Source organism: Babylonia areolata, chromosome 10 (assembly GCF_041734735.1).
Source record: "Babylonia areolata isolate BAREFJ2019XMU chromosome 10, ASM4173473v1, whole genome shotgun sequence".
NCBI classification, from domain to species: Eukaryota; Metazoa; Mollusca; class Gastropoda; order Neogastropoda; family Buccinidae; genus Babylonia; species Babylonia areolata.
Window position 1 is genome coordinate 14,382,769 of NC_134885.1, and position 118,310 is coordinate 14,501,078.

General features: G+C 40.1%; 2 protein-coding genes and 1 long non-coding RNA gene across 8 annotated transcripts; 2 read left to right on the forward strand and 1 right to left on the reverse strand.

Moving 5' to 3' along the window:
• The first annotated feature begins 17,744 nt into the window (after positions 1-17,744).
• Positions 17,745-24,317, forward strand: LOC143286663 (uncharacterized). The gene is made up of 4 exons (XR_013055838.1): positions 17,745-17,825; positions 19,061-19,138; positions 20,032-20,258; positions 24,312-24,317. It is a non-coding gene; the product is annotated as an uncharacterized LOC143286663 (long non-coding RNA).
• Positions 24,318-25,242: 925 nt separating this feature from the next.
• LOC143286811 (mediator of RNA polymerase II transcription subunit 25-like) lies at positions 25,243-72,902 on the reverse strand. Of its 5 annotated transcripts, none has more exons than XM_076594610.1 (25): positions 72,603-72,902; positions 69,362-69,407; positions 68,348-68,472; positions 65,840-65,938; positions 64,746-64,866; positions 63,999-64,064; positions 63,242-63,341; positions 62,490-62,555; positions 61,190-61,228; positions 58,175-58,231; positions 55,197-55,351; positions 54,237-54,335; positions 53,205-53,229; positions 50,846-50,997; positions 49,718-49,865; positions 49,040-49,255; positions 48,168-48,282; positions 45,376-45,541; positions 44,702-44,860; positions 42,657-42,716; positions 40,578-40,727; positions 38,112-38,280; positions 34,646-34,690; positions 30,562-30,668; positions 25,243-28,844 (listed from the first exon to the last, which is right to left on the reverse strand). In XM_076594610.1, the coding sequence occupies exons 1-25, from the start codon at positions 72,713-72,715 to the stop codon at positions 28,653-28,655; spliced, it is 2,790 nt and encodes a 929-aa protein (XP_076450725.1). In that variant the 5' UTR covers positions 72,716-72,902; the 3' UTR covers positions 25,243-28,652. The 5 variants fall into 5 exon arrangements, with proteins under 5 accessions (XP_076450725.1, XP_076450724.1, XP_076450727.1 ...); XM_076594609.1 differs by having other exon boundaries at positions 25,243-28,847; XM_076594612.1 differs by lacking the exon at positions 61,190-61,228 and having other exon boundaries at positions 25,243-28,847.
• A 17,648-nt stretch (positions 72,903-90,550) lies between these two features.
• Positions 90,551-109,395, forward strand: LOC143286812 (protein lin-7 homolog C-like). 2 transcript variants are annotated; one of them, XM_076594615.1, is made up of 7 exons: positions 90,551-90,646; positions 93,336-93,377; positions 94,745-94,893; positions 100,109-100,318; positions 101,293-101,347; positions 101,953-102,114; positions 108,392-109,395. In XM_076594615.1, exons 1-6 carry the CDS (start codon positions 90,610-90,612, stop codon positions 102,066-102,068), a joined length of 609 nt encoding a protein of 202 aa, XP_076450730.1. In that variant the 5' UTR covers positions 90,551-90,609; the 3' UTR covers positions 102,069-102,114; positions 108,392-109,395. The 2 variants fall into 2 exon arrangements, with proteins under 2 accessions (XP_076450730.1, XP_076450731.1); XM_076594616.1 differs by lacking the exon at positions 101,953-102,114.
• The last annotated feature ends 8,915 nt before the right edge of the window (positions 109,396-118,310 follow it).

Consider the following 118,310-nt stretch of genomic DNA (forward strand, 5'->3'; position numbering starts at 1 on the left):
AATCATGATTGATATGGATGGTGATTGTGATGACATGAGGAGATTAAACACTGAGTGTGATGGTGTGATTGAGAAAATTATTGATATGTGTGGTAATTGTGATGACATGAGATTAAACACAGAGTGTGATGGTGTGACTGAGAAGATTATTGATATGTGTGGTGGTTGTGATGACATGATGAGATTTAACAATGATGGTGATTGTATGACTGAGGACGGTACTGAATATGAAAATGTGGATGGAAACACACTGGTGATGATGGAAGGAGTTTCTGATGATGGAGAAAAAGAATGATTCTTTACACTTGGATGGAGTAAACAATGGTTTAGTGACATGTGAAATTGTTTGTGAGAAAGAATGTGAGGAAGAAAATGATGGTATAAGGGTGAATGAGACGGGAGGGGATAGTTTTATAAATCAATATTTGGGAAACTTGGAGTCTTCTACAAATAGCACTTCATTTCTTCGCTGGAATATTTGTGGATTGTTATCCAAATTAGATAATTTCAGTTTTGTTCAATATGTTTCATCGTTTGATTTTGTCTGTTTTGTAGAAACGTTTGTTGAAAAGTTTGAGTCTTGTATTTTTATAGACCATGAAGTGTATGTCAAACCTGCAATCAAAATAACACGGCAAGGGAGATGCTCAGGCGGAATAGTTTGCCTTGTACATAAAACCTGACTTCCTTATGTCAAGTATATTGATTGTGACAGTAATTACTGTATGACATTTAAGTTGGATGAAAGTTTTTTTGGTTTCACTAAAAATGTTTTGCTGGTGTGTACGTATATTCCTCCTGAGCATGCACCATATTATAATATGTGTGGTTTTGACAATGGCATTGATATGTTGGAAGAGTGTATTTTAGAGACATTGTTGTCTTTAGAGGACGTTGATTTATTATTATGTGGAGATATGATTTCTAGAACCTCTAATTTATCCCCTGAAATAATAAATGAAAGTGAAATTTACATCTGTCACAAAAATGATAGGAATATAATGAGTAGAAATTCTGAAGATAAAGTACTGAATTCTTATGGGAAAAGATTACTTAGCATGTGCACTGTATTTGGACTGACCTTTCTCAATGGTGTATGTAATGGTGACCTTGAAGGTCGTTTCACATACATTTCTGATTCAGGATCCAGTGTCAATGATTATTTCATAGCATCTGTTAATCTTTTCGAATCCTTATTTGAGAAAGTAACTCTACAGGTAACAGAAAGATTTGAATCTGATCACTTACCTCTTGCATTGTATGTTAAGAATCAGTCTCTAAGGCAATGTGATGATAATTCTATTAATGATATGAATCTTTCTATAATTAAATATTGTTGGAAGCCTGTTTATTGTCACCGTTTCTCCTTTTCCATGAATTCAAATGAAGTACAAGAGAAGTTGTATGTAGCAGAAAACCTTATTCATGTTGATGTAAATAAAGCTTTGGATATGTTCAATCAAACTGTTAAAGAACAAGCTGAGTTTATGAAAAAGCGGGTATTTTTTTTAAATAAAAAAAGTTGTAGTTAATAATTGGTTTGATCATGAATGTAAAATGGAGAGACGCCGGGTACGAAGATTATTGAGGGCATATAGGAAAACACTGGATAAAAATGATCGCATTTTATTTTGTATTGCTAGACGTGAGTATAAAAATTTAAACAAGAGGAAAAAGAAAGAATATAATAACTCATTACTAAATGAACTTCTGGATTCTGTTAAAAGTCAGGAGTTCTGGGACACCATGCATAAAATTTCAAAAAAGAAAACGCAACCTTTAAATGATATTTCTATTCAGGAATGGTTTAATCATTTTAAAAATGTGTTAGAAATTAGTGAAGAAGAAGGAGGTAGTTGATAATATGTATGTGGAAAATGACAGAAAAAATGACAGGGAAAATATTGTACTGGACAGACCTATATCTCATGAAGAAGTAATTCTTGCTATTAGAAAACTAAAAAATGGGAAGTCTGCTGGTCCGGATGGGATGATTAGTGAATTTTTTTTTCAAAAATGGAGGGGATAATACTGTTAACTTTTTAGTAAAGCTTTTTAATTTTTTGTTTGATACTGTGGTTTATAAAAAAAAAAAAAAAAAAAGGGACAGAATCCATAATTTTGCCATTATTTAAGAAAGGTGATATTAATAATGTAAATCATTATAGAGGTATTTCTTTGTGTGATGTAAGTAGTAAATTATATAGTTCCATTATTAATACTAGACTACAAGAATGGATAATTGAGAAAAACGTAATTGGAGTACACCAGGCAGGATTTAAACCGGAGTATTCAACAATTGATCACATATTTACTCTAATGGCTGCAGTACAGAAACAGTTTGCAAACAATAAAAAGTTGTATGTAGCATTTGTGGACTTTGAAAAGGCCTTTGACTCCATTTCCAGAAAACTTTTATGGCCTATTTTATTAAAGAATGGAATCAGTGGTAAGTTACATCGTTGTGTGAAAAGCATGTACAATGAAGTGAAAGCGAGAGTGAGAGCTGGGGCAACATTATCTGATTGTGTTAATTGCATTCGTGGGGTTAAACAAGGGGATGTTTGTAGCCCTGTCTTGTTTTCACTTTTTATTAATGAACTTGCTTTGGAAATAATGCAGTATGGTCAGCATGGAGTTACTTTTGATTTGATTGAATTGTTTGTTCTACTTTTTGCTGATGATATGATTTTGTTATCTACAACAACAGTGGGTTTACAACGACAGTTGAACAGTTTATATGCTGCAGCACGTAACTTACAGTTAAAAGTAAATATGGATAAAACTAGTACTGTTGTGTTCCGTAAGGGAGGATATTTAGCAAGAAACGAAAGATGGTCATATGGAAATGAAAGAATTACCGTTGTAAATGCATATAAGTATCTTGGAATTTATTTTTCTACAAAACTTAGTTTCAGTTTCGCATGTCAAGATATAGCAAATAAAGCAAAGAAAGCAGTTATTCGGATACTTCATATCTTGTATAAGCTTGATTGTAATTCGTTTGGTATTTTTGTCAGGTTATTTGATGCTCAAGTCCAGCCAATACTGCAGTATGGTGCAGAAATATGGGCCTTGGAAAAGAGTGAACAAATAGAAAAAGTACACTTGTTTGCAATGAAACGATTTTTGAATGTGGACATCCGAACGCCAAATGATCTTGTGTATGGGGAGCTAGGGAGATATCCAATTTATTTAAACTCGTACATTAAATGTATTAAGTATTGGTTGAAACTTACAAGAATGAACGAAAACAGGCTACCGTTTAAAGCTTATCGGATGTTGTATTCCTTAGATAATAATGGAAAAAAAACATGGGCAACGTGTGTTCGTCAGTGCTTAAATTCTTATGGTTATTCTTTTGTGTGAGATAATCAGGGTGTTGAAGACATTGCATGTTTTATAAAGTGTTTTAGACAGCGAATAGTTGATTATAGGTGGCAAGATTGGCATGACCATATGGAAACTAGCGATAGATTTGCACAGTTTAGAATCTTTAAAACATCGCAGGGGCCTGAACCATATATTGGGATGGAAATAAACAGGTATGTAAACAGTGCACTGACAAAATTTAGATTTGGTGTTTCTAATATTGCTGTTCACAGTTTCAGATACTGTAGTAGGAGTGAACATGTATATATGTGTCGATTGTGCAACCTGGGTAGGGAAGATGAATTGCATTTTTTGCTATGTTGCCCTGCTTTGAGTGACCTCAGACAAAGATTAATTCAACCTAAATATTATAAAGATCCCTGTGCTTTTAGATTTAATCTGCTCATGTCGTCAAAACATGAGCTTACCCAACAAAACTTGGCCATATACTTATATGAGGCATTGAAGAGACTTCGAATTGTTATTTTGTGAATGTTGTTGGGTATTGTTTTAGCTACGTTTGGTTGATTTGTGATGTTGGTTTATCGTGTCAAGTCATTTTCCTTATTTATTTTCTTGTATGACCCCCTTCAGTAAGGGGCTTTGGCCTTAATCTGAATAAAACAACGTTATCGTTAACGTTACGTTATGTTATATATATATATATATATATATATATATATATATATATATATATATATATCTGTGCGCTCGTCCCTTTTGCCTGTCTCCATCTATGTGTGTTAGCGCGCGTGCGCTCGCCGTCCCTTTGTACTTGCCCGTGTGTGTGTGTGTGTGTGTGTGTGTGTGTGTGTGTGTGTGTGCGCGCGCGCGCGCGCGCGTACGTGTGCGTGCGTGTGTGTGTGTGTGTGTGTTGTGATTTCTTTTCAACAGCTCTCTCCGGTCAGACGTTCACAGTGACTGGCCCGACCTATGACGTTGACAACGCTCTGAACGTGTCTGGCCACGTGGGCCTGGTGGTGACAATCGCTCCCTGTGCCACTGGCCACCTGGCCCTCTCCGCTGACCACCACTTCGCTCGTGACCCCTCACTGTCAGTGCTCCGCCAACTTGGGCAGGGCATGTTGCGGCATGTAGTGTCGCCCCTGCATGGATTGTTGCCCCTGCATGGATTATCGACGTCACAACTCCTGACAACAGCACCAGTGCAGAGGGGCGACAGTCAACACAGGGGCGACAATACATGCCGCAACAGGGCACATATCGCGCGTGTGTTTGTGCGTGGGAGTTAGGGGGATGCGTGTGCGAGTGGGATGGAGAGGAGGAGGAGGTGTGTGTGTGTGTGTGTGTGTGTGTGTGTGTGTGATGTCTTTCAGTTAGCAGTTAGCTGCCGTTTCGGGTCAATATGTCCACTGTTGAAAACATTGGGACGTTGTGGCACATAAAATGATATAAGAATAGGCAAATAATCAAATCATAATAATAATTATTATAATCTAATCAAGGAAACGGATTTGAATCAGTGCTTGATTCTAAAGAGTCATTTACTAACTTGAATCACACTTGGTACACATAGTCAGCGCTCTGAGCTTGTGAGTGTTGACTTGAAGTTAGACAATATAACGGTCTGACCTCTAGCTCTGTCCAGTTAACAGTCTGACCTCTAGCTGTGTCCAGTTAACAGTCTGACCTCTAGCTCTGTCCAGTTAACAGTCTGACCTCTAGCTCTGTCCAGTTAACAGTCTGACCTCTAGCTGTGTCCAGTTAACGGTCTGACCTCTAGCTGTGTCCAGTTAACGGTCTGACCTTTGAAAGTGACAGCTAGGGATAATCTCTGTGACCAAAGTATACGGGATAACTTCCCATGATGCATCTTCGGTCAAAATATAGGGGATAACGCTTCACGCATCCATGATCAAAGTAACGGGGAATAACCTCACTTAACTTTTGGTCAAAGTAATACACTGACCTCGGCCTTTGGTCACAGTAATGGCTAGTATAGCTGTCCATGCCGACTCTGGTATCTGACAAATCCTAGCGTTATTACCTACATCATATCATGTTTCACGAAAAAAGAACGAGGTTCAATCAGCAACAAAGTAGTGAATACAAATGCTGAAATATTTCCTTTCATTTCGTGACTTTGAAGCGATGTCAGGGTCAAAATGGTCAATGTCATAGAATTTGAAACTTTTTAGAAGTGGGGAAATTAATGTAACGCATATCACCTTTGTGTGAAGTTCAGTGCATCACATGCATAGAAGTAACATTACACGTGCTTGTTTAATTAGACTATCAAGACACATAGGCATAAGCAGTGCGAGCGCACATATACACGTACGTGTGCACGTATACACATGTACACACAATATCATCTCACATCCACACCACCATCCGCCCACTTGCTTTCCCCACCCCTCTACCTCCGCACACCCTCCCTCCGATTCCCACTACACAAAAACACAACCATTTCACCAGAAGCAACAATAAGAAGAAGAAAACAATAACAACAATAATGATAAGAAAACAATAACAACAATAACAGCGACAATTACAACAGCAATAACAACAACACAAAAATGACAAAAATAACAATAACAACGACAATAGCAGCGACGATTACGACAGTAATAACAACAACAGCAGCACAATATGACGAAAATAACAACAACAACAAAGTGTTGTTCCGCAGGGAAGTGTTTCGGGGTCGACATGATTTACTTTGATAATGAAATGCCAGATGTCTTAAAGTGTTTGTAAAGAGATTTGCTGATGATACAGAGGCTTCCTATAGGATAGATAATGAAGAAAAGCAAATCATGCTTCAAGAAAGCACAGACTAGTCAAGTGGACAAAGATGTGGTGAAGTAAGGATAACAAAGATAAATGTAAGATACTAAATGTTGATAAAGATAACCCAAACTACGCTTATCAAATCAACTCGAATGATCTAGAAGAAACCGAGTCAAAAAAAGGATTTGGGTGTTTTGGTGGATGAAAATCTAACTTTTGAACAGCACATCAATGCTACAGAAAAACAGGAATAATCGCTCATTTTATCCAGTTTAAAAATAAAGATGCGATGGTGCCATTATTCAAATCACCACTTTGACCAATCCTGAAATACGGAAATGTAGTATGGTCCCCCTACCTTAGAATACACATTGCCTTGATAGAAAACGTGCAGAGATGATTTACCAACCACAAAATTCTAGGAACGGCTAGTATGTTCTACGAAGTAGTTTGATACCCACAATGCCTTGCCTTGAGTATCGCGGGTTAAGAGGTGATGTGATTGAGATGTATAAAATTGGCATGGACATTATGTTAAGAGCACCACCCAAAATGTGTTTACTGTAAATGGCAGTACTCATTCTAGGGAACACCCACTAAAACCGTTTTCGCACTTTGTTTTTACTAAGAGGGTTGCCATCTTGTGGAACAATCTGCCCTAGTCACGTCGTCACTGCAGGAACACTTCAGTTTAAAAGTTTATTTTTAAATACTGGACAGAAGTTAGCCATAAGTAACTGCGCACTCACATAAATGCTCATATAAACAGCCCCCCGCCCCCAACCCCAACCCCAATCCCACCCCCCCAAAACAACAACAATAAAGAAAAAAAAAACCGCTATTGTTCAGGCAAAAGGCTGATAAAGCCTAAAAGCCGTGACATTGATATATGATATCGTTTCAGTTTCTCAAGGAGATGTCCCTGCGTTCGGACAAATGCATATGCGCCTCACCACATCTGCTATGCAAATGCCTGCCCAGCAGCACAGCTCAACACGTCAGTCAGGCCCTGAGTGCATGTATAATTGTGCTTCTGTCAGGGTGAATTTCTTCTGCAGAACTTGGCCAGAGGACAACACTTTTGTTGCTACGTTTATCGTCTCATCTTTATGACTAGCCTCTCAGTTTGATTTTCAGTCAGACTTGGAAGAAAGGGCGAGAGTGGGGTCGAACTCTGACCCTCACGGGCACTGTGATGGCAGAGGAGCGTCTTTTCCATTCTGCCACCTTCCCCCTAAGTAAACAATGATATGATATGATATGATAGGATAGGATATGATAGGATAATGATAACAGCACGAAACAAAATAACAACAACGCTGTACACAGGGCCTACGAGCTTCAGCTGACGTCCATCAGCGCAGAGCTTCACAGCTGCCAGGGATGTGGGGTTCTCTTCCACAGCACACTGCTGGGCACCGTCTGTGCCACCAGCTCCCTGACCTTCTGGCTGGGCTGGGACTCGAACACACTGCTCGTGGGCCAAGGTTCACTTCCCAACAACGAGACCCTGCTGTGGGAAGAGCCCCTGCTGCACGCTATACACTACGTGGGGTTCGCGGCCCAAACCGGCTCCACTGTCACGTTCACTGTCTGTAAGTGGATGGTGTCATTTGGGAACTGGTTCCACATGACGCGAACTGTCGTTGGCGTAATTTTCGGCCTATAGTGTGCAACTTTTACTTTGACCTCTTCTTCTTTTCGGCTGCACGTGCCTTGTCTTTGTGTGAAAACAGAATTCTGATCACCACTTTGTGCCACATCTCACACACTTGACAACAATCTCAGTGTTTGACTACATACGTGATAACAAAAAACACGTAACACGTGGAACGGCAACACTTACACCAGTGCTTCAGTCTTAACCATTCGATTCGACATTGTTGATGTTTACTGTTGTATCGAATTAAAACTAAACTCTCGTATATAATTACGACGCCAAATTGAACGTCGGTGGGTGAGCCTCATGCTGTATCGCCCTACAGGCCGGAAGTTCTGGTCATCGTTGTCTCTGCACACATCCTGTGTAACACTGGTTTGCAAACCGATTCCACAAGCAATATACTTGTTTGTAAACCGGTGCGCCTGTGGTGTAGACATGTGAGTAATACACACAAGTTTGCAAACCGGTTTTACTGTCGCATATGCACTGTGTGTAATGTTGCGAATCAGTCCCACTTATGCATTAACTGTGTGCAATATTTGTTCATGGATACTTATATAGCACACTATCCAGAAATCTGCTCTAGGTGCTTTACAAAAACGCTTTTGTTAACATAAAACATTACATCTATGTTACATACACACACCAAAAGGTGACTACACACACACACACACACACACACACACACACACACACACACACACACACACACACTGCATACATACATTTTAACATACATGTGTATCTAACAGCTACCCTAGCACATACGCACACATAGGCAGGCACACTTACATAAACACACGCACACACAATACACATTCATATACATGCATGTAGTTATGTACGCATACATATGTATACACACATAGTCAAGTACAGCTAACGCAAAGGAAGTGGACCTGCCACAATTGAACTTATTGCTGAGGGAAAAAGTGAGTTTTTAGACGAGATTTAAAAGATGCGAGGGAATCAGAATGACGGAGGTTATCAGGGAGCTTGTTCCACGTCTTTGGCGATTGAAAAGAAAACGATCTGTGTCCATAGGTCTTACTTCTGACGTGAGGTATCCTAAGAAGTCGAGTATCAGAGGAAGAACGGAGCTGGCGAGACGGGGTATGGATATGGAGGAGTTCAGAAAGATACTTGGGGCCAGATCCGTTGACTGCAGAAAAGTTCAGAGTGGATAGCTTATAGTCTATTCGATCAGAAACAGGCAACCAGAGGAGAGACTGAAGGAGAGGAGAAACATGGTCAAATTTAGAAGCTCTGCAAATGAGTCTGGCAGCGTTATTCTGAATTCGTTGGAGTCTAACAGATATTTGGGAAGGCCGGCCAAAAGAGAGTTGCAGTAATCCAATCTTGAGAGAACCAGAGAGCATACAAGTGTCTTGGTTGCATCGGTTGAGAGATAGTGGCGGATAGAGCTGATTCTACGCAGTTCCAAGTAGGCAACTTTACAGATATTCGAAATGTGCTCTTGGAAGGAAAGAGACTGGTCTAGGATTACACCAAGACTGCGAACAGAAGGAGAAAGTGAAACAGGTGTGCTATTGATCAGAACAGAGTCAGGAAAGGAAGGATGTTGACGAAACTTCTTTGGACAGGTTATCATAAATTCAGTCTTATCATCATTTCGTTGCAGCTTGTTGATAGTCATACAGTTCTTTAGGCTAGCAATGCATTCCTGTGTTTGAGTCACCAGTGCATCAAATTCAGCTATGGAAGCCGACTGATAAAGTTGTGTGTCATCAGCAAAGCTCTCATGCGACATCGCATGATGACTGATGACATCCGACAAAGGAGCCGCATACAGCACGAAAAGAACAGGACGTAGGACGGACCCCTGTGGGACACTATATTTTAAGACAGATACTCTAGAGTATCTACCATTTACACACACTTTCTGTGTACGGTCTGACAGGTAAGACATGATCCATGCTAGTGTAGTGTCACGAATACCAAAGGAAGTTTTAAGTCTGTTCAAGAGGATAGAGTGGTCGATGGTGTCAAAAGCTGCTGACAAATCTTAGAGAGCGAGAACAGATATCTTATCCTCATCAAATCCCGAAAGCAAATCATTCACTATTCTAAGAAGGGCCGTTTCGCAACTATGACCACGTCTATAAGCTGACTGGTGGGAATTCACAAAACTATTTCCACAAGTACTACCAATTTGTAAACCAGTTCCACTGTGATCTGGTTTGTTTGTAATGTCAGTGTGATCATGGCCCTCTCGAAGGCCATGGCCTGACGCAGCTTGGTTCCTTTGTTGTTCGGGCTGTAAGCTACTTGATTGCAGAACAAATCCGTTGTGATGTGCATTGTGTGTAAATAACCCCTCCCCCCTCCCCCCCAGCCTCCACGTTCCACCTCCCCCCCGGCCCCTCCCCCCCAATTCTGTGCCACTGTGGTAAGTAACTCGTAATAAACCGACCAGCGGAAGATTTTTTCAGCACTCTTCAGTCTTTTCACCCACAATGATATTGCTGGTAACCAATCGCAAGCGCGCGCGCGTTTGTGTGAGACATTATTCATTGTGTTGAATCGCGAGGCTGCTGGTAATGGTGTTTGTACATCATTGTTAAGTAAACTTTTCATTTTAATATGTTGTGGTGATTCTTTGGTTGGTAGAAAATGTTTCATTATTGGATTGTTAGAAATAAAAGTAAATGAATATGAAGCAGTGATGCTTTCTTCTCAACTGATTCCACTATGATGTAGACGTGTATATTACTTGTGTACAGACCGGTTCTGCAATTGCATGGAGTATACATGTGTCAATCGCACAGTGACATGCTGAATATTTGTATAGTGGTTTTGCTGGCATGTTTGCTTTTCTAGTTTCAATCGCTGCTGTTGTCTGGAGCGTGTGTTTTTGTCAACACAAAATGTACCCATCACCTGAACTTTCTCTTTTTGAATCCGTTGCTGTTACTGAATTTTAACTTCACTGTTGGGATTCATTTGATACTTTATTGGTTGACTTCATTGATTGACTTTATTGGTTGACTTCATTGATTGACTTTATTGGTTGACTTCATTGATTGACTTTATTAGTTGTGTCCGTAATTTCATCCACCCATTAGTCTGGCAATAAATCAGTCAGCCAGTCAGTCATGTAGTGGATCGATTGATTGACGAAGTCACATAATCAGTCAGCCAGTCAGTCATGTAGTGGATCGATTGATTGACGAAGTCACATAATCAGTCAGCCAGTCAGTCATGTAGTGGATCGATTGATTGACGAAGTCACATAATCAGTCAGCCAGTCAGTCATGTAGTGGATCGATTGATTGACGAAGTCACATAATCAGTCAGCCAGTCAGTCATGTAGTGGATCGATTGATTGACGAAGTCACATAATCAGTCAGCCAGTCAGTCATGTAGTGGATCGATTGATTGACGAAGTCACATAATCGGTCAGTTAGACCGTGTAGAAAAGACCATCAGTGAGTACACCGAGGGTGTATTTCATTCATTCGATAATCGCGTTTTTCAAACTGATTGGTTGACAGACAAGTGGACAGACAGACGGACAGATGGATGGATGAATGAACAATGGATCGATTGACTGATGATGGATGAATGATTGTTGATTAGTTTTCCTGTATCATTTGCATGTTTCAGTGCTTGGTTTCGTGACCAATGAAGAAGAATTGTTTTCTGTTCCAATGCCCACAAGTAAGTATACATTACTTCTTGCGTTATTTATCAGTTCATTAATTTGAAATGAAAGATTAAATTTTTTGATAACTGAGAGAATCACATTTTAACATTTCCAAGTTACATGTCCTTCAGCGGGAGGTTTTACGACCCCAATATTTCATGATTTTCTGAAGAATATCATTCGGTTTCGATCAAGCCCGGACGAATGTGTCAGGATTTCTGTTCGGTCATTGTATGTGGTCTTAGGTTCTGGAAATCTCTTCCACGAAATAGCAGAGATTCTTCAGCCATCACACCTGTGTCCAGACAGAACGACATTGATGTTGTTTCTCTCCCTTTCCACAGTGGTCGAGTTCGACAAGGACTTCACCACGACCAAAACGGCGGTGTCACACGCGCTGGATGTAACGATGGTGACGAACTTCACCATCAGAACGGTGTCCTGCACCAAGGTGTTCATCAAAGCTGCAGAGAACCTGGAGGATCTGGTGAAGGATGACGCGAGTACAGCCATCACGGTGGAGATGACGTCATCTTTGATCAAACTCCTGCAAAACTCCGCGACTTTGTACACGACGAACGATCCATTTGGGAGCGGTTTCCAGTGCTATTTTGAAGACCTGTACGTCTGTTCACTTCCTTCCTTCATTCGTTCTACTGACTTATCATTTGTTACTTAGGCAGTTACTATGTTTTAATATGACCCATATAGCCTACCTATTGTCTGTCTGAGAAAGCATGTATGCGTTAATCGTTTAGTTTTACTGTTTGTAGTGAAAAAAAAGAAGAAAAAAGAAGACCCCCCTCAAATAAAGATAAAAAAAAAAGAAAAAAGGGGAGGGGGGAACACACACCCAGACACACACAGACACTATGAGATGGGAGCGGGCGGAGTGAGAGGATGGCATCAGGTTCGTTGCATTGTTTCTTTTGGTTACCTTCCCTCCAAGATACAATGCAAAATCACTGCAGGTGTTTGGAAAGAATTTGGCTCGATATAATTTTTACAGTCGATTTACACGACGTCCCGTGGCTTACAGAGCGTTCTATGGCTTACACAGTGTTCCAGGGCTTACAGAGCGTTCTATGGCTTACACCGTGTTCCAGGGCTTACAGAGCGTTCTATGGCTTACACCGTGTTCCAGGGCTTACAGAGCGTTCTATGGCTTACACCGTGTTCCAGGGCTTACAGAGCGTTCTATGGCTTACACAGTGTTCCAGGGCTTACAGAGCGTTCTATGGCTTACACCGTGTTCCAGGGCTTACAGAGCGTTCTATGGCTTACACCGTGTTCCAGGGCTTACAGAGCGTTCTATGGCTTACACAGTGTTCCAGGGCTTACAGAGCGTTCTATGGCTTACACCGTGTTCCAGGGCTTACAGAGCGTTCTATGGCTTACACCGTGTTCCAGGGCTTACAGAGCGTTCTATGGCTTACACAGTGTTCCAGGGCTTACAGAGCGTTCTATGGCTTACACAGTGTTCCAGGGCTTACAGAGCGTTCTATGGCTTACACCGTGTTCCAGGGCTTACAGAGCGTTCTATGGCTTACACAGTGTTCCAGGGCTTATAGAACGTTCCATGACAGAACTTTCCATGGCTTGCACAGCGTTCCACGGCTTTTAGTTCGTTCTATGGCTTACAGAGCACCTGATGAAGAATTCGACCCTTTCCTTGTGTGTGTGTGTGTGTGTGTGTGTGTGTGTGTGTGTGTGTGTGTGTGTGTGTGTGTGAGAGAGAGAGTTTATCCACCACCCACCGTCACAGGCTTTGTTGTTCTCCCCAGCACCATGTGGGTCAGTTTCAAGCATGGACACCTGACAATGGGGGCCGGCACTGACTTTGTCCGTGGCGCCATCACCACATCCGCCCTGACCGGTCAAACGTTCAACTACTTTGGATTCTACGCTGCTGCCGGCGCCGATCCTCCGTGGATGCTGCGTAAGTAATACCTAGTGTTTTGTTGGTGGCTGGTCCGATGGCACCAATGGTTAGACCAGACCTCTGAACTGAACTGTGGACGGACAGTTTCTCTCTGGCAAATAGCTGTGAAGAAGAGGGAGGGGAACGAGACGCCTGTTGAACTAATTGTTTATCATGTGCCTTCTTTAGAAGAAAGATGAGTAGTTATGATTTTAGCCGTTCAGCCTGATTGTCTGTTCGCCCGCATGTTTGTCTGTCTGCCTCTCTGTCAGAAAGGTTGCCATGGACAATGATGGGAAGCCTCTTTTCTGAACCGATCTGAACTAAAATTTTAAACGTTGAGCACTTGGCACTGTTTACAATATTTCGGAGTGGATCAGTCGGTTGGTGGAGGAATGACAGTTACTGGAAATTACAAAATGTTCCAAACTCCGGGCTGCTCTGAGGAAAGTTCATGATAGTGAGATAAGAATTCGTCAAATTACGGAGATTACGAGGTCATGATGGAAGTAAATCAGAGGCCTGTTTATGATGGATCGATTTCACGGAAGGTAAAGATGCTGGAAGTTTTTCTGCGTGTTTTTGAAGCTGATTCAGTAATTATTCATAGTTATCAGTGCCTGTCATGGTATGCACTATGCACTGTTTTTCCTTGTGACCTACGTGCGCGCTTTTCCCCCGTTCTGGTTAAGTTTGGCGTTGAACTGGTTTCGGAACAGAAGATAAAATACGCTTAGCGTTCAGTTGTCGATAAGATCGCTCGCATTGCATTCACTGGCTCGGACAATAGACTACTTGGCAGTCGGTAGTTCTGCACACAACTTACGCATTTAGGCTGATGACAGGATGTTAATTCCGGCTTACAGGAAGCTTATAGTAGGCCTGAGTCTTGAACTTCGAAATGCGTCTGTTTTTTTTTTCCTGAAGGACAAAATTTGATTAGAGTGGTTCTGGTGGGTCACATGTAAACGCTTCCATGGCTGGGGCTGTGCTCTGTTCGTCTTTTCTTCTTTTTCTCCTCCGCTAACACTGTCATTTCGGTGCCGCACAAAGAACTTTCACCAGACCCCCTCCCTCCCTCCTGTCTTCCACCTCGACAGTTCCCCAGAGGATTGTTTCAGCAACACCACTCATCTTGTTACGTCGCCAAACCAACCTAGTTTTCTTTCCTACCTAATTAGGTCTACTGTGCTGTCTGACGGTTTGGCGCACTTGTTCTTTGGTCATGTTATGACGTGTGGCTGATGTATAGTGTCTCAGTTGGTAATGTTATGACAGTGTGTGTGTGATGTATAGTGTCTCAGTAGGTTATGTTATGACAGTGTGTGTGTGATGTATAGTGTCTCAGTTGGTAATGTTATGACAGTGTGTGTGTGATGTATAGTGTCTCAGTTGGTAATGTTATGACAGTGTGTGTGTGATGTATAGTGTCTCAGTTGGTAATGTTATGACAGTGTGTGTGTGATGTATAGTGTCTCAGTTGGTAATGTTATGACAGTGTGTGTGTGATGTATAGTGTCTCAGTTGGTAATGTTATGACAGTGTGTGTGTGATGTATAGTGTCTCAGTTGGTAATGTTATGACGTGTGGCTGATGTATAGTGTCTCAGTTGGTAATGTTATGACAGTGTGTGTGTGATGTATAGTGTCTCAGTAGGTTATGTTATGACAGTGTGTGTGTGATGTATAGTGTCTCAGTTGGTAATGTTATGACAGTGTGTGTGATGTATAGTGTCTCAGTTGGTAATGTTATGACAGTGTGTGTGTGTGATGTATAGTGTCTCAGTTGGTAATGTTATGACAGTGTGTGTGTGTGATGTATAGTGTCTCAGTTGGTAATGTTATGACAGTGTGTGTGTGATGCATAGTGTCTCAGTTGGTAATGTTATGACGTGTGTCTGATGTATAGTGTCTCAGTTGGTAATGTTATGACGGGTGTCTGATGTATAGTGTCTCAGTTGGTAATGTTATGACAGTGTGTGTGTGATGTATAGTGTCTCAGTAGGTTATGTTATGACGTGTGACTGATGTATAGTGTCTCAGTTGGTAATGTTATGACAGTGTGTGTGTGATGTATAGTGTCTCAGTTGGTAATGTTATGACAGTGTGTGTGTGATGTATAGTGTCTCAGTTGGTAATGTTATGACAGTGTGTGTGTGTGATGTATAGTGTCTCAGTTGGTAATGTTATGACAGTGTGTGTGTGATGCATAGTGTCTCAGTTGGTAATGTTATGACAGTGTGTGTGATGTATAGTGTCTCAGTAGGTTATGTTATGACAGTGTGTGTGTGATGTATAGTGTCTCAGTAGGTTATGTTATGACAGTGTGTGTGTGATGTATAGTGTCTCATTTGGTAATGTTATGACAGTGTGTGTGATGTATAGTGTCTCAGTAGGTTATGTTATGACGTGTGACTGATGTATAGTGTCTCAGTTGGTAATGTTATGACGGGTGTCTGATGTATAGTGTCTCAGTTGGTAATGTTATGACAGTGTGTGTGTGATGTATAGTGTCTCAGTTGGTAATGTTATGACAGTGTGTGTGTGATGTATAGTGTCTCAGTTGGTAATGTTATGACAGTGTGTGTGATGTATAGTGTCTCAGTTGGTAATGTTATGACAGTGTGTGTGTGATGTATAGTGTCTCAGTTGGTAATGTTATGGCAGTGTGTGTGATGTATAGTGTCTCAGTTGGTAATGTTATGACAGTGTGTGTGTGATGTATAGTGTCTCAGTTGGTAATGTTATGACAGTGTGTGTGATGTATAGTGTCTCAGTTGGTAATGTTATGACAGTGTGTGTGTGATGTATAGTGTCTCAGTTGGTAATGTTATGACAGTGTGTGTGTGTGATGTATAGTGTCTCAGTTGGTAATGTTATGACAGTGTGTGTGTGATGCATAGTGTCTCAGTTGGTAATGTTATGACAGTGTGTGTGATGTATAGTGTCTCAGTAGGTTATGTTATGACAGTGTGTGTGTGATGTATAGTGTCTCAGTAGGTTATGTTATGACAGTGTGTGTGTGATGTATAGTGTCTCATTTGGTAATGTTATGACAGTGTGTGTGATGTATAGTGTCTCAGTAGGTTATGTTATGACGTGTGACTGATGTATAGTGTCTCAGTTGGTAATGTTATGACGTGTGGCTGATGTATAGTGTCTCAGTTGGTAATGTTATGACGGGTGTCTGATGTATAGTGTCTCAGTTGGTAATGTTATGACAGTGTGTGTGATGTATAGTGTCTCAGTTGGTAATGTTATGACAGTGTGTGTGTGATGTATAGTGTCTCAGTTGGTAATGTTATGACAGTGTGTGTGTGATGTATAGTGTCTCAGTTGGTAATGTTATGACAGTGTGTGTGATGTATAGTGTCTCAGTTGGTAATGTTATGACAGTGTGTGTGTGATGTATAGTGTCTCAGTTGGTAATGTTATGACAGTGTGTGTGATGTATAGTGTCTCAGTTGGTAATGTTATGACGTGTGGCTGATGTATAGTGTCTCAGTTGGTAATGTTATGACGGGTGTCTGATGTATAGTGTCTCAGTTGGTAATGTTATGACAGTGTGTGTGATGTATAGTGTCTCAGTTGGTAATGTTATGACAGTGTGTGTGATGTATAGTGTCTCAGTTGGTAATGTTATGACGTGTGGCTGATGTATAGTGTCTCAGTTGGTAATGTTATGACAGTGTGTGTGTGATGTATAGTGTCTCAGTTGGTAATGTTATGGCAGTGTGTGTGATGTATAGTGTCTCAGTTGGTAATGTTATGACAGTGTGTGCGTGATGTATAGTGTCTCAGTTGGTAATGTTATGACAGTGTGTGTGATGTATAGTGTCTCAGTTGGTAATGTTATGACAGTGTGTGTGTGATGTATAGTGTCTCAGTTGGTAATGTTATGACAGTGTGTGTGTGATGTATAGTGTCTCAGTTGGTAATGTTATGACAGTGTGTGTGATGTATAGTGTCTCAGTTGGTAATGTTATGACAGTGTGTGTGTGATGTATAGTGTCTCAGTTGGTAATGTTATGACAGTGTGTGTGATGTATAGTGTCTCAGTTGGTAATGTTATGACAGTGTGTGTGATGTATAGTGTCTCAGTTGGTAATGTTATGACAGTGTGTGTGATGTATAGTGTCTCAGTTGGTAATGTTATGACAGTGTGTGTGTGATGTATAGTGTCTCAGTTGGTAATGTTATGACAGTGTGTGTGATGTATAGTGTCTCAGTTGGTAATGTTATGACAGTGTGTCTGATGTATAGTATCTCAGTTGCGATAACACCTTCATTTCCAGGGATCGGATTTTTCTTTCCAAGAAAGAATATGCTGTGAGAGTTCAAGTGTGGCAGTCATGCATGTTTCAGTCTGGACAGTGCTGATGTTGTCTTTGTTGGCCTTGAGAGGACTGTTGGTTTGGATCCCTCGTTGCTAAGTTGATAAGATCCCAGGTAAGCGACTTGGACGCTTCCTATCCTGTCCACGGACAGTTATACCTTCTATCTTGGTCTTCTCAGCACTGAGATCCATGTCACACCCGGTCGACGTTTCATCCTACCTTTTGAAAAAAAGCGTGGTGAGTTCTTGCTATTTCCTGCCAGACCATCGGTGAAATTTGCAAGGCGAATGTTCTTGATGGTTTTTCCTCTATTGCTGACTGTACTGACATGATCTTCAAGTGCGTCAGTCATGATTCACTCCAGGAATATGCTGAACAGTGTGGGGGACAGAAGCACGGACATGAATCTATTTATAGCGTGGTGGGACAGAAGGCAGCCCTGGTGAGCTTTGTTCGTGGCTTGCACTGTATTTGTTCAAATCTGTCAGTTTGAGAGTGGAGGAGGATTCATGAGATGACCGAGTTTTCCCCATCATGCGCTCTGCATCGAACGGCGTGCTTCTCCACAGCCTCACAACTATGGCTGTACATTTTCCACTGTTCTGAGAAGTTTCCATTATTCTAAGAGAACTCTGTTGACAATTGTTTCTGGGATGGCAGACCAGATGTTTCCACTCCGTTATGATTATAAAATAGCTGTGATTGACAGAACAATCCATCATGGTGAATAATGTGTGAACCAAGACTGGATATTTAAAACTTTGTTTAATATATTTGTTTGGTTGGTTGGTTGTTATTGTTGTTTCTGAGTTTACTTTGCTGTGCATCTGTGGTTCAAAGTTGATTTTTGAAGTAAACATATGTTCAGGGTGTGTATGCGATATACTCCAGTGTATTCACAAGCCCTCAATATAATTAAAGCAAGGTGTTTGCTGTTCTCCAGTGTATACATAGGCCTTAGATGAAAACATATAATTTTCTTAATATTCCAGTATATGCATGCACGTAGGCCTTAATAAAAGGAACTATTTTCGGTATACCCCAGTGTATACATAGGTCTTAAATAGATGTATAATTTCCACAAAAATCCGTGATGTACAAAGGCCTTAGAATTCAGTCCATAATTTTCAATATACTTCAGTGTTTTTCATAGACCTAAAAAGGCATCATTTTCACCACACTCCGTGTGCAGACGGGTCCTAGTGCAATGCATGCATGATAAAGTGAACAGATAAGAGAAAATGACTATTTTTATCGATTGTAATTACTTACTTGTTAAAAAAAGAAAATATGTTACGTTCAGGTTGTTCGATAATTCATGATTTAAAAATCAGCACTAATTTTCAGAGGGCAGCTACTCCAGTGCTGCAAATGTCGCAGTAACTACCACTGCAACCACTGCGTCGTCTGCCTCCAGCAACAACAGTATGCAAACGCGCGCTCGCGCTCGCGCGCGCGCGCGCGTGTGTGTGTGTGTGTGTGTGTGTAAAATGACGTGTATGTTTTGGTTTGTGTTTTTCATTCCGAAGTGTTGTATTGTTCTTTGTGTTGCAATGCATGGCATTCCATCCATCGATGACATGTATTGTTGTGCCTAGTTTTCTGTCGCAACTTTGTGTGTGTGTGTGTGTGTGTGTGTGTGTGTGTGTGTGTATGTGTGTGTGTGTGTGTGTGTGTGTGTGCGTGTGTGTGTGTGTGTGTGTGTGTGTGCGAGTGTATGTGTGTGTCATAGTGTGTGTGAATTTCTTATGTGATTATTATTTTCGTTTGAACTCCACGCTAGTTTTCCGTGTAAAGTGCGTTGGTGCGTAGTCATGCACGTCGTTTTGATGACTTTTAGACATGAATGCAAAATAATGAATTAATTTGTACGAGAAAGAAGCAACTCTAACTAGAAATGATTTGGTCTTCTTCTCAATCTCCATGTGTAATATGTTTACTCATCAAAATTGACTTTCCAACATCAGAATTTGACAGGAACAGCTCTTTACACTTTTCCTATAATTATAAATCAAAATGTATATTGCATCAAATGATTTTGATTCATTGTCTTGTCAGAAATTCAAACCAGCACCCTTGCAAGCACTCAAGCTGTAAAAGAGGTGTATTTCGTACTGAGAGAAAAAAAAATCATAGACTTCCCACACTTCCTGGTCGAGTGCACGTTTATGCCACCAGTTAGATATCTATGTGTAAATAAAATGTGTGTGTGTGTGTGCGTGTGTGTGTGTGTGTGTGTGTGTGTGTGTGTTTAAAAGTATCCATGGGCACTCTAGTACTCTTCTAGGATTGTTTCCACTTGTCCCCCCCTCTTTCAGACAAACGACAGTGGCTGTGGAAGAAAGAGGAAGCAGCTTTCAGCTACACCATGGTGGACTGGTCATGGCAGCACAGTGACGTCAGCTGTGGCAGAGCGTGCCTCCTGCAGGCGTCCTGCTCCGCCTTTCACTACGATCCAACGACCAACAGGTGTGAGCTCCTGAAGCCGTCCCACACTTCCATGAGTGCCGCCAACAGCAGTCTCACTGTTTCAACGTGGGTACTCGTCTGACCTCTCCACGCCCATTTCTGCTCGGTCCTTCAGGCTGGTCAATGTTCCGGATGACAGGAGTCTGTGTGTGAATTGTTGGTCCTTCAGGCTGGTCAATGTTCCGGATGACAGGAGTCTGTGTGTGTGAACTGTTGGTCCTTCAGGCTGGTCAATGTTCCGGATGAAAGGAGTCTGTGTGTGAATTGTTGGTCCTTCAGGCTGGTCAATGTTCCGGATGACAGGAGTCTGTGTGTGTGAACTGTTGGTCCTTCAGGCTGGTCAATGTTCCGGATGACTGGAGTCTGTGTGTGAATTGTTGGTCCTTCAGGCTGGTCAATGTTCCGGATGACTGGAGTCTCTGTGTGTGAATCGTTCGTCATCAGTCTGGTTCATCAAATTGTTGGATCACCAAAAGTTTGTCATGAACGCTTTCTGAAAGTGTGATACATGTTATACATTATATCTGCTTGCACATGAGCTCCTGAAAATAGTACTCCTAGTAGAAGTAGCAGTAGTATAAAGGTGGTGTGGTTTTGTTGTTGTTTTTTCAGGATAAAAACTGCTATTTTTAAAGAAAAACAACAGAATGTTTCGTTTCTGGAACCTGCATGTAACTGTTTTTAAATCAGTATTGTTGAGTGATGCATGAAAATGTCTGTTGCTACAGCTTTCGTTTGCCACGAAAAGATAAAAGTTCTTCACAAATAATATAATATTCTACACAATTTTTTAATGCCACTGCCACCTTTTCAACAAAGGAGCTGTGGTCATATGGACCTTTAATCTTATTCTTTGTTGTAATGTTATCTCAGCATTGTTACTGCAGTCCTTTCAGAAAGGATTGAAATAACCTGAACTCCCACACCAGCCAGGACTAAGTGGAGCACTGGAATTTTCAATCTCAGGATCCTGGGTTCGAATCTGGTGATACATGCGGATTAAGGTAAGTTTTTCGTATCTCCCAGGTCAACGTATGTGCAGACCTGCAATGGCCTTGATCACTGTGTACACATGCAAGTCAAACATTCTGTAATCCATGTCAGCGTTCATTGGGTTATGGAATTGAAACACGAACAGTCCTAGCATCGACTACCCGAAAATGAAGTGCAGCTACCTGACGGGGATAAAATGTTCATACATATGAAACCTACCCAAAGAAACAAATGAACTTTGGAAACTTGCTACCAGCGAACACCTTAAAAGAAAACCTAAATTCTTAAGTGCTTCATCTATTCATAAGATTTCACATATGTGCATGTTGTATCAACTTTGTGCTTACAGTTACAGGTTTGTTTTTGTAGTGTGACCCATTTTAAGTACTACCCTGATAACTTGATTTGTATTTATATATATCTCTGTGTGTGTGTGTGTGTGTTTGTTGTTTTTGTTGTTGTTTTTGACTCACTTGTGTAAACAAAGTGAGTCAATGTTTTAACCCTGTGTTCGGTTGTGTGTGTGTGTGTGTGTGTGTGTGTGCGTGTGTGTGTGTGTCTGTATTCTCTAAACTTGGCACTTTGATCTGATATTCTGACCCAACAGCTAGAGCAGTCATTATTATCATTTTTTGTTCAAACAGGAACTTTTTTGCTAAGCATGGAAGTTTTATTTATTTTGCAAACGTTTTGGTGCAGATAGTAAAAAAAGGGAAATTACTCTGTAATGCTAGAGGACTTAATTTGCTTTAAACTGATCTTTCTCATCTTAAACATTACATTTTGAAATTATACTCAATACATAAAAAGCTTGGATTTTTTTTTAAGTGTATCACAAGTGAGTCTTGAAGGCCTTGCCTCTCTTGTTTGTTGTTGTTTTTTGGTCAACCCTGATATTTCACCAATTCAGATGTAATGTCTTTATTGGGGTATTCTCTCTCTCTTTTATTTTTCGACCTTCCGCCCCTTAAAATGAAATATCTTTGATCAGGTATGTAAGTGTTGAAATTTTAGAAACTTACCATTGCTTGTCTTTTGCGATTTTGGATTATACTGATTGCTGGTCTGTTGTGGTTTTAGATTCTTGGTTATTGCAATCATATTACTTCATCTGAATTTTCATATCAGTTGCATTTGACTTTGCATTCAAATTATTGTCAGTCTACTATGCTTTGCTTTTCTATTATTGCCAATCTACTATAGTTTTGGATTCCAGTCGATTATCAGTCTATTGTTATTTCACATTGTACATACCGCCATTCTTTGGTAATTTTGGGTTCTAGTTGTCACAACTCTAATTTAAAGATTCTTATTCAAGTTAATGCAAGTATATCGTGTTTTTCCTTGGTCATTATTGCTAAAATATTGTGATTTTCCAGTTGTTAGTGTCAGTATGTTGTGAATTGCCAGTTATTACTGTACGTTTATGTTGTGTATTTCTAGTTATTACTGTCAGTATGTTGTGATTATTATTTTGTGAATTCCCAGTACTTACTGCATGTTGTGATTTTCCATAGCTATCACTGCCAGTTATGTTGTGATTTTCCATTCAGATTACATCAGTGTATTGCTGTGATTTTGCAGTCTGATTATTGCCAGGTTATTTGCCTGCTTCTGCTCTATGCATTCTTAGCAGTTGCTTCTACCTTTCTTTGTGGTGTGTGCATGCGTGTGACTGTGCATGTGTATATAAACATACAATACAAACATACACACACACAAACATACGATGAGTATCAGTATCAGTAACTCAAGGAGGCATCACAGCATTTGGACAAATCCATATATGCTACACCACATCTGCTAAGCAGATGCCTGACCAGCAAAATCCAACGCGCTTAGTCAGACCTTGAAAAAAACAACAACATATATATAAGATATAAAAAATGAGATAATAAATAAATAAATAAATAAATAAATGAATGAATAGATTTTTTTTTTTTAAAGTAATGATAATAAAGAAATATATATATATAAAATGAAAAGACAATAAATAAGTAAATAAATGTAAAACACACAAATGCACAACAGACATGCACAACAACAAAAAAAGCAGTTCCACAAACATGAAAGCACAAACAAAAGTGCACAGGCACACACACACACACACACAGTGAAACACACACGCCATCTCCCACCTCAGCCTGTACCCCCACCCCCATACGCTCATTCCTAGGCTACATGTCACAGCTTCAACGGCACACACACTCACACATACATATATACACACACACACTCATACCCCCACATATATATGCACACACGCATGTTCCAATATTCCGTTGCTCCCACAGTACAGATATGCATACACACACACGCGCACGCGCCCCCACGACGCACAACCCCCAAAGCCCACCCACCCCCACACACCCCCTTCACTTCTGCATCAGTTTTGCTTTCTAGTCATTCCTGGCTGTGTTGAAAAGATGATGGAGGTTTTCAGGGTCTTCCTCCCATTCTTTTGTTTCTTTCATGTCTTGTAGTCATCATTCAAGCTGGATTGTGTCTTCTGCTTGCCCCATCCATGATCTTACCCGTCCTAGACGGCTGCCTTTTGGTTTCTTGCCTGCATCATGCAGTGGGTTTTGAGGGTTTTCGAATGCTCTGAAGTAACTGTCCTAACTTGTTTTCTGGCCTGCATTGATCGAATGGTTTCTGTAGGTGTGTCTTTTGTTGTTCCAAGGATCAGCCTCATATGATGCTCTTTAGTTATCTTTTACAGTAAATTCCAACTAAAGATGGAAAATCCATGATACAGGTGCATGTTCAAATGCTTTCATTTCATGTAATATTTAAAAATCCCTGCACCAAATCTACTTATTCACATATTCCTTGACTGGCAGAAAGGTGCTGCCCAGCCACCAGTGGAACCCACCTCAAGGCCAGTATGTTACAAGTTAAACCAACCTGCTCAAAAAACTACATCTCACTATCTTTTCTCCATCTCTCTTTTTTTCTTCTTTCTTTTTTTTTTGGGGAGGGGGGGCGGGGGGGAACAAATTTAGTTTATGACACCAAATTAGTTTCTTCTCAAGATTATACAGTCTGTTTGTCACGGACTGAGCGGTCATTTTCAATCTGCATATCCATATTGGAAGGCAGGTTCTGAACTGACACATTTTTGTACTGTCAACAGCCCTAGAGTACTACAAATTTTACACACACACACTCACACACACATGAAAAGAACCTGCCTTAAATACAAAAGTGTTGAAAACCCTAACCAAATCTGAAAAAAGCAAACAGGTACAGCTACAGAGGAAACGAAAAAACACCTCTGGCATCAAATTCCCCATTAGGGGATTGAAAAAAACAAAAACAAAAAGAAACAACACCAACAAAAAAACAAAAACAAACAAACTGACAAGCAACTATGTAACTTGTAAGCAGCCCCAAATCAGCCAATTAGCATTTCTTGTAATTTCTTTATATTACAAGTAATACAATCACCAAGTTACCAATTCCAAAGACAGAAAATGTACAAGATTCTAGAAGGAAAAGAAAACAAAGGTGAATCAAAAAGTGAGAAGAAAAAGATGACAGAATAGAAAAGGCAGAAATCATAGAAAAGTGGATTTATTCCAGCACACATGACTGCCAGATAATGGGGATGCTATTACTACTTACCAAAAGCCCTCAGAATCCACAAGGGGGCCTTTCATTTACACAGAGTTAAACCCCAAAAACAATATGGCAGCCTCGATGGTGGGATAAATGTGGTCATACACATAAAAGCCTACTTGTAGATGTTCATAAACATGGAAGTCAAAACCCACAAATACAGAAAATATATAAAACACAAACAGAACAGCTATTCAATTAACTTACTCAGTACGGCCAGTCCTCTCTTCTCCTCTACACAGATAACCCGGATGTCCGGTGGGTGTCTCAATGACCCAAAATTTAGCTTCCGTCGTCAGAATTGTGGTATTGTTTGTCAACATTCACCTCTTCAGTATAAGAGCCTTCCGCTTGCAATATTTTGATGGTCATAATTGGGGTGAAACGCTGTTAACGTCGTCTCTTTCGCCGTTCGTATGGAGAGAGTTAAACAGCCAGACAAAAAGTAAGTGCACATGTTGTTTTATTGAAAACATGTCTTCACATTCACTTTGGATTTTACCCCAGCGAACAATTTGGTTCCTTTCACAAAAAGGATAGCATACATCATATATGAAAATGAGGGGAGAGAGAGAGAGAGAGAGAGAGAGGGAGAGGGAGAGAGGGGGGGGGGGGAACCTGGTAAAAGGACAGACAAGACAGGAAAAATAAGTCCTACACACACAAACAATTCGTCATGATGATGATTCAGCATTCAAATTACAAGGGAAAATAATTCTTAACAAAGAAAAAAACTGTAAATTCCACTCAAGGATTTCGTGCGCACATTTGCGTATAAATATCATGCACACATACAATTTTACCAATGAACTATTTATCTGTCGATGGTAGGGGTTGATGTGGATGTCTTTGTATTTTCATAAAGCCACAGTGACATGTGAAAATAATAACCCCCAAGCAGAAATACCCAGTAGCTGTAACTATGTGTACATTTCCATCACAATCATGTTGTGCACCTCTAGGTTCTGGCTGTTTAGCAAAACTTTTTTTTATACTAAATTGTTGGTAAGGATTTTGTTCAACGACACACACATATACCAAACAAAGAGAATGAATAAATGACATTCTGTTTGTTTTCATCAAAGTAGTTCTTTTTCTTTAAGATATAGCTTACTGTACTTCACTGAGTACTTGTGAAGCATAGGACTTCCATGATCCACAGACCTCAAATTAGAACACAAAAAAGACATGACAGGCAAAGCCTTCAAGGCCCATTCTGCCAATTGCCAGATATTTTTTTCTTTCTTTTTTATTGAACAAAATCATATAACCATATCAGTTAACTGTCAAATTGGTAAGAAAAAAAGAAATAAGAACAAAACAGAAGCTTTATATTCATATATGTTTAGCAATGTAGAAAGCAACTGGCTCAATTCATAACCAGTCCAGAGAAAACAAATTTCAATTGTTAAAAAATCAATCTTGTTAAAAGCATTCTTTTATCAATTCAGAAACATTAATGGTTTATTGAGAATATGACTTGCCTGATGTGCAGCTTTCTCATAAAGGTGATGACCAGACTGTTATTATCACCCTGCGATGCTTGTTTTCTCCACCACTTATGATTGCTGAGAAAATGCCAATTTTTCAGTTTGCCATGGACACACACACACACACACACACACAATCAAAACTAGTTTATAACACAGACTCACTATGTACACACACACAAATCCAAAATGGCACCAAGGGGTTTTCAAAGTCGCACGAAGAGAGCCTCATGTTCAACAATAATGCATTAATGGTGGTTTCAGTTTCTGTCTTGTAAGTGTGCCTTGAAAAGATGTTTTGTCTCAGCAAACTATAGTGTGTGCACACATCTAACACTGGAATTACACAGTCTGTATTGCATTGGGAAAGAACAAAGAGGGAATAGAGTGGAGTGGTGTGGATGATAGCATGGGGATATAAGGGGAAATATAGCAGCAGACATGTGAAAGCCCCATGTATTTTGTTGCTGAAGCTGAAATCCTACACTTTTGAGTCCCTGGTACCATCTCAAATTCCAGTTTTTAATTGTATCACAATTCATTTACATGGTCATGCATTAACTCATAAAACAAAAAAATTAAAACATGAAATTCTACATTATCTGGTGAGTTCCAAACAAAAAAAATCAAAACATAAAATTCAACATTGGTGAGTTCCAAACAGACCCCATAAAATGAGCAACACAAGATTAAGTAAAAGGTTTAAGGTCCCATAGCCTATTTTGTCCATCAAGGCAGTAAATTCATGTCCACTGACACTGAGGGCTCAGCACAGGAAGGCAGTGAATTCATGTCCACTGACACTGAGGGCTCAGCACAGGAAGGCAGTGAATTCATGTCCACTGACACTGAGGGCTCAGCACAAGAAGGCAGTGCATTCATGTCCACTGACACCGAGGGCTCAGCACAGGAAGGCAGTGAATTCATGTCCACTGACACCGAGGGCTCAGCACAGGAAGGCAGTGAATTCATGTCCACTGACACCGAGGGCTCAGCACAGGAAGGCAGTGAATTCATGTCCACTGACACCGAGGGCTCAGCACAGGAAGGCAGTGAATTCATGTCCACTGACACTGAGGGCTCAGCACAGGAAGGCAGTGAATTCATGTATTACATGAGAGATTGAAATAGCAGCCACCTCACTGTGTGTTGGCTCCCAGTCAACAGATAGCACCCTCCCTCCATCCCTCCCTCCACCAACTGGTGGCAAGCGTGCCTGACCACCACTCTCATCATCCCCTTCCCTTTCAGGCAACACATGTGGAGCGACAGACATGTTCACTGTTACTTTACTCTTGGTGTGCTAGACAGATGCAGACTGACCAGTCTGGGCACAAAAATTACTTCACTGTTACTTTACTCTTGGTGTGCTAGACAGATGTAGACTGACCAGTCCGGGCACAAAACTTACTTCACTTACTTTCACTCTCTGTCAAGAAGTGGGTTGTGACGGTTACTATATGCAAAATGTGTACCTGAATCACAACCCTCATCACTACACTGTCTTCCCCAGTGTCCATATTTTTCAGTATTTGCTGAGCCATTTTAAGGCTGAGACTGATCAATGCTAGACAACACCATTTTGACCAGCCATGTCTGCAAGTGACTTCAAAATTTCCCACTGCCTATCAGTCATACAGTACAGACCATACAAGTCCAAGGGACGTAAACAATCTTCAAACATTCTTGAAGACAGGGAGAGAAAAAGTAAGTAGTTTCCCTTTAACTATCAACCGTGAATTGCTGATGAAACTTGGATGTGAGAGTTACGGCCTGCAACAGTACAACAGAAGGGATGAAAGTCTCACGTCCCAAGATAGACAACAGGTAAAACTCAGATCCATCAAGACGGGACAAAAGTGATGATGCACAGTATTACTTCCAGCCTGTAAGGCACAATTTTTTTTTTCCCTTTTTTTCCATCATTTTCAAAAACTGAAATGTCAAACCTTGTGTCTGTGAAGTGCCAATTATGTTAATGATCCAAGTCTTAAAAGAACTCAGAACAAGCTCCAAGTTTTCACAGTAACTTCGAGCAAGAACACACAAGTGCCTTGTCCCTCTCAATCCAGTTCTATAACTCTCCCTCCCAGTCACAAAGGTGGAAGAAATCCATTTCAACCCTGTCACTCTCTCTCTGCCACAGTCTCACATACACACAAATGCAGGTGCACACACACACACACACACACACACATTCATTTAAACGCTCACCTCAGAAAACCTGTGCACAACACACACACACACATCAAAACACACACACATTGACACACTTGGACACCTCAAACAACATTGTGCACACATCAACACACTTGGACACACACTCACTCAGTCACAACCTTTCCCTTCCCAGAGCCCATCATGATTCAAACAAAGTCAAAGCTGAAGTCGTCCATGGCCATGTTCTGTGCCGGCTGCCCACCCATCTGCCCCATCTGCATGCCCTGCATCTGCACCTGGGAGGCAGGGGGCATCACGCCAGACTGGTTCTGGGGCCCTGGCTGTCGACCATGCTGCTGCTGTTGCTGCTGCATCATGAGCTGCTGTCGCATCTGCTGCTGCTGTGCGGGGAGGAACATGATCATAATTGACAGCTTTGTACTAACGTTGCGCAGTTTTAACCACAAGGTGCATGTTGGGGAAAAAAAACCCTATGATTTATTATCATACTCTGTATCAATTAGTTTGACAGTTTGTGAGTTCCCTCTCACTCTCTCTTGAGTGGGTGCATTTGTGTGCGTTTGTGTGTGTGTGTGTGTGTGTGTGTATTTCATGATTTTTTTTTTCTTTTCTTCTCTTCTTCTTCCTTTTGTGGAATGGCTTTGAATTGTGAAATAATGGTATATTTTGATTGTGTTATGATTTTGTGCTCATTTTCGCTTTTTTCGCTTTATTCCCTCTTTAGGGCGAGGGCTGGATGTAAAAAAGCATGTTACTTGCTTATGTATTACCCTTGTTAATAAAGATTTTGTCTTGTCTTTGTCTTGTCTTAGTAGCATCAGCTCACAACATGATTTTGTAAGTTTTCTGTGTGTCTATCTTCATAAATTTGCGATTCATTGTTCTTCAAATTCCCAAACTAAAATGGCCGTTATTTAAACCAAAAACTACAATGATTGTCTCTTGATACGACTTTGCTAAAGTGCACATTGTCTTCATTTCTAGCTGCATTTTTCAAGTTTTCAACAGCTCCCGTTTTAATACTGGCTAACATTTAAGACAAGTACTAACTGCAAAAGTAAGGAAAGTGCAAAAGAATATATAAATGTATAAATATATAAATGAGGCGCTTAGAGCCCATCTTTGGGGAGTTTGCGCCATATAAGTACAATCTTCTTCTTCTTCTGCGTTCGTGGGCTGCAACTCCCACGTTCACTCGTATGCACACGAGTGGGCTTTTACGTGTATGACCGTTTTTACCCCGCCATGTAGGCAGCCATACTCCGTTTTCGGGGGTGTGCATACTGGGTATGTTCTTGTTTCCATAACCCACCGAACGCTGACATGGATTACAGGATCTTTAATGTGCGTATTTGATCTTCTGCTTGCATATACACACGAAGGGGGTTCAGGCACTAGCAGGTCTGCACATATGTTGACCTGGGAGATCGTAAAAATCTCCACCCTTTACCCACCAGGTGCCGTCACCGTGATTCAAACCCGGGACCCTCAGATTGACAGTCCAATGCTTTAACCACTTGGCTATTGCGCCTGTCGTATAAGTACAATTTATTATTATTATTATTATTTTCATTAAATGATTATTTCTTAATAACCTACAAGTGGGAGCAGTGCAACAGACATTGTATGAAACATTTTTTTCTCCTATTTTTTGATTATATATAACATTTTTTTTCTTTTTATTTGTGACTTGCACAGTTAGAAAACATTTACCTTGGTGTGTGCAGCACGCATGTGCGGGAATGTGTGCCAATAATTAGTATATGTAGTGTTTGTTCTTTACCTTAACCCATCCCTGTACATGAGTATGTGTGTGAATGATTAGTGTGCATAGCACTTTGACTTTTTTTTTTTTTTTAAAACAACAACTTTAGAGCTTGATAAATATCACTATCATCGTTATTACTATTATTATTGCTATGTTATAATTAACAAACACAATCTATATATACCATTATTATGATTATCACTATTATTGTTACTGTCTTTATTAACAAACAAAACTGAGCACCATGTCATCATTATCATCATTCTTATTGTCATAATTTTCATTATCATTATTATCACTATCATATGGATCGTTCAGTACAGTACCTGTTGCAGCATCTGACGGAGCTGCTGCTGATTGGCTGCCTGCTGTGGCTGCATCTGCATGCGCTGCGCTTGCTGCTGCTGTTGGCGGTTCATCTGTTGTTGTTGGGCTGAAAAATCACCAACACCATGGTTACCAAACCTTGGTTAATTTATGCACACACCCCTCCCCCGCCCCCTTTTATTGTCTGAATTGTGCTTCTGGGTCAAAAGCCTTTCTTATTTTCTTTTCTGTTCAGTGTGTACACACAGGTTTTGTAATGCAACTGTCTTTCATTTTATAATCTGAACCTTGCTAAGAGTCAAAAGCCTTTTTTCTTTGATGCACTTGGAGAACAACTTCTGCAGCTCTTTATGTCATCTGAATAATGACAAGTTTCTTTCTTTTCCTTAAATCTCCCACCACCCCACCACCTCTTTTTCTTCTTTTTTCTTACTGCGATTATGCTGCTCCCAAGTTAAAAAAACAACAAAACAAACAACAACAACACAACAGTGAATGTGGATTTGTGTAAAAAAAATTAAAAAAAAAAAAAATCTAGATAGGGGCAACTCTTGTTCCCATGGAATCTTTTGAATGCACAGAATGTATGCATTACTGCCCTTTCACAAAAATGTATAGTTAAATGGAAAGATATGCTTAACTTTGCCCCATACTTCAACCAAATATGCAGTAAAACACACACACACACACACACACACACACACACACACACACACACACACACACACACAAAATGAAAAAGAAAAAAACCTCAATAAAACAATGGCTTTCTCATCTTATGCAACATTGCCACTTCCAGCTGTATACAGCAATGAAAACTTCAAAAAAATGAAATATTATCTAACAGTAATACTTTGAGACTTTTGTTTATTTATCAGAAATCTCCAAACAAAGCAGAATGCTGCTGTCCACAGTATACAACAATGCCTCAAAACACAATTCCTAACCTAAGCTGCAAATTAGTTTTATACAAATATAAATTTCTCACACTGTTTTGTTCTACCCCTCTCAGCTGCTTTCAGCATGATTCGAAAACAAGGTAATGCTACAATGACTAACTGTTAAACTGTATACCTTTAGTAATGCGTATGTGTGTGCATGTGTGAGAGACAGAGTATGCGTGCATGTGTGAGTGATTTTTTTTCTTTCACATTAACGTCTAACATTAGACACGTGTGTGTGTGTGTGTGTGTGTGTGTGTGTGTGTGTGAACACTCTTAGGACACAATCCATGAAGCACTTCCACGTTTCAAATGTTAAGTTATAAGTCAGAGAAGACTGATACAAGAAATGATTGTCACTTAACACAATCATAATTGAAATATGGGCAAAAGGTAGAGATGGACAGAACAAATCTCCACAGTATTGGGTGGGGAGTAGGGGGCTTGGGGGGGATCAATTGTCAGAATTATTCAGTGAACTGTGACTGTTCGCAAAACCACCACCACATGTGAATTAAACTAGCAGATGTGGAATTACATCTACTGATATCAACAAATCATACATATTAGGACCCAAAACCTTGTTTCTTCCTGTCAGGCCATGAGATGTCATTACACAAACAAACAGATATATAGAGACAGTCTGCAAGTTGAAAGCAAGGACAAACAGTTCTACGAATTTCATTCCTTACATAAAATATAGCATCAAAAAAGTGCTTTTCTTCATTTCTGTCTGGCCTTGAAGGGAAAGTCGCCCAGCTCTCCCCTCCCTCCCCCACTCTTCCCATTGTTTATCTGCACTGTCCAAGGCTCCTGCCTCCAAGATAATTACTTATAAAGGAAATGTAAATAATTTACTATCTCTTAACAATCAACAAATTTTGTTCCAAGAAACGAAAACATGTAAAAGACTGATAAACAGAAAATAATTGAGTGGGTAACTAACCCTCAGCACAAACAAAAATGATACTTCATCATCAATCATTGTTCATATGCATACCCCCTCCCCAAAATGAGATATACACCAAACAGCACCAACACTAACAGGAAAGTTCTGACAGAACAATGACAATAAATCAGTTGAACTAACCAGTCACAAAGAAGACAGAGTAGTCCTAACCTCCACCCTGAGTCATGCACATACAAACTGCCTAGAGACACAAAATCAGTATGAAAATAGATGTTGGGCTGTCATACTGATTTAATCATCCCCAGAGAGAGAGAGAGAGAGATGAATAGACATAAGAAATAAAAATGAGAATTCAACGTGTGTTTTGTTTATAACTTGATGAAAAGGCAAAATATAACCATTTCTATAAAACTACAGGTTTCTTTTTCATTCTCATCATTCTGTCAGTACCACCAAAATGTGTGATGCCAGCATATAAGCCTGTGATTCCTCTTCCTCGTTTATAACAACACAAATGTACGAGTTCTCTCAAGGAAACTTCTCTCTTTTATAACTACTAATTATTATCTGAAATTTCAAAAACATACTAGGAGTTTTATATAACAGAAGTCAAGTAAATTTTATTTCACATTTAGTTATGCTGTTGAGTAGCTTTAAGTTGTAACCTTTTATCTATGACGACTGAAGTCACTGAACTTGTTTATTCTTATTCCAATTTCTGTCAGACTGATAAGTTGTCTGGTGATTTATCTGTCTGTTTAGCTTTTTTTTCTTTTTTTTTTTTTTCGTTTTAAATATATAATTATAGCCCTTTTCAATCCAATCCATGAAATAAAAATCATCTATAATTTTTAGCCACTCATAATACGTCCGTATCTACTGTCACAGAGAAACGTCTGGATAATGTATACAGACATTAAAACCAAGAACCAAAATAAACTCAAACAAATATAAGATCAAACCCGGAATGTGTTAACTGATCAATTCATGGCCTAAATACACAAAGTGTTAACTGATCAATTCATGGCCTAAATACACAAAGTGTTAACTGATCAATTCATGGCCTAAATACACAAAGTGTTAACTGATCAATTCATGGCCTAAATATACAAACTAACTAGTAAGCCCCTCTCCTTAACCTACATAGGCATTCCTTTCAAACTGACCCATCAATTCTCTGATTACTTTTTATCAATAAAAAAAAAAAAGAAAAGAAAAAAGGAAGACCTCAAGTGTGAACAGATCAAGCAATTAAAATAAAGTAATATACTGTAGTGATGGAACAAGATAAACACACACACACACATACATACATACATACACACATACACACACACACACATATGCACAACCACTTGTGTACACACACAAGCATACACATGTATACACTGACACAAAAATTTCACACACACACACACACAACCACATGCAAACAGTGATGCACAATCAAGCACACACACATATCTCACGCACAGATCAACCAAACAGTGACTGACAGCACACCTCTGTCCCAAGCAGGAAAAGGGCGAGCAAAGAGAAATGACAGGAACAGACAGGTATCTCATGGAACCCAGTGCATCATGCAGGAAAGAAGAGAAAAAGAGAGAAAAAAACAAAAAACCATCCCAAACATTTCTAATAATGTCAACTGGGGTTGAGAAGAAAAAGGCTCACAGTCAAAACAGGACATACAACGGGGAGTGTGATGAACACTTCACTAAACACATACAACCATTTCTAAAACATTATCAAAAATTCAAGCAATTCCAAAATCTACCAATCTATTGATATTACTGTGACAAGAGGACAGGGTTACCCTTCATAATATACTCAAATAATTCTGTTCAAACCCAAAAGATGAAAGAAAGAAATCACAACCAACCAACCAACACCAGGAAAACCCAAACCACACAACCCAAACATAAGCACGCTGCAATGTACCACCTTAGAAACCTTTCATGCAAAGGCATTTAAACACTACAAAAAAGTGAGAGTGGCTCTATAAATAAATAACATTTTATGGAAATACTCCCGTCACATACACTGTAAATGTTCTCCAGAGACACTGCATATCTTAACCCCCTAGAAGACAGCAAAATATTTCCAAAGTCACCATGGATTGGATACATATGTTGATTACACAGCATACACATAGCAACAACCCTGTCACCAGGTCCCATAACCCTTGTCCGGAGGCCAAGCAAGAAGACAATTCAAGTGAACTGGACGTACCATGGTGATACAAGTATGGATGGCCAGGATAGTACATATCATGGTCTATACGCAAGCAATAGAAGGCACACAAATGTGTCAGTGATGCAACATGGGCCTTTTGCTTCTTAGCAGATGAATATCCCACTCAAACTTATGTCAGATATAAAATCTAAACTGTTAAGTGTAAAGCAGATTCATTCCAGATGTTGCCCAAACAATAAAACAAGATTTGCCAAACCAGACTGTCATTATTTCTGCTTCACACACAATTTATACACATATCTATATGACTCAATGCTCCTGGGCATTTTATGTGGTGCATACACACATATACCATACATATGCATGCATTTGCACACAAATGCACGCTCACATGCATACACATACATTTGACAGCAATCAACAGTTTCAGTTTCACAAGGAGGCATCACTGCGTTAAGACAAATCCATATACGCTACACCACATCTGCTAAGCAGATGCCTGACAGCAGCATAACCCAATGCAATCAACAATTGAGAAATATGCAAGATAGAAAATATAACAAAACAATACTGACAGAACAACTGTAACCTTTCAATAATTAAAACAACAACTACAAATTGATCTTGATTTCAACACAATTCATACACAGCCCACAGATCTCTCACACACCTAACAATTCTGTCCATCCACAAAAACAGGCAACAAACTAACACCCAACTAGACAGGCAAGCCACACATATTTTCTTTGCCTGTGTTTAGGGAGGTAAGCACAAACAGCGTCCTTCCTTTGACACAGCAATAAATCGAAGGCTAATTTGTTATCCGAATTTTCCTTGCTCTCACAGTCATGCAAAACATGAACTGCTACAAGCATACTAACATAATCAATGTGGCGGGTCATGACACAAATGTTGCAGAGAGCCCAATACTTTCCTACTGAAGATTTACGTTAAAGCATGAAAAACATCCAGGTAGAAACAGAAACATCATGAAGTTGGCATGGAAAGGTGCCTACAAACCAACATGGCAAACAAACAAACTGCATGCAGAGGGACCTGGTAGGTTAACTGGAAGGAGTCTTTTAGAGCACATTGTAAAGTCATTTTATGTTTGGTATCACTGACAAAGACCTGCAACGATGTCACAAACATCATAACTAGAGAACGTCACAAAGTCAAACCATACAGAACTGTGCAAATAAGAAATAAGCAGCTGTAGGAAGACTCTGCCCGCAAACCTCAGGCCATCAGCCGCTGTTGCACCAAACAAACTGGTGAACCAATTCCTGTGAACAAGCGCAACACAAACCCACCCTTTCTGGAAACAAGACTTGACTAGCATGTTGAGTTTATGCATAGGTCAGGCACCTACTCTCTTCTTTCATCTTTTAATTTTTTTTAAAAAGCAGATGTGGTGTGGGTGGAACAGTCCCCATGCTTTGACACCTTATCGAAACTGAAAGTGGAAACCCCCTGTTCTCTTTACTGCTGGACACCATGTTAGAATGCAGTCAAAGAGTAAATAGTGCCCATGAAAACTGACATGTCCCCCCTACCTTTTTATTTTGTTTTACAATGTGGTACACCATATATATGCATCAGTATACAGGCTTTGATGCATCCTTGAAACTGAAACTCCTGTCAAACACATATATACACACATACATACATAGATACATATATATATGTGTGTGTGTGTGTGTGTGTGTGTGTGTGTGTGTGTGTGTGTGTGTGTGTGTCGTACATATAAACTCTACCTACCAGCAGTGTTCATCATTATAATAATTCCAACTGATGGTCCAATTATCAAACAATCAACTTGAGCCTATTAATTTTATATAACCTAAGTTAGTTTCTTTGTATTTATATATTTATGTTTATATGGGACATAGCAAAATTAAGAAAAATATAGGGATGCAGAAAAGCAGGAACTGATAAATAAATTAATATAAATTTCTTTTTTTTAATCAATAAAATAATGAAAACAAAAAGAATAAATAAAATCCCCATGACATCTGTGTGTGAAGTATAGATCTTTGGGAGGCTTAGCAAGCTCACCAAACCTGCACATGCTTCCACGATTGGTAAAAGGTAAATGGCAACAACAGCCACATCAATAAAACTGACAATTCAATGACTGCTCATCCACACAGAATCAATACACTGGTTACACTCACCACCTGATATGATAGAGGAGCACAACTTCCACAAAAAAAAAAGAAAAAAAAAGAAAAAAAAAAAAGATGCTGATGATCCTGACAAAACGAATATTTATAATATTTAAAAGCACTGCTTAAACATTTGTTATATGATATTCCCGTTAACCCTTTAACTGCCAGGGAAATAATTTCTGATTTAAATTATCATCAACAAAAATACAGAAAAAGCCATTGCAGTCTGTGTTGTGTGGGGTTTTTTGTTTTCTGTTTGTTTAGTCCACTGTCACCAATAAACTTGGCAATAACAGGCTGGATGTTGTTTGTTGGCCCTACATTGATCCCTCAAACACAGAAAGGCCACCACCCTTCCTCTTTCCCCTTTACAATTTGTCCCCTCACCCTATTTCTACACCTCCTTGCACTGTGTACTGCTGCTATTTCAGTCGCAACACTGTCAATCATGTGGGCGGAGTATGCTCTGCACAGCTGGCGTCACTCACTGTTCAGATGATCTTCTAGTCTCTTAACTGCTCCCTTTATTATCTAGTAAATCATGCAATTAAAGATCATCACTGTCTTCTTCTTCTAGTTGAAGCTTCAATTCTTTCTGAGCATCAACTGAAGAAAGCAATTTTGGTCATTTTGGTTGCACCTGTATTGCATAGCCTTAGGCGGGTGTCGCCATTTTGCTAAGTGAGCAATGAGTGAGTCAAAACACAGCCAGTAACCCAACCAAATCGTTAAAATAAAGGACTACCTCATGACACAGATGGGATTTCTAGCTATCACTAGAATCTAGAAAGACTTCTCAAGCTAAAGCTACCAGAGTTTTTGTCAACGAGCTCAATACAAACCAGGGAAAAGTCTGTATATTTCCATGATGAGTTATCTCATCACTTTGGCAGCGAAGTGTATACGGCTGTGCTGATGAGTTATCTCGTCTTACAGGCAGCACTGGTGTTAAGCTACAAGATGACTCTCTGACAGGGATTGCTGGAATTGTCTCACTACTATTGCCAGGTTCATTTTCTAGAGAATTTGTAGATGCTGAGAAAATGCCAAGTTTATCACATACAGTACACACACACACCACACACACACACACACACACATGGTGACAATGACAAACCAACTCAGCATGATTACACATTCACAAGTTAACACATGGGTGTCAGAAGAGGCACAACCTGAAAAAAATGTATTCAGTCCCAAACTTTTAATGGAAAAACAAACAAAACACATGTACAGCTCACAGCTGCCTACCCTCCATCCTCTTTCACAGTACACAAAGGAAAGGTTGGACAGAGGGAAAAGCAACAACCACAATCACCAAAGACACCTACCCAAGAGTTGCTGCTGCTGCTGCTGCTGCTGCTGTTGCTGCTGTTGTTGCTGTTGTTGTTGTTGTTGCTGCTGCTGTTGTTGCTGCTGTCTCATCATGGCAGCGTTTTTCTGACTGGCATTTCCCTGCTTTTGCCCATACTGAAGCTGCTTGGCCTCCATGATCTGGATCTGTTGCTCACACACACACACACACACACACACACACACACACACACACACACACACAGAGAGAGTCATACACACACAGACAAACACACACACACACACACACACACATAGGTATGAGAATGACAGAAGCACTGCAGCAGTGCTCTAGTTTTCGAAAGGGAGGCAAAGTCTTCCACCACTTGTGCATGATTTCATATAAATGACAAATTTTGCTCACTTACTTGCTAAAAGTGCCACACATACTGACCTCCTGTTAAGCTCACATGGCACCCATGTTTGGTTTTAGTTGAAGTATCAAGCTGTGATGACTCTCAAAATTAGAGTGATTAACCTAATTAACCAGCCAACAACCCACTGGACCACTGCAGATTCACGTGACACATGGAGATCTACATTCTTGCCTATCATTTTCTCAGGCAGTGAGGGTTGAAGCACTGAGAAGTCCAACCAATCCAAAAATACATTAGTCTGAGGTCATGGTCAAACTCTGAACCAAACAATTTTATTGGCCATTAGTTATATGCATTGAATTCACAAAGTGATATAGCATCATGCTCTAAAAACCTAGCAAATGGGTAAAATAATTATACTGATTTACACTATCAGCCTGGCACAACACATAATGTGTTTGGCTCTCAAGAAAGGAAGCAGAAAGAGGTCAACTGTGATGTCAATTGACTGTGCACAAAACCAAGTTTGAACAAATGTGGTAAACGACAGGTGTTCTGTGAATCAAACTGTAAGCCTATTATTTTCACTGTTTTCAAAATCTGCGAGTCAAATCATTGTCTCCACAACATGAGCTATCTTCGGGCACTACGAAGTTAGCAAACACGGTTTCTTCCTCGGCACTCACAACTTTGATCAATGTTGTCGATGTTTCAGCAGCTTCTTTTAACTCTTCTTCCGTAAACTCGGGTTCAATTTATATCAAAATCACATGCTACTGAAGTCCATTCCAACACAGTCCCTGCACAGTTTTTTTTTCTTTTGGAAAGTCCTTGCACAATATTTCTTAACAAATTTGTTTCGATCAGCTTTGCAAGTGAGTGAGCACAAGTGAGTCTCTGAACCTGTGTCTCTGAACCTGTGAAGTCAGCACACTCCATGACTACTCGAAGCATCATATCTAAATAAAGTTTTTTTTTCTCAAGATGCACATCTATTTGTTTTAAAGTTTTGGACAAGCCATAACCACCAAAAATCTATTTATGTAAGCCTAAACCCAAACCACTTTGTGTCCCCTATAATCTTAAATGGACAGAGCCAGGTACAAAATGCTAGTTTGTACTAAAATTAAGCATCAAATTACTGTCAGGAACAAAAACATAAAGAACCAGAAAATAAAAAAGACCAACAAAAAAACCGAAACAAATCACAATCCAGTTACTGCTGCAAGTGGCAAAGAATTAACTGGGAAGTTTTCAGTACTGTCATTAAAAAAACCAAAACATCTACTTTCATGATTGATAAAACAATCAAGCAAGGAAAACAGATATCCTTGCTTAATTGTTTTATCAATCATGAATATTAGCAACAACAAAAAAAAAAAAAAAAAAAAAAATGTTATGAAGTCTGTACTTAAAGAAAAAATAAACATATCTGAATACATAATTTTTTGTGCATGTTGAATAAACATTGTTTAAGGACTGCCAGTCAAGGTTTCTCCACTATGTCTGCTTCAAGCTGGCTCTTATGCTTGCAGAATTTTTACTTTGGTCAACAGCATGAAGCGTCTGACACTGATTGTTGTGGGTATGATAACGCATGGATACAGTTATCAAACAAAAACCAAGCAATCAGACACTCGCACAAATTTTTAAAGAAGCAAAAAATGATTAATATACAATTCACCTAAAATAAACACCGGAGTCAAAAAAAGAAATGTGAAAATGACAGCAGCAGTTATATGTACAATTCTCTTACTGGTGGAGAACATGACGAGCATTCAACATACAAACTCGTTTAATAAAAATGCACCAGCTGAAAAGGAGTACAGCAAAGAACACTGATGCGACACTCCTGGGATTTTGTCGCACTGCAGATTGTACGCATAACACACACTCATTTCAAAGCAAACCAATAAGCCAAAAAGAGGAGATGACTCACATCACACTCACACAGCTCTCCTACATAGAGGTGTATCAGATCATCACAGACTCTTATCAATAAAAACCAATGAGAGAGGAAACTACTGTCCCTACTGCTCGGGCAGGGTGGAAAGAAAAATGCCACATGCTCATCACAGGAATCCACCGGCAGAAAACAAGTGTGAGAGTGAACACTGTTCCACTCACTGGGGTCTGCTGGTTGGGAGGGTTCTGGCTGTTCATCATGGGCTGGTTGGTGACGGTGCCCCCTGTGGAGGCTGTCACCATGGCGTTCTGTCCCCCGGTCAGCACACTGGTGTCCATGGCACTCGTCCCCTGACCCTGGGGAAGGTTTTGCTGTCCAGACACACACCTCCAGTTCACATTCCTTGATGACACAATGCTGCCTTTTTTCATTTGTTCTGATCATAATAAACATGCATCAAAAGTTAAATCTGCAAATACTTCAGCTTTTAACAGGGCTTTCCTCATGCTTTCAGTTCTGACTTGGTCAAACAACCTGAACTAAAAAGACACATACATGACCGTGTGCATTCAGAAATATAATTAACTTGTGTGCATACATACATATAACACACAGTATGTAAATATGTATCACACAACACATACATGAAAATCTATATCAATTTCTTTCATGTTAAACCTGAATCAATCTCAACAATATAATCTGATTTTCTTCCTATTCCATTATGTGTTAAACAATTTCATAAAAATGACCAAAAAAGACACTAATTCTATAGCATATGTCTAAGAAATTTTGATGTGGGAAGGAGGGTTGGGGGATTATGACTGTGAGGGACAAGGGCAGGAGATGAGAGAAAGAAACAAAAACTCATAATTCTGACAAGGAGAAGCAGCAGGTTTTTTCCCTTTTTTTTTCCAGCTCAGTTATCAGTCCTGTATGTTGCACCCATGCTGCTCATCCGAAGTGGCCATACACAGCCACAGGGAGTCACTGATGTTAGGTTGCTGGGCCACACACCACAGACCCTGCATTACCACCAAGTCACTGATGGTATTCACAAGTGCCTGTTCTGATTCAACATACGCAGGACACCCCCTACAAATTACAATGATTACTTAGTTGCAGAACCAGACTGAGCGAGGAACAGAAACTACCATGATGTCCTTCCATCTGAAGTTTCAACAAACCTGCTGACAACAAAGACTTCGGCAGGAAGTCATCACAGCGGCAGAAGATGTTCTTCTAATTGCCATTTCGAGACAGAATTCCATACCCATTGATAAAACGAACCATCATGGTAAAGGTGGTGACACCCTTTTACCAGGACAGTCAACAATGACCCACAAAGTCACGTCTGAAAGACCCTGTATCATCGAAGGTGCATATCTAAAATGCCCAAGTGTGCTGGTTTTAACGTCTGTATTCCAAACACAAGATGCCAGATTCTGAATGGATGAATCACATTTTCCAACAATTAACCATTTGGGGGCTAGAATATACTTTGCAGTGACATGTGTAAGCATGCATATATATAAGTAGGTGCATGTTTGTGTGCTCGCACATGTGTGTGTGTGTGATAGATCTTCAGTTTAACGTCTACTGACTATAAGTGTTATTAAATGGAAAGAAGAGAGGAAATGGATGAAAGAGAGGAAATGCTTGTGAATATTAGTGTAGGAAAGTGTTAGATGTGTGTGTGTGTGTGTGTGTGTGTGTGCGCACGTGTGTGTGTGTAATGCAACTGTGCATGTGAATACATGTATGCATGTCCAGTGAAGAATGTGTGTAAGTGTCTGTGATGTAAGTCTGTCAACTTCCATGTATTTGCATGCACAAGGATATTAAAAAAAAAAAAAAAAAAAAAAATCAAAACCACAAACTGAAGAGCTGCAGGAAGGTCTGAACAAAGGATAGGCCATGTCCAGTTATTTTTATATATTGTGATTTTTTTCTAGATACCTTTTAGACAATTTACTTTTTATACGCAGAATAGAATAGAGTGTTACAGAAAACCTGTTTTTCATCTTTTTTCTGCGACCATAACTGTCGTTGCATGGTTTCTGGCAACGGTAGAAAACTTCCAGCTGTAATTTCTTTAAAACGGAATTTTGGAGATATTCAGATGTCAGTGGCTTTTAAATTGAAAAAAAAAAAAAAAAATCATTAGAAATTTATATACATGAATTTGAAACAAAAAAAAAGAGAAAAAAAAGGAAGGAAAAAAAATATATATATACACTATATATATATCAACATATATATACATATCAAACAGTATATGTTGTTGGTGTTCCTGTTACCTGGTTGATGGAGCTCATGCCAGTCTGTGCCATGGAGTTGTGCAGGGGCTTGGGTTGGTTCTAGCGACACAACACCCAAGAGGTACACAACATAGCATGCGTCAGGTTACAACACTGACCACCAACTCCATCCTCTCCCTCTCCATGTCCACACACATACACACTGACAAACATCCAACAAGGAGGACACACTGACATTACAGGGAGCTAGCACTGCTCAAAGGATACACAACAGCAATTAAGAAAACCAACCAGAGCAGACAATAAAAAAATGAAGTTCATGCATATCAAACAAATAAACTCTGTGCAACTAGTCCTAGTTCCTCTCTGTGAAAAAAAAAAAAAAAAAAAAAATTCAAGAGGGGGAACAATCCATGAACACAAAACTCTGCAGAAATATGTGGCATATCATTAACCAGAATCACACAACCAGCATGGATTTCTTTTTTGACGTCATCGTACCCCCCCCCCGATTTTGAAGATGAATTTTTTTCACTTCTTTTTCTCTGATTTTAAAAATGAATTTAGTTCTCTCTTTTTTTCTCTCTCTTCTTTTTCTTTCTTTCTTGCACTGACAACAGATACATTCTTCAATTCAAATATTTGAATGCCTACAATATTCATTTGTTCTATTTCAGAAGGTGTCAACAACCAATTGGCTAAGACACAAAACTGACAAACAGAAACTCAAGAACTCTCTCTCTCTCTCTCTCTCTCACACACACACACACACACACACATATACACTTGGACAACAGTACAGGTTTGCATGCCACAAACAGCCAATACCACTGTCTGCATAAAAGTATATTTCACTCTGCTATGGACAGCATGGGCAGTTTCATATGGTATTTGTTGACACTTCTGTCTGTCAAAGTAGTAAACTTTGTTCTGGTGTATTTGTATTTCAAGATGAAGTAAACTAAAAGTTCACATTTCAATCAGTTCTCAACCTCATACATGCACAAATGCCACTTTTCCATTTATTTTCAAAAGTTTCTATCAGATGTATTAAAAAAAACCCACCGTAAATTATCATGGAACCAAAAATCAAACTCGAAATCCTTTCTGAAAAAGGTGAAGTTATTGACAAAGTGGACAATTTTCAAACAAGTGCTTATGTGCTGTTCGCTGGAGTCAACCATCAAACAGTTCAGATCAGAAAGCTGTTAGTAATCACAGCACACTTCTTCTTTAACTTCATATCTGATTCAGCAAGGTTTTAATTTGCCCTACTGCAGTCAAGTTCTACTTTTAAAGAAACCTCTTTATGTTCTTGTGTTCAGTTCTGTCAGCATGTCAATTGCATCATTAGTAAGTCACTTCTACCAATAAATCACAAGGGGTTCTGTTATTCAATACTGTGTAAATTCCTGTACCTTGCGTTTATCTGATAACAGCAATAATAATAATAATAACAATACGTTTATGTAATACAACTGAAGTGAATGGAAACAGACATTCTCGACAAAGTATCTGCACTGCCAGTGTTACCTCTGCCTGCCAAGCCGCCTTACAGTGAAAACATTCCTCATGCCCAAAAACAACACAACAGCCATCACCTGCTACAACGTCCAGAACAACCCCAAAGAACAAAATGTACATAGATGCAGACATACCTACTTCACCTTTCAGTCAAAATTCACCTAAATCATGACATACTAATTTTCAAAAACATCACAGAACTGCATTTTCTGGCCAGTCTTCTAAGATGATCCAGTGCAAGTAAATAGAAACTGCAAAATCACTGTGAACTTTTTAAAAACTAATTTGTTGGAATGCTGCATCAAGACCACTATTTCTCAAACTTGTGTCTCCACCAACAAGAATTGTTTGTCATGAAAAAACCGTAACAATTGATGGTACAACTTTATGATTTAACGTTTCCCCTCAAGCCCCTAATGCTTTGAAAGGAAATGCCGGACAAAGGCTAATCTTTGGAACAGTTTGTTTACTTGTATGATTTTCCAAGACAAGCACAAAATATCAGTAGGCATGTCTGCATAGGACACCAATGACCAGTGACAAATTCTCCACCATCCTACCTTCAGTTTGTGCTGTGTCAGCACATTCTTGATTCCCTGCACAAAGGCACTCTGATCGTTGGGGATCAGCCCAATGAAGGCTTTCTTCTTGCCGCTGAACAGCAGGAGGATGATCCGCGTTTCGGAGGCAGACTGAGGGGGGAAGTGCACACAGCCAGCCTGGTCAAAACAAGCCCAGCTGGTTTAGTGTGACTGTATGCTAAGTATCAAATGTCCCAGTTCAAATGAAAACAAGATAAAGCCATTCAAACCCCAAACAAGCAACATATATAGTGCCCCCAAGCCAGAAGAAAATGAAATAAAATTAAATAAAATAATTCAAACTTCAAAAAAGTTGTATATTATATATATATATCATGTGCCAGTTGGCAGAGAAATAAAACAAACACAATGAAATTTGGAGGGAAAATAAAACAAACACAATGAAACAAAAATCACAATGAAATTTGGAGGGAAAATAAAACAAACACAATGAAACAATTCAAACCACAAGAAAGCTACAGACATGTGTTACAGTTTGAACAAAATCAAAACACAAATGAAGAAACAATCCAACCCCTGAGAAAGCTGATCACACAAACGATCAAGTCGTCTTCTGCATGACAACCTAACTGTTCACATCACAAACCACAAGCCACACACACCCACACACACAGAACCTAAGTTCAACATACAAAGCCAGTGCCCATCAGCTTGTGCAGGTTTCGTAGGGCCTCCTGGTCTGTGTTGGAGAAGTGGAACGCCACCTGCCGTGAATTCCGGCAAAGGGACTGCAATTCTGACAGCATGTTCTGGGGCAGCAGCTGCAGTGACAGTTTCTCTGGCCAGTTCCCTGTCAGTCTGATGCACAGACACAAACATACAGGTGAGAACATTGTTTTCCCCAATAAACAAGTGCAACTGCCTAAATGGCAAGATAAAGATGGTTATGCAAGTAAAAGACCATACTTGTAAGAGTGAACAGAGGAATGAAGACAAAGAACTTTGTTCAAACTGTACTGGTATTGTTGAAATTTGCAGAGAATTCATGTTCATAAACACTATATACAATTTTTTTTCTTAAAACAACACCACACACACAAAACAAATATAATCAAGAAATATCTTATCATCATAATCAAGTAACAATCTTTTTTTTTTTTTTTTTAGAAATAGTCTAATACTATACTTTATGTCAGTCAATACTTTGCAACCCAAATATTGCACTGTTAACCTCTTCAGTGGCCCATGATAGATTACCGTGAAATTCTGTGATTGTCATAACAGGCATTTTTCTACCTCTATTTTTAGATGATAGTTTTTACAATACACACAAACAAGAAAGCTTGACATATCTGCTTTAACTATTCATGAGGAGAAAAATCTAATCAGACTTTGTTATTTGCAATATCCTCCTCAGAATCTCAGCTGAGGCTTTTAAAAATGGCAGAGTGAAATGGCTGCTTGTTGCAAAAACACCTTTGTGACTCTGTCACCCAAGGTGTTGCAGCAGCTTTACAAATCATTTATAACTACAAGCTTAGTGGCAGCTGGACAAACTCAGATGGTTCACCTGACAAGGGGAAGGCGTAGGTGACGATTTGCACAGAGAGGAGGGGTAGTTCCAGAGCTAGATGTTGTAAGTAAAGGAGGAATAGCAGCGCATGAGGCCAAGTATAGCCCTGTGGCTGACCCAAAATTGAACGCTGACGAATTTTCTACTTAATTAGGGCAGGGAAGGACGGATAGTGATGAAAGGGTGGAGTTTCCTTTGATCATGCAACAAATGGAAAGCGTGGTTTAAGCAATGGACACACACATCAATAACCTTTATAATATATAATATAACCTTTGATTTAAAAAAAAAAATCTTTTACTTTTATATTTCATTTTACACCTATATGTTTTAGAATTGGAAAGTTATTTTCTTAGATTATTAAGTTATTGTTATGAACAGTATTGTTTTTAACCCTTTCCCATCTCCATCCCTCCCCCTTCCCCCCCTCCACCCCCATCCCCCCTCTTTACACTGCACTGTATGCCAAAAGGTGAGCATGAACTGAGTGGGCATGGCACAGGCAGGTGTGGTAGTTGAAGGACATGTATGTGTATGCGTATGTGTGTGTGTGAGTGTGTGAGTGTGTGTGTGTGTGTGTATGTGTGTGTGTGTGTGTGTGTGTCACTGTGTGAGTTTGTGTGTGTGTGTGTGTGTGTGTGATAGAATGTGTGTGTGTGCGCACATGTGTGCAAGACAGGATGGTGTGCATGAGTGTGAGTGTATGTATGTGTGATAGATTGATATGTGTTTGTGTAAGTGTGCGCACATGTGATAGGATGGTGTGTGTGTGTGTGTGTGTGCATGTACGTATATGCATGTGTGTGTTCAGGACTCTATATGTATCTTAGGGATGGAGACACATTCAGTTGTGGTTTTGTTTTAAATCTATTTTCATGGTTTATCTCAGCTGCTTTTACTGACAATCAATAATATATATTTAGAAATTATCTAAAAACTGCTCATCTCATATCTATGAATCACTCACTGCAAACCAAGAGTGTCAAATACATCTTATATCGGAACCTGATAATCTGTTCATTGTGATTTCAGAAAAATATGGGTTATGTATACTTTCTTGCAGTAGTTTGCATGCTAGAATTTTTTGTAATTTATCACCCTCAGCAACAAAAAAAACTGCCTGGCAAATAGAAAGCACAAGCCAAAATAATGTGTGGCACTGCAGGAGCCAAATCATCAAATTGTTTGAAGAGCCTCCTTTGACAAGTCTAGAGCAAATGCATCTGTGCACATATGTTGCGGGAAGGTGTGTGTGTGTGTGTGTGTGTGTGTGCGTGTGTGTGAGTATGCGTGTGCACTTTGGACATTATAACTATTTGTAATACTGTAATATGTGTGTTGTTTTTGTGAATCATTTTATAACTTGTAAGGAGATAAAGTGTTACATAAGTAACCATTATTACATAATTGCATATCCAATCCCTGACTCAGTCCTCAGACAGAGATTCATGTTTGGCAAGGTTGTCTCCCCAATTAATAAAACCCAAATGAAACACATCATGACCTGGTTTTCTAAATTAAAAATTTGCACCTCTTCCACATTTTCTGTTTTCCTGCTTAAAAATGGTTGTTTATAACAATTTGGTATGTTACTATGCAGCAGTAAAAGCTTGCTGACTGCTGTGTGTGTGTGTGTGTGTGTGTGTGTGTGTGTGTGTGTGTGTGTGTGTGTGTGTCCATGAGTTAAAGTATATGTGAGCAAGTGTGTGTGTGTGTGTGTGTGCAAGTCCATGTGCTCTGATGTTTTCTCTACGTGTATGGATGTGTGCACTTCTTCCTCCACTGGGGTGCATTCACATAAGTGCAAGTATGCCCACACAATAGCACCACATTATCTGAGTGTCTGTATGCAGATGTGTGCATGTTTGCGCATTTGTTTAAGTCTGTGACAAAGTGAAACCGTGCACTTACAGGTCTGGTTCTGTGCTCATGATGGAGATGCGACAGGTGAGGAGCCAGGTGATCTTCTGCTGCTGGCCCCCCTGCCCTGGGGCAGCCTTGCTCTTCTCATGGTACTCCAGGGCACCTGGTGGCACACATGTTTCACCACGGTCAGTCACTGACTTGTTATAGGGAGACAGACAGACAGACTGAGGGAGATGGGGAGTGACAGACACACAGAAAAGAATGACAACAGGAAAATAAAGAGTGACACAGAGAACTAAACATGAGACACAGAGAGAGAGAGAGAGAGAGTTAGAGAGAGAGAGAGAGAGAGAGAGTGTGTGTGTGTGTGTGTGTGTGTGTGTGTGTGTGTGTGTGTATCTGTCTGTCTGTGTGTCTGTCTTTGTCTGTCAGTGTCTGTGAGAGAAGGAAAAGAGGAACGCAGAATAAAAAGGGGAAGTAAAAGACAGCAGGGATGAGGGAGTGATAAACTACAAGATGGAGATAAAAGAGACAACAAGGGACTGGCTTAATATAGTAGTTTTCACAGATATGATACCATCATCAAAGATCTACCTTCAACATTTATCAACACAAACTACAAATAGTAACAAACATTAGAATACTTCATTCCCAAATAGTATTTTTTTGCAAAACAAACATTATTTTTTCTCCACACTCACACAACACATACAACTACCCATGGCCACATTCACCACTCCCCCGTTTCCTCCACCCACCCACACCACTCACCTGGTCCTCCCACACAGCCAACCAACCTGCATACCCCACTGCCTCCCTCTCCTCCCCCTTTCCCCCACACACAACCACCCAACATCACATGCACCACTCTCACCCACCACAGCACACACACACACACACATATACACACTACATACCTGTCCAGACAATTTTGCGGTCCCTCAAGGCAGGCACAGTCTGACGCACAGTGGCGTTGGGGTCAGAGGGCACCTCTCCCCCAGCGGATGTGGGCACGGGCATGCCGGTGGCACTGCTGGTCGTGCTGACGCCCACAGCTCCCATGGTGCTCTGCTGCGATATATTGGGGAAGTTCATGCCTGGCTGGGGACCCACTGGCCTGGGACCCATGTTGCCTGTCATCACACACAGCACAGCATGCTTTGTTGGTACTGTGACACTTCCATAGGGTAAACAAATTGTTTCTTTACTGCAAAAGGTGCCAGTCCATCTTTGGCATACATACACACACAAAAAAAAGCACACACAGATACACACACATTAGCTTCTGACTTTAAAAAATCACAATTAAAAAAAAATCCAATTCTTCTCTCCCCAGCCCCACTGTCTCTTTGGTCTCTTTCTCACCCTGTCTTTTTACCAGCTCACACTCAGAAAGGATATGAGATGATACATGAAGTTCAAACTGATAATACATTCCACTAACAGTCCAAAATGGCAGTTACCTTCTCAAAAACATATGACTGTTGAATTAATGTGCATTCTTTCCACATCTTCAGGAGGGGCTGACCCATCTGAAGAAATCATCAAAAGTCTCTTTCCCTCTCCTTTCTCCTTTCTCTCCCTCTGCCCCTTACCCTGATTGTTGCCAGGGAAGCTGACTGGGGTCTGACTCATGGCCATGCTGGTGGCCATCATGTTGGGGTTGTTCATGCCCATGGTCTGTGACGTCATCGACGCTGCTGAGCTCACGCCCATTGGGTTGCCCATGCCTCCCGCCTGTGCCTGCAGCAACACCCCACCACCACACTTTGTTAACCACGTCTGATGGCTAACACCCCATCACCACACTTTGTAAACCACGTCTGATGGCTAACACCCCACCACCACACTTTGTAAACCACATCTGATGGCTAACACCCCATCACCACACTTTGTTAACCACATCTGATGGCTAACACCCCACCACCACACTTTGTAAACCACGTCTGATGGCTAACACCCCATCACCACGCTTTGTAAACCACGTCTGATGGCTAACACCCCACCACTACTCCTTGTAACCACGTCTGATGGCTAGAAAGGAGTAAATCCAGTAACTAGATAATGATAGTAATAACAGAGTTCAATAACTTGATGATGTCAGTAACTAGATAATGACAGTAATAACAGAGTTCAGTAACTTGATAATGTCAGTAACTAGATAATGATAGTAATAACAGAGTTCAGTAACTAGATAATGTCAGTAACTAGATAATGACAGTAATAACAGAGTTCAGTAACTAGATAATGATAGTAATAACAGAGTTCAGTAACTAGATAATGTCAGTAACTAGATAATGACAGTAATAACAGAGTTCAGTAACTAGATAATGATAGTAATAACAGAGTTCAGTAACTTGATAATGTCAGTAATAACAGAGGCCAGTAACCAGATAATGACAGTAATGATAATAATAATAATAATAATGATGATGATGATGATGATGATAAATAACAACAACAAAAGTAATAATAACAAAAAAAGTATTTATAAAGAGCTGAATCTTGTGTGGAAAAAAAACAAAGCATCTCCACACTCAACTTTCACACAAATGGGGAACTCTGAAACAAAAGACAAAACAAAATGCTTGTAGGCAAGCGGCTACAGAAACAATGAACACACACACACATGAATACAAGAAAAAAAGAAAGTCAACCAACCAATCAACACACACAACCACAAACAAATGGGGAATGGAACCCACACACCAAGCCACCCCCACCTGCTGCATCATGGACAGGTGGCCTGGCTGCACGTTGCCCTGCGAGGCCATGACCGACTGGCCCTGTGGCACCATCATGATGCCCTGTGTTGACATGGCGATGGTGCCGGGGTTCATCATGCCTGGGTGTGAGACAGGGCCTCCTCGTAGTGCTGCAACAATATGCCGCTTTCGGATCCCTCTTGGGAGACCAGAAACTTCAAAGCCCAGGTTTCCCAAGATGTCCGAATGATACCATTGAAAATAAACATTACAAAAAATTTAATAAATAATAATAATAGTATTTATTTAGCGCTGAATCTTGTGCAGAGACAAATCTAAGCGCTTTCACACCAGTCATTCACACGCAAGCATAACTCAAAACTGAAGAAACTGAAGACAAGGAAGAGGTAGGGTAGGGAGGCTATCTTGTGAAGAGGTGGGTTTTAAGGCCAGACTTGAAAGAGCTGAGTGCGGAAACCTGACGGAGTGAAAGAGGAAGGTCATTCTAAATGCAAGGTCCAGAGACAGAGAAAGAACAGCGTCCAACAGCGGAGTGTTTGAATCTGGGTATGCGTAAACATAATGGATCCGAAGCCGATCATAGAGAGCGAGATGAAGTGAAGAGGTGAAGGCAACCACAAAGATAGGAAGGGGCAGATTTGTGAATACATTAATCATAAAATAGAGTGCTGATCTTGTACTTTATTCTGTGTGAGACAGGGAGCCAATGGAGATGTTGCAAAAGAGGAGTGATGTGCTCAGATCTTTTCTTTTTGAGGATGAGTCAGGCAGCAGAGTTTTGTATGCGCTGAAGGGACTGAACATATGAAGCAGGCAAACCAGACAATATAGTTACAGTTGTCAAGGCGAGAGAGAATGAGAGAAACAATGATTTAGATAAATAAATAAATTTAAAAAGGATTCATTTTATAGGTGTTTTCACTCCAAAACAGTTCTGAAAACATTCCGTCATATTTTGATTAATGAGCTATAAATCATAAAATGCTGAAACATACAAAATGAAATTAACTGTCCATTTACTTGAGTTCTACCTTTTACAATACATAAATGTAGGAAAATGAATAGTAAGGGCTGCAGATTCACAAACACTTGTTAAAATGAGGATTAAAGTACATAAGGTCACATTGTAAATGAAAACAAAACTCAAATTCTAACAAGAGCAGCAAAGCCTTCAAGACTCACATGTGAGACCCATTCAGCTGACCACAGGAATAACCAACCAAAAAAGAAAATCTCATCAGATTTATACACACAAGCTTTTCCCATTATATTATCCTATCATTATATTATGCCCAAATGTAAACTTACATCAATCTGTGATATAAGCCGAGTGTTGGGCCAACAGCAAAGTGAGAGCTGTATTATCAATGGTTTCTCCAGTCAATGGGAAACCATTTACAGCTTAGTCTTTTGTGAAGAACTATGACTCTCAAACTAGGAGGCAAAATTGCACTGGCTCTTAGTGCTGCAGCCTTGGGCTAGTTGGCCTTTGGGAACCATCCCAACGCCGACTGTCCTAAAACCCTCTTGGCCGAGAGAGTGGGGATGTACTTGGGCAAGACACTCTCGACTATAATCAAATTCTAGCCCAAATAGTCGGAACAGCAGTTGCCTCCTCTGCTGTTCTGATGGTCATAGTTGGACACGACTGACTATCATATATTATGCCATACTGTGATCTTGACCTTTAACATATGATCCTGAATTTCAATAGGAATCATGCTGACATTATGGCCAGCAACCAAACAAAGTTTGATGGAAATTTGATGTATGATGCAAGCTCTGTTGAACTCTTTTTTTTCCTTTGCTTTTTTTTTCTTTTTCTACCAAATAATGATGTAGACCTCTTACCCAGCTTACCTGTTCATCATCATAGCAGGGATGACTGTATAAGCACACAGTCACTTATCACAAAGGCATCCTGCCAAGTGTCATTCTTTTTCTGCTTACAGTTGCTGAGAAAATTTCAATATTAAGTTTAATTACCTACACAAACACACACACACACACAAGTTAAAAAAAAAAATCCAAAAAAAAATCCAAGTAATTTTAGTACAGAAAAAAAACATCAAAATGGTGTTCTGACAGAATGTGGGTTCTTCCTCTCCATCTTCAGGCAACAATAGAAAAAGAAAAATATCTGTGCAAACATCTAATTTCATAAATACAACTTCAGTACTACAAACCAAACAGAACAGACTTCATGAATAAATGGACTTAAGATTCTAAAATCTATGATGGAACAGAACACAGGCAGAGAATACATATCTGTGGAAAAAGAAATTTAAAAAAAAACAAAAAAAAAATGTCAAAGAAACTGCACCTCTACTAACGCGAACACAATATATGTACTTACAGAATATCTGATTTTTCATGTCCGTCTGGAACAAACAAGAACATAAAGATGAATTTTAACATCTCCTGCAGTGGTCTTTAGAAATATTGTGTCTGTCTTCCATGAAACCATGGACACACTTCATCATGTATTTTTCAAACAAAGCCTGACCCATAAAAACTAACAAATCAGTAAACTTCAAAAACAGCCTACTCCTGCGAGGCAACCCGTTTCATAAGTAAGAGAGACATTACAATGTTGAAGAAGAAGTCTATTTTTTGCTTGTTTGTTTTTAAACAAGAAAGTGGGGAGAAAAGAAAAGAAAAGAAACAAAAACAGGAACCAGGACACAAAATAAGTGTGAAAGAGATTGCAGAGAGAAAAGAACAGGACAGTCACTGAGACAAGAAGCTAAAGCTCCTGCAAGAGAGACGGAGACAATGGACGAGACAGAGCTTTTCATCCAAATCAAAGAATTGTGCCATAGTAGAGTGGTCAGAGCGTTGAATTTTCAATCTGAGGGACCTTGGTTCAATCCCAGCCTTGGCGCCTTGTGAGACGAGGGTGGACATTTTTCCAGTCTTCTGGGTCACCACATGACCTGCTGGTGCCTTAATCCACAGTTATGTATATAGAAATGCAGAAGATCTAACATACACATTAAAGATCCTGTAATGCATATCAGTATTCAGGTTATGGAAACACACACATTTCCTACAACATACACACCCCTGAAAATGGAGTATGACTGCCTACATGGTGAGGTAAATACTGTCATATTCGTTAAATCCCACTTGCAGATGCAAGTGAAGTTGGGATTTTCTGCCCATGCAGTTTCAGTTTCAGTTTCAGTAGCTCAAGGAGGCGTCACTGCGTTCGAGCAAATCCATATACGCTACACCACATCTGCCAAGCAGATGCCTGACCAGCAGCGTAACCCAACGCGCTTAGTCAGGCCTTGAGATATGCAGAAGAAGCCAACTCTAAGGACAGACACATCTCCCTCACAGATCTAATGCATGGCCCAAACGGGGAAAGGTTCAAACCACTGACCTGCATACTGGCTCGTACAGCAGACAGCTGCTGAACACTCATGCGGGGTCCCCCTTGACCTGGCATCATGTTGACCATGGGGGGCTGGAACCCTGGGCCCTGAAACCACACCAACAAAAAAACATCAACTCCACAATTTCTCAGGCCCAAACATCACACTTGGTTTAACTTCTCCCCAACTTCTTTGGGCCAAAATCTAGGTGCCATATTTTGGGGGTCATGTAAACTGATCCAGCTGACAGTGCATCATTCAATATCAAGGTAAAATGACACAATCTGGAGATACAACTAAGGCCCAACACACAAAGAACTATTACGGTAAACAAAAGGTATCAAACAACAAATATGAACAAAAAAACATTTGTGATTTTACATTTCCCAAAATAAAATATGTGATCTCAAACCAATAACATTTTTTTTAACAAAACTTATTCAAAATTTACAAATGTACGCATTCGTACTGTCTGTGCTGGAACTGCCTTGAACTTGCTTTATTTCATCATTCTGTCATTGTTACTTTCAGCAACTTCTCTCAGTATGTTAACCAAGGACACTGCAAGGATCAGGACAGTCCACAGTTCAGTAAGCGGTATCACAACACTGCACTTCCAGACCAAAGGCAAGAGATCAGACCTCCCACAGCTCCTGATGGCTTACAGTGGACATCTTTCTAACCTCCTCCCTGGGTCAACTTGCAAGCAACCCTGTTAGAGCCTTCATTACCTTGGTTCGCCCTGTTAGCACATGCAGACAATTAGTGGTTTATCAATATTAAATATGGAGGTACCAAGCACACAAAGCAGATTTGAGCGATTAAATTACCAGATAAAATCAAGCCTCTTACTTGTAAGACCCCACTTGTATATTACAGCCCAGCTGACAGCAAAGAATCTCACTCATAGATAGGAGCTGAAGTTGATGAAAGTAGCAGGCACAAAAAGAATAGAGCGGTTCTGTTACCTGTGGATGAGGCCCCATGTGCTGATGAGGCATCCCAGGAGGCATCTGATGTGGGGGAGGCTGTGGACCTCCCATCATCTGTGGGTTGCCGGGTGCCATGATGCCGTGAGCTTGTGGGTTGGGTGGGACATTGGGCTGGTTCATCATTGGCATAGCTACACACACAACCAACACCATTTTCCTTCACAAACTTGTAAGACATGTCCACTGCTTTTTATTTGCATTCATTGGCATAGCTACACACAACCAACACCATTTTCCTTCACAGACTTGTATGACGATGTCCATTGCTTTTTATTTGCTTTTTTTGTGTTGCTATTTTCGTGTTGTTGTTTTTTTGTTTGTTTGTTTGTTTTTTTGTAAATAAATGAGAAACTCAGATATCCACACAAATCACTCCTGACTTTTTAAAAAGTAAAAATACAAAGAAAGTTTAAGACAGACAAGTAATTAAGTTATTCCTGTTTCATAAAACAGACACAATAAAAAAACAAAACCACTAAGTAAGAGAGAAACAGAAGCACAGAAATGGGTGCAAACATATACAGTGACAGACAATATGGCAGAGACAGAAGGAATAATAAAAAACAAACAAACAACTAGCAACATTAATTTCAAATGTATCTTTTCAGAGCACTGCAGTAAACATACAACTCAACTTGAGAAGCATTCACTGTTGAACAGATACAAATGAATGCTGACAGAATCTTTGTTGTGTTTTCACACGTGCCCATGTATGTATATTTGATCAGCTGTCTTGGAGACAATTGCCGTCCTGACTATCTGGGCTAACAACAATAAAGAGTGGTAACTTCAAGGCAATACTGCTTATGCTACCAATTAAGCAAGTAAACAGGTAAATAAAAGGTACCTTGGAACAAACCCAGACACTTCCTCAAAAAAGGAAGCTCCAAGCTTGTCTTTATACTGATCACTTGACATGCGCTCACAGCAGCAATGACAGAATATGCAAACACAAATTTGCTTTTCTTCAACAGTGGCATAGCCTTTAATCCTCAATATGCTGTACATTGAGAGAGTTACCACTCTTTATTGTTGTTTAATCCTTTGCTCTCCAAGCCTCATTGTTCTTTCATATCTGGGCGAGAATTTTATTATAATGATGAGTGTTGCCCAAGTTATACCCCCACTCTTTGCTAAGAGGGCTTTAGGACAGTTGGCGTTGGGGATGGTCCCAAATGTCAAAATAACCCCTACGACTGCAACACCAAGAGCCAGTGCAATGTCGCCTCCTAGTTTGAGTGTCATTGTTTTTTCAGAAAAGACTAAGCTGTATGAATTCCCATTGCAGAGGAGAAGCCATTCACCATACAGCTTTCCCTTTGCTGTTAGGTCAACTGTTTGCTGATGTCAATCTCTGGTAAAAGCCAAACGAGCCACGTAGAATGTTCATGTATATACATACATACAACATTACATACATACATACATACATATATATATATATATGCAATCATCATCAACATCATCACATACATTCACACTTTAGTGAACAGACATTAAATTATGACAAAAACACAAATACACATAATCACAGTTTCTCATAATAATAGTATGCTATTATGAATATGATGCTAAACAAAAAAACCAAAAAAATGCAAGTGTTCAATTTCAGTTTCTCAAAGAGGTATCACTGCATTGTAACTAATCCATACATGCTACACCACATCTGCTTGGCAGATGCCTGACCAGCAGCATAACCCACGCACTGGTCAGACCTTGGGTGCATGCAGATGTAACTGTGTATGTATCACAGTGGTTTTCTTTTACAGAATTCTGCCTGAGGACAACACTTATGTTGTCATGGGTTCTTTTCCAGAGCACCAAGTGCATGATGCAAATGGAACCTTGGTCTGGCCTCTCATCCAAATCTTCCTTTTTCTCCTTCATGAGATGGACACCCCAGTCTCCGCTGTGAAGGCAGCAGTATGCTGCAGGTCCTCCACACAGCTGTAGAGCTTCCGTCTCATCCAAATGACTAGATGCTAGTTTGATTTTCCAGTCAACCATGGGAGAACGGGCAAGACTGGGATTTGAACCCAGAACCTAACGGACACTATATTGGTAGACAAAACGTCAACCATTCTGCCACCTTCCTCCTACAGTTTGATTAAGGAAAGAAAGAAGGAAAGGAGAAGGAAAGAAAATTAAAATAAAAAACAGAAATAAATGAGTAGTCTTCAAATGTTTGACTAGTAGAATAAACAACAAATGAATAAATAACAAGAGAGGCAAGGCCTTCAAGACTCACTTGTGATACACTTAAAAAAACAAAACAAAAAAACCTGTACACTGAGAGTAAAACACACAAGCTTTTTATGTATTGAGTATAATTTCAAAATGTAATGTTTAAGATGAGAAAGTTCAGTTTAAAGCAAATTAAGTCCCCTAGCATTAATTACAGAGTAATTTCCCTTTTTTACTATCTGCACCAAAACGTTTGCAAAATAAATAAAACTTCCATGCTTAGCAAAAGAAGTTCCAGTTTGAACAAAAAATGATAATAATGACTGCTCTTGTTGTTATGTCAGAATATCAGATCAAAGTGCCAAGTTTAGAGAATACAAAAAATATAAATATGACAGTAAATGCAGTTTGCATATAATTAGGCTTCTTTTTTTTTTTTTTGCCCATCCCAGAGGTGCAATATTGTTTTAAACAAGATGACTGGAAAGAACTGAATTTTTCCTATTTTTATGCCTAATTTGGTGTCAACTGACAAAGTATTTGCAGAGAAAATGTAAATGTTAAAGTTTACCACGGACACACACACACACACAACCGAACACCGGGTTAAAACATAGACTCACTTTGTTTACACAAGTGAGTCAAAACGAAATACTCTTTCAATGTTTGACAAGTGGAACCAACAACAAATAAGTAAAATAAGTTAATAAATACACCCCCCCACCCCACCTAAAAAAAATCAAACAAACAAACAAATAAAAGGTCCTCACATGGCTGACTGGGGACGATAGACGAAGGAATTTTGAATGGTCCCCCCTCACCAGGAACTGCAGCAGATGTAGATGATTTTGAAAATCAGTGCCATGTTTGTTCAACACAGCAAACATCAAGACAAGCATACAGCACCTACAGAATACATAAAAATGCGAAATGCGTGTGTGCGTGCGTGCATGTGTGTTTTGATTTATTATCTTTATTCATCACACCACAGAATCAATGTTTGGATTTCAAATTTCCCTTACCTTTACTGCCAGTCAGATAAACCTCTAACTGGAACGAAGATGAATCATTCTTTTATCAATCAATAATCATGTATATTGAAATATCTTGAGCATTATTGACAAAATCATATTAATTCAAAACAAGGTAAGCTCAAGACTCGCACATGCATAGGTGTAACTGGTGGAAAATGAAATTTAAAAAAAACAACAGAAAAGCTGAAGTCCATACAAGAAACAGGGACAGAGCCCTGTTGTGGGGAAAGGGGTTGATGGTGGGGGTGGGAGGTCAGGGAGGGCATGCCCCCTCTGAAGCTGAATCAAAACTACAGTTTTAAAGGCATTTGGAAGGCTCTTCTGCAATCAAAGTAAATTTCATATAAAAAGCTGCATGGTGAATCACTAAATTAGTTATATCTGATAAGTTATATTGATCTTCTTTTTTTTTTTAACAGACAGACACACATAAACTGAAAAACACCTTCACCACAAATTTACACTTTTTAAAGATATTGAATGGTATAATGGTGTGCATGCATGTGTATTGTTTCAATGCAAGTCTCTGCATGTGTGTATAACGTGTGTGTATACATGTAACATGTGTGTGTGTGTGTGTGTGTGTGTGTGTGTGTGTGTGTGTGTGTATGTGTGTGTGTGTTCAATTTTGGTTGTGTGTTTAGAGACACAGAGAGAGGAGGGTTAGGGGGGTGGATGGGAGGTTGGAAAAAACAGTGCAAATTTGTATGTGTGCATGTATGTGCATGGCTTTCAACACAACTTTTTGTGTGTGTGTGTGTGTGTGTGTGTGTGTGTGTGTGTGTGTGTGTGTGTGTGTGTGTGTGTGTTCATTCCAACTCTGTGTATGTCAGAAAGAGACACAGAGAGAGAGAGAGTGTGTGTGTGTGTATTATCTATTCAGCTCTGTGTGAGAGTGTGTGAGTATGTTAGTGTGTGTGCAAGTGTGTGTGTGTGTGTGTGTGTGTGTGTGTGTGTGTGTGTGTGTGTGTGTGTGTGTGTATGTGTGTGAATGAGAGAGTGTGTATGTATGTGTGTGTTTGTTCATTTATTTATTTATAATCTGTTCATCTAAGATAATGATATTAGACTGATATGTGTGTGTGCATGCATGAATATTCTCTTCAAAAGTAAATCTGTGTGAATGTGCATGCATGCGTGCGTGCATGTGTGTGTGTATATGTTTTCAACTCTTTAAGAGAGAGAGAGAGAATTTCTTTTCAATTTCACTCTGTGTGTTTGCATACATGTGTATTGTTTTCAATGCAACCGTACATGTGCGCTTGTGTGCATGTGTGTGCGTGCACAAGCATGCGTGTGTTGAAGTGTGTGTGTGTGCACGCACATTCAATTCAGCTGTGTGTGTATATGTTGCATGCACACGCCTGTTCAATTCAACTGTTTCTGTGCAATTTTGTATGCCTTTAGTAATTCGGTTATAAATCCCAGATCTAAATAGATAAAATTACTGTCGGCATGAAGTTGTTGCATCACAGGCAGAAAAGACAGCGAGGTCAATTGCTACAAACTTGTTGCAAGTGCTACAAAGTTACTTGTGCATGAAGTGGGCAAATGTTTGCAGTTTTGCTGAATGAACAAAGAGGGTCAGCCAGTGTACCAATCGCCCTAGAAGCTTGACAGGGATGGTGATTCTATGCATCAGTGCACATGTTTATCTGTGCGCGCGGACACGCATGTGTGTGTGTGTGTGTGTGTGTGTGTGTGTGTGTGTGTGGGCATGATTTGCTTTCACAGTTACATCAACACATGCCATGTAGGGATTGCCTTCTGTCATCGTCAGCATTCTGACAACTGCAGGCTTCACTTCAATTGACCATTAGGATACCTGTGACTCTGATTTAGGTGCTCTGACAAGTCACTCTATTCTCAAAGTCTTCTCTCTATAGGTTCTACAAATGGAGCACTTTTGTTTCTGTTTCTGACAGGTCTTCAGCAAATGAAACAGAATGGCCCATCAACTTTCCCCCTCCCCCCTTCAGAAAACTTATGTTCTTTTTTTTGGTAAAAATCTGAAAATGGATTTCTGTCCCCAGACGTAAGAGTTGCACCCAGTTGCACGTGATATGTTAACCATTAAAATGAACACAGGAATTATGAAACAGAAAAAAAAGAAAGAAAACAAATCATTTTGCAACAGGAATCTTTTAGTGTAACTGCATAATATTAAGACCTTGACCTTGAAAATCTGGACCTGAAAGTCTTTATGACTTGACCAAAACAAGTCTGATGAAAATAGAAAGAACAATTATCATACTATTTAATTTTTTCCATTATGACATAGGCGTGCAAGATCAATAACTGTTCCTGATTTGATAAGCACTGTATACAAGACCATTCTTTTGTATTTAGAAACCTTTCCTGTTATTGTCATATTATACCATGTTGCCATCTCACTGAACCTGAATCTGCGTAAGGCCATGTTGCCATCTCATTGAACCCCAATCAGCATGCGAGTCATGTTGTGACTATGGCCAGTCACAATACTCAGTTTGTTCAAAACTGGAAGTAAGGCATAAGCTCTATTCAGCTTTTTTTTTCCCCCAAAAAAATTACCATGATTTCTAATCTCTCACCTGCTTATCATTACCATAAAAAGGTGGTTTGGAAGGGAGGATTTATACCTACCAATTACGCATGTTTTGTTCCTATGCAATGTACATCACTGAAAATGCAAATGTTAAGTTTAACATGGACTCACACACAGAGAGAAGACACACAGACAAGGAAAACAGGGTGATTACATAGACTCACCTTGTTTATACGCATGAGTCATAAACTGATGCTGAAAACCTAGAAAGATAAAATGACAAGGCTTAAATGTTTGCCATGAAAAAGTAAAACAGATCATCTAAATCAAGATATTCTCACACAAACTGACATAAGAGTTCCCACCTGGGAAGAATAACTGTTAAAAGCAAAAACTGTAAAACACAGTAAAGTTCAAAACTTAATCAATGAAAGTGAAACACTGAGGCAAAATAGCTATCGCCTTGTTTCTTTTACTGGTGAAATTTCATACAATAGACTTATGCAAGAGGAGTTAAATGGGCATTGGTTATTAAGAGAAAGAATGTGATCTCTTGCATAAGTCTACTGTACGAAATTTCAATGCCTCTTATACTTTCAAAGTTAACTCAATTGTGGCTGCTTGTGCTCATTACACTTCTTTCCACAAACTGCCAAGATATTTGGTATAGATTTTTTTTTTTTTTGGATAAAAAATATCAGAAAAAAATAGGACAATGGTTCATGAAAGTGCAAAAACAAAAACAACCAACCAACCAAAAAAAAGATGGGTATGGTCTCCTTGGTATGAAAACATTTTTTCCAATATTAATTACCCTAGATTTGTAAGTTAATACAAACTGTATTGCAATTTGCATACTTTCACAAATCAATGTTATTGCAACTGTTTCAAAATTTACTATGTACATTGATTTCCGAACACACGTTCTTGAAGCTAATCAATTTTTTTTTTTATTCTCTTAATATATACCAGTGAGCTACATTGTTTGCCAAGTCAGTGTTCTATAATAAATATATTCAGACTGAAATGACACATTGTTTCATAAAATATTTAGTGACAAAAATGTTTATTTGCCTAACACAATGACACTGAAGGATATTTTCTGTCTCAAGGGTTCAATGAAATACTCTGTTGTCATTACATGATTGATGACATGAACCTAAATTGACGTGATCAAACTGCCTCATATTTATTTCCTTTTGCTCATACTGTATTCAGTCTTTGATGTTTTCATGATCTTTGTCTGTTTTCCACTGAAAAATATGAATGAGAATAATCAAAGGCATCCAACTCTCTCTCATTCTCTCTCTTCTCCTTCCTCTTCTCTGCCTCCCTCACCTTCAATTTCTTTTAGTACCACCTTTATATTCCAAATTTTGATTTTCATATTGATGCGAAACAACTGTTAAATGTTTGTGTAGGAGTGGCATTTTTCTTTTTTGACTTTTTGTTTCATCATGAAAATGTACAAAAAGAATAAAAGATAAAATTATAAATAAAAAAATAAAAAGCAATGTCATTTACCGTTGTGTGGCATTTTGTTCGGGTCCATCCCTTTATCTTCCTCTGATGCAGGGCTGTGTGAGCGTTCTGACCAGCACATGTATACAACAGTCATGCATTACAAAACATAAAATCCATGCTATTTCAAAGCACAAATCAATCATGCAAATTTCAAACAAATAATCTGCTTTTTTTTTCTTCCAGCAAAGTAACCTGTTCATATTTTCTGAGCAAAAACAAACTTTGATGAAAAGTATGCATCCCTTGCCCCTCAACAAAAGCACATTCTGAACAGAAAGCCAAGAGTACCATCAATGCACAGCTGATCACTTGAGAAACTTTTTTCTCTCACTCTTTTCATATTCAAGCAGACACAATCAAACATACACAGCACACTCATCATCAACACTCATCCACACTTATGTTGAAGTTGATGACATCAACACTTACTCACTCATTCACTTTCTGTCCCCACCATAAAAATCACTCATCCTTACATAGATGGCACCTGAAAGTGTCAGGCCATGAAGTAAAGCAAACTGTCCAGCTGATAACCAAACCTTTCCCACCACCAACCTTCTCAGTGTCCTGTCTTCTCACTGACCTCCCATCCCCACATATACTTTCTACCACTCTCCTGAGTCATTTCCAGTCAACCTGTTCACCATCTCTTTACAGTAGAACCATAGCATCACCACATGGTCCCCAGCAACCCACAGACACACGCTCTACCATCCAAACCAAAACCAGAGCACAATGCCCCTTACACCTACCTTGCAACTGATAGCCATGAAGGAGAACCATGTGACGAGGGTCTGTAGTGTAGTCCTTCTGTGGATGACCTGTGTAGTTCACCTCTCCCACCACCCCAGCCTGCAAACAATCCAGTACATCTTTTTCACACACATGCATACACACGCATATGAACTCACACACTCACTTCTTACTCCTGAATGCAAAACATTTGGCTTGCAATTACAATACTCAAACATTTAAAACCAGTCTGTCTCTTTCAGATATATGCAAGAACATGCACACATGCACAAGCATCCTTACTTCTCCATTCCAGCCTGCAAAATGCATTACATGCTGTAAAGAATACCTACATGTTTCAAAATCCTCTTTAAATGATCACGCCTCTTTCAGACACACATATACATGTATATATGTGCACATGTACACATCCACAGTATTCATCGCATAGTAACCAGCAAACATGTAAATAACTTCTGAAAAAGGTACAGACAGACATTTTCTTTTTTTTGATGTGATGCTGTGAATAATACACTGTGTACATGTGGGTATTTGAGAATATGTGTGTGAATGACTGTGTGTGTTAATACATTTTTGATTTATTACATTTTCAGTCGATTGCAGTATATTTTCAAAGCTTTTTGGATCAATATGACTGGGAAGCCTGCTGAGGCTGTAGACACCCTCAGTTGAATGCATTCCATTCAGAGAAATGGACAGACTGACTGACTAATCAGGAAAAAAAAGAAAAGAATAAACAAAGTAAAATTTACTCACAGAATCAAACATTTTCTGGAGCGCTGCGATCTTCTTGGGCGAAATGATGGACAAGTGAATCCCCCTCTGTCAAACAACAAAAAAGAATATCAAATCCCTGTTTAATATACCTGCTGCCAGTACATTTAATGTGATGCTGGAACCCCAAGATCCTTTTTACTCTATCTCTTATACTTATCAAACTAGGTAACACCATTACTTATAGAAATAGTCAGATATTCATTACTTATGAAGGATTTTTTTATTCAAAAAGGCATGAAACCTGTAAATATAGCGTGTCCAGCAGATTTTTAACATTTGTGGGTATGTGTACCTGTGTGTGTGTGTAGAAAGATGGAATGGACAGCAGAGGCAGGAAAGGAAGCTGGATGCTCTATATCCCCATCAGTACTACTTACTACTTTCATCTACAAAACCCACCAAAAACACATATACACCCAATTCTGTTAAAGAATTTAACAGCTAAAAAACTACCAGAAAAAAAAATGAGGATACAGTACTGAGAAACCCTTTGTGCAAGAGCATGAATTTGACACATCAAACAAATTACAGTAAGAATATAAATGTATCTTATACAAGTTCCTTGAGCTCAGTTATTTATGAGTTTTCAAAAAAATCTTTTTTTCTAAAATATTTTATACTGGTAATCTCACTGACCAATCAGATCTGCTAAAAGACATAAATTTTTTTAGTATTCTGAAAATTTAAAAAAAAATTAAATTATCCATATAACGTAAGTCGTCTCACCTTCCCCATCATACTGGCCAGCTGCTCACTATTGTAGCCACTATAGTCACTGCTCTCTTCAGCATGCATGTGGTATGGTGGGGAATTACAGATCAAGACACAGTGCCGTGTGGATGACACTCTGTAAAAGAATACACATTTCATTGATGATTATACCACCAAATACAGAGTACTGTTGCCCCCATGGCAGGGTAAAAATGGTCATTTACCAAAACACCCACTTGTACATATGTACAAGCGAACATGGGAGTAGCAGTCCACAAAAGCAGAAGAAGGAGAAGCAATCTTTGCTATAAAAAAAATGATAAGAAAATAAAATCTAAAATAGGATAAACAAACAAAAAATAAGTAGAACAGAACTAACAAAGCAAACTTGGATATCTAAGCATCTCCGAAGAACGAAAAGATACCATCTTCAAGGACTCACCAATAAATAAATAAAAATTTTAAAAAACATTTACCAAAACAAAATGCTCTAACAGAATGTCCATCAACACATGAGTATCATGTTCTGTTAATCATACTTGCAAGAAGAGTTTTTCACTCTGTCCAGAATTTCTGCTCATTTCTTTTCACTGGCTTTTACAATCCTGAGAAGGCCTTTCTGATCTATTAGGTAAAAGCATGTCCTAACTTGATCATGTAAGATAAAATAAGACAAAAGACACCACACATGCACATCCATTTTCTCTACATTCTTTTTAAATAATCTAACTGCTCAAAAAATGCTTGAGACGGAATTAAAACTGAAATGAAACACAAACACACACATACCATTATTTACTGACAAGCACGCAAAGTCCACTTCCTCTCCCCCGTTGGTTTTTTTTTTTCTCTCTTCCCCTTGCCTATTATCACTTACAGCCTACAGTGAAGAGAAATTAAACTAAATGAATGAACCAACAAAAACTTCCATTTATATCAATTTTACACACCACTCATGACTTCAACATAAAAAAAAATTTTTTTAATTGAAATCTATAAGAATTAAAAATGAAGCATTATAATTCTTCTATTTGTTGATCATTCCCCCTCAGACCAAGTTACTTCCCAATCATGAGACCACAAACAAGGGGAATCAAAACTTGACAAACCCTTGGTGACGAATCCTCTTGAAGTCATCGAAGACCTGCAGGGCAGTACTGAGGCCTTCAGCAATGTGACTGCTTGCCTGTCCAGCCCCACCAACCAACCTGCAACCAGTCACAGGATTTATTGACAATTCTGCCAGGTAATGAATGACATCAGTATACACAGTCCTAATTTCACTATCTGCAGTGAAAATGATGAGAGACAAGATGCAAGCAGTCCTTTTTATATCCATTATATTCAGGCGCAATAGCCGAATGGTTAAAGCGTTGGACTTTCAATCTGAGGGTCCGGGGTTCGAATCTCGGTGGTGCCTGGTGGGTAAAGGGTGGAGATTTTTCCGATCTCCCAGGTCAACATATGTGCAGACCTGCCAGTGCCCGAACCCCCTTCATGTGTATACGCATGCAGAAGATCAAATACGCAAGTTAAAGATCCTGTAATCCATGTCAAGAGTTTGGTGGGTTATGGAAACAAAACATACCCAGCATGCACGCCCCTGAAAATGGAGTATGGCTTCCTACATGGTGGGGTAAATAAACAAAACGGTCATACACATAAAATATCATATGTTACATGTTTGTCTGAGTGTGTATGTGTGCGTGCCTGAAATCTGATTGAATGACACAGGAAATGAATGATGAGCGCCCAACGGCAGCCGTCAGTCGGCTCTACCCAGGTAGGCAGCCTGTTGTGATATGTGGAGTGATAGCCTAGAGGTAACGTGTCCGCCTATAAAGCGAGAGAATCTGAGCGCACTGGTTCGAATCACGGCTCAGCTGCTAATATTTTCTTCCCCTCCACTAGACCTTGAGTGGTGGTCTGGACGCTAGTCATTCAGATGAGACGATAAACTGAGGTCCCGTGTGCAGCATGCACTTAGCGCACGTAAAAGAACACATGGCGACAAAAGGGTTGTTCCTGGCAAAATTATGTAGAAAAATCCACGTTGATAGGAAAAACAAATAAAATTGCATGCAGGAAAAAATACAAAAAAATGGGTGGCGCTGTAGTATAGCGACGCGCTCTCCCTGAGGAGAGCAGCCCGAATTTCACACAGAAAAATCTGTTGTGATAAAATGAAATACAAATACAAATGACCCTGTGTTTGTAAAGCACTTAGAGCTTGGTCTCCGACCAAGGATAGGTGCTGTATAAGTATCCATATCAATCATAATAAGTCGTGTTAGCTGAGTGGTCAGAAGTATCAGTACACCCTGAAAACAGAGTATGGCTGCCTACATAACGGGGTAAAAATGGTCATACACGTAAAAGCCCACTCATGTACATACGAGTGAACGTGGGTGTTGCAGCCCACAAACAAAGAAGAAGAGAAGAAGTATCAGTACCTGTCAAGTTCAACACACACAAAGAATAATGTTTGTTCTCCCTTTCCTATCACTCAACTTTTAGGCAAAGTCTGGGGGTAGTATAGCTGTTTGTATTTGGGGTGAGTTGATAAACCAAGGCTCCACAGCAACAAAGGGGTTGTCCTTGACCAATCTCTAACTTCAAATCCATTTTTGGTATCAACATTTGGTCATCCATCATTGATGCAAATACAAATTTGAAATGAACAAGTCAACCACTGATATGGCAGAAAGCCTGTCATTTGAACCTGATTTTGTTTAGTATAATGTCAGACCAGAAGACCTTTTCAATGCAGCTGCTTCTCTCTTTCTTCTCCGAAACAGATGCACTCAGCGCACGTAAAACCCACAGCAACAAAAGGGCTGTTCCTGGTAAAATTGTGTAGAAAAATCCACTTCGATAGGAAAAACAAATAAAACTGCACGCAGGAAAAAATTTTTAAAAATAGGTGGCACTGTAGTATAGCGACTCGCTCTCCCTGGGGAGAGCAGCCTGAATTTCAAATAGAGAAATCTGTTGTGATAAAATACAATATAATACAATACAAACAACTGTAACTGCAGTTCAAAAATTTCAATTGTCCAACATCAGCAGAAACACTGAAAACAAAGCATCAAAAACTTGCAGTGAGTAGCAAGATGAAACAAGAAACACTGCTCATATTAATTATCATGTGTATGATTAATGTTACTCCATCATTTATTTAGGCAGCCATACTAAGATACTTTGTTTTCAGTGGTACTTCACTACTTGTGCTTCCATAACCAAGCTAACACTGACATGGATAACACTAACAGGATCTTGATTTTATCTCCTACCTGTGTACTAGACAGTGTACACACACGAAGGGGATTAACTGAGGCACTAGTGCATCTGTACATAGGCTGACATAGAACTTTCAGATAACTTGAGAGTTGTTTAGCACAACCATGAAGAATTGGACAGGTGTGCATGCATGTGTGGCTGTGTGGTATGTTTCAATCAATGGGTCTATATATCTATCAGTGTCTGTGAGAACACATTTTTGTGTATTATACTGTCTACCCTTTGTCTATTAGTCTGTGAGTATGAATACCAAGTGCTATATTATAGGTGCTACAAACTAACATAGCAAGGGGAGAATATATACAGCCCAAACTTACTCCAGTTTCTCCAGGTGTGTGATGATCTCATGGATACTATTGGTCGGCAATGTGCAGGTAGCAGCAGGGGCGGGGGCAACATCCCCAGCATGGAATGTCACCACATTGTACAGGGTGCAATGGTACTGTACATGCAATAAGTTTTAATCATTAATACAGAATGCTAAAAGAAAAAAAAAGTAAATAAGTCATTAACAGTGTTCTGTAACTTGTGTAAACATTTTGTTTTGTTATTTATCAAACACACTAGATATATATATAATGAATCATTAAATTCTGTAAAATAATTTTCAGTTGTACTTGTAAGAGTAATTATTTTAACAAAATACACAAAAAACAACAACTTCTACTTGTAATTTTGCACGTATTCACATGAACATGGTATTTTTGTCAGTTTGTGTGCACACATGTGTGAGTGGCTAAGATTATCAAAGATTTCAAATGTACAGAAGACACCTAACTAAAATAAATCAGAAATTTAATGTAAATAACTCAATGTATTGTATGTACAAAGATGCAGTCAAGTAAGTTTGTTTTGTTTTTAATTGTTTTTTTTTTTTTTGGGGGGGGGGTTGGGGGGAATAGGGGGGTGTAACTGTGAGATCATGTGACTAATCTATACATCAATATCAATATATAATATCAATATCATATCATATAAGCATGTGTACACATGTATCCATTTCATTATGTACACAATTATCATAATCACAACACACACACACACACACACACACCCCTAACACACATAATTATGATAATACACACACACACACACACACACACACACACACACACACACACACACACACACATATATGCAAGTACATACCTGTCTCTTCCTTTATCTCGGAATCATAGACAGAAACACATCACACATGCTACACAGTAATACACATACCACATACAACATCCCCTCCTCCAACACACAAATACACAGGTTCACATACACTTTCTTTCTATCTCACAATCTCATTCTGTCACAGTGACTTAGAAATTTGTACCAATACTTACATCAATACCATAGTCTATTGGATCTGGAGGACCATTATTGAAGTACCTGCAAATGCACAACAAAAAGGCAACTAAAATTTACTGTCCTTTTTAAAGTAATAAGTTTCAGTAGTTTCAGTAGCTTAAGGAGGCGTCACTGCGTTCGGACAAATCCATATACGCTACACCACATCTGCCAAGCAGATGCTTTAAAGTAATAAACAAAATTAGAGATGACCATTTCTTTGTCCTTGAAAATAATACATTAGTGTGTGTGATCCCTGGTAGTCAGGTGCCCAGACAATCCCTAACAGTAGCACAAGCAAGCAGCAGCTGTTTAAGACTGGGGAACAACCTTACAAAAAAGTTCCATGTTAATGAAAGGTAGTGACTGGCTCAGTGGAAATTATACTCATCATAGTCCCTAAAAGTAAAACTATCATCACAAAATGTCCAGAAAATGACATCTAACTAGGCCAAGCCAACTGGCAAGAAAACCAAGAGACTGCAGATGGGAAGGGGGTCGAGTAGGGAGTGGGGTATTTGACCAGTATGGTTCTTTTTATTGTTGGACTCAACTGATGATATCAAAAGGAGAAGCAACTGTGATTCAAACCAAAGAAGAATTTAAAAGTTCTGTAAGTGTAACATATATATATTATATGTATGTTCTGCTCTAGGAAACAATCTGTTTGATTCAGCTTTTCAGGCAGTATAAAAACTACACAAACATACAATATACTGACAATACACACAACATACCCAGCAAAACTCCTGCCCTTTTAATTATTCCCTCGTACAAGTCTCAGTCTCAAACTTTCAGGTGTGGCAGAAAAAACAAAAACAAAAAAAGAAAAAGCACACATTTTTCTTAATTCTGTCTGATTAACAACTATGGGAGGCATGATTAAGAAATTTCAATCTAACACACACACAAAAAGATTAATTTAAATAATTTCTTTGGTATTATTAACCCATTCAAGTTTCAACGATAGGAGTTCACAGCCTCTGCAGGTTCCCCTGTCATACTGATGCAAAAAACAAAGAAAATGTACTGAGATTGACCATTTTTCCCCACAACTGACACGTTGGGACACAGCTGGAAATACTGTAGAAGTCATTAGTCTCCTTAGTCCTTGTTTGTGGTTTACACATGTTTGTAGGAACATATAAGTTTTATAACACCATTTCCAATTTCATGAAACAAATTTTGACCCCAGGGCATTGCTCAAGCTTAGGGCTGAATTGTGAATGAGTTGATAAAAATAATATTAATAATGAGTACGTATATGAAGCAAACTCCCTAATGGGTTTCAAGTACCTCATATAACATATATCATAAATACAATTACAATAGCACTAATGTAAACTACATGTACATAATCACAATGATAATGGCATACAACAGCATATCAACTTTAAGAACTAAGAGTACTGAGGAAAAAACTACAACACATTAACTATATGAGTATATCCACCAATACAATACTATAAACTGGAAATATGAGCCAACACTTAGAGAAAGCACACACAGACACACACACACCCAAATACACACACACTCACACAAACACACACCCAAACACACACACACTGCACTTTGACTTTAACACATAGGAGATGAAGGGGGAAAAAAGAGAGGTATGGGGTATAGGGGTGTGAGGGTGGGAAGGAGACAGACATTCCCTGTGAGAATGGGAAGGAGACAGATGACTATGCTTTGTAACATTTATAGACAATATTGAACAGGTAGGATTTTATATTTCTTTTCAAGGACAGAGTTGGTGAGTGACTATGATCCAGAGGAGGATAATTCTAGATAAAACGTGCTTGATACTGAAAGGCCATTTGAACAAATGTCTTTAAAAAGACTGGGGACTCAAAGGAGCTCTTCTCCAGCAGTCATGAAAGAATGGGAATGTGAGGACATAAGATAGAATCAGAAGGGAGGGATCTTTCAAAGTGGTGATAAGCTAACATGCCAATTTAGTACTGGATGATTTACAGGATAGATAACCAATGAGCTGACAAAGGAGGTGTCAATGTGATCTTTTTCCTCTACTGTGACTTTCTGAAAATATCTCTTGCAATATTTGTTCAAGATCATCTCAAGGAGTGACACCAAATCAGAAGAGAAACCTGCCAGTAATGAATTTCAGTATGAAATTTGACTCAAGGAGCAGACAAGCTGAGTGGTTCCTTCAAGCTCAACTTCAACAGTCAGATACGGTCAAATGGTACATATTTTACTCTGCTGGACATTTGAGTTTTACATAAATTACTGACAATATAACATGGCCATGCATGGACAGAGCTGAATCAAAATATGCACCCAGGTTTCTCAAAGAATTTTAAAAAGTTGATTTCAGCATTGCAGACACTAAAATGAGTGAAGGATGGTCCGAAATGTGACAAAGTGCAGACTTAGATTTAGACAAATTAGAGCTTATAACTTTATAAGTAAAGTCTATCAGCATCCATTCCTTTACAGCAAAAATGTGCACATCTCTGTTTTTGCAAAGGATAGCAAAAGAACTTGTGGAATTGTCAAAATCAAATCAATATTGGCTGTTGTATTCTTGTGAGTTGTAAAATGAGTGCAGCTAAACCTGATGAAAACCTAGTAACTGAGTTATGATAGGGCAAGATGTGTGACAACTGTTAATGGCTAATGATAATTTTTTTTCACAGATTTTACCATGGGGGAGAACTGCACAAAGCTTAACGAAATGACATCACAATGTGGATAGTCTCTGGGAAACACCACCAAACATGTAGCCTATCCCAGAACATAAACAGACCAGCTGGATCTGTACAGATCTGTATCAAATCATATGTCGGCAGGAATAATAGTACCGATGGAATCATATGTGTTTCCTTCTAATACTTATTGTTCTCAGATGAGATAGTACACACGTATAGCAGAAAAAAAAAGTTCATGTAATCATAAACTGTATGTCTTTTTTCTTTCTTTCTTTTCACTGGACCTATCTTCAGTTATCCGGTTACCCAAGAAAATGACACGTGCAAAACATGCAAATCTATGACACAGATCGACCAGTGCTCCACCTCTTCCAATGCAGGGATACCCAGGTGAACAGCCTTAAGCTGGCCAAGGGACACTGCAGGCTGAACCTACGTGCTGGCTACTTCTCCCAACGTGTTGTCAGTCAAGCATCAAGTACAACAAGATGACAAACGGGAGACAGTGACAGACGAGACGATTAACGATTCAGTCCATCTGAAATGTAACATTACTCACTCAAGGGTCGGTACGATGTACGATTTCATTAATATGTCGAAGTATGGAACCAAATTCGCTGTGTCTTCGACCACCAGCACAACCTCGTAAACTTCAGAGGGAACGACGACCATTTTGATTTGGGCTTTGACCAAATCAGCAATTCAATAAGTCCCTTCCTTCGATATCAGAAATGCACAACAACGAAATACTTGAGAAACTATACAAATACATGTAATCACCACACATCACAAATCTGATCGCTGCTTCTTGTTTGGTTAAGAACTACACAGCTGTCTTGTTTGAAAGCCTTCCCTGTTGTCAAACTACTTCCGGGTATGTATGCATAAATTATCCGAGTCACCCTCCGGACACTTTCTCCACTCCACCAATCCAGTATGACCTTGTTCACTAGGAAACCGGAAGTCAGTGAAATGTTCAGCCCCTTCACCTTGGGACGTCCGGATAAGGCAACATGGCGACTCTGTCCGCTGAAACTGAAAGTGCGCTTGAATTCATTAAAGTTAAAGAACCGAAAGAGTATTTAGAAAAAGAACGGACAACTGATAAGTAGCGCGAAAGTTTAACGTGTTCGTCGTGCAAAGATTTTCAATTGTCGCGGAACCAGAAACAAGAAGGCGAAGTCAAATCAGTTTCTGCTGTCACAGACACATTTCTGCTGTCACAGCGACATCAACCTCCCGCAGATTTTTAACATCTGAACTGAAGAAAAAAGTATCGCTGTTGTGTGTGGCCCATTCATTCAGAATCTATATACATTCTAGCATTTCATGTTGTTGCTACATAGTATGAGTGAGAGTGTATGTGTGTGTGTGCGCGCGCGCGCCGACTTGAGGAAATGGCCATTGCTGTTCCAATGAACTTGATCTTTTTCTGGTTTTTCTATCACATGACTTTTTTCTCTCTTTTTTTAAATAATTTTTTTATTGGAATAGCTTTAATACGTATTGTGGGGAGGAGAGTGTTGGAGTTGAACATGGAAATCTGGGGGGAAATGAGTGGTGCAGTTTAGCATGGAAATTGTGGGGAGAAGAGTGGTGGAGCTGTGCATGGAATTTGATAAAGATAATAATCATCAAAACTGATTCATGTGTGTTTCATCACAGTTGCATTGATGATTAACTGCAAGTAAAGAATGATTTCATCTTATGGTGTAGCATGCATGCATGTGTGCATACAGTACTCATTCATCATTACAAGTGACATGCATTGATAAGTCTTCTCAAGACTCCCAGATATTCAGACACACCAGTCTGGTACAATCCGCTGGCCTGTTTACCCAAAATGGGTATGTCTGTACTTTCACCAGGTTAGAATATGTATTTCTTTTATGGAAACCTGTAAGTTCATTGTATCTAACAACTGGCCAAAGGATTAACACATACACACCAGTTTTCTCTTTCATGCCATTTTTTAGAAACTGGTAGTGCTGTGAATTCTTAGTGTAAATATTTGCATTTATATACCTTTGCATGCCCTACCTCCCATCTTTTATTTCCTGTATTTTTTATTATTATTATTATTATTATATATATATATATATATATATACATATATATATATATATATATATATATATATATCATTTGTTTATTGTTTGTTGTCAAATCTGTACAATCAAATTTGGACTGTTTACAAAATGCAGTGTAAACAGGTCTGAGTCAAACACAGACTTGAAGAAAATCACTTTGATTAGATATTTTCTTCTTCTTTTTTTTTCTTCTTTTTTTTTTTTTTTTTTTTTTTTTTTTTTGTATCATTCAATCATACCTAAATGCTAAACAATGAACAATTGTCTAAACAATTTGAGTTATTTATGATCTGAGCACCATTTAGTTCTGGATGTTGTGCATGTGTGTGGGTGGGTGTGTGATATACATCTGTATTGAAGTGCAATGCCTACATTCCCAAAGTTTTGATTTTTTTTCCATGATCAGAAAGAAAAAAACAAAACTGCAGTGAATCTTAACTGGTTTGAACCACACTGCACCTCTCCCCCCCCCCCCCCCCCCCCCCCCCCCACCTTTCTCCCTCAAAGAGAAGAAGAAGAAAAACCACAGCTCCAGTTTCTAAAGTCTTATTTAAATGCACCATATGATCAAAATCATTAGCAAGCAGTGGGTATAAGCTTTGGCTGTTGAAATCAAATTATCTCTTCTATACAGGTGTTGTATATATTGCATATAAATCAACATTATATCAGATAAACAGTATATAAACAGTTGCAATATTTGTTCACATCAGTATGAAGGCAAGGCCTTCAAGACTCACTTGTGATACACTTTTTTTTTTAAATTAAAAAAAAAAAAAAAATCTAATCCTTAAAACATGTTCTGTATTTGTTATTATAAAGCTTTGGGTTAAAAAAAAAATAATTTTTTTTTAAAGTCCTAACCAGATTCGAACCCCACGTGTTCGGGTGAGAAGAAACTGTCTTACCCATTACACCTTATGGGCTCCTTAACTGACGTTCTAAAATTTAATATTTGAACATACTTTTGTAAAGGGTGATAAATCAATTGCGGTATTTGCAGTGAGAACGCTGTTTAAATCATATTATTCTGCTGTATCTTGGGCATTCAAAAAATCTTAAAGGGCAATTAAAAATTCTTTTTAAGTCCGCGGTAAAGGAGACATGGCTATCAACGCAATCACACTTGCAACATTTAGCCGTTTTCTCTAGATTTAGATAGATGCACAAGTTTAGTTACACCCACCGGGAATGTAGTACGACACGGTCGATTCAATTTCTCTTTTATGTTCATTATAGTTTTAAAGTTGATATGAAAATTTAGTATTTTGTTAAACTAATAACATGTAGAGCCAAGAACAAGTGCTTCTAAACGTCGTAAGAAGTGAAAAGGACTTCATTTTGAGAAAAGTCAAGACTGGAAATTTTTTCGTTTCATCGTGATCAATTCAATGGTATTAACTCGCATGGTTTACAATTTTTAACTGTGAATTCCGACTGATTCTGTGGATATTTTTATGGCAGTTTGGGGCATAATCCAGTAAGTGATGAGGCGTTCACAAATCTTTCTCTGAATAAATATTCAACGGTCTCCTTCTCCAACTTTCCATCACATGTTATCGTGTATTGCTGATTGAATATAGGATTGAACGGGCAGGTCAACAACTTGAAACAAAATGGCGTCATTCGCGTTCGTGAAGAATATGAGCACACGCTTTGAATGTGTATAAATATGTGTACACAATTGATTTTTGCCCATGACCTTCAGGGCTCAGCCAACAGATCTGTAAAGTCCACTCGTTGTACTGATTTTAGTATTTTCCGAAAAAGACCACTTGGGCGAATGAACATAGTGAAAGCCCTGTACACTGAGAGTAAAACACACAAGCTTTTTATGTATTGCGTATAATTTTAAGATGTAATGTTTAAGATGAGAAAGATCAGTTTAAAGCAAATTAAGTCCCCTAGCATTAATTACAGATTAATTTCCCTTTTTTACTTTCTGCACCAAAACGTTTGCAAAATAAATAAAACTTCCATGCTTAGCAAAAAGTTCCTGTTTGAACAAAAAATGATAATAATGACTGCTCTTGTTGTTGTGTCAGAATATCAGATCAAAGTGCCACGTTTAGAGAATACAAAAAATATAAATATAACAGTAAATGCAGTTTGCATATAATTTGGCTTCTTTTTTTAAATTTTTTTTGTGCCCATCCCAGAGACGCAATATTGTTTTAAACAAGATGACTGGAAAGAACTGAATTTTTCCTATTTTTATGCCTAATTTGGTGTTAACTGACAAAGTATTTGCAGAGAAAATGTCAATGTTAAGGTTTACCACGGACACACACACACACACACACACACACACACAGACAACCGAACACCGGGTTAAAACATAGACTCACTTCGTTTACACAAGTGAGTCAAAAATCACAGCTCCAGTTTCTGAAGTCTTATTTAAATGCACCATATGATCAGTATCATTAGCAAGCAGTGGGTATAAGCTTTGGCTGTTGAAATCAAATTATCTCTTCTGTACAGGTGTTGTATATATTGCATATAAATCAACATTATATCAGATAAATATAAACAGTATATATACAGTTGCAATATTTGTTCACATCAGTATGAAGAAAAAATATCAGGAGCATTCAAACTCCACAATTCCCAAGAAGAAAGCTTTAAAAAATCTTCATACACAGATGATAATCTGACTCTTACACAATTTGTCAATGCCAATGATCCTCCTGAATCAATCCGCTCTAAACTAACACACACACACACACACACACACACACACTACAAATTGACACCCACTACTGTAACCCCCCTTCAGTCTAAATTTTATGACAAAACAGTCTTCAAGGCCCTAATAAGTCATCTTTCACTGTGTCATCAGTGTCAGATTGGTGTAAAGGGGGGAAGCAAAGCTGTCAGATCATTGCATATTTTCACTTCCAAATTTGTTAATTTTTGTAAAATTACTCAATTTACTGTCAGCAGCATTGGTTTCCACTGCTGATGCAGAAGTAGCAGTGATGTCTTCTTGGACTTGCACATCTGACAGCTGTGACAAAAAAAGAAAAGAATATATAATTATAGCTTGAATGTTATGACATTTGTTTTAGTTACACATTTTCAGTCAAACTTCATACAACACCCAAAATGTGTCAGATCTATTCACTGCATTATACATGTGCAGAATCTCATGCCAGTGAGTTATTTAAATTTGCAACAATAACTATACTTTATCTATCTATCTATCTGTGTGTGTGTGTGTAAACATTCATATTGCCTTTGGAAGTAGCAAGGACCTCACTGTCTTGGTATCATTGTTACAGCACTTTCTGAAAATGTGCAAGCATTTCCACTTGAAAGAAGTATGTGCTGACAAATGTTGTATTGTGGAAATTAAATGTAGTGTCTGTTTCAGGGGTACACTAGTCAGCTTTGTACTATGTGTCAGAGGTCAGAGATGCATATATCTGTGCTGAATAAATATCACAGCTAAGAATGTGACCAAAAAACAAACACACACACACACACACACACAATCCAGTTGAATGATACAACATTGGTGACTGTAAGCTGAAAAAGACAGGCCAGCTGGTTTACTGAAATTGTCCGTTTTAAAGGTTAAATTGTGCTTTTGGATTCAAACATTAGGCAGATAAGTGTGTGAGAAATGAAGACAGTATAATTATCCCTCTTTGAGAAATCAGACCCAAAACATTCTTATGCCTGACTGTTGAATTGAAACAAATATATTTTGAAACATAAAAAATGAATATTCGATTCAAAATGTTAAATACCGTGCTTGTTTTGAAGACCTTGTTCGTAAAAAGTGAAGGAATATCATCGCCACTGAGGGTGTGATCCTTTTCAGTTCACGGAGTGATTCTGAGCTCGCCACGCTCTATGCAATCGGTTTTTGGCTGGTATTCGTTGCGATGTCACCTTTTTTCCTTTGAAGTTCGAACAGCATACACTGTACTTCTTTCCTCTCGTTTTCCCCAGACCCATTGTGAAGCATTTACACAAGTACAATCGACGAACTCGCAACTTTCGCTTTTAGAGACTCCCCACGAATTCTCTTTCTGGCTTAATCAAGGTCCATAACTCCACTCTACCTCCGGACTCATCACATATTTACAAATAGATTGGACCAAACCAATGACCGTCCAGCTGACGCCACTAAGCCGTCATGCCAGTTTCCCGGAACATTCTATTTATGTCCGTGGCATACATCCATGCACTCCGCCAAGATTCCTATTTTTTAATTCTGAAGACCGCCCGGAAATCACCGAAACCGTCTGTCACCTCCCGGAGATGCATATGCACCCGTCCCTCTTATATATATATATGTATATATATATATATATATATATATATATATATATATATATATAATTCTATGAACATACTTCTTATTCACCAGTTCTGGCACAGTGCTCTATGTCTATATGAATGGTGTATCATGGCTTTAGAAACAAAAGGTATTGTGTCACGCTGGGGTGATGGAGGAGATAACAAAATTGCTTGGCGATGGTGATCCAGTTGATATTCTTGTTTAGATTTTTGTAAAGCTTTCGACAGTGTACCACACAAAAGACTGTCTGGGAAATTGCTTATGGTATAGTCTGTAGGTTACAAGAATGTACAATACAATAATTATAGTTGTTGTTGTTTGTTTTTTTTTACAAGAAGAACTTAAAAGGGAGTTAGTGACTCCTCGGAGGCTTACGTTCTCAGTGAAATCCCGCAGGGAAGTATTCAAGGACTGATGCTTTTTATCACTCTTTTTAAACCACCTTCCAGACTGTGCAGAATCATCATATAATTTTTTTGCCGATGATACCACATACTGATTATAATGAAGCATGCAACAGTGAAATTCTGCAACAAGATTAAGACAAACTCAAACTAAACTAGGACAGAGAAATCAGTGGAATCTATTTGAATGTTAAACTACTGATTGTAAAGTGATGCATGCTGGTACTAAGAAAAAAAAACAACAACAGTAGAAATAGTTATTTGAAAATGAATACCGTAAGAGCTTGGAATCACTTTTGAGAGAAAGTTTTCAGGTTGACCCGCACATTCGGAAATGCATATAGTTTAAGAGGAACCAAATAACTGGAATAATTAAAGGAACTTACCTATCTTGATTGTGACACCTTTGTAAAACTATACAAAGCTCTGGTACGACCTCACATGGAGTATGAAAAGACTGTGTGGTGCCCATGATATCTTAAGCGCCAATCTATTGCAATTTGGGAATTGCAGCAGAGAAGACCTACAAAGCTTGTACAATAATGGTCCATAATGATCGAACAAGTTTGTTACATTTTTTTCTCCTTGCGGTTGAATTACGGATACATGGTAGGTGATCTTTCCTAGACATTGACTCCTCGATCAGCTGTAATGTTGACTGATATGTGTCTTGGGGCACCTCAAGAAATGCTGATGTTTTTTTGTGGTTTTTTGTTGTTGTTTTTTTGTTTTGTTTTTTACAACGTTCAGATTCTAATACTAGAAAGAATTCCATTTGGTCTGCTTTTGAAATGACTTTGAACGAAAAACGCCAACATATTTCAAACTTAGAATTAACAGAAGAGATGGTTCTGTTTCAGTTGGTATTCTTAATGAAACTAAAGAAAATAGCATAGTGGTGACACTTTTAAGGTAAACGAACTCAAAAGAAGTTTTAACAGTCAACTTAAGTTAGCAAAACGTGAGTATAAAGATAAAATGGAACGAAAATTGTGTTGTAGAGATGCTACGAAGGCATGGCAGGGGTTAAATACAACGATGGGGAGGAAACAGCGACACAAAGCTCTGTTGCCTGATGACCCCATTGGCTTTGCCAATGACATGAACATACTGATTTTATGCGAGGTTTGACAGGCATAATTTCCGTGCAGAGTGTGAGGAGCTATGTCAGTCACTTGTCTCTTGTCCTGTCGAACTGGCCACAGCTGAGGTGACGAGGTGTTTTTCACCTGTCAACCCAAACAAAGCGCCCGAACTGAACCAGACGGCCTGTCAGGTCGCGTGGTAGAAGTTTGCGCCAACCAATTTAGTCCAGTTTTTACACGTGTTTTTCAGTTTCTTTTAGATGATCATTTTATGCACCGGTTATGGAAGATGACAACTATATTGTTCCGGCATTGCCAAAGTTCTCTGGTGCCGTGCTAATGAAAGATTTCCGCCCAGTGGCTCTCACATCTGTCACTGATTGCCAAGTGGATGGAAAGAGTTGTCTGTGGTAGGGTGATGATTCCTCCTTTGTGTCTGTCCTCTCGGTCTTGTCTGAAGGCCCCGTAGCCTCTGATGAAGAGTCTCTGAGGTTCTTTCAGATGTGTTTCCTGAATGCAGATGACATCTATTCTGTGTTGACGAAGAAATTCCTGCAACCAGCCGCCGTGGCGAAGTGGTTAGCGTCACGGACTGACGGCTGGGAGGACGCGGATTCGATTCCCAGCGGAGGTGGGTTTTTCGGCCCGTGGACGGCTCCTACCCAGAGCTGAGTGTGCTGTGGGCTTAAATGGGTAGATTGGGACCACACAGTTGAGTGTCATCAACTTCAAGGATGCGTCTTTGGGTGTGTTGCTCTAATTACCTGATCAACACTGCAAGGGTCTGTATATCTCGGGCCTGGTTAACGCCGGGATATCATTATGACAGGAAGCGTAGAGTACAGCCTTATCACGCAGTCCCAAACCAAAATGGACCTCCATAGCAACATCGTCATCGTCATCTTCTTCCTTCATCATCATCAATATAAACAAAAGTCTCAAAGTCTGTGGTCTTTCATGCCCTGCTCTCATGGTGACCTCAGTTTCGATACCCCTCCACTTATGTGCTTGGGGTGAGTCCTTTCAATGTCTTCAATGTCGGCAGATTCATAGGGTGCTGTTGTTGGAGGGACGTGGTGGTGGTCTCCACTCTGGGAGGGACACTCACTCAGTCTGGCTCCACGACTAAGCCATTATTGTTGTTAGCTGGGGGCTTAGTAGGTGTGTCCTAAGTACCGGCGTTGAATCAGAACAGGCACCACTGAACACCACCGAAGTGACTCAGCAGCAGTGCAGGGTCTCCTCTGGTGTGTGGCCTCCTGGCGACCTAACATCGATGGTTCACTGCGGACTGCTGACGCCGTGAAACTGTGACGGACGAACCCGGGTGTGGTCATATATGGGGGATTCTAAATGAGCGGCATGGGAGTAATGCCACTGAAATGGTGCAGATGATGGGGCAGCAAAATAAAAACAAAAAACAAAAATCCTGCAGTTCTGGTTTCTTGTTCTTTAGTCCCTCTGCATTCCATTGGGCCACCCTGAGGTTGATGCTGGCCGGCTGGTTTGTTAGGTCAGACGCTCTACTCTGCATTCCCCTGACCATTGAGTTAGCAGAGGCACCGGTCGCTTGGGTGGACCCTCTTGAGGCTAAGGGCCCGACTCCGTTCCTCTCCGGTTGTCGCTGATAGGAACGACGCCATGACGTTAAAGTAGTCTGACGCATAACCATGATCGATGTTGCGTGTGACCCAGAACTGCGCCGTAGCTGACACACTCCGTCCTCGGCAGGCTGAGTGATTTTGATCAAGTTTGTCTTCTCTAGAGAGGTGGCCTTACAGGGCTATTGAATCCTCTCTGTCCATCATCCATCCTTTATCTACATATGCGCAAGGGGCTTCAGGTGGATGCCTTCATCCGCCGTTGCAGCTATTGGGGAAGTAGGAGTTTCCTCTTCCGCCTGCTCCGCCGTTGAAGTCTTTGTATTCACCCCATAGCTGGGAATCTCCTGTTTAAGGACCTACCCTGGGTACACAGGGGGCTAGAGGTTTAAACGCGCCTCCTACCCGCGTGATGAACCCGTCTTAGGACACATGGGGCATTTTTAGGGATGACGGTGCCACGCGTCACTCCACCCCGTCCTGGTAGGAACACCGCCAGCTGGTCTGGGACTGCTTATTCGTCGGGACAAGGATCTAGCTTATTTCGCAGCTAACCCTTATGTCTAGGGGCCATCCTTCTATCCGCCACCTGATGACCCACTGAGGTTGGGGATGGTCGCCCCGCTATCGGATTGGAGATAGCCTTGCCACAGTATTCTTTATTCAATTTCATACCAAAACTTAAATTTGAAAAAACCCTCAGGACTAAGATGTTCCCACAGGTGCTCGTGCCTGCTGCCTGTCAGCCTCATACACACATTCTGTCAGTGAACCTAAGTCACCAAGTTTCACCCCTTCCACAAAGCACCTGCTTGCAGTATTCTGTGATGTTGTCTCTTCAGTGGTAGGAGCCAAAGTGACCCAGAGCTCTTGGAAAATGCCTAAGGTTATAATTTAATCCTTCTAACCTAAAGCAAAAAAAAATAAAATAAAATGAAAATTCTTACCAACTAGGCCAACTTAGTTTGGCATACAAGAATTAAGAAAGATATTCCTACACTTCTAATGGCAGGAAAATTAATAAAGAACGCTTACAACCCCTCATTAATTAGTGCTAGACATTCCAAGATATTATTCAACTTGGGTCCCTGATGGAGATGGAGTCTCCCGTCGGTCCGACGGATGAGTAGGCAGGCAGGCTTATCTGTCGGTGTGTGTCCTCATATGGGAGAAGAGGCCAATTCTGGATGCGCAGCACTTCCCACAGGTGTTGCAAGGGAAAACGTCTCCAGAAGTTGAGCCCTGCTTCCTTCGCTCACGCTTCTCCTTAATGGCCAGCGTTCTCTTGTTTTCAAACGTTTTTATGCCACTAGAGCACAGCATCCTCCAGCGAGAGCGGTCAAGGGTATCAGTTTCCTAGGAAGCAATGTCTGTGTCACAGGCTTTGAGGTTTGTCTTCAAGGTGTCCTTAAAGTGCTTGCAGGGTCTTCCAAGTTCACAGTGGCCTTTCTTCAGCTGGCCATACAAAAGCATCTTCGGGATCCTGCTGTCTGTCATGCGGACAAATTGTCCTGTCCAGCGTAGCTGGAACTGGATCAGCAGGCTTTCGATGCTGGGCAGGCTGCTCCTCTCTAGGACCTGGAGGTTGGAGACCCTGTCTCACCACTTTTATGCCGAGGATCTTTCGTAGGCATCTCTGGTGAAACTGCTCAAGTTGTGATACGTCATCCATGTTTCACAGCAGTACAAGGTGGTCAGCACAACAGCTCTGTAGGTTTTGATTTTGGTGCTGAGCCTGATGCCTTTGTTGTTCCACAGCATGTTGTTGAGCCTGCCAAAGGCGGAGCTGACCTTGGCGATGCGCAGCGTCACTTCTGCTCCGTTGCTGCATAGGGTGCTGCCCAGGTAGCAAAACTTTTCGACTGACTTGATCTCTGTGTCATCAATCTTGATTCCAGGTGGGGGGGGGGGGGGGGGGGGGGAGGCACTGGCGTTCTGTGAGTTAGCTGGTTGGTACATGGACTCAGTCTTGCTGAGGTTGATGGTGAGTCCAAAGCACCTGCAGGAGGTTGAGAATCTGTCCATAATGAACTGCATGTCCTCATGGGTGTGTGCAGCAAGCACGCAGTCATCAGCGAAGTGGAACTCTCTCAACAGTGCCTCAAACACCCTGGACCTGGTGTGGAGTTGCCACAAGTTGAAAAGTTTGCCATCTGTGCGAAACCGAATGTAGATGACCCGGTCACAGTCTTGGAAGGCGTCAATCAGCATGGCAGAGAAGAGAATGGAGAACAGTGTAGGTGCCAGGACGCAGCCCTGCTTCACTCCATTTACCACAGGGAACGGATCCGACATGTCAGTATTTTCCTGTAATGTCGCCTGCATGCCATCGTGGAATGACGCAATCAGCTGGATTAGGTTCTCTGGGCAGCCGAACTTTAGGAGGATTTTCCACAGACCACAGCGGTTCACCGTGTCGAAGACCTTAGTCAGGTCTACAAAGACCATGTGGAGCTCCTTGTTCTGCTCACGGCACTTCTCTTGCATCTGGCGTACTGCAAACACCATGTCACATGTTCCCCTGCCTGAGCGGAAGCCACACTGTGCTTCAGGGATGACTGTGTTGGAGACATGGTCAACCAGTCTGTTCAGTATGATGCGGGCGAAGATCTTGCCGGCGATGCAGAGGAGAGAGATTCCATGGTGGTTATCGCATGATGTTGTGTCTCCCTTCCGTTGAAATCCTGGGGGACCTCCCCTCTCTCCCAGATAGACTGGAACAAGGCGGTCAGCTTGTCTGTCAGCAACTCGCCTCCATACTTGTAGATGTCAGCCTGGATTCCATCCGCTCCTGGTGCTTTTCCTGACGTTGTCAGCTTCAGGGCCTTCCAGGTCTTGGCCGTGGTGGGAGGGGCAGCTAGCGAGTCATTGATTGGTAGCTGTGGGAGGGCTGCAATTACCTCGTCAGATACAGACGAGTCCCTGTTGAGGAGGGTGTTGAAGTGCTCTGCCCAGCGGGCAAGGATGTCTTTCTTGTCTGTCAGGAGGGTGGTCTGGTCCAAGGCTCGGACAGGGGTTGATCCTGTGACTCTCGGCCCATACACAGCTCGGAGACCAACATGGAAGGTCTTCATGTCGTGAGCATCAGCAGCAGACTGAAGCTCTTTGGGCTTTCTCTCCCACCAGATGTTTTTCATCTCACGCAGCCTCTTCTGAGTTGGTTTGCAAGAACTGGTTCTCCTTCCTCTGGCAGTCTTTATCGGAAATGTGATCCTGATGCCGTATATGCAGTGTGTTCAGGAGCTTGGAGATTCCAGAGTTGTTCTCGTCAAACCAATCTTTGTGGCTCCTCTGTACAAAGCCGAGTGTGTCAGCTGCTGCTGTGTACACAGCATCTCTAAAGGTGCTCCATACCTCTTCATCAGGAGAGCGTGTAATGGAAACATCACCTGTGTCCCTCAGCCGGACAATCACATAGTCCAGCATGTGCCATTGCTTGGAGAGGGGATGCATCCATGTGTTCTTGTACTTGTCCACTTGTTGGAAGAGGGTGTTGGTGATAGTCAGTCCATGCTGTGTGCAGAGCGAGAGCAAAAGCAGTCCGATGGAGTTGCACTTGCCAGTGCCGTGCTGTCCTAGGACTTTTGGCCACTAGGAGAAGTTCACGCCGACGCGGGCATTGAAATCCCCAAGGATGATCAGCCTGTCTTTTCTGTCTACTGCTTAAATGGTGCAGCTGAGCTCCTCGTATAAAGCTTCTTTGATGTCATCAGGGTTGGTCATCGTCAGGGCATAGCAGCTGATGACTGGCGAAGCAATCCTTGGACAGCTTCAGACGCAGGGTCATCAGCCTATCGTTTATCCCACGTGGAAGGCTGTCAAGCTGTCGTGCAAGTTTGGTTCGTATGGCAAAGCCCATGCCTGAGGTTCTTGGAGTGCCAACTGGCTTCCCAATGCAGTAGACGGTGTAGCCCCCTCCAACTTCCTCCAGCTGGGTTTCACCGGCAAACCTGGTTTCGCTCAGGGCTGCTACGTCCACCTAGCAATGAGCGCTGCGCACCTTTCTGGTCTCTTGTCTCTGTCTAAAAGGGTGCGAACATTCCAGGCACCCAGAGTCAGGGGATGACTCTGGTTCTTTTCTTCTGTTGTTTTCGACCGCAAGTGTTGGATGTCCAAGTGGGTGCAGTTCCCTACTAGGTACTAGGTGAGGCAGGCTTTGTTTAGAGATCATTTTATCTCTCCTTCCCCATGTGGGGAGAGTTGTGCTGTCCCTTAAAAGGGCTGCTCTGACACTGTGGGAGGATACGGGCGCCGCATCTGCCCCAGTCTACGGCGGACGACCATCACCTCACAGCCGCCTGCGTGCAGAGTCGTGACTAGGAACTGCTAGCAGCATCCTCTGCCTGTCCCCGTTACCACTTATCCATCGCCGCAGGGCTTGGGAAAGCTGGGTGTTGATGGGCTAGCTTGTCGTTCCGACATTAGCCTGTTTGCCTTACCAGCACAGGTGACTTTTTTTCTTTTATCTTTTTTTAGTGAAGAGGAGTTTTGCAGTCCCTTCCCCACTCTCTCGCCTACCGACGCTCACAGTCCCACAGGTGCAGATACTGCCACGTGTAGGACGGCCTCGGCAGGTGCAGGTTTTTTCTTTGGAATTCCGTTTCCTAGGAGGACTTCCAGCCAAGGATGAGAGCTCCCCCTGCTCTTTGGTCATCCTCTTCCGCCTTCACAGCCGTTGGGAAAGGTTTCCTCCTCTGCCTGGCCCGTCGTTGGGAGACATTACATGCGGCAGGTAGTACTGGGTTACATGGTACCAGTAGCAAAGGCTAAGCCTCTGACCCGACACCTGGGTCCCCGATAGATCAGAGGTATATGCCAAGTGGCCGAAGGGAGATAACCTAGCACTTCCACTCAGTTCAGGACAGTCGAAAAATAACGGACATTCCTGCTGCATTTGAGAGGCCAATTTATTGTCCTCTCACATTCTTCCCTGCTAATGATTTCGTGTTCCCCACGTGACAAACGACAGACACATCAAACAGACCTGTCAACTTCTGGTCTGTGCTCGCAGAATAAAAGTATAAAATTTAAACAGTTATTCAAGTGCAAGGATACTCAGTGCACCAGAAAATACAAAACAACAGCGAAATATCTAAACAAAATGAAAAGAAACATTCCCATCATCACTGCTCAAGCTCCACTCAGTCACTAGTTATGCGGCCACTTAATTGCTATGATGCCTTAGGATGGGTTTTAGCCAGAACTAAGGATCAACTCACAAAATGAATCATGAAGCAGAAAGTACATCATCATCACCCCCTCAGAGTACCCCATGTGACTGCTTGGTCTTGCAGCGATCAGCAAACAATCAAGCATGAATACATTAACACAGCATTATGGTAGCACTGAAGAAATACTCAGAGAAAAATGATTTACTGTCATTAATCAAGTACTACCCATCGGCTACCACACCACAACCAATGCCAACATATAAAACCATGGGCAGAGCAAAATCTTTTGCCCTTCCTAACTCCAGCAAATCTCACCTTCCAGACAACTTGCAGGGACCCAGAATAAGCATTGTCACCTTTGTTGAAACAAAAATACTAAAGTGCCACCAGTGTCAATAAAAACAACAACGACAACAAACCAACCAATATCAATAAAACAACAACAAACCAACCAATTAATCAGCAGTGATTACACTCAAGATGCTTCTCTTTTCAGTATCTGCTTTGCCATCTCGGGGGAATGTCTTTATTTGCCCGAGCGGAACGCCGCGGCCTCAAGGGAGATGGCTCCATAGAAGCAGCTGCTGGACCTTGCAGCAGTTATCATCTGCCATCCCCTTGGGGCTACTGTCTTAGCCTCCCAACGCACCTGGCTGGAGCGTCTTGAGACCCCAGAAGGTTGCAAAATGATGTGCCATTCCAGATACTTCTTCCGCGTTCGATGTTTTGGCTGCGTCAGACGGTCACCCCTGTCGCCACGACGTAACCCACGGTCTTCTCCAGGTCGTGGCGGTTTCCCCAAAGCTACGCCTGTAGCTCTGTGCCCCCTGGCCAGGTTTGACGCCGTAGAGCTTCATGGGTTGGGCAGTGTTGGAGGATGTGTTCAGGGGTCTGGGGTCCAGTGCCACACGGACACTCATCAGTGTGGGCGATCTTTATATGGTGAAGGTGACTCAGTAGTCGGCAGTGGCCAGTTCTCAGTCTGAAGAGGACTGTCTGCTGGTGTCTCTGGAGCTGGTGGATTGGATCGACACCACTGTTTGCACCCAGCCTTCTCTTCCACTGGTTCTGGTATCGGTTGTGGATGATGGTCCTGGCCTCTCTGTAGGTCACGGGGTGGCTGAACTGCTTCATTTTGCTGCCTGCCTTGGAGAGAGCATCGGCCTTTTCGTTCCCCGTGACCCCACAGTGAGAAGGAACCCACTGAACAGTGACAGTCGACCGTTTTGAAAGGTCATGAAGGGCTGCTTTGATGTTTGTCAGCTGCTGTTCGTTTCTGGTTGACTGGAGTCCCTGCAGGAGAGATCTGCAGTGAAGAAGACTATCTTTGGTGGTGGGTTGACTGACGTCCTGAGGCCTTGTGCAGCATGGAGTAGTGCTGCTGTCTCCGCCCTGTAGTTCGAGGAGATTCTTCCTGTAGGGAAGGCTCTAGGGGTCAGTCTTCCATCTGTGTGCCTGATGAAGATGCCTGCTCCTCCATTCTTCACCGCTCCCTCCGAGGATCCGTCTGTGAAGACGTGCGTCCATTCGCTGGGGTTGTACCGAGTCTCAATCATCTCCAGTGTCAGAGCTTTCAGCAAGGGAGGGGCTTGGCAGTCCTTTTGGTCGATGCCAGGGACTTTTGTGATGATTGAGACTCCTTCCAGTTGGTCGGCCGGTTCCTCGAAGTCGGGGAGTGTTTCCATCTCGGCAGGGGACGAGGGTAGCAGGTCTTCATGTTGGCGGTGCAGGGCCTTGGAGAGGTGGTTGAAGCTGGTCCGCTTCAGTCTGTTCTTTGTTGGGTGCTTCAGTTTTTCGTGCATGGGGTGAGTTGGCATGCGCAGGAGCTTCTCGCTGTGGATGAAGACTTTTTCCTCTCGTCTTTCTTCGAGTGGGTGGAGGCCTGTGTGTTTCTCCATCGCCTGAACTGGAGTCGTCTTCATCCCGCCAGTGATCAGCCGTAGCCCTGCGTTCTGAACTTTGCTCAGGTGGCTTGTGTTGGTTGCTGATGCCGTGGCCCAGGCAGTGCTGCCATACTCCAGGGTTGGCCTGACAGTTCCAGTGTACACCCTCTGCAGTATGCTGCTGTTGGCACCCCAAGAGGTCCCGGCGAGTTTTTTCAGGATGGCCAGCTTTCTGGTTGCTCGTCTCTCGATGTCCTGAGACCCCAGAAGGTGGCAAAATGATGTGCCATTCCAGATACATATCGGCTTCTGGTAGTACAGACTGTTCTGCGGTCACATGGTCCGGTGTTCCCGTGGGTTTCGGATGCACTGGGGGGATATAACGTTTCAACTCAGTCTGAACGAGTGACCCTCTTTTCCTCTCCGATTCCATCCTGGGGTTGAATGACAAATGGCCCTCCATTAGGTTCTTGCTGGTCACTAGTGACCTTGAAAACCCATTCACCCCAGAAGTCTTTGATTTTGTGACGGGTTGCCAGGTAAACCACAAGATCTCCGTCCTGGCTTCAAGTCAGGGGACAGTATGCTTCCATCGTGGGCATCCTTTCTTTTCGAAGCAGCTTGGAGGAGATACTTCCCGCTTTTTCATGAGCCAGTCAGAGTCTTTTCAAGTGGTCCCCTAGCTACTGAGTGGGCATCACAGCTCTCCACTCTTTCTCTTCCTCTCCAAGGAAGAGATCAATACTGTAGTCGAGACTCCCGCCCGTACTTGAGATACTGAGAATGGTGAGAAACCTGAAAAGTAAGGGGGGAGGGGGGCGGGGGGGGGGAGGGGGGGGGTGCTGTTGTACATGTGCGTCATTTCTATCAGGAACTCAGGCCACCGAGATTTAATTTTGTTCAATGGACAGAGTGTTCAGCACGTTGTGCATTGTTCTGTTGCACTGCTCACACTGCCCATTCCTAGTGGATGGTAAGAACTTATCCGGCCGCTGGTGACTTGGTAATGCCATAGTGATTGCGTAACTGCACGATGATCTCAGCCTCAAAACAACGACCCTTGTCAGAATGGATTCGCTGTGGAACTCCATAATGCACGAACCAGTCAGTTTTGGATCAATGCACGAGCAACTATGCTGCTAGGCAGTCTGATCCTTTGTAGGGACAGTGATCGTGTACTTGGTGAAAACATCTATTACCACCAGCACAGTTTCTCGCCCATCAGTGGCAGGTTCCAAAACACTGTAAAATCCACTGAATTGACTTCCAATGGTTTTCCTGCAAGCAAATGCCCCATTGGAGTATGCATGGCTTTTGATGTTTGGGTTCTTGGCAAACTGGCACCACAGTAAGCACATTAGATAGCGAGGCCTTGGACCATCTATCAGACAATGTTATGAAACAACGAAGGGACTATTTATTAGCTTCTAAGCTTTCATTAGGTATAGGTATAGGTATAGAATAGGGACGAAGTAGGCCTCGCGGCCTTTTTGATGTCCCTTCTTTTTCGTCAACATTGAGTAGTGTCTGCATTGCATGCGGTAATTTTCCTACGAGTAATTTAATCATCATATTCATACTTTTTTTTTATCTTTACATTTATATCAGCGTCCAGAAGATTCTTGAATTGGTTAAGAGTTGGTGCTGTTTTGGTTAGTTCTGTTAGTGGGTTCCACCATTTTATAACGCGGTTAGTAAAAGTGTATGTTTTGGCATTTAATCGAGTATGTTTTGGGTATATATCTTTGCTAGAGCTTCGTGTTTTTTCAACAGTGTTAAATTCAAAGAAATCTTCCACTCTTAGATCATCTAAATTGTATATGATTTTGTATTGCCCCTGCCCTAGTATTACTGCTACCATGACTACTACTTCCTATACTGCGAATTTACGGACACGAATGAGTTTTTATTGCAAATGAGCACATCTATGAACTGAACTATGCAGTCTGCTGTGTATATATGTTTTGCACACGCGGACTGAGGTCAATGAATGCGGAAATAACATTTTCTTCCGCACAAAATGGCGACCGTCAGTGAGCCTCTAACTCTCGAAAAAGGTTTGATACGATTATAGTCATTATGCTTCCGAATTTGTACTTCTTGTATACTATTTTATGTGATAGGCTGTTGGATTTTTGTTTGGAACTTCTGGTGTAAATTTGCATTTTTAATTAGTGTAATTGCTCGAAATTATGCCCTCCCGTTTTTCAGATTTGCGCTGTTGGAGGAAAAGATTACCGGTTTTGGTTTTTTGGTTTTGTTTAAAAAAAAAAAGGTTTTGATTCTGAAGTAATGAATGCCTCTTATACAGGCTATAATATGAAGGGCTCAGTAGGTAGTTCTCTTCGTCATAAACCAGCGGTTAGACTGCCATCGAGCTTACCTTTATATGAGACAGAAAGAAGCTTTTTCCTATCACTGTATCAGTATTACTGTATTAATACTTTACTTTAAAGTTGCACCCCTGTTGCACCCATCACTTCCAGTTAACGCCAAACACATATGAATTCATGCTCTCTCTCTCTCTCTCTCTCTCTGTCACACACACAAGTGACACATACACACAATGACAGTGACACATACAAACACACATACACACACACACACACTCTCGCTTATACCATGTTTTTGAATCATAGGGTTGTTTTAACCCAGTGATTCAAAAACATAGTATAAATATAAGGGAGAGAAAGTGCACACACACATGGGCAAAATACCAGACTACAGTCATTAGTTTTCGACTTGTGCCATTTGTGGGTTAATCCTCAGTTATGATCACACATAGTGGGATTTTGAGGCAAAAAAATGAAAACTGGTTGAGTAGTGTTTCATTTCTTTAAACTTGTTGTTTAATAATCTAAATAAAATATATTTTCAGTCACAGTTGGAAGACAAGAGAGGCAAGACCTTCAAGACTCGCTTGTGATACACTTTAAAAAAAATCTAATCGTTAAAATGTGTTCTGTATTTGTTATTATAAAGCTTCGCATTAAAAAAAAAAAAAAATCCTAACCAGATTCGAATTAAGTCCCCTAGCATTAATTACAGAGTACTTTCCCTTTTTTACTATCTGCACCAAAACGTTTGCAAAATAAATAAAACTTCCATGCTTAGCAAAAGAAGTTCCTGTTTGAACAAAAAATGATAATAATGACTGCTCTTGTTGTTGGGTCAGAATATCAGATCAAAGTGCCAAGTTTAGAGAATACAAAAAATATAAATATAACCGTAAATGCAGTTTGCATATAATTAGCTTCATTTTTTTTTTTTTTTTTGTGTGTGCCCATCCCAGAGGAGCAATATTGTTTTAAACAAGATGACTGGAAAGAACTGAATTTTTCCTATTTTTATGCCTAATTTGGTGTCAACTGACAAAGTATTTGCAGAGAAAATGTCAATGTCAAAGTTTACCACAGACACACACACACACACACACACACACACAGACAACCGAACACCGGGTTAAAACATAGACTCACTTTGTTTACACAAGTGAGTCAAAAATAATAAAGGTTACATCATGTATATCTAGTTATTTCCCTGTTGTTTATGGATAATGTGGGGAAGTGCATGTCATTAACACTTGACACACCATGACACAGAATGCTTAATACTGGACACAAGAATCTGAACATTAGATGGGTCTTGAAAGTCATCAGATTTTCTGGATTCAACCTGTGCTGATCAGTCATGACCTACTATCATTGATTAACACTGTGTTGTAAGAAAGACTCTAGAGAATTAACTGACCAGAAAATCTAATTTGATAATGTCTCAGATCTGTTTTTGGGATATTGAAGATTTTGCCAGACGCTTTGATGGTTTTGTGGCTGTGTTGAGTTTATTTGGAAGAAAAATGTTCACTGTTTGCAACATTCTTAATTGATAAACTAAAGCAAATTTGCTTAGAAAACATAAAGAAGGGTATGACAGATGATTTGCAACCATTCTCTTTGTGGCTTTGTTGTTGAGTAAAACCCTGTTAAAATGTTTGGGCCAAATGTGATACCAACAATGTTGAAAAATAAGCTTCAGTCAGTGTCTAGTGTTATGAAATTAATGGTTGTGACAGTGTTTTAAAGATGTTGAAGTCAGGTTTAGCTTTTTGTTTGTCCGTTCAGAGGCATAAATTAACTTTATTTAAAGGTTTAGTGCTTTAAATGAGACACAGCAGTAGCAGGCTTCGCTTTTCCATTTTCAGTCAGTATTTTCTTTGACATTTTGCAGTTTCTTTTGCAACTTTTTTATCCTTAAAAAAGTTTGTTTTTCATTGTCTTTTCTTTTTTTTTCTTCTTTTTTTAATCAATTGTTCATTATGTACACATTATTCAATGAATCAATATTGACTGCAGAGTGTATATAATCATCCATCACACCAAAACATGTTATTTTCCTGTATAATTTATCTGCTGAAGTGAGTGACCCGCAGTGATGACCAGCATTGACGAATGACCCTTGTAATTGTATGGTAAGAACTGGAGTTAAGATGATTGCTCCAATTGGCACAAGCACAGTATGAAACAGTGGATTACTTGATGCATGCCCTCAGGATCCTCAGATGGAGAATACTATGCATCTTAATCTTATTCTTAGTCTTACCATTCACTGTTCAGCTAATGCACACACCTCGTGTGCACACACACGCTTCATAAGTTCATACACACTTCACACATGTACACAATATTGAGTTTCCTGTATTGAGTTCAATCTGTTTAGTGATTTTTTTCTTCTTCTTTTCTTCTTCAGATATTAAGAGAGCAGTTGAACTGCTTGACATCCTCCAGAAGAGTGAGTAGTTTTCACTTTCACTTTACACTTTGAACTTCTTAAACTTTGTGATAACATGCACCTGTCACCAGTGTCAGTATTAGTATTTGAAAACAAGTTTGAGTTGTTACCTATCATCATAACAGTTTCATTGTATGAGAATTTATATATCTGTTATCAGTCTAATATAATTTGATTTTGAATAATGATGGGTGCTGTCACAGTATTTTCTCCATCATTTGAAAGCAAATATTTTAAAATTATATGGACATTTGATGATCATGTCATCTGTTGCTTTACATTATTATTGTTTTCTTTCTTTCCTTTTCCTTTTCTTCCTGGCATCATCTTCCTTTCTTATTTTCTGCCTTACTGTCAGTGTACCATTCACAGCTCCTTTTTTTTTCATTTTTTTTTTTCAAGAAAGTCTTGAAAGTTTTTATCATTTTTTTGACTTGTTTGATAATTGGGCTTTTTTCATACTTTTTTTTCTTTTTAAAATTCATTTTATACTATATTTTATGTTGTATTCTTTTTTTGCACCTACTGATCTGAGACATGTGACTGAGTAATTTTATTAATTATGAATTTATGTTATGTATAATTATGTTTGTGTTCAGATTACTATTTTTTGCAGAATGCTCGATGTCAAACTCAGAGGCATGTCCAAGCTTTACATGCTTGAATATAATTATAAATGTACTTGTGCCTAATATTCTCTTCCAGATTTTTTTTTTCATTAATTTCAATGGAACTGATTGGTATTGACATTGTTTGCAGTCTTGGTGTGGCCTTGTTTGGTTGACTGTGCAGTGTGCTATGACTAAAAGCAACAATATAAACTTGATTTCCCTCCTTCTTCTATCTCCTTCTGTCTGCCTTTTTTCTTACTATCCTCAGTAACCTTCAGTCCTCTTCCTCCTCTTTCCTCTTTCCCTTGCATTGTTGCAGAAAAATCATTTAAAATCATCAAAAATTAGCCAGTAATCGATAAAAATGTTCATTTTTTCTGATAAACGTTGTTTCTTAGAACTTTTAAATAACTGAACAACCAACAGCTTATATTTTGAGAAAGAAAAAACAGCAACAAAAAAAACAGTTACAAAAATGTGTGTGTGTGTGTGGGGAAAAAAAATCAGCGTACAATATCTTTGCTAAAGTGAATTGTTTTGATTTATGCTTCAGCAAAATGCTGTTTCAAATTTCATGTCTTTGTTTTCTGTGTATACATGTCCTGTAAATTGTTTTTGTGCAAGTTGATGATGTGCATCACTTAAGTTACTATGAGTAATTTGTGTAATACTAATAGTTATAATGGCATAGAGTAGTATGAATGCTTGAGTGTGTAGTTTTTCTGTTAATTCAGATCTTTTGTATTGGTTGTTCAGGTGGAGATTTTCCAACTCCAAAGCTGCAGGCTTTGCAGAGAATTTTGACAAGTGACTTTCTGCATGCTGTGAGGGAGGTGTATGAAAATATCTATGAGACTGTTGACGTGAGCGGAAGCCCAGAAGTCCGAGCCAATGCCACAGCAAAAGTATGTATTTCATGTAAGGCAGATACGTAAGTTTTGTTAAATTCATTTATTGAATGCATAGATATGACTGAGTGTGTGGATATTTATGATATGTATTTTGCCGGGTATTATCAGAAATGAAGAGATGTTGAATTAAACCACTAGACTGAACTTAAAAGAAATCTGTTCTTTTTGTGGGGGTTAAAATGTAGTTTAATTACACATACTTAACCGTGACCCACTTGCGCAGACTCCGGCAGGGGTCTGACATTCCTGTCCTGTGCAAACTACTATCCGCCTATGCAGAGAAAATGAAAGTAGCTATGGCCGATAACCTCCTGGAAGTAGGCAACCTCCCCTTTGCCCCCCTGACTAGCGCCCTCTTTTTCCGGCAGCCATCGTGACTTGCACCGCCCCTTGCCCACAGAGCAGGTACGTGCACGGCCCATTGAACTTCGGCAGTGCTGGATTCTTCTGCCCTATCGCCTAACTCTGCTGTTACCCAGACTAATATCGGCACTTCCACATCGGAGCGCCTCTTGATAACTTGATCCTGCCACTTGGCAGTGGTAGGGCCAATCTTGTCTATCCCTTTATCCGTCAACACACATCAGCTGAACGTTGGTCCTCTAGCAGGAGCTATTCGCGAGGTTGGACCGCCGTTCAGCTACAGGGGGATGTACATCCCATGGCAAGCCGACGGACTTGCCACCCCCTCGTCCACGACGCCCATAACACTGGATTATGGCGCCGTCATGCCACTTGCCCCGACCGTCTCGCATCCGATGGCGACCGATTCGGATAGGGATGCCCACAGCACTAAGGGACATTATAATTATTCCCCTTGCGGCTGTATTCACCTGTGTCGGTTACGGTGGCATCGAACCATGGACTCTCACACACAGCATGACACTCCTCCCTCTACAGTGAGGAAATGTCGCCCCAGGGGATATGTGCTCTAAAGACACCATCCTTTTCGCCGATTATCAGTGCCAAGGGAGGTAACTCCGCATTTGTAACATAGGCGGTTGACGCTGTAGTTACATCCGCCGACACAGCACGTCACTCTTGCCCCCCGTGCTGTCCACCAACGATGTTTTTTCGGTTTCTCATGGGGTCCTGATGCCCATTCATGGACTTTACACAACTTTGCACAGCAACTGCACCTTTCTTGCTGTTTCTCAGGCTATTAGCCAAATGAACTTTTGGGTTCTTCATCCCCCAACACTTGTACACAGTCCTCTGCAGGCCACCAACCCTATTATCATTCTCTTCTTGTTATACGCAATAACAGGAGATAAATCACAAAATTTCCCCTTCTATTCTTTTTGATTTATTATCAAAATCAACAACGACCAAAAAAAAAAAAAAAAAAAAAATCTCTCTCTCTCTCTAAAATAATAATAATAATAATAATAAAGTAATACAATAATAAAAAATAAAATAAAATAAAATATATATATATATATATATATATATATATATATGATATCTTGCTACATTTATACACATTTCTATTTACACTTATAGATGTTTACTTATCCCTCGGTATACACATGTGTGTGTGCTTACGGGATAGGTTCATATGACTTACATATTCACATGTACAATTTTATTTCGATCTCTGTTCATTGACATCTATTCATTGAGATTCCCTACATAGCAATATAGGCACACTTGCATTTGCGTCATTCCTGTTCACAATGCCCAGAACTCTCTGCCTCTACATATTGGCACTTTATTTATATGTGTATGTACATCTCTTATATATGGTGCATACACAGATTCCTTTCCATTACTGATTATGCACACTTACCAATTTACTTGGGTATATCTGTGCACGCTACATGTATGCTTATACAGCCGCTTATTTCTTGTGATTCGATCTCTTGTCATTGGTATATTCCTGACATCATCACTTGAGTTGATGGAAGTTTCTAATCCCTTTGCACATATATGTATTCATTTTCATAAATTCATCCCTACCTTGCTTTCGGAGGATGACTGCACTCACAGACAAAACTGCCTCATTCACACCTGAATGTATGCTCCTTCACATATCAGTAGTGGCTGGACCCACACACACTCCCTTCCCACCCACAGGGCTAAGGATGCCCTCTCTTGGTGCAAGGAGGGACAAGGCAACCCAACTCATTTGCCTACAACAGTCACCCACAGGGCTAGAGATGCCCTGACCTGGTACAAGGAGGGATGAGGCAGTCCAGCTTAGAGGTGCCACTCCAGACACACATGCCCTTCATTCCTTCCAAGTTTGTAAGGCATCCCTTCTTCCCCCCCTTGCCAACAGCAACCCATGGTTTGCACCACTGTGGTTGTGACAACAGCTCCACACGGGCCCTAAGTCCTAGCCAGCCTTCCCATGAAGGGGTGTCTATCTTTGCCTTCCAAGTTTTAGCAGGCCCAAAAACTGCCCACTGGGCAGGAGACAATCACTCTAAGTCCATCTCTTCCACTCCTCACTAGTAGCAGAAGGCCTGGGTAATGATTGTTTTCCTCTACACTCAGGAGAAAAGCATATTAACGAGGACGGATGCATCTCACAAAGCACAACGATCCATTCATAAGCCACAGGGGCGTACCTTTCTGCCCACTCATACCAGCACGGCAGATGCCGCAGTCAAGCACATTAGTTCGCCCCATCACCTTGCTTGAACAGAGATCCAGCATCGACGTCTCAAACAATTGGCGTTTGAAAGCACTTTCTGCACTTGGTCTTCCCTGCCCGATCCTTTTATCCTCAACACACAATCACTGCTGTAGTTACAGATGGGCATTCCTTCTCAAGCACTGTTTTTCCAATGAGACACTTCCAGGGGTTTCTAGCCTAGGCAGGCTATCCCATCATGGAGCCTCGGCCTTCAGTCAAGGGCCTGTCAGAGGATGACTTTGTTGTCACTTCAGAAGCAAGCACCATGTCTTTCAGACACACAGTTGCACCACAAGACCCTGTCAACTCCTTCTGGTTTCCTTACATTTCAGCATAACCTGCATGGTGGACACCTTCATCCCTTAAGCACACAGCAGCTGTTTCCTGATTTACCCATGCTGATTGGTGTCCTCCTAGGACCAGTATATGATAATCAGTCGTGTACGACAATGACCATCAGAACAGCAGAGGAGGCAACTGCTGTCCCGACTATTCGGGCTGGAATTTGATTATACAATTTATAGTAGAGAGTGTTTTGCCCAAGTTGCATCCCCAGTCCCTCGATCAAGAGGGCCTTAGGACTCACCATTGGGACTGATCCCGAAGGCTGGTTAGCTCCCAAGGCTACAGCACTAAGTCCCAGTGCAATTTGACTTCTAGTCTGAGAGACATAGCCCTTCATGAAAGACTAAGCTGCAAATGATTTCCCTTTGAAATTAAGAAACCACTGATAATACAGCTCTCACTTTGCTGTTGGCCATACTGAAAACGTATGTCAGATCAGTGATTTGATGTCAATGGCCAGTACAACACATCTTGAGCCACTTTCCTCCCTGCCCCCACCCCGCTCCATCCCAGACTTGGTGTGCACCCCACACAGCCAGAGGCCTGTCATGGATTTGGTCCCCTTTCTCACTAAAAGACCTTCAGTGAAAATTTTCCCCATGGAAACCCTCTTCCATTAGGAATTCCACCACAGAATGAGACTCAGTGACCTGTGGGCACATGAAGTGCACTCCCACAACCTGATCCAACCCAGCCATTGACTGCTGATAGCTTTCTGCAGGTTGCTCCAACATGCCACACTTAGGTAGAGAAGCCACCAAGCCTTCCGTATGCCCCTTCGTGATGGTACCTACCTGGGCAATTACACAGCCCTGTCCCAGAGACACCAGGGACCTCGTCTCTTTTTGCCAAATGTCTGCCATTCTATGCATAGGCAACATGCCAGTGCTGTCTTTTTTTTTTTTTAGCAACGACAAAAAAGTGGCGGGGGGACTTCTCCCACAATACAGCTGTGGACCTCAGTCTTCTTTGCCCACACCAATATCCTTAAGTGACACAGTACACTCTACCTTCATCGAATTCTGCTTGAGGGACATCTTTAGCTTTAGGGATGATGGCTCAAGAGGCGTTGCCTCTGCGGGGGTCACACAACAGGCCATCGCAGCGCACTGGCGCTAGAACAGACGAGCCGTCCACCTTGTCGTGCCATTCTGCACTAGTGGGTCGCGGTTAAGTATGTGTAATTAAAAGGAAATTTTCTATCTAAAATTACGTTTAAGTAACATACTTACCGTGACCCACATTTAAGACCCTCCCATTCCTCCCCGCTTTCTGTTCTCCCTGCACACTGCACTGGTTGTGGTGATTTGCCGTAAAAAGAGGGCGCTAGTCAGGGAGGCAAAGGGAAGGGTACCTACTTCCGGGAGGTTATCGGCCGTAGCTACTTTAGTTTTCTCCGCATAGACAGATAGTAGTTTGCACAGGACAGGAATCTCAGATCCCTGCCGGAGTCTGCACTAATGGGTCACGGTAAGTATGTTACTTAAACGTAATTTTAGATAGAAAATTTCCTTTTTGTTTCATGTTTGATGTAAAATTGGGTTGCTTCTCTATTAAATACACCATCACCACCAGCAAGCAGTGTTTTAGTGATCTGAAGTATGTCTGAGAGAGAGTTAATCTGAAAACGGGATTTGGAATATATGCATCAAGTGTGAGGTTTTTCAGTGAGGGGGTCAGAATTTGTTTAATTTTAGATGACTTTTTTTCTCCCAGAAATATACAGATGCACAGGTTATGTTTATCTTGTGTTAGCACTCATTCGTGACCATTCACTGACGCAGGAACATACACACACAAGCTTATGGAAAAAACATGCAACATTATATGTGCCTGTTTGTATATATACCCACACGCATATTCTTTCATTACATGAAATTGTTTTTTTTCGCTACATGTGATAGACAATTATGAATAAAACACACAGTTGTGTGAATTCTGATTTCACTTTGTGTGTTTTCTTTTTGTGTCTCTTTTTATGATATGTCTTGTATTCAGAGACCATTTTGTTTTTTATTGTGTATTTGGGATGATTATTTTGTGTGAGTGTGTGTTTCTGCGTCTTTTTTGTGTATTCATTAGTCTGTTTTAGTCTGTTATAATGAGCATGTGTGCTGTAAGTGTGTGTATATGCTCAAGTCTTTTCACCCAGTTTATTTCAAATTCATCCATAGGTAAAAGAAAGTAAATTTCTACTATTTCAACGCTGTCCTTTCTGTTCAGGCGACTGTTGCGGCCTTTGCAGCAAGCGAGGGCCATGCCCACCCCCGTGTGGTTGAGCTACCCAAGACAGAGGAAGGCCTTGGGTTCAATGTCATGGGTGGCAAGGAGCAGAGCTCACCCATCTATATCTCTCGCATCATCCCTGGAGGAGTGGCAGACCGCCTGAACTGTTTGAAACGAGGCGATCAGCTGCTGTCCGTGAATGGAGTGGTCAGTCTTAAAGTAGTGTTGTCTGGAAGGCTGGGCTCTAAGCCACATTGAATTAAATAGGTTAGTGCAGTCAGATTTGATGAAGCTTGGTAAAGTTTGTTGCTTTTGGACAGAAAAAAAAGGTTATAACTTTTAACAGTTTCAGTCATTATAAGGTTTTAACAAAGTAAGTATAAATTGGCTTTGGATCGTTTGAAAACAACAACCTTGTTAAGTAATTGGAGTTTGGTAGAATGGATAGCAGAAAGCAAACATGTACACAGCTATAGAAACACCAGTTATCTCTAGTGGACATTCATCCCATGGGTAACTACTCAATACTTAATTTTGAAATAATTTGACTCATTATTCAAGAATGTCATTGAAACCTGGTGAAGTCATAATGAGAATTCAGCATATGCCGCCTCCATATATTGAACAATGCATGTGATTTAGATTGAAGGCCAGGTCATTGGGATAGAAATTCCATTTGTGTTGTTTTCTATGTTATAAATGTATTTACAAATCTGCCCCTTCCTATCTGTGTGGCTGCCTTCACCTCTACACTCCATCTCGCTCTCTACGATCGGCTTCAGGTCCACTCTGTTTACACATACCCAGATTCAAACACTCCACTGTTGGACGCCGTCCTTTCTCTGTCTCTGGACCTTGCAGTTGGAATGAACTCCCTCTTTCGCTTCGTCAGGTCTCCGCACTCAGCTCTTTCAAGTCTGGCCTTAAAACCCACCTCTTCACAAGATAGCCGCCCTCCCCTGCCTCTTCCTTGTCTTCATTTTCTTCAGTTTTAGTGTTATGCATGCGTGTGAATGACTTGTGTGAAAGTGCTTAGATTTGTCTCTGCACAAGATTCAGCGCTATATAAATACTATCATTATTATTATTACTAATTATTTTCCTCATTTTAATAGTTGGTCATTGTAATGTACATGTTAGACTGTCATTCGATGTAGAATCCTTTTTGTTTTCTGTTACAGTCTGTTGAGGGAGAGTACCATGAAAAGGCAGTGGAGCTGCTCAAGTTGGCTAAGGGTAAGTGTGTCAGTTAACTGTATAGGACAGCAATAGCTGACCTTGATGATTAGCTTATTTATATGCCCTGCAGAGTAATTCGGGATAGAGTTGTGGATGGTCATGAGAGGGTGTGTATTTGTGTGTACATCTGCATTTGTATCTGCCTGTTTGAGTGTGCATCTGTGCGTGTGATTGCATGTATATTTATATGTATGTTTGTGTCTGCTACAGTGCTGGTGTTGGCAGAAGAATCTTAGGAGCAGGTTTTTGTGCAAGTGGTCTAAAAGTGTTATTTTTTCTCAATGTATATCCTCGTCTGTCATTCTGTATTTTTGTGTTTTGTTCTTTTGTGATTCATCATTTGCTGTCATAAATACATTATACTGTGTATCAGTTTTTATATACACTCAGTGCCTCGTCTCTCTGATGAGCCATTACTGAATGTGCTTTTTATTATCATGAAATAGAAACTCAAACGATACGCTTCAGCTCTAATTTCATTCAGTACTAACTGAATTAGTCAATTCAACTATACTTTTAACAGATGTTGTTTAGATTCGAAACTTAGAACTCCTGACATACTGTGATTTTGTGAGTCATGTTGTGAGCCCTGACCAAAACAGGTTCTGTAAAGTTGGTGGTGAGATATACGCCCCGCGTTCTGGAAGAGATGGAAGCACGGTTTGAAAAACAGCGTGCCACTGGCAGGCGACTCGGTTCGATCAAGCACCACAACTGAGTGTGTGTTGGACTGCCCAGTATTGAAGCAGTGGCGTGCACAACCAGTGAGAAGAAACTATCCTCCTGAAGGAATGCTGCATGTGGTCTTGTGCAGTGATGGTGCTCTCCTCGTTTGTTTTTTTTCCTCCCCACCTCATTAGATTGCTTAATGTTCACAGCTGTTGATGGTTGTCATCGTGCCTGTGTTGGGAGACTTTGATTGTTGTGAGTGTAGTGGCATGTGCAGAATGTTTGGTATTCTGTTTTCCTGTTCTTTTCACTGTCCTGTTTATTCCAGACTCCATGAGATTGGTTTCATTGTCTTGCATTTTGTTGGCTGTTAGTGAAGTCTCATTGCTGGTTGATGCTTTAGATATGAGAAAGCTGTTACTGTGTTCGCAGTCTGTTCATCAATATTTGATTGATGTGATGTGGGCTTGAAAGTTGGGTCTGTTCCCTGTATTAACTTTCAGAGAAACTGTACTTGACCCTGTAGTGATCCTATTCATTGCCGATTTTGTGAAATTTTAGAGAAACTGTACACTACACCATTTCAGAGCTGTTTTCATTTGCCAGATGTATCAGTTTTTATTGGTGTGGTGTGCAGGTATGCCTTTTTATTTTTAATGATATGACAGTGGTTCTAAGTAAGTTGAAATATGAATCTCTTGACCGATGTTGACATGTGTGCTGGTCAATGAGAGACTGTGAGTTCCTTATAAATAAAACAGGTTGGCTTTGTTTGTACTTTAGGGAAATAGGACATTGCCGTATTCGTTCAAAACAAGACAATACATGGTTGTTATTCTTCATGTCTGTGCACACTGTTGTGATGTCTGTAAGGTTCAGCAGTCAGTTGGATAAATAGGCGAACCAGTAAGTGTCATGCATTGAAGAAACCAAAACTTTACCCCTGATAGCTGTTGTATCTTACACAAACGTTTGGTCATTGTAATTTGTATGAACAGAATGAAATAGCTTGTCATTTTTTTGCCTGCAGAGAACAGATTGCATGTATCATAAATATTCAAAAATTTGTCACACCTGAAGACAAGTCTGGTATGGATTGTACTGAAACCATGTAATTCATCCACTCCATTCAAAGGAATTTGATGTCTGGTCAGTATTGTTGACAAAAATTCCTCTGGGCAATATTGACAAAAATGCCTCAAACCTTTTACATCATAAATGTAGGAACACCAAAGAGTATGTATGTGCATGCATGCATGTGCGTGTGTTTGTGTTAAAAAAGGAGACGGTCGGCTTAATGATATTGGAATATGCACCTGAAGCTTTTGAATTTTAAAAGTTATTTCAGAGTAGTATCGCATGAAAATTTGGTTTCTTTCTTCAAACACCATTGAATTTCTATATCTACATGAGGCCGTTGCCAGCTTGCTTAGTTTGTTAGAACATGTTCTGTTTGAGAAGGCAAGGTTTGTTTGTTTTTGGATGACAGCTCCAGGGTAGTTCTGTTCTTCAGGTTGTTACTGGTCAGAATACTGATAACAAAATTCCACCCATATTGTGAGAGCTGCACCTTGCTCTGGAAAATTATGATTGTAACCAAATCTAAGTCCATGGCTGTGTCAACATTGGGGCAGTGAAATTGTTGACCGACTAGCCCAGCATACTCTGAATTGTTAATTTTACAAAGCGTTTACAAAGTGTTTACAAAGTGTGTGGTAGTGCTTTCATTGTCAATGATATTTCTCTCAGTGGAGGTTTTATTTGTGAGGGGAGTTTATTATTGTTTGTCAGTGGGAAGGGTTTTTTTTTCTTTTGTGAGTGGAGATGTTAACATTGGACTTCAATGTTTCAACAATTCTTTTTATGATCTTGAAAGTAACTGTTCCAGTTATACTGTTGTAAAGATGCCCACTGTCATCTGTCATAGTCAGAGGCTGAAATACCAACAAAGATTTGTTGTTGTTGAACTAACCAGCTTTTGTTTATGTTCCAAAGTCATGATATGTTGGGCATTGAGCTACAGAAAGCTTGCTCACAAGTCCAATCTACAATTTATGTGTTGTCATTGAAAGCACCAGCACTTGTGGTTGTTCATGCATTTTTCAGTGGTTGTAATACTGTGTTATACAGTTATTATTGTTATGATTTTATACACATGGCATGGTTTGCAAATGCTGTGATTTCTTATTTGGAGTGTTAGTTCTGCGATATTCAGAAGAAAAAAATCCTGACCATAAGTTGCATATGTAAGATAATCCCCAGTTTTTATCTCTCTTCTCATACATTCGTTTCATGTTCTGCACAAGGAGCTTACTATCTCAAAATGCAAATAAGTTGTAATGTTCAACAGGCTGCTTCATCTCATCTTAAGACCAGACCACATTATATAAATCACATACTTTTAGCAACAAATTAAATATTTTAAAAAATCTCTATAAATTTAGTAATATGTATTCAAGTGCATGCAGTGTGATCTTAAATGCATGGTATTCAGCATCCACAAATACCAGTCTCTCTTAACTCCATTCAGGAATAATGTGGAATTTTTTTAGGAATCAAAAAACAGACCCACAGTCGCATTTGCTGATAGGTTCGATGAACAGGCATTCAGTGTTAATGTGATTTGGCCCATCTTAATTACCTGAGACTGGTAGTGTGACTCACTGCACCAATTCATGCTTTGGCCCAGTTAATTACCTGAGACTGGTAGTGTGACTCACTGCACCAATTCATGCTTTGGCCCAGTTAATTACCTGAGACTGGTAGTGTGACTCACTGCACCAATTCATGCTTTGGCCCAGTTAATTACCTGAGACTGGTAGTGTGACTCACTGCTCCAATTCATGTTTTGGCCCAGTTTTATCACGTGAGACCCTCCCGAAAATGGAGTATGGCTGCCTACATGTTGGGTGGTAAAATTGATCATACACATAAAAGCCCACCTGTGTATATGAATGAAGAAGGTCACCTGAGACTAGTTGTGTGACTCACCACTCCAACCCGTGCTCAGTGCACTATGTGTGTCCAAGAGGCTTGTAAGAAGAAAGTAGGCAGGTGACCCTAGCTTGTCAGAAATGAGCTGAGAACAATCTTAACATCTGCATAACATCAAAACAAATTGTGACTGATTATAACAAAACATGTCACTGACTGTCAGAAAAAATTGTGAATGATTATAATGAAATACAACATCACTGAACATCAGAACATTTTGTGACTGATTATAGCAAAATACATCACTGAGCATCTAGTAAGGCATAAACATCAGAGGTAAAGATGGCACAGGTCAGTGTGACGCTGACATGCTTCGTTCAGCACCTGGAATTAGTCTGGTGTGTTGAACAATCATCTGCTCTCTCCAGCCTGCTCAGTCATTTGGCTGAGATGATAAACCAAGGTCCTGTGTGTAGCATGCACTTAAAATGAATGCAAAAGAACCCATGGCACCAACAGTGTTGTCCCTGGCAAAACTCTGTGGTAAAATAGCAGTGAAGAGAGAGAGGCGACATGCGAAAGCACAGTGGAAGGTATCTGGTTTAACTGTCTACAAACAAATCTACCAGAAAGCCAAGAACTTTGTTACCTTTCTTGTGCGCAAAGCGAAGACTCTGTTTTTCAACACCAGGATCTCTAAAGCTAAATCAAGCAAAGAACTATATTACATTACAAATAAGCTTTGTGGCAGAACAAATCTACTTTGCTTTCTTTGTCTATCCATTTTCATTACTGCCCACTGTCTTCTCATATTTTTGTCTGCTAAAAAACTGTTAACCTCAGAAAAGAACTGGATTCACAGTCAATTGTGTCACATCCCTTGGGAAAAGAATTTCAAGGTGTTCCTTTTGTTGCTTTCACACCTGTTTCAGAGGCAGATGTACTTAGTGTGTTGAAAAGGTCTGCTCCAAAAACATGTGACCAGGACCCCTTTCCCACACCACTACTGTATGAGTGTTTGGATGTTGTTTTGCCTGCTCTTAAAAACATTATAAATGATTCTTTGATTTCTGGTGTCTTCCCTGATGTATACAAAACTGCACTTGTTAAGCCCCTGCTAAAGAAAGCCACTCTGGATCACAATGACCTCAAAAGTTTTCACCCTATATCCAACTTTGTTTTTATGTCCAAAATTATTGAAAAAATTGTTCTCTGCCAACTTTCAGACCACTTAGCATTAGACAACCTGTTCTCTTCTTTTCAGACAGCATATAGATCTGCCCATAGCACTGAAACTGCTTTGTTGAAAGTATATATTAATGACCTGTTACTGTCTGTGTTAACTTTGCTCAATCTGTCGGCTGTGTTTGTTACAATAGACCACAGTATACTCCTTTCCAGACTTGAACATGTTTTTGGGATTCACTCAACAGTTCTGAGTTGGTTTTCTTCATACCCTTCCAATTGCTTCCAGATGGTCTGTTAGTAACTTTAAGTCTGATCCAACCCTGATCTCCTATGGTTTGCCACAAGGCTCTGTCCTGGGACCCGTTCTGTTCGTTCTGTACACTGCTCCTCTTTCTGATGTCATTTCTGGCCATTCTGTTCTTCACCACTCTTTTGCTGATGATACTCGGCTACAAAAGTCTGCAGAAACCAAACCAAGTACACAGTCTAGTCTGATTCTGTCAATGCAGGATTGTATTCTCGATGTCAAATGCTGGATGACATTCAACAAACTTAAGTTAAATGATGACAAAACTGAAGTTATGATTATTTCCTCTGCAAGAATGTCCACATCTACTTCTTTTTCTGCCTCTATTGTGGTTGGTGATACCACAGTTCAGTTTTCTAAATCAGCAAGGAAACTTGGAGTCATTTTTGATTCAAACCTCAACATGCATGCTCAGTTAGTAAATCTGATACGCATAGTCAGTTGAGAACTTCGTCGCATCAGCTCTATCCGTCAGTATTTTTCTGTTGAAACTACTAAAACTCTTATTTCTGCTTTTGTGCTGTCACGAATCGACTATTGTAATTCTCTTCTTATGGGCTGTCCACAAAATATTTTTCAGCGAATTCAAAAACTTCCAAACAATGCTACCCGTCTGACTCAAAGAGTCCCACGTACTGATCACATTTCTCCTCACCTCTGCACTCTCTATTGGCTCCCCATTGAAGCGAGAATTAAATACAAGGTTGTGTGTGTCTGCTATTCTGCTTTCCACTCTGCAGGACCTACATATCTTTCTGACCTTAGTGTTTACACTCCCACGAGAAATCTCTGCTCTTCCTCTGACTGTTACCTTTTGAAACTTCCTCATGTCAGTACAAGAACCTATGGTGAGCGTTCTTTCTTCTTTGCTGCTCCTCACATCTAGAACAACCTTCCTCATTATATTTGTGCATCTGATTCTATTTCTGCTTTTCGCTCATCACTAAAAACTCGTCTTTTTAAAACCTATCCTTAAGCACTCTCAGCTTCCTTGTTCTCCAACACCACCCATGTCAGCTCACTTCGGATGTATGTTAAGTGGGAGTAGGGGATGGGGCGGGTTGGGGGCAAGGGGGGGAGGGGTTCTTGAGAAAGAGTGGTCATGAATGTTTTTTGAAACTTGTAATAATTTTCTTTCACGTAAAGCGCCCTTAGCTCTTAGAAAGGGCACTATATAAATGTACATCATTGTTATTATTATATACATGCATGTGTGTGTGCGCACATGTGTGTGAATGAAGTCTTTCTGAATGACACAGGAAACAAATGATAATCACCTGAATGCAGTTCTCAGCTGGTTCTGCTCATGTAAGCAGCCTGTCGTGCAAATTACTCTGTGTTTGTAAAGTGATTAGAGTTCGGTCTCTGAGGATAGGCATCTATATCAGTCACTCAGTCAATCTGCAGGCAGAAGGAGAGAAGGCTGTGTTGTGCTAAAAGAATCTTTGTGAATGAAACACTTCTTTTTGACAAAATCATTAGTCTGGTTCACTGTATTTGGTTGGTATTTGTCTTTTTAGTTTTGAAGAAAGTGATTTAAAGTTTTTGTTTTTGATGCAATATAAAACATATCTGGACAATAGTTTATAAAGTGCTTTCAGTGCACAGATAGCCTTTCTGGTCAAGTGGGATAAAAACAGAATAAAATCAATTACATCACTAATCAGCATTCTAGTAAGTGTAAAGCTTTATTGAGGAGGCAGTTGTATTATTAAGTCAAAAAGACCTGGTCAGTGAGCAGGCAAAACGGTTTTCTGGTGCACACACACACACACACACACACTTTTCTGCGGCATATCAATTCAAAGTGGGTTTGTTGCGCAGCCATTATTATGTATCTTTATATAATGTAGATTTTGCTGATTAGCATAACCGTTATTTATGGTTCTTTCCTACCAGTTTCAGTTTTGATAGAGGTAAAAGGGTGGTTGTTGTTGTGACAGGGTCGGTGAAGCTGGTGGTTCGCTACACGCCCCAGATCCTGGAGGAGATGGAGGCCAGGTTTGAGCGACAGAAGAACAGCCGCAAGCAGCCAGGCCCTTAGGACGAGGAGGGGGTGGTTGGAATGAAAGAAATACTGTTTTGTTTCATCGCTGCTTGAAAGAAACAGATTGTCATGTATATATATAGTTTTTATGTGAGTGTACTGGAAAGGAAGGAACACTGCCAGTTCTTCAGACTTTTTTTGTTTTGTGTTTGTGGTCAGTGTTGATGAAAAAGTATCCTAGAAAATTACTGTCTTTGTTGTTGTACATTTATCATATGTATTGTATTTTAAAACTTTCCTTGAGCCTTTTTTAATCCATTGATTTCTTTTTCTTTTTTTGAATTATGAATTTGAAAAGAGCTTTAGTTGTGCAGTAACATTATTCCAATTCCAGCATCATTGTTTAATTGATAAATGTATATTATATTATTTTAGAGTGTTTTATCACGAAAGCCAAATCACTGCTGTTTTTGTTCAACAAGTGAAAAGTAAACATCTCTTATTCCTTAGACTTATTATTGAAATGAATTGGACCAGGAGACTGTGAAATAGTAGCCAGGTGATACAGTGATAATGGTAAATTTACTGGACCCTGTTTACCAACTTCTAGATGATTCATTATTGTTGACCACACTGGATGTAAAACAACACCAGTATCTTAGCTGATACAATTTTCTCTGTGTATATGAACAGATTTTGCTGTGACTGGCTGGTGAAAGAAATCACACCAAAAGACTATTTCAACTTTAAATATTTCAGAGAAATATAGATTTTGACAAAACTTGTTTATTCCAAAAAACTTTGTGATATTGTTTTCCTTGTTCATGACACTGTTCCATTCATTGTTTTGGTTTCTGTGGATACTTTCAATGGTTGTGCACGAGTTGAAATGTGACTTTGTTTCCTCTCAGTTTCACCACTAGCATCATATTCATATTAAAGTATAATTTCAAGGCAAAATGGTGGTTGGTTTGATCTGTGTGCAATTGGGGTAGTGTATGTTGTTTTTTTCTGTCTTCTGTCACTTTGTATGCATTGTTAGTTTTTCATGTTCAAAGGAGCATGTCATGCAGATTTTTGTGCATTATCTCATTTCTTCACATTTATTTCCATATGCCTCTCCCTTTCTTTTTTTGATGTTGTACTGTTTGGTTTTGGTCAATTCAGTTCTGGGTTGAGGGGCTTGAAGTAACACATTCATTCAATGATTCATATTCAAATGGGATTTTATGTTTGTGACAGTTTTAACACATCATGTAGGCAGCCATACTTTGTTTTGGGGGGTATGATAACAGTAATTGATAGTTTCTCCTCTGTGTCAATCAAGATATTAATGAAACAAAAAAAGTACTGTAGAAAGTGCACATACAAATCACTTGAACCATTGAGGCGAAGTAAACAGATAACTCTATACAGCTTATGCAGGTTGGTGATTATAGACTTTGATTCATGCTATACTTTGCATTTGTTTCATTAATCACAGGAGAAAAATATTTAGATAAAAAAAAGGCCAGGGGAAAGTTTTGAACAATAAAAAAAATTCCAAGAATTAGGGGTATATTATGTTCCAGTAAAAAGCCTTGCGTGGGGGGCACAGGGAGGGGGTGGGGAGCAAATTGAGGGGGTGGGGGATCAGATTTCCCACTTCTGCTTTTATTCTCATACATGGGAGGTATGTATACATATATATATATATAGAGAGAGAGAGAGAGAGATTAAAAAATACATATTTAAAGAAGGCATCAAAGTCTTTACTTGTACGTGTGTATTCAGCTGCACAGCTTTCTTCCCCTCATCTTTTTTTCTATTTGTGTAGCAGTTCCTTTTTATCAATTTTTGTGATTTATTCATGAAATGACAACTTATCATTGCTTATTAACTTAAATGAAAACACCTTGTAAGCACTCACTCACACACAATATGCATACTTTGTGAACACACATATACACAAAACCAGGTTTGTTTTTTAATTATTTTACTCCAAGCAACAGGGGACAACAGATCAGCACATCGTATTGGATGTTATCTAAAGATGCCTGCCACCAATTTTAATCATATAAAGAACAAAAAATTGTAAAGTCACACAAATGGTTTTCCAGTTCACAATGTCTTCAGGCCAGAAGCACATTGAAATGTTTTGATTGAGCTGTATGTTAGGGTGATAGAGGTTTCAACATTCATTAGTATGTTTCCTTTCCGTGTTTGTTGTTGGCATCTCACACATTCACTCATGTGTGCAGTGCTTTGTTTGTTTCCATAACCCACCAAACACTTAATGGATTTAGAGTATTTGATATGCATATGCATATGCAAGGGATTAAGGCAGCAGATCTGCTTGTACATTGACCTGAAAGATAGGTAAAATCTCCTTCGTTAATTCATGAGGTGCAGATACTGGACATCAGCCCACAAAAGATGAGAAAGAAATATACTAGGTGGTGCAAGGTACGTAACTGTGACATAGTATAATCAGACTGGGATGGGCTCTTGACTTGTCTCACACAAAGCTGTTCAGTTAACCTGCTCACTGGAGACTGAAAGAGGGTACAGAGCAAGCCTGAACCAAGGAGTTGAAGTGAATCAATCATCTGGTTAAAAAGAGAAGGTTAGTGGTGGATGGAACATGTTGCTTTTTTTTTTTTTTCTGTCCCATCATTTGCACTGTTCAATGGCATCACCCCTACTGTGCTCATCCCAGATCCCTCACACACAGCCACACCTGGATTCATCTGCTGCAGTCTCAGGGCAAAACTTTTTGAATGCCCAACACTTCATGACTTCAGAAAAGAACTGATTCTGCAATCATTTTGGAATTTACCCACAGGGGTCAAATTAACTTCCCTCCTCTCATCTGTGAATAACCAGACTTGGTAAACATTTTAGCAGTATTTCTGTATACATCTTCAAAAGGGTTCAGTATGTTACACAACCCATAATTTGATAATGTATCCTATTCATACCTTAGTAGTACTTGACTTTTTCTGACAAAATTGAATGATTACCGTACCTAGTTGACACCCCTTCATTATGGGCTATGGGTTATCTAATAAATCCTCTGAAGTCTGCTGCAGTCCTGGCACCAGCAGTTGAAAGAGTCTCCAGGAGGCTACATAACAGAGGAGACCCTGCTCTACTGCAAGTCATTTGGGTGTTCAGTGGTGCCTGTTCCAATTCAACATAGGTATAAGTCAGCTGCTAAGCCCCTTCTGATGACAGTGATCACCTGTGGTCACAGAGAAGACTGAGTGACTGAGTGTCCCATCCAGAGTGGAGACCATCATATTTCTCCAATTACAATCCTCCGTGAGTATGCCTGCATTAATGACTTTGACAGGAAGTCACTTACCAGGATGGAGGTGGAGAAGGATCCAAAATCATGAAAGCAGAGCAAGAACATGCTGCCACTCCAGCTCCATCAACTTTCACATATGTGAAGTCAGCGATAGAGAATGCTGTTGCAGGACTTGTCTAGCATGTTACTACTGTTGCAAACATTGAGAACCACCATCTGTTCATTCTGGCTTGGGTGCCCGGTCATGTGGGCATTCAAGGGAACGAAATAGATAATCTGGCTAAGAGTGCTGTTAGAGAGAAACAATGTAAGTTTTATATTCCTTTTACTGATTTTAAACCCAAAGTTCATCGGTATACTAAAGATCTCTGGCAGAAAGAATGGAATGAACAAATAGATAACAAATTATTTAAAATACAACCAAATCTTCAAGAGACTCTGCCTATGGCTGTGGTGAATCGAAAAGAAATGACAGTGCTGTGCCGACTTCATACAGGTCATACATACATCACACATTCCTACCTCCTGAAAGGAGAAGAAGCTCCTTGGTGTATTCCGTGTGATGAACCACTCACTGTGCAACATATTCTGATTGATTGTTGGGACTTTTATGACACACGACGGGTTTTTTTACAGCAGATTCATTGAGAACGTTGTTCCGTGATGTCCCTCCGTGGACAATATTGCAATATTTAAAAGAAATAAATATTTTTGATAGTATTTAATATAGTATATGCTTAGTACAAAAGTTGTGAAATTTTTATCATGGAGTGATCACAGTGCAGTAGAAAGCTGAAAACATTGGGGTGGCCCATCTGCGGTGACCAGACTTTGAATGGTGGATAGCCCTGATATGGCCTTCATGGTCGGCTGGGCTCTAAGCAATATTTTTAATTTTAATTTTTAAAAAACCACCATCTGTAACACCAACAGGCGTAATCCATTGTTATGTGACACAGCCAAGGGCCACAACTATTATGCTAAAATAGGCTTGTGCACTTTTCTGATTTTCTTTGAACATAAGATGTTAGCTTAACAAAGTTATAGTCAAGATGATCAGTCATTTTTGATGTTTGCAGTGCAATATTTCTGTGGACAAACTTTCTCAAAACTGGTCCAAAAGGGCATGAAAAACGGCTGTACAAATGGACCTTCATTTTGGGTAAAAGAGGAAAGTATGAGCAGAAAAAAATTTAAGTGATGCATCTGTACATAGAATGTCACCCAAGCCACCAGTTGGACAGTTCTTAAGAAATAGAGGTTGATTTTTTTTTCCAACATTGTGATATCAATTAAAGGCAGCAATCAAAATAATTATAATTTTCAGCAGATGTCCAGAACTACTAGTTCAAGCTGTACTGAAATCAGTCCAGTAATCTGCAAGAAATTGTTGTCCACACAGACACTATCCTGTACACGTGACATGGTTTCCCCTGTTGTCTTTTTCCATTTCTGAGTATACGTGTTTTTCACTTCTGTTCAGTTTCAAGAGTCGTCTATTGACAGTCTAATCAATGTATGCTTCACCACATCTGCTTTTGTGCTGATGGGAAACAAACATAAAGAACTATGTCATGATCTCTTGTCTTTTGTGGGGATGATGAATTACCATCCTTGTCTTTGCAAAATATTTACCAGTTCCTGGTCTCACTTTGTGCTGTAGAAAAACAAGATAACACTGGATAGCAATTTAGAGCATGTGTTATTAGTCAGTCCAGCTGAGCACAATGAATATATAAGATCAAACACACACAAATGTACTTCATATTGTCTGCACTATCACAGAAAAGTAGAAGAGTATAGATAAAATATAACACATGTACAGATGCATGCCTTAGACTCCAACCTTCAAACGACTTGACTTTGAGAGTGAAAGCTAGGCCATTACCATTGAATCATCCAGACACACACCACACACACACACACCAACCATACCCCCATATGTATATTCATACATAGACTCATATACTGAAGGAACAATTAACAAATATTTGGAACTGAAAACTCCATTTTGCTTTTTCTTTTGGACAAAGAACACTTACGTTACATAATGAAACAGTAGATGTAGTTTGCACAAATATTTAGAATGCACAGTGATCCTCTGTCAGAAAAAAGAGGACAGTCTCATAATACAAACCAACACAGTGTTGATTTTCTTGTCATCAAAGCAGTTCACTGACACAAAGTTCATGATTATGATTTTAGAGATGCAGACTGATTCCAGAATGAAATCCTACAATGAATATGAATCTTAAAGTGAGCAGATGCCAGTTCCTACCAAGAGTATGAAGTAAGTATCTGAAGCAAAAATGTTACTTTGTATAACCTGCAGACTGAAATTCATCATGGCTTTCTGTTTTACCATGAGATAGATTCCATGAACAGTATGAATTATAAAGCAAGCAGATTCCAGCCAATAAAGGTCAAACATGTAAAACTGCACTTGATATGCCAGTGAACATGAGACTTGCAGCAAATAAAAATAGAAGAAAGTAAACTGTTAATCTACAAATTCTGCAAAGTAATGTTTTTGCTTCCAAACCAGTACTTAGGTGTTTATTTGTCGAATACAAATGACTGAGAAATAAATCAGAGGGAGATAATTCACAGTAAAAAATAAAAATAAAAAAAGAAGAAGATTAAAACACCAGTTTTGGATTTCTTTTGTTTGATTTTCATGATCACTATCACCAGTCACATTCTAGAAAAAAAGAAACTGGACAGCTGCACAGTGAAAAACATTAAGACACATTTTTTCCGGAATTAAAGTAAGTTTTCCTGGGTTCTTATCTGACACAACTATGTGCCTTTGGCCCATTCATGAGGACACTACTGCATATTGAGACTGAAACCCAAAAGTAATATTGGAGGAAGAGGAATTCTTGACTAGATGCGCCTGGCATGCCAGCCAAAGGTGTGCCCATGATCCCACCACACAACCTGCTGAATTGACTCTGCTCTTCCTGGTCATATCAGGGAGAAGAGAGGGAGTTGAGTATTTGTGTGGTCAGATAAATGTCTGGAAAAATAATATTTCAATCAGTGAAAGTACACTGTTACTTTAGACTTACCTGACCATACTAAGTGCAGATTTATGTAAAAAAAAAATCATGGGATGACATACCACCTTTCTCAGGTGGGGAAATACTCAGTCTTTATTATGGAAGAAAGCCTTCAGTGTTATTCCACTCAACAGCTATTCTGTGGGTGTTTCTGTTGCTGTAGAAAAACAAGATAACATTGGATAGCAATTTAGAGCATGTGTTATTAGTCAGTCCAGCTGAGCACAATGAATATATAAGATCAAACACACAAATGTACTTCATATTGTCTGCACTATCACAGAAAAGTAGAAGAGTATAGATAAAATATAACACATGTACAGATGCACGCCTTAGACTCCAACCTTCAAACAACTTCACTGCACACAAGAACATGATTCCATCTTAGTTCGTTGTGTTTTTGACTACTTCATCTTCACCAGCAATGGAAGCAGGTGGCAACTTTCTCACAAAGGTGGTGATAACTGTGCCATTGAAAAGATAAAGAAGTGCTCTTCTCTCTTGTGCAGAGAGCACACAAGTATGTGGCCATTGCTGGAGAGTCCCTTGACTGCCCAAACTTCAGAGTTGCTGAAGAACTGAAGTTGGACATTAGTGCTTTGTATACTCCAGGATTTGAGCAAAAGACAATTTCTTTCTTTTTTGCTCAAAAAGCAGCCAACCACACAGGGCCTTATCAGCTCAGAAGCATAAGAGAAGCATCAACACACAAGAAATTTAGAGCACAACTGAAGCCTCCATGGACATTCAACCAGAAAGGGCTTCAGAAGGCCAGTGAACTTAGGGGCATGCCCTCTGGGTAGCACTCCATCAGTAGTTATGGTCAGGACTTCATTCTCCTGCTGTAATTTATTTTGGTTCCAGTCTGAACACACAGAAGCACCACATCTAAGTGGACTAAAAGCACACATGGCGTGGTCAGTTAAGTGAGATAAAAAAGCACATTTAACCTGAGAATAGCAATGTAAATCAGCAAAGTCACAAAGCACATAATAACAGACATGTTACACACAGCAGGACAGACAGAAACTCTTTTCCAAGAAACAACGTCAAACATATTCATATAATAATGTGCATATTCCAGGAAAGATATGCACGCACATGCACACACCACATGCACACATGTTTGCACGCACACTTCAGCATGCAGACCAAACAAATATCAGAACACCAGTGGAAAATGAAAAGAAAAAGGAAAATGCAGCAAAACAAATATTTTAAAAATGCATAGCCTGCATTTTGAGGCCTGTTACACTCCCTGAAGAAAGAGATAAAGGATTAGAAATATCTAAAAATATCAACACAAATAACGATTAATTCAAGATCAAACAAAATATCTTCTTACAACAAAGTTAAGAGAAAGAAATGAATTTAATTCTCTCCCCCCACCACCAACCTCTGCCCACTTGAAGCACACACCAGTCACAGACACACACACACACACACACACACACACACACACAACAACAACAACAACAAGAGCAAAAATAATGTGACAGGGAGTACTAAAGGTATGAATTCAAGTTGATCTAAAATTTCAGAGAAAAAGAATGCACTGTACAAAGGGATATCGCCCATCACAAAATCCACGCTGTAAAACAGAATATTACATATTTTGGCAATGACAGCTTTCCAGAACTGATGAGAATTGCTATTTCAAATAAATTTTGCCCCTGAAGGTGATTCATCACACAGTTGTTATCATCTCTGATGACCCAAACTACAACCTCTACACAACTGTGTCTGACCAATTATATATATGGACACACCTCAATGTTGTAGCATACATTTGAAAACTGAGGAAAAAACAACATAAAGTCAGATCTACCAAACAGGTAAATAACAGGTAAATGATACATCACAAAATAATTCAATTAGGAACATTTATATATTAAAAAAAAAAAAAAATCAAAAAAAAAAAAATCAAAACGGTTAATCAACTTAATGTAACAAACTTTAGTGATATTGCAAACGCTCAAAGTTTTTTGGTGGATTTTTTTTTGGTGGTATGTAACTGTTTAAATTAAAATATGTCTGTGCAGCTGCTCAAACCATGTTATTACAAATTCTAGAATAATAATATTATAGTGTCAGGTTATGGTTCGGTTGTGGCATCCCCAAGCCACAACACACTACCCCTTGTTTAGTTTACCCCCCCCCCCCCTCCACCCCCGCCATCCCCACTCCTCCCCCACTTGAGACTGTTGGTCACAGGAAGTCCCTGCCCTCCCTCTCTCCCAGCCTTCTCCTCCCCTGCTAAGCCCACATGCCTGCTCTGTTGTTAAGCCACTTGCAGGCATCTCACAGTCAAACATAGCCAGAACAATTAGCCTCTCAGACACCACTTCAACTCCCTCCTCCCCCCCACTCTCCTCATCCCTCTTCCCACCCTTTCCCTACTGAAGTGTTTGTAGGGATCAGGACAGTGTGTGTGTGTTGCATCCTGGCTATCAGTCATCCTCTTCTGACCAACCAGAGTTGTCTGTTTGCAACATTTTATACACATGGCGTGTTTACAACTAATCAGGTGATGTTGTGTCTCTAAATTGTAGACGCAGACTAGAGTGTTGGGACCATTGGTTGGTTGGTTTGTACCAGTTGGGAAATTTTGAATATAAACAGCATGTTCACATGGCTACAGCCTTTTCCCTGCTGTTAGCAAACTGGGGAGCTAGACTGAGAGACTGAGGTTCCACTGAGAAAGACATCTGTTGACCAGGAGGGCTGTAAGTAGTGAACTAGGATCTATTTTTCGGACTTGGTTGAATGTTTGATTTCAAGTGTTGGGTTCTGTGACTAATACACTGCCCCAGTGGGATTGTGTTCTGTCAGAAGAACATGAAGTGAACTGTGATGTTTATCACATAAACACTGAGAGACCCATTGAGCTGATGTGGTATTGCACATAATTATAAGTGTAACAAACATGTGTTTGATTCAGAAACCATGAGCTGTGTCAGAGTACAGTCAGTATGTGTGTGACTTGTTGAGTGAAAGAAAAGTGGTTAAGGGATAAAATGTAGCCAATACTTTGCTGAATGGAAATACTGGTTTGAATCTTTGAGTATCCCCCCCGTCCCCTAACCCTTGTCATGCTATTTTGCTATAGGTATTATGGTATGATGTTTTGATATCATGTTTGGGTTTAATTGGTGTTGTATCTTGGCTCGCATAAATGATAATGTTCAGTGACACGTCGGTTGTGTATGAGTTGTTGACATACTGTGGGAACAATGTAAGCATTGTGTTATGAAAAGCTTTAAAGATGATAATTGTGTGTAGTATCTATGTGTAGAACAGAATGTTTTGTTAAGCTACTCATGGAGTTATAAATATTACCTACCAATTTGTATGTTAGGTGGTGACAGTTATATTTAAGGCAAACAAATATACTGACTGTGTGTGGAGGATATTCCATGTGTGTGTGTGTGTGTGTGTGTGTGTGTGCACCAGGGTGATACAGCAAACTGTGATGGGAGACATGCTTGACTAGTTGGTAGTTGTGATTCCCATGTGCTGTA

Coding starts and splice junctions, on each gene's coding strand:
- LOC143286811 (XM_076594609.1), bottom strand. CDS start 72,715: ATGGTCGTCGTTCCCTCTGAAGTTTACGAGGTTGTGCTGGTGGTCGAA. Junction 64,867..65,839: donor AAGAGGATTCGTCACCAAGG/GTTTGTCAAGTT, acceptor ATTCTTTTACAG/AGTGTCATCCACACGGCACT. Junction 63,342..63,998: donor TCCAGAAAATGTTTGATTCT/GTGAGTAAATTT, acceptor GATTGTTTGCAG/GCTGGGGTGGTGGGAGAGGT.
- LOC143286812 (XM_076594615.1), top strand. CDS start 90,610: ATGGCGACCGTCAGTGAGCCTCTAACTCTCGAAAAAG. Junction 90,647..93,335: donor GCCTCTAACTCTCGAAAAAG/GTTTGATACGAT, acceptor TTTCTTCTTCAG/ATATTAAGAGAGCAGTTGAA. Junction 93,378..94,744: donor GCTTGACATCCTCCAGAAGA/GTGAGTAGTTTT, acceptor TTGGTTGTTCAG/GTGGAGATTTTCCAACTCCA.